Source organism: Azolla caroliniana, unplaced genomic scaffold (genome assembly GCF_043228905.1).
Source record: "Azolla caroliniana isolate FFs.n. ecotype wild unplaced genomic scaffold, voAzoCaro1.0.p SCAF_5, whole genome shotgun sequence".
Classification (NCBI taxonomy): Eukaryota; Viridiplantae; Streptophyta; class Polypodiopsida; order Salviniales; family Salviniaceae; genus Azolla; species Azolla caroliniana.
This window is the reverse complement of record NW_028230440.1, coordinates 17,153,230-17,297,408: the sequence shown is the minus strand read 5'-3', so window position 1 is coordinate 17,297,408 and position 144,179 is coordinate 17,153,230. Positions and strand designations below refer to the sequence as shown.

The 144,179-nt window shown below is 43.3% G+C and overlaps 6 protein-coding genes across 6 annotated transcripts; 2 read left to right on the top strand and 4 right to left on the bottom strand.

Moving 5' to 3' along the window:
• Positions 1-34,440: 34,440 nt before the first annotated feature.
• Positions 34,441-37,126, bottom strand: LOC147864252 (pentatricopeptide repeat-containing protein At1g06140, mitochondrial-like). Its single transcript, XM_087319098.1, has 2 exons — positions 36,999-37,126; positions 34,441-36,809 (listed from the first exon to the last, which is right to left on the bottom strand). The coding sequence occupies exons 1-2, from the start codon at positions 37,101-37,103 to the stop codon at positions 34,764-34,766; spliced, it is 2,151 nt and encodes a 716-aa protein (XP_087175224.1). The 5' UTR covers positions 37,104-37,126; the 3' UTR covers positions 34,441-34,763.
• A 1,479-nt stretch (positions 37,127-38,605) lies between these two features.
• LOC147864251 (pentatricopeptide repeat-containing protein DOT4, chloroplastic-like) lies at positions 38,606-41,488 on the bottom strand. The gene has a single exon (XM_087320305.1). The coding sequence runs from the start codon at positions 40,860-40,862 to the stop codon at positions 39,087-39,089; it is 1,776 nt and encodes a 591-aa protein (XP_087176431.1). The 5' UTR covers positions 40,863-41,488; the 3' UTR covers positions 38,606-39,086.
• Positions 41,489-43,046: 1,558 nt separating this feature from the next.
• On the bottom strand, positions 43,047-45,336 carry LOC147864250 (uncharacterized). The gene is made up of 2 exons (XM_087320126.1): positions 44,930-45,336; positions 43,047-44,253 (listed from the first exon to the last, which is right to left on the bottom strand). The coding sequence occupies exons 1-2, from the start codon at positions 45,149-45,151 to the stop codon at positions 43,264-43,266; spliced, it is 1,212 nt and encodes a 403-aa protein (XP_087176252.1). The 5' UTR covers positions 45,152-45,336; the 3' UTR covers positions 43,047-43,263.
• Positions 45,337-48,514: 3,178 nt separating this feature from the next.
• On the bottom strand, positions 48,515-50,634 carry LOC147864249 (GDSL esterase/lipase APG-like). The gene is made up of 5 exons (XM_087319886.1): positions 50,400-50,634; positions 50,163-50,290; positions 49,470-49,703; positions 48,942-49,203; positions 48,515-48,844 (listed from the first exon to the last, which is right to left on the bottom strand). The coding sequence occupies exons 1-5, from the start codon at positions 50,599-50,601 to the stop codon at positions 48,645-48,647; spliced, it is 1,026 nt and encodes a 341-aa protein (XP_087176012.1). The 5' UTR covers positions 50,602-50,634; the 3' UTR covers positions 48,515-48,644.
• Positions 50,635-55,613: 4,979 nt separating this feature from the next.
• Positions 55,614-62,227, top strand: LOC147864248 (CD2-binding protein-like protein). Its single transcript, XM_087320024.1, has 10 exons — positions 55,614-55,747; positions 55,837-56,044; positions 58,353-58,478; positions 58,553-58,705; positions 59,067-59,208; positions 59,308-59,349; positions 60,553-60,768; positions 60,848-60,896; positions 61,276-61,353; positions 61,902-62,227. Exons 1-10 carry the CDS (start codon positions 55,665-55,667, stop codon positions 62,005-62,007), a joined length of 1,203 nt encoding a protein of 400 aa, XP_087176150.1. The 5' UTR covers positions 55,614-55,664; the 3' UTR covers positions 62,008-62,227.
• Positions 62,228-65,004: 2,777 nt separating this feature from the next.
• LOC147864247 (callose synthase 3-like) lies at positions 65,005-131,226 on the top strand. The gene is made up of 42 exons (XM_087320022.1): positions 65,005-65,033; positions 114,130-114,386; positions 114,705-114,805; positions 114,922-115,049; positions 115,173-115,257; positions 115,347-115,457; positions 119,188-119,316; positions 119,477-119,569; positions 119,642-119,733; positions 120,684-120,810; positions 120,912-121,058; positions 121,138-121,208; positions 121,381-121,462; positions 121,567-121,680; positions 121,807-121,924; positions 122,021-122,352; positions 122,457-122,509; positions 122,597-122,657; positions 122,774-122,843; positions 122,926-122,975; positions 123,053-123,139; positions 123,739-123,957; positions 124,089-124,277; positions 124,688-124,860; positions 124,943-125,066; positions 125,148-125,242; positions 125,692-125,809; positions 125,876-126,021; positions 126,099-126,208; positions 126,288-126,422; positions 127,535-127,603; positions 127,685-127,871; positions 128,007-128,112; positions 128,351-128,470; positions 128,552-128,667; positions 128,740-128,823; positions 128,907-129,019; positions 129,093-129,322; positions 129,431-130,246; positions 130,335-130,385; positions 130,472-130,657; positions 130,990-131,226. The coding sequence occupies exons 2-42, from the start codon at positions 114,194-114,196 to the stop codon at positions 131,224-131,226; spliced, it is 5,868 nt and encodes a 1,955-aa protein (XP_087176148.1). The 5' UTR covers positions 65,005-65,033; positions 114,130-114,193.
• Positions 131,227-144,179: the final 12,953 nt, after the last annotated feature.

Genomic DNA, 144,179 nt, shown 5'->3' with positions numbered 1-144,179 from the left:
TTCTTCAATTGTCAAGCCAATTTTCTTGGCGGCTTGTGACTTTAACTCTAGTTGAGGGTCAACCCTACATTTCTTTTGTCGTTGACCCTTTACCTCCTTATTCTCCCACATTGAGAAGATTTGATCTTGTAGGTCCCATACTTCTCCATCTCTAAACGCCAATTGAAACCAAGACTCATACTTTCGAAGACCATCGGACCTAACATTATCATCTACCACAATGCCAACTTCATGCAGACATTGACGAGTGCTACAACCCCTCAACTCGAAAATCTCGGGTAAGTCGAGACGTCGTCTTTGACGAGTCCGCATCTTGGTACGCACCAAAGACAACTTCGACTCCGACTCCGACTCCGCTCGACCCGGAATCTGCTGAACAAGAGATCGAGGATGAAGATCGCCCTAAGCACATGATTGAAGAAAGTCCGATCACGACCCGACTGAGCGGACCACAAGAGCCTTTGAGCGATCAAAGCACATCACGGCTTAGCCCGAAGATGGACAAAGGCAAGGCGAAAATGGCGGAATATGAAGACGATCGCTTCGACAGTGAGTTCGGCGGTTTCGAGGTACCAATCGGAGCCAAGAAAGCCCTCATCTCTGCAAATGAAAAGCTCCGCCGATCCACTCCTGAAAAGAACCCCATAAGTCGATTCGGCTACAACGATTATATGGCGTACCATTACGCCTTTATGATGAAGGTAGCGACAGTACGGGAGCCGGAAACCTTTTCAGAAGCCGCGAAGGACCCGCGATGGATCGAAGCAATGAATGAGGAGATGCAGGCACTACGGAAGAACGAGACGTGGGATCTCATTCCCACCTCATCACACAAAAAGGCGATTGGATGCAGATGGATCTACAAGGTGAAGTATAACGTTGATGGCTCCATAAACCGCTACAAAGCTCGACTCGTAGCGAAAGGATACGCTCAGACACATGGCTTCGACTACGAAGAGACCTTTGCCCCGGTGGCAAAGATGACGACGGTGTGGACCGTAATTGCGATAGCCGCGGCGAAAGGGTGGCACCTCCATCAAATAGACGTCAAGAACGCCTTTCTACAAAAGCCGTATGCCGACTCAAGAAGCCACTCTACAGCCTCAAGCAAGCACCGCGTGCTTGGCATTCGAAGATAATGCAATATCTTCATCAAATCGGCTTCCGTATGTCAAAATCGGACAACTCCCTCTACATACGAAGCAATTCCGCAAGTCCGATTGTCATCATCTTATATGTGGATGACCTAGTCATTGGAGGTGAGCATCTCGTCGAAATCAATAAGGTCAAATCCCTCCTTTCTGACAAGTTCGAGATGACGGACATGAAGGAGCTCTACTACTTCCTCGGCATCGAGGTAATTCGGACTCCGGCCGGAATCATGATCTCTCAACGGCACTACATCCTCAACTTGTTATACAAGTTCGGGATGGCTGAGTGCAAATCCGTGGCAACCCCGCTCGATCGTAATCTCAAACTAGATGCGAACTCCGGCACCAAAGCGTGTGAGCCGACTCAGTATCGGCAACTCATCGGGAGTCTCATCTACCTCACGATCACACGACCCGATCTTAGTTATCCGGTCGGTCTCCTTAGCCAATTCATGCAAACACCGCGTGATACTCACTTGGATTGCGCTAAGCGAGTTCTACGGTACGTGAGCAGCACAATGGATTGCGGCATCCTCTACAAGACCGCGATGCCACTACGACTCGAGGGGTACACAGACGCCGATTGGGCCGGCTACAAAGCTGATAGAAGATCAACCTCCGGATTTGTTTTCTCCCTCGGCAGCGGAGCAATATCCTGGAGTAGCCCTACCATCGCTCTTTCGAGTACGGAGGCGGAATACAGGGGCGTAGCCGTAGCTGCGTGTGAAGCCGTATGGCTCAAGAGGATTTTGAAGGATCTGGGCATACCCATAAAGGATCCGACTTCCCTTTACTGCGACAACATTAGCAATATCTATCTAGCTCGGAACCCGGTGTTCCACGCACGGACAAAGCACATTGAAGTGCACTATCACTTCATCCGAGAGCGCGTTCTAGCTGGCGATGTCGACCTACAACACATTAGCACCAATCTTCAAACGACCGACATCTTCACTAAAGCCTTAGGAGCCGACAAGCTATGGCAATTCATGGCCGATCTCGGATTGACGATCCCTGACCTGCCAAGCTTGAGGGGGAGTACTGAAGACACTACGCAATAACGCGTGGATTCCACAACCATGCAACGAAGCAGCAAAGAGCCGATCTACTGCGCAAAGCCGCGAAGAAAGACCCAAGCCGAAGCACAGACTTCGCACAACCCAAGCTGGAGCACGGATTCCGCAACTCCGCATAAAGCGAGCCAACGCTGTCGTAGTGTATTTCGTACACTACGTGAAAAAGTAAAAATAATATAACCGATTTAATTACATATAAATAAAAAAAATAAGAATATCAAAATATTTATCACGTGCATAGGGCAGGATTCAAACCCTATACCTCCACGTAGCCAAACCTCAACTTTACCATTATGCTATCTTATCTTTAGTGTTCTACAAATAGATTTAATAACTATAAGTGCTTTATTTGCGCTTACCTTTATTAAAAGGTAAATCATGCATTTTTAGAGTGCGTGAATATTTTATAGAAAAACGCAAGCAACTAAAAAGTGACTCATGCACATCTAGCGTGCATGAGCACTATATTTAGCAAATAAAAGCAAGGATTAGAAAAGCATCACATGCACATTTAGTGTGCATGAACATATTAGAAAAAAAGCATGTAGTTATGCTTAGTCTCTCCCATCACTACATAAGGATGGGGAGCACAATGTAATAGGTGTGTGAAATATTTGGAAATTGGATATATTTCCGAAAATACCAACCGATTAATATAATCGTGGGATTCACGAAAATAATATAATCTATACTTGTGGGATTCACAAGTTTCTTATATCTTTCTTTCAATCTAAATACATATTCTTATCTAAATATTGATTAATCGAATACAATACACTCGTGGGATTCACGAAATTTCTATCTCTCTTTCTAATAATCTATTCATTACTAGCCTCATCTCATATTCTTCTTTCTCCTAGTCCAAAACCCTAGTGGTTCCCACCCGACTCACGCAAACGATCCGGAGCCGAAAGGCACGACAACGCGAGTCGACGCGGACTCCGGAACGTGAGTTGAAGCGGATTTCGGATATCGTATGAAACCAACCCGACTTGAGCTTGAGGGGGCGTGTTGAGAATCAAGCTCAACTTGGTCTAGTGTGTGAACTCACCTTGAGAGTGAAGAGACACTCCAACGGTCAAGAGTCACCATTATGTCACCACTTTGTATTCTAGCATTTAGTATGAGTCATGGAATCATATTCTATGGCACATAACTTATGAGCTTTCACATTCCCCATGCTCCATGAGGCTTGTAGTTAATGAAGAGAGAGGGTGACTACATAATGCACCCTCCTCCCACCTTGTATAATGTTGAGTCTTTCTCCTTTGTCAATATACTTTTAACCTTGCGTATACTCTGTGGTTCTCTCTCTCTCTCTCTCAATCTCACACACACACACACAGTTCACACCTATTCAGCTTCACAAGAATCCATCTCTTGATTCTTTACAATGTCAACTAGATGTTCACCTCCAATGACACTAGATCATCCACGTATAGGATGATAACAATTAGACTTCCGGAATCGCTTCTTACATAGTGAAAGTTGTCCGATTTGATGAAGATACTGAGCGATCTTCGAATGCCAAGCACGCGGTGCTTGCTTGAGTTCGTACAACGGCTTCTTGAGATGGCATACTACTTTTGGATGGTTGCTGGATTCGAAGCCGGGTGGTTGTACCATGTACACCTCTTCTAATTCTTCTTGAAGAAAAGCGTTCTTGACGTCCATCTAATGGAGATGTCACCCTTTCGCCCCTACAAGTGCAATCACAGTCCGCATAGTTGTCATCTTTGCCATCGGGGCAAAGGTTTCTTCATAGTCAACTTCGTGTGTCTCTGCGTAACCTTTTGCTACAAGTCAAGCTTTGTAGCGGTTGACGGACCCGTTTGTTACAACATAGTGACATGAAATACATAGTTGGTGAGGATTGAACCTACATCTCACATCAACAAGATATCATCCTCAACAATTTTGATATGAGCATGCATTTGTATATAATAATTTAGCATTCTATAGTCTAGCATATAGTACATTTCAGAATCAGAATATTCTAGTCGTTTGTATAATCTAGAAATTTATTGTGCGGTATATTCTAAACGGGTATATCTAGAGATATTTCTCGAGTATATTCTAGAGATACTCAATCTTGGAACATGTATAAATACTTGTAACCTCCATGGTCCCTTTCAAGGGATTCAACACCAATCATTAACACATCAATCTAGTATTCTCGTTTCACTCCATCTTGTCACCTTCTTCATCTCTATTTTCATGCTCTTATGTCATTCCCATCTTATGTCGATGATACAGGTGCGACATTGATTAACTATATGCTAAAAAATGTCCATGAAGCATGTGAGAAATTAGAGGCAACAAAGATTGATTTAGAGAAAGCAACATTGGCTGTTGCGATGGAGAGCAAAGTCACTTTGGTAGTGACAACAATCAAAAACAAGATTCAGGCAACAATTGTTTTGTTAGTATGTAACATGTTATAAAACTTGTACATGAAAATGTGCTTAGTGAGGCATTATCTGGAATAGGTTGCTCAACATGAGCTCGAAATTGAGGGGCCGCTGGATCCCCAACGGAAAATACAATTGTAGATAGAGATCCAGGTTCTTTCAATGAACCTGGACCTTCTAGGTGTAAATACTATCGTTGCTTACAATTTGGAGAACCTCCAAGTAAGTTAATGATTCTTGTTTCTTGTTGCTCTATCTTCCTCATTAAGGAATGATAAATCGGTAATTTCTTGGCAACGTTCTAGGAACAATACTCCCATCAAGAACAGGTAGTTAGTTGCCTTAAGAAGCAGCTACATTTTGTGGAGGGGATGGTAAACAACAGGCAAGAATTGGACCTCAGCATTCTTGCTCCCTTACCAAATGAAGGAGAACCAATCAACGATATACTAACTGTTCAAGCACGTTGCATCGTTTGCAGCTTAGGCATAGAGGACAAAAATGCTACTCTGTTGGTACACCTACGAAAATGCCAACACACATACCATAGCGTTTGTTTTCAATATGCTTGTCGCATTGTTGTAGTTTGTTTAGGGGATTGCAATACAACTCTCCCAGATGAGTGGAGAAAACTGACAGGTAAAATTGTTGCTTGTCTCTATAGTGTAATATCTAATTAGTTACATCTTAGCTAATTAGCTAAGCTGTATAAAGTGTGGTAGTTATTTAGCTGTTATGGTTCAGTAGTGTAGTAACTAATTAGTTACAACCTAGGTATAATTTAGCTAATTAGCCAAGATGTAGCTAATTAGCTACTGCAAATCTATGGTCTAGCAGTTAATTCGCTATAGTGTAGCTAATTAGCTAAGTAGTATCAAAAGTGGTAGCTAATTAGCTACTGCCATAGTTAAGAAGAATAGCTAATTAGCTACATCTTAGCTAATTAGCTATTGTCAACCTATAGTCGAGCAACTAATTAGCTAAGTGGTAGCTAATTAGCTACTACCATAATTAAGTAGAATAGCTAATTAGCTACGGTCGGCCTATAGTGTAGTAGCTAATTAGTTTAGTGGTAGCTAATTAGCTACTACCATACTTAAGTAGAATAGCTAATTAGGTTCAATGTAGCTAATTAGCTAATGTCATGCTAAAGTCAACAACTATTTAGCTACTGCCAACCTATAGTGTAGTAGCTAATTAGTTAAGCGGTAGCTAATTAGCTACTACCATACTTAAGTAGAATAGCTAATTAGCTTCGATGTAGCTAATTAGCTACTGCCATGCTAAAGTCAACAGTTAATTAGCTATTGCCAACCTATAGTGTAGTAGCTAATTAGCTACTATGATACTTAAGTAGAATAGCTAATTAGTTACATCTTAGCTAATTAGCTAAGCTGTATAAAGTGTGGTAGCTATTTAGCTATTATGGTTCAGTTGTGTAGTAGCTAATTAGCTACAACCTAGGTATTAGCTAATTAGCCAGGATGTAACTAATTAGCTACTGCAAATATATGGTTTACTGCCAACCTATAGTCTAGCAGCTAATTAGCTACTGCTAACCTACAGTCTAACAGCTAATTAGCTAAGCAATATCAAGAGTGATAGGTAATTAACTATTGCCATAGTTAAGAAGAATAACTATTTAGCTAAGATGTAGTAGTATCAAGAGTGGCTGCTAATTACCTACCATGTAGCTATTAGCTATCATGTTTAGAATTCAGTTAAGGTCATAGAAAAACACAAGAGAGGCCACTAATTAGCTGACATGTTGTTGTAGAATCTCGTGGATTAAGGAGGTTGCATGAGGTGTTTGGTGCCAATGACACCGCGACCAATGAGGAGATAACTAGCAACGTGGCTGAAAGTAAGAGTTTTGCTATCACATCTCCTTCAGATCAGCTCCACCCTATTCTTTTGGAAGATTGTACTGAATTATGCAACGTTGTGAAAAGCCATGAAAAGCGTTTTTGAACACTTGATGCAACATTTCTTTGAATCCCAAAACCTTGATTCAACCCCACCGAGCCCAACTGTTGATGGTGTCCCAAAATATCCCACTGTACTTGAAAAGCTATAGCAAGACGCGGCTGACGTGCAAGCCATTGTTGAGGCGATGGAAAGGTTGTCGAAGGAGGACACACTTGTGCAATGGGTGAAAGAAGCAAGGCTAAATGGGCAACCTGCTAGAAAAAGGCTGAAGAAGGGGCCATGATCGAGGACAAGACCAGTTACTCGATCAAGGGGCTCTTGAATTGGAGCTAATTACTACCAATTACTGATTAGTGGGATATGATTGTTAGATATTTTCCTAGAAAGTTATGAATATGGCCTATGGTCTATTTGGACAAGTAACACCTCAGATTGGTTGTTGCTTGATCCACATTATGTAATGGAACTCTATGATGGATATTAAGATAATATTATTATTTTGTTGTAGAATATTTCATGTTCATTATCATGTTGTTTTGTGAGTTTGTTAGCTACTTTGTGACTGTGAATCTGTTGCTGTTTTCTGATGTTGCAAAGTCTAAAGGGTTTGAATTTATAGCTCTGAAGGCCGATAGCATTGTGGAAACTGTTGATGTTGCTGCGTGTTTAGAGGGCCCCATCTTGAAAGTAGATGTAGCAACTAACACAAATGAGCTGGTCACACAAGTAGATCAAGCATGTTGCACAGATGATCTGATTTTCCAGGTAGATGCAACATGTGATACCAGTGGCCTGATATCAACTAGAGAAGTATCTATATGCACAGAGGTCATGCCAAAACCGATGACACGGTCGACTATACAAGAGCAAAACATTGTGAAGCCATGCCTAATGACTGCACAAGAGCAAAACAAGGTGAAGCAAGACCCAAAGACACAATAAACCAGGGGTTTGAAGAGGAAAAGGGCACCAATTGTGTCAACAAAACCTGAGTTGATTGAAATTGATCGTATGCTACCAATACTTGGTGTAACAGAGGCTCAGTTGCAGGAATGGAAACCTAAACCATTAGAAGACGAAAGAAGAACCTTGATCTTGGAGCTTGATAAAGTGCTTATGAGTGTGCGATATATGACACCAAGGAGAGATGCAAATCAATTTCTAGAGTGGGTTATGCAATACTTTGATTTGTTTATTTGGAGTGAAAAACCACGTTCAGATGTTTGAAAGTGTGTAGAAAGATTCTTCCCAAAGTGGGACAACACTTCAACGGTCAGTGGACATGAGAAAGATGTGAGCAGCAGGATATTGCAAGATTCAAAAGACTTTCTGATTTTTGGCATACCTGGCCCGAATATAATGCCGACAATATGTTGATTGTGGATACATAACATTTCTGGCATTACTACAACCTTCGCAAATGTTGTCTCATTGTACCCGACGAAATGCCTGATAACTACTTGATGAAAACATTGAGCTGCCAACTAACTGCATGGTTGTGGACACCATACCGAGCTCAGTATGCGAATCACATATGTAGAGAAGTTTCACTTACCAGCAAGAGCTTAACTATTTGTAGGCGCTTTGTAGACATTGCCAATGATGTATTATAAATATGTAATTTGATGACAAATTAATCAATGAGGAATTAAATCACTTGTTTTGAGTAAATTATCTACTGTGTAATTTTAAAATAGGTCATTTATTTCTAATTTCATGTTGTCAGTTGTTCTCAGAATGGCAAACTGTTTGACAAGAACTAACTATGTATAAATCTAAGCAGCTATTGTATTGCGACATCAGGACGTTGATGCACCTGACCAAATGAGAGTACATGTACGCAAGTAGTTTGTCTTTTAAAAGCCTATACACATAATTGTAATCATCTAGTCTTGAATAAAAAATACCTTCAATGTAGAACGTCCTGATAGATACAAAATTTCGCCAAACATCTACAATATTCTACGTTGCACATTGTTTACAAACCGTGCAATTTAATATATAGAAATCAACACCCTCTAAATGGTCTTCTTCTGCATTTACAATGAAATTATCCCCAACGTTTATGACATCACTCAGAGTATCTCCACGGCCTTGATATGTGAAGTCGGCATTGTTTTCTGTTTCTCCATCCGCTCGGTCCTTTTCATTCAATGTATGGTACTCCCAATTCTGAATATATGCTTTGTTTAAACAATACCTCCAATTTCCCTACACACAATGGAAGCAAAAATAAGTTAATTCTCTGACTACAATACAATGACCATCCAACCTAGAATAACCTCGAACAACATGGAGAGATTGCAATTCAGGAATTCCTTGGCACTCCCAAGTCTTCTCCCTATTTACTTCATCTATCTTCACTTCCCAAAATTCACGTTTGATATCTTGGACCTGTGAGGAATAAACACCAATTGCACTCGTTGACATATTAGCTCTTAAAAATTTGACTACATGTGTTGCACAATTCATATGCACACTATCTGCCTTTAGTTGTTAATGGGTAAGTGCTCGCTTTATAATTGCACCTGCTCCATCATGTTCACCTTTACCATGGCCAGACCCAAAAAAAATCCATCTCATCTCCAAACCTGTTACAGAAGGATACCTCCCAACAAAATAAAATGGACGTTTAGCCTTGAATTGTGACGTAGCTCCGTCAAACCAAACCCAATGTTCAATAAGCTCCAAACATTGACATAATAACCATTGCCAATGTAACTTTAAACAGTGTTGGACAAACAAGGTATCATGCTTCTTATCATCAGAAATAAAAAAATGAATTACTTTCTTAACATCACCTGAAACTCGAAAATATGCTATGTGCACAAAAATGGTTACTTGCACTGAACACCAATGCATGGATTGAATTTCATTCTGATGCTTGAAAGTATAATTCTCTGTGAAATCTACTACTGAGACTACTACATCATTTGGAAAATCAGATATGCAACTCTTAAACTGATGGGTCTGCCATGATTCATGAATAAATGACATTGTGTTTAATGAACTTTCCTAGAGATACTACAAATAAGGACACCAAATCCCTTGGTTTAAGAGACTTCCTAACTAGACCCTTTCTTTTACACACCTTTCCTTCGAAATTGGTGTTCATAGACTCAAATAACTTGACAGAGATTACTATTTAACTACTCAACTCTTTTGGACACCACCTAAATCTACTAGGGCCACAATCTTGACATAAACCCATGACACATTTATGACTGTGGAAGATAGACTCAAATTCTCTCAGACACAATACTGAATCTAAAAGACCACTAACAGAAGAGATAACATGCTTTGATGATTTACATTGCTCTTTAGATCGACAAATTGGGCACTCACAAGTGCAAACTGCATCCTCTAGGGAGCAACTATGGTGACGTAGTAGATTAACAGAGTCCTTGAGAAAACCCATTCGTACATGGTAAATGCAACAACATGTGTATCGATCCTTTAAGCGTCTCACAAAGTGTGGCTCAAGAGACTCGAATGTTTGTAGTTGAACTTTGATATTTGGATGCATTCGCCTGAACCTAATAAATAAATCAACCTACATAATAAAAAGGGAGTCCAGTGAGTATCAAAAATGTGCCCTGATGTAGCTATTGCCAGTAGCTAATTAGCTATTAAGAGTAGCTAATTAGTTATTGACAATAGTTAATTAACTACCTTAATAGATAATTAGCTCCTCACATAACTAACTAGTTATTGCCATTAGCCAATTTGCTATTAAGGTAGCTTAATAGCTATTGTGGTAACTAATTCACTATTGACATATTCTGAGATAGCAAATTAGCTATTGTGGTAGCTAATTAGCTTATAATAGCTAAGTTCTCTATTGTCAATCGTTATTTAGCTCTTACCAGTAGCTAGTTAGCTATGGTCATATTCTGTGGTAGCTAATTAGCTATTGACATATTCTGAGATAGCTAATTAGCTATTGTGGTAGCTAATTAGTTGATAGTAGCTAAGTTTGCTATTGCCAATTGTTATTTAACTATTACTAGTAGTTAGTTAGCTATGGTCATATTCTGAGGTAGCTAATTAGCTATTGTGGTAGGTAATTAGCTTTGGTCATATTCTAAGAAAGCTAATTAGCTATTGTGGTAGCTAATTAGCTAATAATAGCTAAGTTAGCTATTGCCAATCGCTATTTAGCTATTACCAGTAGCTAGTTAGCTATGGTCATATTCTGAGGTAGCTAATTAGCTATGGTCATATTATGAGATAGCTAATTAGCTATTGTGGTAGCTAGTTTGCTATGGTCATAATCTGAGGTAGTTAATGAGCTATTATGGTAGCTAGTTAGCTATGGTCATATTCTGAGGTAGCTAATCAGCTATTGTGGTAGGTAATTACCTATGGTCATATTCTAAGATAGCTAATTAGCTATTGTGGTAGCTAATTAGCTGATAATAGCTAAGTTAGCTATTGTGAATCGTTATTTAGCTATTACTAGTAGCTAGTTAGCTATGGTCATATTCTGAGGTAGCGAATTAGCTATTGTCAATGTTAATTACCTATGGTCATATTCTGAGATAGCTAATTAGCTATTGTGGTAGCTAATTAACTATGGTCATATTCTAAGATAGCTAATTAGTTATTGTGGTAGCTAATTAGCTATGGTCATATTCTAAGATAGCTAATTAGCTATTGTGGTAGCTAATTAGCTATGGTCATATTCTGAGATAGCTAATTAACTATTGTGGTAGCTAATTAGCTGATAATAGCTAAGTTCACTATTGTCAATCGCTATTTACCTATTACCAATAGCTAGTTAGCTATGATCATATTCTGAGGTAGCTAATTAGCCAACTCACTAAGCTTAAAAATCAAAACAAAAGTTCAGATAAATGTAAATACCAGAGGTACATCAAGAAGATGAATGAGATGGTCCTCGTATTGACTCCTTCCAACACGTTTCCTGCATAAATCCTTCTAGTTGGGTGAAACCCTACTCTCATTAGTCCAAAATATAGTGATTATATCCTTGATTTCTGATGTTATGGGTGTCATTGACTTACATCTTGTAGTTAGTTGTTAGAGTTATGATCTAAAGTAAGCATATGATGAGGATAAAAGATAGATAGATAGAAAGGAGAGAGAGAAAGAAGGGTGGCGATCCACTCGACCACTCCTGAGCGAAGGGATCGAGACGAAATCGAGCCTCGATCGGCGTCCCATACCACCATCGTGGCGTTGAGTCGTACTTGGTGCTGGCGCGCTCGCTACAAGAGTTGACCCACCACGAAACAAAGTCTCGACGTAGTCAAGATATGATCAAATGAGGGTAGTTAGGCCTCATATTTATAGTGATACCCAAGGCCCCTGTGCCATCTATGGTGGCATTTTTCTGCTGTTGAAAAAACAAATTTCTGCGTGTTTTCTTCCTCTTTACAGTTTCAGTTGTGTTTTTTTTCTGCTTCCAAGTTGATTCAATCCTAGAAAAAGCCTCCTTGAGTCTTCCAACACATTCCTATAACCCTCAGAAATCAGATTTGCTTCCCTTTTCTCTTCGCATGTTCATCTTTCAAGTCAAAGAGGTACGTTATTCCCTTTTATTCTTTCAGCAGTTCATTTTTTACATCAAAACGTGTTCAGTCCACGACCATGGCTGAGAGCAATGATGTATTTTGGATGCTTGCTATTGAGGATAAACTAGATGGAACAAATTACCCTCGTTGGGCTTATATGATGCGCCATGTATTAGTAGCAAAGGGGTTGTGGAATGTGGTTCACGGGGCTGAAAAATGTCCTGTTGTTGAGAACACAAATGTTGATGGTACTGATTCTGTCGAGGATGTTGATCATCTTGCTCATGCCCATGCTACAGTTTCTGTTGTACCAACTACAGAACAACTTCGTTGGGATGGCACAGATGCTCAAGCACATGCTTTAATAGCTTTGTCGGTGAAACGTGCCATTATTCCCCATATTTGCTCTTGCATGACAACAAAGGATGCTTGGGATACTCTTACCACTTTGTACCAAGCAAGAAATGAGGCTCGTGTTGCTTATCACCGAAAACAATTGGAAAGCGAGCACATGAATGAAGGTGATTCTATGGACAGTTTTCTTACAAAAATCAAAGATTTAAAGGAACAATTAATTTCTGCTAATGAAATGATACCAGATAGTTCACTTGTGCAGACCGTTCTAAATGGAGTAATTACGAAGGGATTTCCACAAAAACCCGACAAAACCAAGGAATGATTGAACTTCTCGAATATTCCGAAGAGTGAGCCAAAGTTTGATTTTCTCGATGCGAGAAGGATCAATTTCAACTCCTCGTTCAGTTATGAGATGTCCAAGATAAATAATTGATTTCTTGAAGAACTCACATTTTGAGATCTTCGCGTTGTCGTGAAGATTTCCGGTTATAGTGTGAAACTGGGGTGGAATGGGCAAATCAGTGGTGTGCAACATGTGCACATGTATAGTAGGAAAACGGTGTATAGAATAAGAGGGAGTATTTATCCCACATTGTAATGTCCCTCCCTCCTTAGGCTATAAAAGGAAGGGAGGGGTCTCTTGTAAAGGGTTTGCCTATTTTGAGTGAGAGAGGTATACCACTTAGGTCGAGGGTCTCTATTCAATTTAGGGTTTCTTCTAGGGTTTCTTCATCTTCTTCTTTACTTAGGAGGTTAGGGTTTCTTGTAGTCGTTGGGTTTTTGGCCTATGCCACCATGGTTGTATTCATTTGTGGATTCATAATATAACTTGCTTGTGTATCTTGTCTTGTTGAGGTATCTTGCCTCTGTCTATTCTATGTTATTGTCTTATTCTTTTCTCTTCTTCTTGTGAGCTAAGCTTCCATTTCATGTCTTATTATTTCTCGTCTACTCCCTAGTCCAAGACCCCCGCGGTCCCGCCTAAGATCCTACACGTACTCGAAGATTATCGCGACATAATTTGGTGAACCCAACATGAAAATGCAGCAAGGGAGGACAGAGATGGAAGACGATGACTTCGACTTTGTGGAGATGATGGCGAAGATTGTGATGCAAGCCTGACGGAACAAGGCGAGGCGAGATGCGGCTCAACAAGCCGTCCAGAGGGTAGTCGGTCGAGTCGGCCGGTTCAATGAGGACGATGCCCCAAGATTCCTAGAAGCGTACGATGCTGAGATGACGAAGATGATGTTATGGAGTCGGGCCGGAGATGATGGGAAGCGGTCGGCAACAACGTGGCCTGCGAGCAGTGGAGAAGAGAGGGTGGTGAGTGACTACGCACTACCGCCGGAAGAGAGCTCGATGCGTGATCAACTAGAGAAGTATGACCTAGAGGTGTTGGTATGGGAGGCGTGCGAGAGCGTGAAGGTGAAGTTCGAAGCTGGAGAGGGGCTTGTTATGGAGTCGGGCCGGAGACGATCGGAGGATGCAGAGGAAGAAGCCTCCCTATGCGTGGACGACGGGGCCTATGCGGAAGTCGGAAGAGCGTGCAACGACGACGACGTGGGAGAGGGTGTGGAGTAAGCAACCCTCTCGTCTTGCGGTGAAGGGACGGCCATGGATGAGGCTGGTGACTGCGGAGCGGAAAGTGCCACTTCGAGAGTGGGCAGAGGATTCGGGACATGATGGCCCGAAACATCAAGCGGGGAGAAGAAGAGCAGTGGTGCCGAGACCATACCCACACTAGTTCTAGAGACTCCGGCATCCGGCCCGAGAGCCAGTGTGAGACCTAGAATGACGAACAGTGGCGGCGACAAGGCGGGCAACCAAGACGACAGCAAGGAGAGCGAGGAAGAGGAGGCGGCAAGCGTAATCGAGGCTTGGATGATCGGCGACGGGGTAGCCGTGGACAACAAGGTCTGGATGGAGGCGGCTACGTACATAACGAGCGGCGGTGTTGGGACCTTACCCACACCGGTTCTAGAGACTCCGGCATCCGACCCGAGCCCCGGTGTGAGACCTAGAGTGACGAACGGTGGTGGCGGCAAGGTGGGCAACCGAAACGACGAGGACGAGGAAGAACATTGTAGCGGACGGAGGAGAGACCCCGCGACACCGGGGCCGAAGACTATGGCGGTTGCGCCTGAGTGCAAACATAAACCGAAGAGATGGACGGTGGTCGTGAGGAGGCGTGGCCCGGAGCGGGCACATACAAGGAGGCCCGGAACGGGCATATATGAAAGGACCGAAAGAGAGGCCAGGTGCGGCAAAGAGGAGAGAGTTGGGAACCGACCCGACCGGAAGACGGCAAGGAAGAAGAATGGATCGGGGGCCTGTAAGCCGAGCACGAACCGAAGAAGAGCAGGCAAGGCCGGAATTGTTCGGCCGAACCCTTATCGGTCGATTACGATTATGGAGGAGAGCCGACCGAACCAGAACCTGATCGGCCGAGGCCGATCCGGGCAAGGGCCAAGCCGGCATGATTGGAGGTCGAGGTGTACGAGCCACAACACGCGATGGGAGCCAGTGACCGTGAGAAGGAGGCCAACCGAGCACAACGAACATGATTCGGTGGATGACCGGAAATGAAAGGGACCCACCACACCCATTCTAGAGACTTCGGCAGTTGTGGACCAACATAAGACCGGAGAAACGATGGGTGGCGGCGAGGAGTCGGTTACTGGAGAGGACGAGGTTACCGAAACAGGGACCTGCTGCGGAAAGATGGACGAGCGGTGCCAAGACGGCAAGCCAGAGTCAGAAGGGACTACAACAACGAAGGATGAAGAGACCGACGCGGAGGTCAGGACTACGGCAAGTGAAGGGCGTGAAGCGAAGCATGCACTACGGCCGACGAAGGGCCAAGAAACAAGCATACACCCAGATGAGTGGCAACGAGTGATCGGCAACGACGAACCGGTCGGGATGGAGGTACGCTCTACCGCAAGAGAGCACGACAAGCAAGGGAGAAGGGAGGAGCACGTAATGGGGTCACCTAAGGACCGAAGAACGAGCGTGCATTCAGGGGACGACAACGACAATGGAAAGAGCCTACAGAAGGTGAGTGTGGGATGGAAGGAGTCAGCACGAGGTATTCAGGAGGAGGAAACGGTCGAACCGAAGGAGGGACACACGCGGTACGCGGAATCCAGCGTGCGATCGGAGTGACCGGGGACCCAATCGGAGGACATACGCGACAGACAAAGGAGGGGTGATCAGATCGGCAACGGGATCTGGGAGGACCGATATGGGAGGAAGGCGCGAACGTCGAATATGGCGAATCGGATGGAGCCGACAATTAGGGGATGTACGACGGATTCGGAGGCTACGGCGGTTCGTGTGGAAGGGATGGGCATGCTCGAAGTGGAGGACGAAGTCGAGCAAGGTCAACAAGTATGGCCACGGAGGCGAGTTCCCGGAAGGAGGACAGACGCAGTTTGGAAGTCGACGGGTCGGGGCCGACAAGGAGCCGGCAAGACGGATCATGGCCGGTTAGGAGCCGGTGAGACAGTCGAGTGCCAGTAAGGCAGAGGACCCGGTTGATTACCGTCGTCGAAATTTCTCACCCTTTTCCTTTCTTGTCACATACCGGTGGATGTGTGGTTTGGTGGGGGTGGATGTCGTGAAGATTTCCAGCTATAGTGTGAAACCGAGGTGAAATGAGCAAATCGATGGTGTGTAACATGTATAGTAGGAAAACGGTGTATAGAATAAGAGGGAGTATTTATCCCACATTGTAATGTCCCTCCCTCCTTGGGCTATAAAAGGAAAGGAAGGGTCTCTTGTGAAGGGAGTGCCTATTTTGAGTGAGAGAGGTATACCACTTAGGTCGAGGGTCTCTATTCGGCTTAGGGTTTCTTCTAGGGTTTCTTCATCTTCTTCTTTACTTAGGAGGTTAGGGTTTCTTGTAGTCATTGGGTTTTTGGCCTATGCCACCATGGTTGTATTCATTTGCAGATTCATAATATAACTTGCTTGTGTATCTTGTCTTGTTGAGGTATCTTGCCTTCGTCTATTCTATGTTATTGTCTTATTCTTTTCTCTTCTTCTCATGAGCTAAGCTTCCATTTCATGTCTTATTATTTCTCGTCTACTCCCTAGTCCAAGACCCCCGCGGTCCCGCCTAAGATCCTACACATACTCGCGGATTATCGCGACAGCGTAGAATTACTTGTCACACAATGTTTGTAAAATGAGGCAGACATGTTTAGCATGTTCTTCTAATGTACGACTACAAACTAGAATATCATCCAAGAAAATAACGACAAATTTTCCAAGTTGTTCTCGAAAAATGTCATTCATTTCTTGTTGAAATGTGGCCGGAGCATTGGTCAAACCAAAAGGCATAACCAAAAACTCATAATGGCCATAGCGCGTACAAAATGTCGTTTTAGGAACATCATGTCGAATTTGATGATAGCTCGTACAAATATCAAGTTTCGTAAAATACCGAGCTCCCTAGAGACAGTCAATTAGATCATCAGTCTGGGGCAATGGATATGAATTCTTTATCGTCACTTTATTCAGGCGTCGGTAATTAATACACGTACGCCATGTGCCCACTTTCTTTTTTACCAAGAGAACATGTGCACCCCATGGAGATTTACTATAACGTATATAACCCATCCGTAAATAGTCCTTGAGTTGCTTAGATACCTCATCCTCTTTAGATCGACTTAAGCGATAAGGAGGTATACTTATTGCTGCAATGCCAGGTAGAATATCTATACGATGGTCTATATTACGTTTAGGAGGTAACCCATGCGGTAGTTCACTTAGAAAAACATCATGAAATCATTTAAGATTTTATCGAGTTGTTGTCAATTGACTCGAGATGTTATCAATATTATAAACGTGAATGTTTGAATCAAGTACACAATAAAATAAAGAAGAACAAGACAACTCAGATATTGATGGAGAGGAAACAATCAAAAGGGATTGTTTATTTACACATTGAATAAAATGAGTGCAATCGTTTAGTACAAAGTAAATGGAATGACGAACCCAATCAATGGACAAAGAAGAGTTTTTATTACAAAACTAGGGATAACCCAGTATTACATCAGTGGTACAAAGATTCATTACATGGAAGTCTACTTCCTCTACATAAGTATTAATAGAAATTCCTAATGAATGAATCGCCCCGTTGATGTATTGTACTCTTCCATCAACCAAGTGCACCCTATAGGTATGATCACTTATGGTGGGTTGGATTCCCCATATCTAAACCAAACGATCATTCACAAAATTGTGTGAGCTTCCCGAATCAAATAAAAATTGTATGGGAGATCCATTGACATACCCATTTACACGTAGTAAATCATTGGGTTCCAATACATAGTGAGGGAAACAACATTGACAATTAATTAAATGATGTGTATAGACCTCAAGGACATTAGGGATCTGACCTTTATGGTCTGCAACTTTTGCTGCTTTGTTGTGCTCTTTCCGTTGGAGCTTTCGACATTATTCTTTTGTATGACCCTTCTTTTTGTAGAATACGCTAAAAGGACGTTGTTGCTTACAATCGCGATCCATGAATTCGTTGGGTGTCTTGCGTTTCCCAACGAATTGCGACTGCTTCATCCGCAGCGCTTTGTTGGGTTTGTTATGGTCCTTCTTCGAAGTGCGTTGATATCGAAGAACTATTTCAACGGCCCCCTCGAAGGATTTTGGATCCTCATCGTTCACTATCCAGTGATAGTCCAAATTGGGGATGCCATTGACAAAACAAGCTATTAACTAATTGTCCCCTTTTAGACCTGATGTTTGGATTTGGGTTCTAGCATGGTGGGCATAGTCTTCTAGCGAGGAAAACTTCATGCTAGAGACGTTCATTAAAGCTTGTGTTCCCTCGATTCGAGAGGGAGGTTGTAGAAATTGGCCCTTAAAAACTGTGACAAAATCTGTCCAGGTATCGGCAATTTCCCCAAAGTTCGGAGCCCACACCACCAGGTGACGGCCTTACCCCCTAGTTCTCGGCCGACATATGCAATCTTCGTACTATTTGGCGTGGGATAGAGCTCAAAATGAGACTCCCATCGGCCCAACCACGTGCAGATTGCTTCTTCGGTTCTTTCCTTTTTTTCTCCCGTAAATGGCTTTACAACAAATGATGGTTCACCCTAACGCTCATCAGGTCTATTAGTGTCACGTTGTAAACTAATGACACGTGCCTCGAGAGCACTTTGAGATTGCCGAAGTTCAGACATCTGATGAGCGGTTGAACTAAGGAAATTTTGTATTTTTAAGAAATACGACTCAATGGAGATTGCTCCAGGAGGATTTCCTTGAGTTCCTTTTGCTTGAGCGGATGACATCTGGTCGTTATTCTAAGTCATTGAATTATTATTTCTTGCAAAGAAATAGGATAAGGTCAGACAAATAGTCATAACATCAAGTCATGATGCAAACATATCATGGGCCAACATTAATCGATATCATGATCTCACATCAATACCCCTCTAGACGTATGAGATGAGGTTCAAGAGCAGGTTACATGGTAACACAAAGGTGTTTTAAAAACCATGGGGGTGACAAATGAACGTTTTTCCCTTATCTCTATATCGATTTTTTTCATGGTGTCTCCCTGAGGCTCAAGCATGTATGTTCGCGTCATGAATAGTTTATACACGAAAAAAATGTTAACAATAAACTATGTTTTTGTGCCCAAGTATGTGGTTTCGGCTCTTTAAGTCCTATTACAAGGACCCCGAAGTGCACTTAGACCTAAAGTCTAAACATGTACTATAGTCATATGTATCAACAATGTTGTATGGTCTTGGTCATATTTGAACTTGAGACCTCGATAACAAATGCATTAAACACTTGAGCTAACCAAATAGATTGCTCGTGTTGAATGTTTAATGTTTTATGCGTATAAGAGATATGTGAGGCATTTGCTCATATATGTTTTCTTAAAAGAAACATATATGTCAAGAGTCCTTATTTCCCCCTCATTTACCACAAACTATGTTGGTACGTTACCTAACCTCAAGTCTCATAATTACAATGGCATACGCCAAAGTGAAACCTAATAGTCAAGCCAAATGAGCCCTCTTTTCGTAGTAGGCCCACGTGGCCCATCACATGGTTACGTCATTACGAATACCTTTCGTAAGAATGATCTCATGGTGGCATCGTATCCATGAAATGAGGGAGGGATGTTGGATATGTGTGTCCTAGGAGCGACCTCACATGAAGTGGGTCAAGCCCTACGTTCTCACCATCATTGTGGCTATGATCGTTTCGTTATGTAACGAAATCGAAGTGACCAACGGGGATGTCAACAAAAAAGATTGTTGAAAAAAGGATGATGACTACGCCATTCCCACAAAAATGTGAGGACGAACACCAAGATCCTTTCCCCGAAAAGGACAACATTCGATATAGAAATTACGTTATAACTAACATACACATATTTATATTTATCACACATATACGATCAAATACGTATACACGTGACCACATATGCATATATTAAGAAAAATCGCAACATCAAATAGCCAACATATGATGAAATCGAGACACGTAATCGAGGCATATAGCCTCTATGCACACGAAACATCCAATAATAAGGGTTAATCGTAATACATAATTGAGGTATTGACCTCTTACGCATACGACACCAAACGCAGATCATTTACAAAAAATCGAGGTATAGACCTCATACGCATACGTAACATATGTATGTGAACGTAATACGTTGTCGTGATGTTCTGTGTCCAATGGGAGAAATTGTGAAATAGTGTGGCTCCACACACATTATAAATATGAAAATTAGCCTAGGGTCTGATGACATTCAAGTGCATATAGAAGGGTGCAAGCAAGATTTGAACCTTGTACTTCTAAAATAGGAAGCAATTACCTTACCACTAAAGCTACTACTAAGTGCTTTAGATTTTGTATATTTCCTTCTCATATTTAGTATTCCATAGGAAACAAACATACAAAACCGTGTACACAAAACCATGGTTTTAGCCTATGGTTTTGTGCATGCCACAAGGAAAACCGTGTGCCCGAAAACCATGGGTTCAAGCCCATGGTTTTGTGCATGTTAGAAGGATAGATAAACCTATAAAAACCCTCGTAAGGCTTGTGTAATGGGGGGGGAATCAATCAATGGATGAATCAAACAATCTATGTATCAAATCGAAAATTAATAATAAGAAAACTTAGTTATCTTATTGGTGATGTGTATTTATCTATCTATCTATCTTAAAAACTTCCTCAATTTTTGTTTCTCTCTATCTCACTCTAACCACATTAGTGCGTCATTTCAGCCGCCCATCATCCATAACCACTAGCGGATAGAGGCCCGGTGCTTGTCCATGCTTGTGACGCGCACATTCCGACGTTTGGCACGTGTGTCACGTGCCACATTACTCATTTGGTGAACCCGACGTGAAGAGCAGCAGGGGAGGACGAAGATGGATGGCGAATATCTCATGGAGGCAATGTCAAAAAGGATGATGGAGTTTCAAAGAGAAGGGAAAAGACGAAATGAAGCCCAACAAGCCGTCGAGAGGGTAGTCGAGCGAGTGAGCTATTTCAACGGTGCCGAAGTCCAAAGTTTCCTAAAAGTTTACAATGCGGAGATGGATTCAAGTGGTGTGGACGAATCTATGAGGCTGGAGTACTTTTGTCGGGTGGTGTCTCAACCGATCTTCAAAGACGTAAAAGAGCTTCTAGAAGCTCATGATTCGTGGGCAACTTTCGAGAAGGCTCTATTGGAGGAATATGGCTATGAGAGACTGAAGGGACGAGATCGACGCAACTTCGACCAATGGGTGACATCAGCGAAGACCCACCAAGGCGCAACACAAGCATTCGTAGACTTCGAGCATCATTTTTCTCAACTCTCAGAGCGGGAACAAAGATTGGTGGGGGTCGATAAGGTCCTTATGTTCGTGAAGTCAATCGATCGAATGGAAAAGATGGCGATCGGCCTCAAACTTGAAGAAGATGACGGTGCAAATTGCCTCATTGAGGATTGGAGCAAAGTGGAAAGTGTATGCCGACTACACGATAAGGGGCGAGTGAGAATATCAACGACAACAAGACGGCCCATGAGGGACGATCGAAGAGGGACGAGATGCAACAACGCTCCACCAACAAAAGAAATAAAGCTTAAAAGGGAGACAAAACCGAGGCGAATGGTGATCGAGGAAGAAGAAACCTCCCAACAAATGCGGGTTAATGAAGTGGCCAATACAATGACTCAGGTTCGGTATGACGGTGTTGAGGTTTTCCTCACGGATACGTGGAATGGGGCGGGACCTCGGGGGTCCTGTACCAAAGAGCAAGAAAGAAAGGAGAAGATGCCCACTACGAGCGAGAGTAGATTCACAGGGACACGGCCCTTCGACGCAAGGACGCGAGTGGGACAGCGACACAGGAAGACACAAACGTATGTATGTATTAACAAACAACAAACAACACAACATAGAGTCGGTTACAACCGAACAGGCCGGCGAACAGATGCCGATACCTGTTCGTAAACGCACAGAAAGGCAGGAGCAGGCTGGAGGTGCTGCCGGAAGCACTCGGGCATTCCTCAGAGCAGCGCAAGCCTCCCGAAACCTGCACAGAAGGAAGCTATGGAGTTTGCGAACCAGAGAGAGAGAGAGAGAGAGAGAAGCCTTCGCACGCAACCGACATCCCCCCCCCTCCTCGACTCTCCGCCCTCCTTTTATAGGCAAGGAAGGAGTCGTTTCCCCTTTATTCCCTACCTACCGAATCTACCTAGGATCTCCTATGAACAACTTAAGGCGCACGTGCATGAAGAGTCGGTTTCTACGCTCCGGGGCACGGATTCCGCTCGTGGACGGTTTTCTTCACGACATCCGCCCCCACCTAACCGCGCATCCACCGGCATGCGCCAAATTGTGTTGGGACGGAGAAAACCGGTCCAGCCTTCATTCCCCGCCCGTCGGTTCTTCCTCGGTTTCGGATCGTTCGTCGTCCCGGTCCAAGTTAATCGGATCCGACTCGTTGTCGTGACGCTTCTTAAATGCTTTGATCCGCTTCCCAGCTACCGGTATCGCTATTCTTGTGCCGTCGAGTTCCGCCAGATGGTACGTCCCGTTGTCGTTGGCGCTTTGTACCACGTAAGGCCCGAACTACCTTCTTGCGAACTTCCGTGTCGCTCGGTGCTGGTTGTCAAGGCTGCTGTCGTAGACTAGCACCCAGTCGCCTTCCTCGATCTTCTTCGGTCGGAGCCAGTGCGTTCGGTCGAACCGGGCTTTGTTCCTCATCCTTGCTTCCCGAAGCTTCTCCGCAGCCTGCTCCACGTCCTCCGGTCTTCGCTCGAGTTGTCGTATATGCGCCGCCAGCAGTTCCTCCCTGCTCATCTCGTTTCTCCAGTCCACGGTTGCCCACGAGGAGATCGTACGTTCCATTGGCATGACCGGCTTCTGCCCAAACATGAGTTCTGCCGGCATGAATCCGGTTACCGAACTATACGTAGTTCGGTCCGCCCACAACGCGTAAGGCAGCAGCCGTGGCCAGTTCCCGACTTGACCTCCGCATGCCCGAACTAACGCCTTGACGATTGGTCTGTGTCCGCGCTCCACCTTTCCATTCACCTCCGGATTGTACGCAGTGGTAAGCGAGAGCTTGACTCCTACTCGGTCGAATAGCTCCTCGGCCTCTTCGGCGTCCAACTCCCCGCGATCAGCCACAATCTTCTCGACGCACCCGTACCGGCATATCACGTCCTCAATCAGGAACTGACATACGGCCGCCGTCGTTTTGTTCTGAAGGGCCCGGCCTTCTACCTGGTTCGTCAGATCTTCCCGAGCCAGGACCATATACCGCATCTGTCCTACTCCCATCGGCATCGTCACCAGGTCTACCATCCATTTGAAGTGGATGGTCGGAGGGTACGTAGGGTGAAGCTCGTCCCGGTGTCGGACCACGGAGTGCATCTGACAGCTCTCGCAAGTTGTCACGAATCGATGCACGTCCCGGTACAGTCCCGGCCACCAGTACTTCCCCTTTATCTTCTCGAACGTGGCCCAGGTTCCACGGTGTCCGGCCCAAGGGCTGTCGTGGTAGGCCGTCAGCAGCTCCTCCTGTTCTTCCTTCATCGCCACCACCCGGAGCGGAGCGCCGTCCCTCTTCTTCGGGTGCTTCCATAAGTATCCGCCCCGGAGAAAGAATCGGTAAGCTTTCTTCCGGATCCGGTTGGCCTCGTCCTTCGTCCATGACGCATCCGGCGTCATTGTCCTCAAGAATCCACCGATCTGGAGCCACTCGCCGTCGTACTTGCTCTCGTCGAAGTCGTTAAGTGCCGGAGTGCTCGTCCCATCGGTCGTCACGTACGCCGCCTCGAAGAAGTCCACGCCGACTTCTTCGTCCTCCGAAACCATGCCGCCCTCGTCATCAAACCTCGCCCTCGAAAGCATGTCGACCATGGCGTTGTCCTTTCCGGAAATGTGTCGTATCTCCGGGTCCAGGGACTTGATGTACGCTATCCACCTGAGCATCGCCAAGTCCGGTGTCGCGCATCCGGAAACCATGCCGAGAATCGGCAGGCAATCCGTCTCGATAATCACTTCTGTCCCGATCAGGTAGTCTTTGTCCGCCTTTACCGCCGAAACGATACCCCAGAGTTCGCGTTTAACCTGGGCGTACCCTCGCTGTCGCTCACTGAGGACCTTAGCGCCGAATCGGATCGAGAACCGGGTGCCGTCCTCGTCTTCTTGGTTGACGACCCATCCGATCCCGGTCGGGCTCGTATCCACCGTTATGTATACCGGGGTACCCTTCTCGTAGACAGCCTTCCGGAGCGCCGGTGTTGCCGCAAGAGCTTCCTTCAGCTTCCGGACCGACTCTGTGTGCTCGTCTCGCCACTCGAATCTTTGCCCCTTTTTCAGCAACCCGTACAGTGGCTCCGCAACGTGGGCGTAATGCAGGATCCATATGTGGTAGAACGCGCATGCCCCTAGGAACCTCCGAACTTCCGTAACCGAGCTACAATCGGTCTTCATCGCGGAGATGGCTTCTACCTTTGCCGAAGACGGCTTCCGGCCATATGGTCCACATAGATGCCCGACCACCATGATTTCTGATTGCCCGAAGGCCGATTTCTCCCCGGAGAAGGTGAGCCTTGCATCCTCTAGCCTTTGTAGCACCTTCTCGCAGTCGTCGATGTGTGTTGCTACGAATCGCCGGCATCCGTCCGGCCCGAGTGTCTCGTCCTTCTCTCCCACCGGGCACCCCTTTATGGGGATGTCGTCTAGAAACGGCATGGTGATGTCCGGGATGCAATCCCTCAGTACTTTGTTCATTGCATTCACCATGTGGGCCACCGAGTTGGTCCCTCCTTGTGGCAGGGTACACATTCGCACTAGGCCTAAGGGAGTTCGCATCGTCGTAATGTCTCTGCTCTCCACGGCTAGCTGGAACTGGTCGTACCCCGAGTACAGATCACCAACCGAGTAAATCGACCTTCCGGCGAAGGCCTCCGCGAACTCGTCTATGGTCGGTCCGATTCCTGCGTTCCGGATGGTCACTCTGTTGACCGACTGCAGGTCCTGAATGAAGCGCAATGTTCCGTTTTTCTTTGGTACGGTGAACCATCGGTTCGAGTACGGCGCGCTCGACGGTTCGAGAATACCCATATCGACTTTCTGCCTCAATAGCTCCATCAACTTCGGGATGTGAGCTCTCGGTACTGGAATCGGCTTGAGATTCCACGGTACATGCGGTACCGTGAATATCACCATCGGCTCCACGATCGTCGGGTCTACGCACCTGATCTCTTCCGGTGAGAATGCAAAGGCTTTCCCGTGCCTTCCGAGCATTCTCCGAAACTGGTCTTCCTCCGCCGGCAGTAGGAACCCGCCCCCACCGATTTTGAGCTCCTTGAGCGTTCCGTCGGTGAAGGTGTGTCCTATGCAGGCCGGATCTCGTAAACTGGGGTTCGACGTCACCCCTCTGATTCGGGACTCGCTGCCCTCCGGCAAGGGTGCCGCGACTGGCCTTACCTTCCGGTTCACAGTCTTGTACCTCGTGCTAACTGTTGAAAACAGTGCCCGGCCACAACCGAGGAATAGGATCAATGGGGTCTTCGTCTTCCGGCTCCGTAGCCAGGGTCTTCATCATCCGGCTCCGTAACCGGGACCGTAACCGTAACCGTAACCGTAGTTGTAACTGCCGTCATTCATCTCCGGACATCCCATCCGGAGGGACCGAAAACCCCAACACTAACTCGGGCCGTCCGATCCGACCTGAGCCCCCGACTGAAGTTTGCGATGACTTCGTACATCTCTTCGGAACATACCGGTATCGTCCGGTCTTCGTTAAGGTCTTCTCCGGTTGCCTTCCTCAGCATTCCTAAGGTGTCATCGAAGGAGACCGCCTCCACGGCTCCGCTGATTTCCTCGTCCGGGCCGAGAACTCCGCACGCTCGAAGTCGCACTTCCGCCCTTGTCTTTTCTCGGCCGACGATGTCGTATATCATACACCCTCCATTGTTGGAGATGCAAAATTTCCTACCTATCGTACAGTTGTGGGGTCTTTCCCAAGTGCCCGGACTGTCTCGGCCCCACGCCTTGGCAGCCCTCTCTAAAAATCCTCCCGGTTCTCGCCACCGAGGGATTCGCGGTTCCTCTCGTGGTTCGGTCTCACGGTCAGAAATTGGACCGAATGGCGCCCGTCCTGGCTTTTGACCCTTGCGTAGGCCGAACCGTTGTCTAGCACCTTGGTCTCCATTCGAGCCGCCGTGATGTATGGTTCCCCTAATATGACCGGGTGCGAGGACGTCTCCTGTACGAAGAAGTGCTTGTCAATCTCGACGTCGCCGATCTTGACCCGCACGTTCGGGCAGGCCCCATGCAGTTCCTCGGTGGCGCGCGTCGCCGCCCGTATCTTCCACCCGTGCTTGGTGTTGATCGGCCACTTCCCCTTCTTATAGAAGTCCATGGACATCAGGTTTATTTCCGAACCGTGGTCCACCAGTGCCACCACCGGTTCCTGAACCTCTCCGATCTTTACCGGGGTCTCCGTGGTCGCTCGGGCCCAGTGTGGCCTCGAATAGTGGCTCTCCGCCCACTCATCTGCCAGCGCCGAGTCGTCGATGTGCGTCGTCCGCACCTCTGCCGGTCTTTCCGGATCCGTCTCCGTCGACAGCCTCTTCCGTTTCACCAAGTCTACAATGGAGTCGTGGAACTCCTTCTTGGCGATCCCTAACACCTCTCGCAATGTCAGCTCCACCTTGCTGTCGAGGATCCGTTCTTCTAGGTCCTTTCGTAGGTCCGTAGTCCTTTCTATCTCCGTCCCCAGTCGGTATCCGCCCTTCCTGGGGTTATCTGGCGAGTTGGACCCGCCGGCATCGTTCCGTCGTTGCCCGAATCAGGTCTCGTATCATTGTGAGGGCCCGGCCGCTCCGGCTTTCCCCACCCGCTTGTCTTCTACCAGAGCCTCGTAGTTCTGGCAAGCGGCTTCTACGAAGCCCGTCTTCTCCTCGACCGGATCGCTCCACCCGGTTATTTCCCGGATCCGTCTCTCAGCGCGGTCCGATTCATCCTTCTTCAACCGTGCGCCGGCAAGACCTTCCAGCATTGCCGACCAGAATCCGTCTTTGCCCTCCTTTCGAGCCTCGCTGCCCCCGACCCGAATGCCGGCCGACGCCGAGTAGTGGACGGCCTCCACGTGTCGGGCCGCTGCCTCTTCCATCAGTCTCTTCATACCTCCTCGTCCGTCGTTTCGGTTTAGGGTCCTTCTGGTGTCGCCGGCGTGCACCCGGCCTTCCCACAGGTACACCACCTGGTTCCTCAATGCTTCTGCGAAATCGCCGCAGTCCTTCCGGATGTGGCCGACCTCGTCGCACCACATGCACCTGTTCCCTACTGCCGGCCGTCGGTCACGAGCCGGTTCGCCGCCTTCCCTTCGAGTCTGGGCGATCTGGAGATCCTTTATCGCCCGCGTCAACTCCTCCAGCGCTGCTCCTCCGGACGAGCCATTGACCATGCCGGTCGAAGCCGGACCGGTTTCGAGCCATTCCCAGGTCTCTTCCCTTCGCACTTGCGGTGCCGGTTCAAGCCTCCTTGTTGTGACAGAGTCCGCACCTGCCGCCCCGTTGTCAGCCCATTCTCGCCGTTTATCGAAACGGCCACAGACTCTCTTAACCGCAGCCCAGTCGGCTGTCAGCCCGTCCTCGGTCTCCAGCAAGGAGCCGACTTGGTCCCGGTCCCGCTCGTCCACCGACTTGACGAACAGTAGGACCCGGCTTGTATCCAGAACGGTTCGGTCAAGCGTCGAAAGGCGCGCAAAGCGTTCTTCGAACTCCCGGAGGAGTGCCGTCGCGTTTCTTCCCTTGCCGGGGAACTCCACCCATTCCATGAAGTCCCTTTTCGAAAGCCGGAGCGCGTCGTCCAGCCCGTATTTTTCTAGGAGTCGGCCTTCGAACTCCTCCCAGGTACGGCTCTCCGCCCGCACCTCGAGCACCTCCGCATGGATGCTCGGCATCGCCACTCGAGGAAACCCGGCAAGACGCCTCTCTTCCGGAATGTCCCGCATCAGCATTTCTGCCCCGTAGGACGCCAAATACTTCGTGGCATCCTTTCCGCTGAACCGGCCGATCGTACCGACGACCGCCTCAATGGCTCTGTCAAGGGCACCAGAGCCCTCGCGTGCGCTCAGTATCCGATCCACGGCCGAAGCCATGGCCTCTGCAAGATCCGCCCCTTTCATCTTCTACTCTTCTGCCGCCTCATTCACGTCGGGTTCACCAAGATGTCGAGGTTTTCCTCGCGGATACGTGGAATGGGGCGGGACCTCGGGGGTCCTGTACCAAAGAGCAAGAAAGAAAGGAGAAGATGCCCACTACGAGCGAGAGTAGATTCACAGGGACACGGCCCTTCGACGCAAGGACGCGAGTGGGACAGCGACACAGGAAGACACAAACGTATGTATGTATTAACAAACAACAAACAACACAACACAGAGTCGGTTACAACCGAACAGGCCGGCGAACAGATGCCGATACCTGTTCGTAAACGCACAGAAAGGCAGGAGCAGGCTGGAGGTGCTGCCGGAAGCACTCGGGCATTCCTCAGAGCAGCGCGAGCCTCCCGAAACCTGCACAAAAGGAAGTTATGGAGTTTGCGAACCAGAGAGAGAGAGAGAGAGAGAGAGCGAGAGAGAAGCCTTCGCACGCAACCGACATCCCCCCCCCTCCTCGACTCTCCACCCTCCTTTTATAGGCAAGGAAGGAGTCGTTTCCCCTTTATTCCCTACCTACCGAATCTACCTAGGATCTCCTATGTACAACTTAAGGCGCACGTGCATGAAGAGTCGGTTTCTACGCTCCGGGGCACGAATTCCGCTCGTGGACGGTTTTCTTCACGACAACGGTACCGAGAGAGAAGGTGTGAAACAAGTCACCTTCTTGTCTTACGAAGAAACGACGGCCAAGGATCATGGCTATGTAAATATGGGAGATAATGGTGATTGCAAGATAGCCAGCATACAAAGCATAAGCCTGATGACGTCGATAGGTTGTCGACTGACTCTGAGGGAAGTTCGACATATCCCCCCAATTAATTACCACGGCAACATCATTGAATCAATGAAAAAAAATTCATATTGACCATAAACATGATTAGATGGGAGGAGAAGAAATGAAAAAAAAACAAGAAAGAGTTACTGAAGTTCCTTTATTGATCGCTATCTAGATCAAGGTCGATCGCACGCCAATCGATCACCATCCATCAAGAAGACAAAAACAAACAAAGGAAACATTAGAAACATAAGCTTTGATACCAACGGTTAGAGTTATGATCTAAAGTAAGCATATGATAAGGATAAAAGATAGATAAATAGAAAGGAGAGAGAGAAAGAAGGGTGTTGATCCACCCAACCACCCCCATACCACCGTCGTGGCATCGAGTCATACCTAGTGCTGGCACGCTCGCTACAAGAGTTGACCCACCACGAAACAGAGTCTTGACGTAGTCAAGATATGATCAAATGAGGGTAGTTAGGCCTCATATTTATAGCGATACCCAAGGCCCCCAGGCAAGTTCACACTTGGCCTAATGGGTTGTCTCAATCCCGAGGATTAAAAGTAATCCTCCCCTTCTTTACACTCTCGTTTAACCCTCACACTTATCCACGTGTATAGAATACTACGGTAAATTCTCACCACGGGATATTATATGGTCATGCCCGTAACATTAGCTTTAGCAGACTAGTTCCTTCATCACTTGAAATTATCCGGTTCATTGTATTGTACACAGTTTTTCTACTAACACCAATTACTTTAGATAGCACACTGATGTTAAGATCGTCAACATCACTATTAAGTAACATCATTAGACTTGACCTTTTTAAAACAAGATCATCTTCCGACCTACTCATGGATACGAAAATATTACGTAGATTATTTACTAGTACAAATGTTATGTTTGTATTAACACCATCACAATCAACTAACCCCTTTATCGATGGATCATTTAATATTCCATAAAGTACTACTTTCTTGTCTTCATTGCAGATGTGCTTGGTCTGAACATTGAAATAGTCTACAACCTTTCTCTCTATGATAGCGGTCTCATTACTTCCATTCTTAGTGGTATTCAAACCTATATCACAACCAATGTGATCCTTACCTTCAGTGAATGTGGCTTTCGTATCCTTCAACAATTGACGATGTTTCCTTTTCTTTTATGCCCAATACTTTTGTATCGCTTGTTGTGTCCTAATAACGTCATCCCGATCTTGATGATCCATGGGGGGTATTGGTAAACACCCTCCTTCCTCTTCCATTTGGCTTGACATATTCATTAGTAAATTTCCACCAAAAAAGACATGTGGACTAGTTACTAAACCACATGCAAACCGGTTATTCACAGGAGCAATCCCACCATTAGTAAGTTTATGTTTGTTGCAATGGAATGAAAGCTACTCAACCACCGTCAGGAATGAGCTAAGATGACTATGGGCAACAACAATACACAAAATCATTCCGCAATACACAAGATTATACACAACAATACACAAGATAATCAACAAACGGAACAGTTATTGCAATCCAGGACCGAACAGTGGCAGCAACTGAGTGTAGAATGGCGGCAATGGAGGAGTGAACTCCATCAAATCGAACAATTATTGCAATCCAGTATAGAACAGTGGCGGCAACTGATTGTAGAATGGTGGCAATGGAGGAGTGAACTCTGTCAGATCGCACAATGGCAGATCATTCTTGGAACGCACAGTGGCGGCAACTGAGTGTAGAATGGCGGCAATGGACGAGTGAACTCAATGGGAGTGAACAATGGGAGATGATGCTTGGACCGAACAATGGCAGCAACTGAGTGTAGAATGGTGGCAATGGACGAGTGAACTCCGTCAAATCGAACAATAGCAGATGATGCTTGGACGGCACAGTGGCGGCAACTGAGCTAAGAACACATTGCTAACTTGTTTAGAGAGAATGGAATCACTAATGCTAACTTGTTTAGAGAGAATGGAATCACTAATGGGTTGCACAGATATAGGGTTGTCCAACCAAACGTCTCCTATTTTGGTTGGACTTAGTCATTTAACTCTTCTTCTAATTGACTAAGGACTTCAAATTTGTTTGATAGACTTGGGCTAGTGTACTATTAGGACTATCAGAAATTCCTAATGCAATAGACTCGGATTTAGTACAAGCTACTATTTGATTTACCTGTCTTCTTGGCCTATGTGCACAATTTACAGCGATATGCCCTTGTCCTCCGCAATAAAGACATAATCGATTTGCTCGGCGTCGTTGCTTTTCTTCTTCCGACAATGGTCCACGATGACGGGTGGTGTCTATTTCCATCGGTGTTGGAGTATTTTCCGGAGATGCATTGTATGACTCCCTTGCAAATAGTTTTGTTGCGATCGAGGCGTATGTGGGCTTCGACCTGGTCCTTGGCTTTTGTAACTTGCGTTCCGAACATTGTTCGAAAAGCCGGTTATCACATCGTACCGCCCAACTGATTGCCTCTATGAGCAATTTTGGTTCTTCAGGGAAAGTCGAGAGTAAGTCTTTGACATCATTTCATAGGTCGTATTGAAATTGATCCATCAATGCTTGATCATCCCAAGGGATATCGGAGGTGAGTAGATGGAAATCTACAGCGTAAGCGGAGGCTGGATGATCACCTTGACATAATCGTCGGATTTTGTTGATTGTCGTCCTTATGCTATTAGTATCTCCATAACAGGCTTTAAACTCGCTTATAAACTTTTCAAAGTTATTTAGTAATGGAGATTCCTTTTCTAACAACGGAGCGAACCATGCCAAAGTTGAGCCGCTTAGCAACGTGCCTACTAAACCCACTCGTGATGCATCGATGGGATATCAAGAAGGGTGCATTTGATTAATCGTACCTAGTTAAGGAATCCTCTAATTTGTGATCGCGTTCCATTGAATTTCATAGGAAGGTCGATCTTGGGTTCTTTATGAATCCCTTGAGTGCTTGGTCCTTGTTGTTGCAATGTTACAATGGTTGCTTCAAGTTGTTGCACGTGTAACGCCATGTTGTTGCGTTTGTTGCTTTTTAAAGAGATTTGTTGAAGATCCCCCAAGAACCATTGATTTTCTTGTTCCAATGTGAGAAACTTTTCTTTCAAGCATTGCAACTCCGAGAAAACGGATTGATACTCTTGAGCGCTAACAGTTGCCATAGTATTGGAGAAAGGAGGGATAAGAGGATTAGTATGAAGGAAGGGTGGAGTAAGAAGATAGAGAAATTCGGTTCAAACTGTCAGGAATAGTACTAAGACAGAGAGGGAATTAGTACTAGAGATGAGGATTAGTACTAAGAGGGAAGGAGGGTGTAGAACGAGAGAGAGAGAGAGAGAGAGAGAGAGAGAGAGAGAGAGAGAGAGAGAGAGAGAGAGAGAGAGAATAATAAATGATATATTATATGAAGAGAATATACAAGAATAGCTAGGAGGCTTATGATTGGCGTTGAACCGAATTGGTTCGAAATAATGCCTTGTGCCTCTTTTTATAGTGTTGTTAGGAGTACTCCTAAAGTTTCTAGAATGTTCCAGAGAAATCTGGAATATACATCAATTTTCTATAGTGAAATAATAAATTAAAACAACATTTTTTGTATTACAATGTATAGTGTAATGGTAGGGCTTCAACCCATGTGACACAAGGTCATGGGTTCAAATCCTTTTAAAGCCATACCATGTTATATCATGACATCACCGAGTATTAGGGAGTCTCTCGTATGTAGCGAGTTGCACAATATTAGTCGTGTCATTTTCAACTAATTTTCTCACAAGATTCATAGAAAGACCATGCATTGATCATATCAGGTTGGGGTCAAATGAGTAGTGCAATTCTAAGTACACACAAAATATGGTAATCACTTATAAGGCACACTTTGGGGCAAACAACTCTACAATACAAGCATGGCTATCAACCCCACCCACTACAAGGATGGGCCAATGCGAAGTGGGGAAGAGAAACGATTTCTCTCGATCCACAGTGTTACGGGCATGACCATATAATATCCCGTGGTGAGAATTTACCGTAGTATTCTATACACATGGATAAAGTGTGAGGGTTAAACGAGAGTGTAAAGAAGGGGAGGATTATTTTTAATCCTCGGGATTAAGACAACCCATTAGGCCACATGTGAACTTGCCTACGGGTCTTAGGTATGGCTATAAATATGAGGCCTAACTACCCTCGTTTCATGATCTCTTGACTACGTCGAGATTCCGCTCTTGTGATGGGTCAACGCTTGTAGCAAGTGTGCCATCCCCAAGTACGACTTGACGCCACGACGATGGTATGGGACGAAGATTGTGGCTCGAGTTCGTCTTGATCCCTTCGCTCGGGGGTGGTTGGGTGGATCGGCACCCTTCTTTCTCTCTCTCCTTTCTTATTAATCTATTATATCCTTATCATATGCTTACTTTAGAACATAACTCTAACACACATCAGGTTTTTTGGTTACTTTGTAGGTGATACAATTGCATCGTGTACAAAAAAGTAACCCATTGTTGTCGCCTCCTCCACTGAAGTAGAATACATCACAACCACACTTATTGCCAAAGAACTTTGGCTTCAATCCACAATTCAAGATTTGGATATTTTATGTTGTGACAATCATGTGAAGATCGCCAAGAACCCAGAATTTATTGATCAAAATAAGCATGTAGGATATAACTTGGAGAGAAATGACCATTGACTACAAGAAGTAAGAAAGTATGTAATGGATATTGGAACTAAAAAATACAAACTTGTACATATATGCTTAGATGTACTCACACAAAAATGTGGTGCTCTAGTCTTTAAATACATCTTCAAATGTGACTATTACAATTATAACAATCACATCTATTTTTAGACACTATTACATTTTATTAGCTTAACTATTTTTATTTATTATTAGAGTTAGTTTCAACAACCCCGCTTAACTCTACTGCCCATGGATTACTAAGACAGACTCAACTCAATATGCTTGCATCAGTTCCAATGTTTAATGCTTGTAACTAGCTTGGTTAAGAAGCTGACCCACATATCTTGAGTAGGGGTATCGTCGAAGAACATAACCTCAAAGTCAATTGCACCCCTGATCAAATGGTGGGCCAACTTCTTGACCAACCCGGTTCCAAGTATTAAACATTGGAACTACTGCACGCATATTGGGTTAAGTCTCTCTCAGTAATCGATGGGTATTACAGTTAAGGGGGTGTGTTAAAATTAACTCTAATAATAAATAAAAACAATTTACCTAATTAAATGTAATCATTTCTAAAAATATGTGACTGTTATAATTGTAACAACCACATTTGAAGATGTATTTAAAGGCTAGTACATCTGAGCACATATGTATAAGTTTATATTTTCATTCCAGTATCCATTTAGTACTTTCTTACCTCTTGTGGTCATCTCCTCCAAGCTTTAATTGGTACAGATCTGTCTACACCATAGCCATCTGTATTATGGATTAGGTAGTTGTCTTCAACTATCTCTGCTCAATTTGAGTTCATTAATTTCCTATGTATGCCGTTAGTCTTAACACATCGTAGAGAGATAACCCATGGAAGTCTTTTACATATCAATACACCGTCACCCTTGTGTCCGAACCATAGCTATCAAAACTTTCGCGAACAAAGCCATCCATCCACATGCACATGGGCCTATATCTTTCCTTCCTCTTGAATTCTCATTATTAAGGATATGTATGTGCACATGACACCATCAGCATATTCTATTTTAATGGACACTAGGGAAGGATAGTGATGCATCCATCTTCTACGCACCATGTTAACTTGTATCTCAACATGAGCATTTCAATCCCCCATGCATATTGCGTCTGAGCTTTGTCCAAGAAGCATCACTTGCATGGCTTGAACCTTCTCCATGTCCTCTTGCATCCCTGCATCTGCATAGATACTACCCATATGCACATAAGCAGCCGCAAGATTGTCACTCATTTGTATTGCTTGATCGAAAGCATGTCGTCCAAGCTTCACATTTCCCCATTTCTTACAAGCACACAATAGTGCGAGCCAAAGAGAACAATCATAGAAAGATGGCATCATCTCAATCACAGATATCACCTTATCAAAATGGCCAGCACACCCAAAAACAAGCACCATACTCGTATGATGCTTTAGTTTTGGTGCAACCCCAAATCTCTTGGTCATATTCTCGTACAGCGTTTGGGCCTTACACATTTCTCCACTATGACTACATGCATTCAGTACACATATAAAGGTTATCTCATCAGGAAAGAGGCCTTCATTTTGCATATGGACAAAACAATTCAAAGCTTCATGACTTTGTCCCTGTTGTGCATATCCTTGAATTAGCACCGACCACGAGACTATATCTCGAACTGGGAGCTCTTCGAGTGCCTGTTGTGCTTTTTCAAGAACGCCACATTTGGCATACATGTCTACCAATGCAGTGCCAATCACAATGTTCTTTTCCATTAAGCCCCTTTCTACAATCTCATTGTGAATTTGTACCCCATTATTGATAGCTCCAATACTTCCACATGCCTTTAAGAGGGAAGAATAAGTAATCTCATTTGGAGATTTGCCATCCTTTAGCATACTTGCATAGGATTTAAGTACTTCATGACCTAGCTCATGTTGAGCATATCCTGTGATTAATGCATTCCAGGAGACTACATTTCTAACTGGAAGGTCTTCAAGAACTTGTCGTGCTTTTGAAAGTAGACCACATTTTGCATACATATCAACCAATGCATTGCAAAGTGCAATGTTTTTGCCAATCAAACCCTGGATGGTAATCTCATGGTGTACTTGCTCACCTTTTTTAATAGCTCTGATGCTACCACATGCCTTCAAAATGGAAATGAAAGTGACCTCATTTGGACATACACCCTCCTTTCTCATCTCTTCAAAACATTTAAATGCCTCAGAGCTTTGTCCTTCATGGACGTACCCCGCAATTAGCAATGACCAACACACTGTGTCTCTATCATGAAGCTCATCTAGTACTTGACGGGCTTTTCTGAGCATACCACATTTAACATACATATCCACCAAAGAAGTGGCAAGGACAAGATTTTTCTTTAGCAATCCCTTGCCCACAATTTCATTGTAAATTTGCTTGCCTGTATTGATGTCTCTTGTGTTACCACAAACCTTGAGGATGCAAGCCAAGGTCGTCTCGTCAGGAGAGAGACCCTCTCTTTGCATTTGCGCAAAACAATCCAATGCTTCATGAGATTGCTGATTTTGGACATATCCTGCAATCAATGTGTTCCACGAGACTATATCTCGGACAGGAAGCAATTCAAGCACTTGTCGTGCCTGTGGAAGCATTCCACATTTTGCATACATATCCATTAAAGCATTGCCAAGCATAACATGCTTTTCCTCTAGCAAAAAACCCCTCCAGATGATTTGATCATGAATTTGTTTTCCCTTGTCAAGATCGCCTATGCTACTGCAAGCTTTCAAAACACTAGTAAAAGTGACATCATCTGGAGAGAAGCCCTCCTCTTGCATGCGATCAAAACATTCAAGTGCCTCTACACCTCGACCTGCTTGGGCATATCCAGATATAACAACAGACCAAGAGATCGCATCTCGGCCAGGAAGATTTCCAAGAACTTTTTGCGCTTTAGAAAGCATATCACATTTCACATACATATCAACCAAAGCATTCCCAAGTAATACATTTGCCTTCCTCTTCTTCGTATTAAACAACACGCCTTGAACAACAATCTCGTCATGAATTTGGCTGCCCATATCTATTGCTCCAATGCTTCCACAAGCTTTCAAGACACAAATATAAGTTACCTCATTTGGAGAAAGGCCTATTTTCTGCATTTGTTGGAAATGAAGTATTGCTGAGTGACCCTGCCCAAGGCGAACATATCCAGTAATGAGAGCATTCCAAGACACTACATCTTGTATAGGGAGGTCATCAAGAACTTGTTGAGCTTTTGTAAGCATGTCACATCTAACATACATATTGATCAAATTGCTACCTATGTAAGGATTCTTTTCAAAGAGACCGTTCTCAAGGATATAAGAATGTAGACTAACCCCTTTCCGGAGATCCTTTGTTTTGGCACATACCTTGAGTAGCTCTACTAGCAAGAAATGTTGCTTGAAGCACAGGGATGGTTGGCCTGTCATAGTTATGTGCATAACATTCAATACCACCCATCAAGGCACACGAAATCTGGTTGATCTGGACTTCGGAGAAAGACAGCCAAATAAGAAGAATCTCAGAAAACAATCAAGGTAGTTGAAATTATAGCAACAAACTGTGTTTGGGTTTTCATAATTCAATGTAATACCGCTCGTCTATAAAACTGTTGAAGTATAAAACTCTACCCCTTCCAGAGCTTCAAACCCTGTTTTCACCATCTAGAGGTTGATGATGCATTGCATTGTTTTCTTCTTGATAATAGATACAATTACAATTGGGAGATCAATGCTAGGCTGGACAGACAATATAGACTACAACAGGGCTCACCCGGGCCACATTTCCGGCTGTCCCCAAAAATACATGGTTGAGTTCGGCGCATGTTGTTGTTGTATTCCATATTTTGATCGGTCTTTGTGTTTTGATGCATGCTGTTTTTTGCTTCTAAATCCCGATGGTTGTAACTTGTACCAAATGCATTGCAATCATATGATGATCTTTGTATATATCATAAGTTAGTTGAGAACGCCAAGTGGAATTGCCCCTTCTTTTTTCGGTAGACGATAGTGGATAGTGTCTCAACATCAAGAAATTCGGATGATTTTGCCATTACAATGCAATCATATAATGGCATGTATATTGTGAGGGAGTTGATAATGCAAAATGTTATTACCCTATTCTATTTTTCATTTGATGATGCGAGTGCATATTTGATGATAGTGGATAGTGTCTAGACAACATTGATAACAATACCAAATTTAAGATAACTAGGACTACTTTCGCATGAAAACCTAAAAAACTGACATTCTAAAACCCACCATCTCTAATTTTCTCCTAAATTATCCTAGTTAATATCTTATCTTAAGCTTTTCATAAACTGATGGTCGAAATTGAAACCTAAAACACGCAATGTTCACACTAATTTGCAAAGAATTGTTCATTATTATTTAAATTCTTCAAGGTATTGTATGCATGAAAAGTGATGGATCACAATATTGATATATTTCATCATTACTTGACACTTTTTTCCTGAGGGAGTGGTGGGTACATTTACTATCTTAAATAGGCTTGTACTCTGAGTCTAAGGTACCCAACATTTTCAGAGTAGTTTGCTTGTTTGCCAAGCAGTGCATGTGTGTGTATCCAATCAAATTTCTTTGATTGTGTAGCTATTGTTTATGCACAATTCCTCACTTAATCATAATTCAGTTTTTCTTTAATCATTCAAAGTAAAATTCACCAGTAATCAATAGCTTGGCAAATGTTTGCTCTAACCATGGTCATGGCTAGAAAAGAGGTTATCATGGATTGTTTTGATTCTCAAAATGCGTTTGCAATTGGCACCTTATCTTGTTGTCATTGCTCTTTCTACGTGAGGGTTTGATTATCTTCAATCCACATGTAGATCACTTTGTGATGACCACACTGATCTTGTCGTTGGCTTCATTAATCTAATGCTGATATGTTCTTTGTGATACCACCATCTGTTAAAGGTAATGTATACTAAAATCTTGACCTGAACATCCATAATGCAGAAGCAAATGAAGAAAATACAATTTACAAATAGCACAACGCTAGTTGTTGTGGTTTTTCTCTCAAAAGGAAAAATTTCCATTTACCCTTTCTTTACACCAACGTTAGAAAACAAATTGCTTTCCTCAGTTGCAACAATAACCTTGCTCGTATAGGGACCTAGTCAACATCATCAAATAACCAATAGCATCATATCTTGGAACAGTATGTGGAACTTTGTGGAAAGACCCAGATTCAGCATTAAACCCAAATCTAACAGCTATACCTTACAGGAATAGCACATTGAACTTGAATTATCCCTTTCATGAAGCTTTTATAGGAATGATTGGTGTCTGAGTAGGTCTTTTAAGAAATGGAAGCATAAGCGTGGTTGTACACATGCATGAACTGCACGATTTTTGCCATAATACAATTCTTTTGCAATGAGACGCATATACATTGTTCACAATTTAAACTGCGACGTTTGATAACATTGAGACAGCAGCAACATCTCTGGAATTGAACTCAAGCACATGTCCAGCAGCATCTTTTCCATGACTGACATTGGCATGCACTTTGCAAGCACCAAGCAAACTTGACCACGCCATGGAACCAGGCACATATGGCATGTCTCTGATAAGCTCCTCGGCCTCTTCAACCCTCCCCACTCTTCCAAGAAGATCAACTACACAGCGATAATGCTCAACATTTGGCTTAATGCAGTATTCTGCCTTCATTAATGTGAAATAATAGCAAGCTTCATGAACCAAGCCAGCATGACTACATGCTGAAAGCACACTAATAAAGGTAATCTTATCTGGCCTTACTCTCTCTTGTTGCATTTGTTGAAAAAGTGGTATAACCTCTTTCCCATGGCCATGTTGCGCATACCCAGAGATCAAGGCATTCCATGATATCACATCATGTTTAGACATATTCTTAAAGACAATATGACCATCCTTAATGCTTCCACATTTACTGTACATATTGATAAGTGCATTGCAAACTACGAGGTCTTTCTCAATACCTTCATCGATAACATGCAAATGGAGAAGCTTTCCTTCTATAAAAGCAGCCACATTGGAGCATGCTTCAAGAATGCTTGCAAATGTGATTTTATTTGCTTTCACCTCATGCAATACCATGCTTTGAAAGAGACTTAGGGCTTCATTCGAAGCCTCATAATCCGTGTATGCCGTGATCATAGCTGTCCACAAAACTACATCGTGCTTTGAATGCAAATTGTCGAATATATATCGGGCATCATTCAAGCTTCCACATCTTCCATACATGCTCACCAGAGCAGTGCCTAAAATTTTCCCGAGATCAGGTTTCCGCTCGACTATATAAGAATGGAAACGTTTTCCATCAGGTAAAGCTTGTGGATTTGTGCACGAGTTTAGAATAGAAACAAAGGTTATCTTGTTCAAGAGTACACCTGCTTGGAGCATCTGGGAGAAAATCTGGATTACCGCTTTGCTTGATCCTTGCTGAGCATATGCTGATACCATCGCAGTCCATGAGATCACATTACGTTTTGGCATTTTCTTGAAGACACTGTATGCATCCTCAACATTACCACATTTCCCATACATATTCACAAGGGAAGTGGACACTGCAATATCCAAGTCCATATAAGCGTTGTTGAGAATGCAAGCATGTAAAGCTCTTCCATCATCCAAAGAAAATGGCTTATTGCAACCATTGAGTACATTAAGGAATGTGACTTTGTCAGGTCTCACGGCCGCCTCCATCATGTTATGGAACACTTTAAGTGCAAGAGATCCATGCCCATGATGTGCATAAGATCCAATCATCATGTTCCATGCCACAATATCTTTCTTAACAATGGTCCTAAAGGTCTCCCATGCATCTTTCGGACTGACACATTTATCATATGTCCAAATGAGGCGGTTGGCTAAGCTGGTGTTTTGCTCAAGCCCATTCCTTTTGATTTGAGCATGGATACGCTTTGCATCAGCAAGCGATCGTGCATTACCACATTTCTGGAGAAGAGTAGTGAAATGTGTCACAACATCTGCCTTGCTTGAATGCCCATTTTGACAGCCTTTAAGGGGTTGGTGATCTAGGTCTTCTAGACCATAAACGTTTTCTAACTTGGTTTCCTTTCTGAGTTTCTTACATTGTAGTAGTGTTGTGAATTCCTTGCATAGTATCACTGAGTGTGGCGGCCAGCCCCTGAAATATGACCATATGACTAGCGTGTCTATTCTCCACCCAATCATATGACCAAGCTTTTAGTGAGCCTAGACCGAAGAAAAGAAGACTATGGACACAATATATATGCATACACATGAGGTCTTCTCCCGTGTGCTCCCATCATGTGATCACACACATGACACCTACATTCAGGCACATGAACACACCACAAGTACACAACGGCTTCATTGAGGTCATTCTTCCGCAATCTTTGCCTCATTGGTGCGGGCAGATTCAGGGTATATTTAGTGTTGGGGTCCTACAGTTTATCTAGGCTTTAGGTCTTCTGGCTTATTCAGGGTTTAGGGTTTAGGGTTCAGACTCCAGAGTGACACTCCAATGGACAAATTTCCTCAACCTACGACTATCCTAACCCTAGGTTATGTACGGAGAGAACATTGATAAAAACACATGAATCAAGAGAATCAAAGGATCAACATGGAAAAGATTACACTGGGCCAAAATCAATTCCAGTAAGAAGAACAGGGGGGTTGCTGAAGAGAAAACAGAGAAGTCACCAACTGATAAGACTTGTGCAGAAGAGGGGAGGTCCGATCTCTGCATAAAAAAAGATGCCATTAGGGGGCGGCATCAGCCATGGAAACACAGCAAAGCCATTATATGTTTCCGGCCACATTTGTTCGTGGGAAGCCAAAATATATACATAATATATACATACATATATCATATATGATTGGGGCTTATGGGCATCTTGGTATGCATATATGTCCATATATGATTGGGGTTAATGGGCACCTTGGTATATGCATATGTACATATATATGATTGGGGTTTATGGGCACCTTGGTATTGCTATCCTCGGAGATCAATTAGGACAAATGGGATCGCGTAGTATTGTTTACATTATTTTAGCGGGTGGAGTTGGAGTAGTGGCGATTCTCGGTCAATGTTACGAGAATTTTTTACTCATGAATGTGGCATGTTAAGAGTGCAGCACCTTGACTATTTGAAAATTTGAGGGGGTATGGGACAAGGCCAGATTGACAATACATGGAAAGCCAATTTTCAATGCGATCTGAAGATGGAGCGTTGTAATAGAGTGTAATACTTTTGAATCGTAACCTTGCTCACGACAAAATATGCATAGTCAACAAGTCTCCTTGTTAATGCCCCAAACGCCTCATACATAAGAGAATGTGAGCTACGCCATTTAGAAGCAATGGGTCGAGATGATGGGCAAGGGATGGACGATTGCATGTATAGGTATATATACCAAGACAAAAAAGTGTACATTTGTTAGCAAAAGTACATGTATATGCTTTGTGGGTCCTAATCACATGAATTATATCTTAAATAGTAAATAGTAATTAAAACCTTAAATTAATAGGAACTCAACTCCTCATCATTGCTTTAATCATATAAACAAACATGTGTTCATATCGTGTTTCATGTTATTAAAAGAGAGCCTAAACATTGAATAAGTGTACATTGGTAATCTTACCCATATCATTTTCCTTGGAGATAAATATGGCTAAGCATGTATTGTTGGTAGAGACAAAAATGGTCATGCATCAATCTTTACATGCCATGGGGGAGCATCTTGTTTAAAGTATTGTACAATTTGCCCTTGACACTATCATTTACTATAATTTGGTGCCAATGTGTCCTTGGCATGCAGCAATACATTACATGAAACTCACGAAACCATGTTGATGCCCCATTTCTATGTTATGTAAAAGGTGGTAAAATCTCTTACCACAACATGATTATGTCACTTGCTAGATATATCATGTAACTAGTGACAGACACCTAGTTCTACATCTCATATACATATAATCAGAATTGTATTAGTAACTCTGACTTTGTATCGGCTACATACACATAGTAATATTGCAACATATGTTTCTTAAATATTACGCACCGAATGCCCTGAGTACATTGCATCAATATGCGTAATTGCATTAATCATAAAAGTGAGAGATCCTACTGCAAAACATTCAATTAATTCTCTATAGTCGGTCTCCCAAAATACATCATATATTCAGTTTCCCAAGGATGCTAGTAATCTATGTATCGAGATCCAATTGGTACTAGAGTCAAATTACGCGACCGATTCAAATGAATGAAAACCAATCGACCAAACTGAACTCAAAACCCTTGCATTGTTGATATTGAATGCATTGTCATCAGAGAGGAAGATGTGCTTTTCTTTTAAAAATCCACACCCGAGAAAGAAGTAGCATGGCGTATCCTCCACGATTAGTGAAAATGTATTGAAAAATAAATCACGTCAATAAAAGTCATATGCACGAGTACAATGACTTAACAAATGAATCCTTATCTCAATAAAATGTATCAAATGATGTTGGTTTTGCTCGAATTCTAACAAGAGAGGCTGAACACGAAGGCCAAACTTTACAACTGAGGAGCAATGAGAGCTCATCCATGAAAAATCATGCCACTCAATTACCCGGCAACGGGAAATGGCCGGAACCGTGCATCGGGGGCACGTTGTTGAGATGGCCGTCCGGTCACACCGAATGAGGCGGGATCGGAAGGCATAGCAGCCGGCCCCAAATTTTGATTCGCTTCATTCGATCCATAACCATATCCCGAATGTGTACCATTCGTGAGAGGGACTACGGCACCCGGGCCAGGCGGGTTCCAATAACCATTACCACCGTAACCGCCAGGGCTCGAAGCTGAGCTTCCCCAAGGGCTCCTGGGGCCGACTGGTTGGGCGCCCAAATAACCGCCGCCCCCGCCCATATAACTGCCTACACCAGGCTGGCCACCCATATAACCACCACCCAGGTAACCAGAGGCCGGAGAATTACCATATCCATAGGCTGCTGCACCAGCTGGGGGGTACCCCGGCCCACCGGCCCCACCAAAATGACCATTCATTGGCATACCATAACTAGGAGGTCCATAACCGTAAGGTGGGAAACCACCACCACCTCCCCGACCATGGTATCGGCCCGCCAAACCACCATATGCTCCTCCATTCCCCACTGACTCATGAGGAATGCTTCCTTGCACACCATATCCATTGTTAAAAGCTCGGCCGGGTGTGAATCCACCCCCGCCCCCACCTCCTCCTCCTCCTCCAGATGGGTCTCGTGGCACCGCCCTCTTCACTTCCACTAGCTTCTCATGTATCTCATGGAAGGCTTTTTGTGACAAGACCTTCTCGACTGCCTCCTCCGAATCGAATGTGATGAACCCAAATCCGCGCGGCCTCTGCGTGTCAGGATCATACATCACTACGACATCGGTTATGTTACCGAATTGAGAGAAATAAACCCTAAAATCTTCTTCGGTTAAAGAGGATGCAAGCCCACCCACGAAGATTTTTTTGGTCTTATTTTGGTTTCCCGATGTTGGACCCGACCCATTATTGGCCTTGGAAAATGCTTGTCGTTCATCTCTGGGCACGGCTTTCTTGACCTCAACCTGCAGAAATCAGATTGAATACATATACAATAAGGATTTAATTATATGGTACTAATACCTCACTCTAAAGAAATTGCAACATTGACTACCTGAACAACCCTAATCCTGAAGTTGCAGAAAACTTAATCAAATAAACCCTAGCCTGAAGGATCTCATAAATTTAAAGATTGACACCAGAATCCTGGCCCACACTCAAAACCTGAAAGTGTGAAGTCAGAGCCGAAATTCCTTTGGGAAATGGCAATCAATTATAATTTGCAATCCTACATACTGAAACGTACATCCAAACACATAATTACAGAGTTGAGTGCCCATCTGCCAGAATTGCTGAGTTCTGTAACCTGATTATGATCAGCACCCTAATTACAGTTCTTAACCTTCAATTATCCGGTTTAATTACAATTAGAGAACCTAGTTGCTCAGACTGATGCCTACATTTACTTTCACAATCTCAAATATTGTGCTTGGGCCAATTACAGGACCAAATTACAATTAGAAACCCTAAGAAACCAAATTACAACTAGAAATCCTGATTAACCCTGGGGTACAGAATCTAATCTCTGATTAATGACAACTTCCACTGCCAGACAGATTTAAATATCCCATTACAGGAGCTAAATTTTTTTAGGAATTAAAATGAAGGGGGGAACGAGGATGAGAAGATTGATATGATTACCACTCGGCCATCGATGGAATGTGAGAGCGTGAGGATCCGATCTGCAACCTCGGGATCGGAGAAGGCGACAAAGCCAAAGCCACGGGCGCGTCCCGTCGCACGGTCCTTCATGATTACCGCTTCCGAGACTGTGCCGAAGGAACCGAAATATTCTTTCAGTTTCTCCTCTGATGTTTCCCACGAGATCCCGCCCACGAATATCTTGCCCTGATCAGAGTCCATCTTCAAAACCTAAACCCCCAACTTCAGCCAAAAATAACGTGAGAAGCCCTAACCCTAATGTCAGTCAAAAGCGTTAACCCTAACCCTAGGGAGGTACCTAAACCCTAACAGGCGAAAGGGGAGGGGGGGGGGGGGGAGGTGTATGGGGAAGAGAGGAATCGGAGTGAAGAAACAAAATTAGGGTTTAGGTCGTAGCAGGTAAGTCGATTTCACACTCTATCCGGACTAACGCAATATGTGGGCTTTCCTTGTAAGCATGTATGTATGTATGTATGTATGTATGTATGTATGTATGTGTGTATGTGTGTATGTGTGTATGTATGTATTGTAATTTGTACGCATGTACGTACGTACGTACGTACGTACGTATGTATGTATGTATGTATGTATGTATGTATGTATGTATGTGTGTATGTGTGTATGTATGTATTGTAATTTGTACGCATGTACGTATGTATGTATGTATGTATGTATGTACGTGCGTACGTATGTAGGTAGGTAGGTAGGTATGTATGTATGTATGTGTGTGTATGTATGCATGTATGACTGGTATGCATGGATGGATGGAGTTTGACATACGTATGTACTCGGTCGGGCCCAATGTTACAGTGTTGCACTATTCTTTCTTTCTTTCTTTAATTTAGTTGTAGGCTTAGCTATATCAACAACACTGGGCACCGAACTAACAGAGCTAACCATGTGGAAGGTGGGAGTAGGAACAGAAAAAAACAAGAGAGAAGTAAATCGTCATCAAACCATCTAATGAAGTCTCTCTCATATAGACACGTCTTGTCTACTATATACTAGTAGTGAGCACTCGTCCATCCATCTTCAAAGTTGGACTTACAACAACTTTTCACACTATGCTTACCAAATAGTAGTAGGCATCTTAACTAAGACAACATGTTGTTAGTATTTAGACAATTGGTTGGAGAAATGTTGACCAAGACACAAGTGCTTGCCAACCACACTTACAATGGGACATGGCAAATGCATACTCTATTTTTGTCATGTCTCCGGGAATAGTGTAGTAGTCACATCTACAATTAAACAATATTATTATAACATTTGTTTGGCCCATTAATGGAGCTAATAAAGTGTCTAATTTGGATGCAACATTCACAAATGTATGAGCTATAAACCTCATCACAGATTTTGGAATGTTCTCAAGTATGCAACACTACACATGGCCAATAAAGTTTGGCAACATTGAGGTATTCCTAGAATCCTATATGATATATCATGGGACGAAGGTTCAGTCAATTTAATACTAGAAAGAAATTGTGTCAATCTCTCTCAAATTGACAACCAATAACTCTTATGGCAGTGATTTATAAACTCATTGCCAAGTTTCGTAAGTCATAAAGGATTATGTTGATCATGGGAGTCTACTCTAGTTGGCTATTACGTGGCACTTGCTCAAATATGTCAAATGGTTGGTTATGTTGACTAGTCGTGATATTGTGGATTATGAACTGAACAATGGCAAGGGCATGCTCCATCTTGTGAGCATTTTGGACCCCATAGGTTAGGATTTAGACCCAAATGCAATCAAAATACAAAGTCTATCATGGTTGAACATGCCGAATTAGTTAAGCACATACTTAATAGGAATACATAGTAGTAATAGGGATCACTTAATCATAATAACTATGATAATGTGTAGTCATTTTTCACCAAAATTATAGTCATGTAATTATATCTTCTTTATCTTAATCTCTTTCAACCCCACATAAAAAAAGGGTTATCCATTCTAAAATGTGTTACTATCTTGATTTTATTTCTCCCATTCCGAATCGATGTAAATTGTGAAAAATATATCCTCCTTCATGTTTTGAGATTGTATGTAATACAAGAGAGTTGTAAGTTGTGTTTTTGGTGACTCCAATTACACAATGATTGCAATGGAATTTTTGGCTTGGAACTTTGACCACTACCTGTGAAATACTTCCCAAATCAGCCCCAAGTTTGCGGGAGGTGGGATTCAAACCCATAGTTCTTACTATTCGGCCATTTTTTCAAGTGTTGTGACACAAATTTCGGTAGGGATTTCTGCGTGTGGAGGTGAATATTATGATATAATGGAAATTTGTCAAGTGATGGAACTCCAACTTGCACCTTCTAATTTCAAGAATTCGACACCCTTTTAATTAGGTGACACTCAAATTTCAAACTCAATGATGGGATGTTGACAATTTCATTTGATAATTGTTACACACATGACCATAATTTATCTCGTGGTAGTTTGTACCTTAGTATTCTACACATCAGGATAAAAGTGTGAGGGTTAATTGAGAGTGTAAAGAAATGAGGATTACTTTTAATCCTAGAGATTGAGACAACCCACAAGGACCAAGTGCGAATTTTCCAAGGGGGCTTATTATTAGCTATAAATACGAGGCTTACCTATGTTCATTAGAGACACATGTCGAGATGGTGACCTTGTGGTGAGCAGACTCTTGTAGTGAGCATGCGAATACCATGTACAACTCAATGCTATGATGGTGGTATGGGACGTCGTTCAAGGCTCGGGTTCATCTCGATCCCTTTGCTCGGGGGTTGTCGGGTGAATTGAGACCCTTCTTTCTCTCTCTTTCTCTTTACGATCTATCATTTATTTCCTTGTCTTATGCTTACATTAGAAATAATCTCTAACAATAATCCCATGAGGGTTCACCTTTGTGGAATCTTATTCCACAAAGGGGAAAACCCTTTAAGTAAAAGCTCTTTGTGGAAATTTCCATGAATTGAGTGTCCACCCTTTTCTAATATGAGTAGAGAAAGAAAGGAGACGAAAAAGGAGTAACATGTCAACAATTTTGCTTTTACTCATAACCTACATACATACAAACACGTCACTTTATACATATGCACAATTAAACACACTTGAGTAGAGTTCATTGTATTAATCCCTGCACATTTACACATCTCAATGTATTGGCTCATTTTCATGTACAATTGAGTTCATGTTTTGATTTTTATAAACACATTTCATCCCAAGTAGTTCTACATTTTGACTTGAAAACAGGGTGATCAATTACAACATGAATGCCATCAAGATGGAATGAGTAAAACCAAGGCGTTACAATGAAATTTTATTGCAATGAAATAAATAGAGATGCAAATTTAGAACTTTTATTACCAAATAATTATGAATCAATTAATTGCAAATATTGTAAAACAAACTCATGTAACCTTTTACATGTGCTCTAACCATATTCATTGTAAAACAACAAATAGACACTTCAAAGTGTCATACCACTGTGATAAATAGTGTTAAAATAATGCAAAGTTGGATATCTCAATGGCCCATTGACTTATCAATAATGCAATAATATACTTGGTCGATCTCAAGCATATACAAACTTTCAAAGGTCTAACAATGACCATCGTCGCCACTTTAGAGTCTTTGTTAAAATTTGACGATTCACCATTGTTGCTTGAGTTGTATATAAGTTGGTGACTATTCTAAGAACCTTGGTAGGTTTTAAGGCTATTTGCCAAACAATTCGGTAATACCTTGGTCAAAAACAGAATCAGCTAAGAGTTTGTTCATGGCTTGAGTAGGATGAAAACTATCCCAAAATATATGTGTCGAAGCATTGGAGCACGTAAACGGAGTCAACTCATTGCACCCAATAGCAACCTCGTATGTCCCAGTGCCACAACAACCTTTCCAAGTTTTCTTGAAACCTAATCACAAACACACATGGTATACATGTTAAAAGAACCTTAAACCTTGTACAAATCATTACTTTTGACAAAATCATTACTAAATTAGTCGTCTTACCAAATTTTGTAGGGTTTTGCACAGCATCCAAAAGCAAATCATAGCTATTGAGATAAGCAAAAGTTGCGTTGGGAAGTATTCTTTCCAATGTTCCTAGAATAAGTTTGAGTCTCACATTCATTTGGCTAGCAACCTCATTCATAAATGTGATACATCCTTCTTGCTTTTGGAGAATCCCATGCAATGTGATTTGTGAAGGCAAACACCCAAGAGGTGGATATGACACAACCGCCACCTTCCTTGCACCTTCATTATAAAGATCCTACCAATCACAAAGACCACTCAATAAATAACATACCTTCAAATATCAAACTTATGAATACATGAGTCACATACTTGGCTAATATATTAAAAGCCATAACCTAATTATTATTTTCTACGTTAAAGTGGTTAAAGTGGGCACTGGGTACATAAAAATCTCTATAAAGTTAGTTGTTATTATGTTTGCTTAAGAGAGGTATATTAAGAAAACATGGAGCAAATGAAGTGAATGGTACTTTGACATATATTGCTTGAATAAATACTTACTTGCAAAAATGATGCAATGTGTGTCGAGATGACATTCATGTATTGGGTTACATTATAGTGCATTTGCAAGTTTGGATTGATGTAGAAATTGTTGACAAAATCATTAGATCCAGAACTAACGACGTAAAGAGCATTCTCGAGGATATGTCTCGCCTTTTGCTTCCCAATAGTGCCTTCAAGTTGAACTTTATATTGTCGAAACCATTGCATTTGTCTTGAAATAGGGACAACATTCTGCACAAATCGCGCACCCGAAATATACCCTCAAGTTATTTCGAATAAGATTCAAAATGTTGGTGACCCTTGACACATGATCAAACCTAGACCTTAATATATGCATGTGATGTATACTAAAGTTTAGATTTGAGTGTCCTAAATAGCTAGAATTTGCATTGTAAAAAACAATCCAAGGGCCGACTATGCAAAAAAACTCATAAGCATTGATCATGCACATAACATTAAACCCCATAATGTGCATGGGTTAGTCAAGTTTAGAATCTAGATCGCCCAAAGTGCCCCTTTGCAATATAAGCCCACCCTCCGACTCTTTTGAGGCATAGTCCTTCATTGTGATTACCATGAATGCCATCATCACAAACAATATATATGTATATATATACATATACGACATAGGTAGACAGATAGATAGATTCAAGTGTGAGGGAATGTGAGAAGAGATTTCATAGTAATTACAAAGTGAGATGCGGTGCTGTCGAAGAATCCTGATGCCGAGGATGCAAAATTGATTCCTTTTGTGATTTTCTCACCCCGCGCCTCGGGGTGCAAGTAGGGCAACGGCAACGGGAACCCCAACCTTGAGGCTACAAAGAGAAGAGAACAAATAAGTGATTGATTGGTTAAGCATTAAGCATTGGAAGAAAAAAGACATATTAAGCTTGGATGATGATTGATTGATATTTTGGTATGTACCAATGAAATCAGGTACAACCCGGCCATCACTAAATCTACCGGTCGGCTTCTTCGAATCGAAATTGATGCCATACGGGCGAAAATCGGCCTTAATCACTGTAGTCAAGAAGTTGTTGTTCCCCACATCCACAGTCGAATCCCCGAAGATGATGATTGCCTCCGGCATCTTCCGATTACTACTGCTACCTATGCTTAATCCCATCAACAATGCAAAGCACGTAATCGAGACAGCAATGGCAGCAACAGAGCGTCTCGCCATCATCATCGTGGGGCGCAGATTCGGGCAGCGCAGATGGAAAACCTAGATGGCCCTCCCCCCGATTCGATTATGGATTGCCGCGATATATATCAAGATTGTCTAACAGTCTGTTTAAACCAGCATTCCGAGGCTCTGCTGCTAATCGCCAATAATGACCGGATATTAGTGACTAACCACAGCTTGTTAGCGGACTAATCACGGTGGGGACTAGCCTCTAAACCACTGCAGATTAGCACACAATTGGTGCGGGAATATTAGGGACAGTATAGCTCAATGCCTCCTGGTTGCAGTAATTTCTGCTTCTCTTTATATAAAATGAATGGAGTATTTCACCGAAGTGTTTGTTTACTGCCTGCCATCTCAGGCCTCAAATTTAGCCTCAATTCATTGATTTGTCCACAGATTTAGCCTTAATCTCTCTCTCTCTCTCTCTCTCTCTCTCTCTCTCTACCTTAGGTTTTTCCTTTATTTGCCCACATGCCCCCTATTTAATTTCCCAGAATGCCCCTCATATTATTGACCAATGCCAAGAGACTGATGATATCCATCCCGATGACATACCTATGAACCTTGTTGTAAACTTTCGGAACTTGTTCACCGAGGCTCAATGTTGTCACCGAAAGATGGCTTCAACTAGATGAGGGACGCAAACTAATCCCCTCACACAGAGTGGAGAAAGAGTTCTCCACCATTGGGCCGAGCCAAGCATGTGTTGTCTTAGTTAGTTGAGAGAGAGAGAGAGAGAGAGAGAGAGAGAGAGAGATTATATTATCGTCTTCGGAGGTCAAATATGACCTATGAGACCAAAAATATTACATTTCACATGATACGTGTGAAGGTGAGTAGCGACTCTCAATGTTCAAGAACTTTACCAATGAATGCTGCAATCGAGAGTGCACATCGTGGTTGTGAGAGAAATTTGTGCAAGGATTGGGCTTGATCAAAGAGATGTGGAAAGCATGGTCGAATATGATCAAAGGTAGAGCATTGTATCAAAGTGTGATGCTCAGACTCTTGAACTTGTTTAGGGCAAAGTGTGCATAGTTAGCCACTCTCATCACTTGTGCCCCAAGGCCCCATCTCACATCTCAATGCGTGCGAGCTAAGTCGCATGGAAGCAATGGTTCGAATGGCAGATATCGAGATGGGCTCTAACATGTATTGATGTGTATGACTTCCCCGTTCCACGAAGAATATGGTTTTGTAGTTAGGTGCAACATTTGTAGTATAATGTGTGAAGTGTGAGCCACCACATTTGTCCCATGTCATGATACATTGGCGTTGCAAAAAGGCCTCATTTACAGAGGAATCTAGTGACGCATCATGAAGCAAGTGTCTTGCATCCCATCTACCAAACCATTTTTCTAAATCTTGCATCCAACTGGAACACAAAAATTTGCTTTTATGCGTCTTTTGGATCTTTTTGCTTGCTTCCCATGCAATTCTAGGAAGTCGATGTGAGGGGCTTTTTTGAACCTTAAGCATGTATTCAACAACCCTTTCCATGGCCATGATCTCAATGGAGAGAGATAGAGAGCAATAATGACTTGATTGACCCACCTGAAATTATCTTTGTATCATTGTATCTAGGTTCCAAGGATATGATGGACACAGTTAAATGATATCTCCCCGCTCAGCACGGCCCAAGTCTCGAGTGTTAGTGGAGAGGAAACCCTAACTCCCTCACTCCCCTCTATTGCTTTCAGTTACCGCCTCTTCTAACATGTGGGACTCATACCCTTCATCCTTCTCAAACACCTTGTTATCCATGGCCGATGACTCCCCTTTTTCCTCTACCTTGTTAATATTCATAAGCACTCGCTCGTCCTCATACATCGTCCCTTCACCCGATTTTTCTAGCCCCAAGATGACGTCCATCTCCTCCTCACTTTTGGCCTCATCGTTGGTCCTCATATCTAACGAGGAAGTGATTTTGTTATGGGCATGACCATAAATTATAACGTGGTAAGTTGTATTGTAGTATTCTACGCATGAGGATGAAGTGTGAGGGTTAATCGAGAGTGTAAAGAATGGACGATTACTTTTAATCCTAGGAATTGAGACAACCCATAAGGGCCAAGTGTGAACTTCCATGTGGGCCTTATGTCTGGCTATAAATATGAGGCCTAGCTACCCTCATTGGTCACATTATTCGACTACGTCGAGACTATGATCTTGTGGTGAACAGACTCTTGTAGTGAGTGCACTAATACAAAGTACGACTCAATGCCATGTTGGTGGTATGGGATGCAGATCAAGGCTCGAGTCCATCTCGGTCCCTTTGCTTGAGGGTGGTTAGGTGGATTGACACCCTTCTTTCTGACATCTCTTTTCTTTAATGTATATAATTTATTTCCTTGTTCCATGCTCACGTTAGAAATAATCTCTAACAGGCTTCCTCCTCTTCCACTTTTGCCTTGGTTTTAGTCCTAGTATAGCTTTCTCTTCGTCTTTAATTCACTCTGTTAAGGCTTCATATGTACTTTTAATGTAGGCATTCATATCCTGTACCTTCATACATTTTCATCGTGAGCTCTCTTTCGTTAATGTAATTTTCACAACTCAAGTGCAAGAGTGAGGTTAGGAAAGCATTTGGCTACTTGAGGTCAATCACTTTGTAAGCATGCTCAAGAGTGTTTGCCTATTTGATTGTTGTTGTGATGAATTGGCAATGTAAAGTCCCATTGTATGTTAAGTAGGTTAGACTATTAATTAACTTAACACAATTACAATAGCTCATCATACTCAAGGTCTAATTGCATTTAACACAATTGTGTCAAATGGTTTAACACTCGATCATTGAGAATAAAGGCCTAGAATCACATTTTAGCCTAATATATTGAGCTCACAATTGAATAGACCATAAGGTTAAAGTTTGAATCCCAAGCCTTGGTACTTTCTATCTAGGATGATGAAAGTAAAACTACTATATGTAAGGTATATGTACAATCCATAGTGATGTCACCGCAAAGCAGAATGGTCATTTATGAAACTCCCAAAAGAACCTGATTGGTTTGATACCATAGGAGCCTAGTTTGAGGGTGATGATAGTAGATACTCTTCTAGTGACAATGACTTGGCTGATTGTGCCCATGATACTAGCTAGACATGACGTGCCACTTTTGGCACATGGGGCGAATAGTAGTTGCACAAACGGTTTCTTGTTATGTTAAAACGCGAATAATGTTTTTCTGGGAAAGGGAAAAAAAGTTGACTACTACACATCCATGCCAATGTTTCAATTGAGTAGTCCATGTCAACAAGTATCCTTCAATAAATATTTGAGAAAGGAAGGAATAAGTGGGCATGGGTCAACCTATAGTGTCTTCTAGTTGTACGTTGGACCTAGGTGTCTTGGGAAGTTGATAAAAAATTATTAAAGGGCCTAACCCAAAGGGATTAGTAAGAATCAATGGAACTCCAAAGTGACTTGATATCGTTGGAAATTAACCATATGGGGGTTCAAAAAGAGCACATGGGCCATAGTAGGATTATTTAAGTTGTTTCCTAATCTATTTTATTAATCTCTCTCCTCGTCATCCTAGACCTCTTTATAAGCTTTAACCTATGAATTCTAAATCATGAATATAAATAATAACTTATTGTTCACTTGAATAGGGGGTTCTATCTAAGTTAAATTGGATTGTTCTTAATCTATTCATATTCTAAAACCATATAATGTTTATTGTGCGAGTGTTTGTTGTCTACATGTGTCATGATTCTTCATTGAACTCTTATATGCTCTTCTTTCAAAACCTCGATGGTTTTGTCCAATGCATGCATGTTCTACAATTGTCATGACACCATTCAACAAACTCAATGTGAATAGGTGGCAAGGAGCGATGGCTCAACAAGCGAAAATATTGCACATTATGTGGTTGTAGAACGAGATGATACACCAACAAGATAACCAAGGTAGTGTGGAGAAGGTCACTAATAAAATCATTGAGACAACTAGTGATATTAAGGAGGGAATGTCACTAAGTTCCTCAATGTCTATAGCAAGGAGATGCAACAAAGTGTAATATGGGGAGCAAACAAGCAAGCAAGGTTGCATGCTTGGACCATGCGGTGTTAGCAATCATTCAAAGTCAATCAAAGAGTTGAAGGTCTTGTTACACAATGCTAGGTGGAATATGAGAGAGAAAATTTCAAGCAACTTATCCTTGACGATACTACTCGAGTGAGTTTACATGATTTCATTGTCTTGAGCAACTTGGAGGGAAGGAAGATGGGAGTGTGACACTCACTCCTAGGAATGTTTGAGCAATGATTTGGTCAAACTTTCGATGTTCAACCAAGCTCTCCTTACACTAAAAAGGGTCATGTTTCTCAAGGTGGTCAATATGAGGGATAGGTGAATCACGGGAATCCTTCTCGAGGATGAAGATAATGCACGTGGGCTTTGTTATAAACCCGCAAATTGATTTACAATGTCATATTTCAGTCGCATAGAACTATATTCTCTAGTTCTTTACAAATAATCCCTTGTTTCGACATCACATCATAAGCTAGACAATGGGTTTTGAGGTCGAACAACATCAAGTGTACTTGTCACATCTTAGATTGCATGTATAACATGGTTTTAGGTTGTATAACTGCAAAGAGATTCTTGGAACTTAGCTAAGATTTATATAGTATGTAGAAGCTACTGCCATGTATGATATGACTACTTACATATTCCACAAGTTTTAAAAGAAGTAGATTGAGACATATATAATTGAATAAATATGGAATCCAATTGGATGAAGTGAAATCAAATAAAATCGAAGTTCTTTCTTCCAACTATATATATATATATGTATGTATGTATAATGTATGTACATATGTATATATAAAAAATTTGGCCTACAGTTACTTACTTAACCCAAACTTTGTAATTTGTTTATTGCGCTCCCTCCCTAGGGTTTCTGTAACACACACAGAAAAGCTCGCCATCGCCATCGCCATCGCCATCGCCATCGCCATCGCCATCGCCATCGCCATCGCCATCGCTATCCCAATCCATGGAGGCCCCACCCTTTCCTCCTCAACGCAAGCGAATTCGCTTCTCCTACGACGAGCCCGAACCAGATGAACCAAGATCCAGGTATTTATTCGGCTCTGCTCTCTGTTTAACTCTCTTAATCCCTCCCTCCCTTCACTCTCCTTTCTCCTTGAAACCTTATCTCTCCTCAGAGAAAAGAAGCCCCGTTTCCCCAAAGGGAAGAAGGAGTTCCAAAAGATAGAGCGAGGTCTTGAGTTTGAGGGAGAGATCTCAGCGATCCCATCGACGGACCCACGGGTTGCGGCGAAAGAAAGAGCTGGGAGAAGAACTGTTACTTTTAGCGATGTGGAAGAAGTCTCTATCCCTGCTGATGTTTATGATGCTGAAGAAGAGTATCAGGTACGTAATCGTCTTTCTCGCCAGTGTCTGAAAACAGAGAAAAAATCCCAATTTTTTGTGGAATTATTTGGATTTATAAAACGTCAGTATTGATTGTGCTAAAAAGAAAGTTCAGTAACGATAAAAAAGAGACTCTATCTTAGTTTAATTTTCAAGACAAATGCAATGGTTTTGAGTTTTGTGTAATTTTGTACTTATAATATCATAAAAGAAAACACAAGTAAAATTTGCACTAGTAGTATTTGAAAGCCTCAAGTTTCATGCAATTTGCATTTGCATTCTTCAAAATCAACACGAATTTATTGTGATTTGAACTTGCAATATTTAAAGAATCTCTAAAATTTGAGATGTTTCACAACAGCAGTCTTTAAAATAGCTATATACTTTTTAGTAAATAATTGTGTGAAGTAAAGTCTAGTTCTCAGCTCGAAAAAACCTCAAGTTTAATGTTGCAAATACACCTCTTAATTCCATTGTTTATGGTCCTGAAGGAGAGTATCTGGAGAGTCTAGACCAGTGTTCTGAAAACAAAGTAGAACCATTCTTTCAAAATATGTTTCCTCCATGTACAAGGATGATTTTGTGTGACTTATTTTACATTAATTCAGGCTGTGAGAAAATTAGGTTTATAATGTAGTAACCTAACAATAACAAAGTTTTGACTTGAGGAAAAACCTGTTCCAAATGACCAAATATAATACAAAGAAAACCTGATTGTGTGAAGAATTTTAGTTTTGAATGTGTAGCCTAAATTGAATTCCCTTTCTTAAAAGTAGATAAATCCTTACAAATAGTGCTTTAAGATCACCTCAAAGTTAGAGGTTAATCTTTAATCAGTGCTATCACATGATTTAGAAATTAAATTGAATTCCCTTTCTTAAAAGTAGATAAATCCTTACAAATAGTGCTTTAAGATCACCTCAAAGTTAGAGGTTAATCTTTAATCAGTGCTATCACATGATTTAGAAATTAAAGGCCTATCATATGAAGTTTCTCAAGCGTGTAATGGAATTCCTTGCAAAGAGGTCAATCTTTATAAGTAGTGCATTGGTGCAAATGTAATAATTTCATGTTGGAGATTTAAGCTTTTCAAATATGATGGTATCATTGACAAAGAATTTATAGCCTACAGTAATGGGTTCATTTGACATCAAGAGGGTGGGAAAACACCACTCTAACTGCCAATTTAGCTAAAACAAATCATCTTAGAAGAAAGCTTATAAACAAAAATCTCCTCTGTAATATTTGCACTCACAAGGACTTAATTTCACATCGATAAAGTAAGATTGCTCTTGAACATGGAAGTTGACACCTGTTTGCCCGAAAGATTAGAACCCTCAAGGTGTATCTTTGTTGATGATTAATAGAAGAGGATATGATAAAGCAGAGCACAATTCCTAAAACACAGCCAATTATTTAGGCCAATTCAAACAACTAAAGCCTGCATATCATCCATGAGGCCCACAAATTTTGTCACTCTAGAAATTACTCTTCATTAGACCAATTTTCAAGTTCCACATCAAAAGAGGTGTGTTTGAATGAGCAAATCTTACCTATGTCGCCAAGTGTCACCTAATCAGAATTTATCTTTGCCCAGTCAATTATTTAGTGACGATAAATTTTAAGTGACTTTATCTAAGGCCTAACCTGAAGTAAATTTGTAACACACAGCTTTATTATTGTAGGCACACATCTTCACGCGTATAAACACCTGAAGCTAATGAACTGGTTACATGCCAATTCAAGGATCTGTTCTCTTGGCACCACTAGTCTCGTGGTCCTTGGCCCTCAACAATTTCATTGGCTATGCTGTGCCGTCTTGCCTTAATCATACCGCCTTGTCAGAATCTAAATTTTCTCATTAAATCTGATTCATAGAATCTAAAGTTTGAAATTTAGGCCCATACAATGTGTTTTTTCATATCAAAGGTTGTGGCCAATCAATAGATTCCTTGTTTCTGTCCGCGATGAACCTCCTGACCATAGCTACCATCCAAAAGTCCCCCATGTTGAGGGCTGCCTCTGAGGAAAATGTTTAGCAAAATGTAAGACTGTGTGTACCATACCACCTGGTCTTATCGCCTCAGTGTGATGCTGTAGCCTCACAGGGTCATTACTAGCTCTCTAGATAGTGGTGTTGCTTGAGCCTCCATTTTTCTTGACGCATTTGGCAAAATGAAGCAAAAATCGGGGATGTTTCGGAGTTTCCTCTAAAATATTCGTTAGTTATGAATTTATGCTATTTGTACAATAAAAGACCCCAACTTGTTGCTTGTGCTGAGGGTCTAAAGTGTAATGTATGATACAGGATAGTTATGAAGAGGAGGGTGAAGGAGTAACCATCGAACCTTTCAATTTGAAGCAAGAGAGGGAGGAGGGCTATTTTGATGCAGATGGAAACTATGTAGAATACAGAAATGATAATAATGTAAAGGTATATTTGAGGACCACCACCGTCATTATCAAACGTCTTTTTCTGGTCAGTAACATGTCGTGCTATTTTATCAGGATGCTTGGCTAGATACTGTACAGGTGGATACGACTTTGGCTGCAAAGCACATGAAACAATATGCGAAAGAGGAGGTAGAACAAACGTTATCATCCAAGGACCTAGCGGTTATCAAGCGAAGGATTGCAGATGTTCTTCTTCCTGGAGAAACGGTGCACTCTTTGTCTAGCATTTTGTAAGTGCATTTATTCTAGATACTAGCACTTGAAAGGGGCATAAGGCTTAATGTATACCTTCCCAGCACCTGGAGAGATGTGGTGGTTTGTATCATAGTGATATAATCTATCTAGTCCATGGATAGACCTCTTGTGCCATTGCTTAAGCATGTATGCATATGTTTTGCTGATGTCAAAGAATGTAAGGCAGCATTAACATCTGATTAGATGGAAGTGGTTACTGTACTGCATGCATTATAGAGTGGCTTCATTTAGCCCATTGTCTGCTTATAATTTTAAAGAAGTCAGGAATGCTTAAGGCATTCTAATATGTGTGGATTTTCTATTCATTATTTAGGTGCTTAAGGCACTGAGAAGATTGAAATCATCTTCTTCTGAAACTGGCAAGCATTCAAAGGCAAAAATGTCACTTCAAACAAAGGAAACCTTTGATATGCTCACAGAAGATGCTATGAATCTTCTAGATCATGGCGAATATAGTAAGTGTTTACTTGAATGACCTCATTGAATTTTTAAAATGGAAAACTTGAAAGGAAAGTTGTAAGTTGTATGATTATTCTATGCTTTGATGTTTTTAGATGTTTATGATGAGGCGAAGGAGACATTTCAACGTGAGGCAGGTAAATTGTTTATTCAAATCTCTAGTGGAAAAGCAGATAATGTTTTACCATCTCCTTGACATTAGAAAAACATCTCTCGTCTATCCTTCCCCAACTTCAATATTCTATCTATTCCAACAATTTAGGAGCCTGTTGCATCTTTCATCTCTCATTGCCACATTTGGATCTGGTGGGATCTTTTCGTACTGAAACTTATTTGGTTAGAGGGTTGTTAAATCATCAATCATCATATCGTGCTGTACATAGGGCGTCCCATTTAATTTTCATGGCTTTCATAATATTTAACACCCAAGATGATAATCAGAATGTGAAACACAAGCTGGCTTTTACCATGAAACATAAAAGTCTGGTGGGATCTTTTCGTACTGAAACTTATTTGGTTAGAGGGTTGATAAATCATCAATCATCATATCGTGCTGTACATAGGGCTTCCCATTTAATTCTCATGGCTTTCCATAATATTTAACACCCAAGAAGGTAATCAGAATGTGAAACACAAGCTGGCTTTTACCTTGAAACATAAAAGTCTGGCGGGATCTTTTTGTACTGAAACTTATTTGATTAGAGGGTTGATAAATCATGATACATAGGGCTTCCCATTTAATTCTCATGGCTTTTCATAATATTTAACACCCAAGAAGATAATCAGAATGTGAAACACAAGCTGGCTTTTACCTTGAAACATAAAAGTAAAATGACGAGAGGTTGATAGATCTCAAAGTTAGCAACCTTGCATGTATATCTTTTTATCATTAGCTGAAAATTGACAAGGTTTAGGGTTTTCTAGAAACTTCTATCCGCGCACAAACTGATAGAAATGTGCAAATAATCTTAAATTTCTTGCTCAAAAACTAGTTTCCAAGAGGCATGGCGTGATGACTTTTGTTGAACCTCCAAGAGTGCGCAACAAAGTGAAATCACCAATACTCATAATCTTATACGGACAGATCTAATTATCGGTGTTTAAAACCTCAATTTCAGCTTGCAGAAAAGTTCAGTGTTAAATAAAAACATAATAATTATTGATGTCTTAAGGTTGATCCCAACATGTATAGATCGGGGAGAATTGCAACAGGCTTTCTGATGGTAGTGGCTTCCATAATTGCAAATTCCATATCTTTACTCATCATAAATTCTGTTTTTAATGTTGAAGGGTAACTACATTATTCATACTTGCTGACTATTAACTTCAATTTGTTACAGAAGGATATGAGATCCTTGAGAAATCAAAATTGAGATTACATGAAGGAGCTAGCACTAGTTTTGATATGTTTGGGGATGAGGAAATTTCCAGTGAGGCAGAAAAGAACAGTGAAGCAACCGATAACAAGATATCATTAATAAACACAACAGCACCATCTGAAGACATGTTTTCTGAAGATGACAATCTAGCTCCTAAAAGGAGCGAACAAGCTGAAGGTATCTCTCAAAAGATGGGACCTTAACAGTATCCTCATTTTTGGAGTGTACTAAGTTTCTAAAATTCTTCACCATCCAGATGTCGGTATTCCAGCTGACCCAGGTTATGTGTATGATGAAGCAAGTGGGTATGTATGTTTCTAATTACAAATTTGATTAGCCATATTGTTTTGAAAGGGGTTTAACCAGTTGATCTATTTTGTTAACGTAGAATTGGAATTGGGGAAATGATTTCTCGACCACAAACTCTTTATAGTATTCAACAATATATTTTTGACTAGCAATATAAATTGCATGTTAAAGTGAAATCCTTGTGAACATCATTGAAAAGAATGGAACAGCCATTCAGAATCCTTGTGAATGTTGTTGGAAGAGTTGATTAAGATGTTCTCGTGCATTCTATTGTTTATTCTGATGTATCTCATTGGGCATGTGTTTCTGAATATGCGTAAATGTGTTTAGATAATATTGCTTAATTTTATCTGAAGTATTTTTTAAACATTTTAGGTACTACTACAACAGCACAGTCGGTTACTATTATGATGGAAACACAGGATTGTTTTGCAATGCCTCTTCAGGGAAATGGTAAGCATTTGAGGATTTTTGATCTAGTTAAAAGCTGCTATTGTAGTAGTGTTCTTAGAATAGATAGTAATCATGTTTTCGTGAGTGTGGTTTGATCAGAATGTTGGATATTCAAACCGGCATTTGCAATGTCTGGCCTAGTAGACCTCCCGTCAACTAAAGGTACATTCACACTCTGGAGATTGGCCTATTACCATGGGTGTTTCATATTAGGCCAGAGATGTAGCTTCCCATCTTGATGTCTAGCGATGTGCCTCCTATTGTGTTTATGCTAGGCAAACATGTCGGTGATCAGAATGCTGGATGTGTGTTAGATATTACGACCGGCATTTGCAATGTCCGGCCTAATAAACCTCACTTCAACAACCAAATGTACATTCACATGCTGGAGATTGGCCTATTACTATAGGTCTTTCATATTAGGCCAGACATGTAGCTTCCCATCTTGATGTCTAGGGACATGCCTGTTGTGTTTTTGTTTCAGTGAATGCCTGAGTTCTAAACAAAAACCTTATTCTGGATTTTTTTTTTTTCCTCTGTTTCTACAGGTTCAGATTTGATGAGGAGAGCAATTCTTACTTGGAAATAGTGGAAGAAGGTCTAGCAATGATAAACGAAAATTCTGAAGCAGCCGATGAGGAGATCAGGGTTTGAAGGCAACAGAATGGGATGAAAACTGTAATGGCACATACCTGTTGTAAACTTTGTTTGCTTCTACGCTGGTAGCATAGAATCTCTCATGGGTGATGAAAACTGTTGTGGCACTCATTTTTTTGTTGTAAACCACTTTACTGCGAGAATATGAATCTGAAAAGTCTCACAGTTGTATGAAATGAATGATGGGTGTATATTGAGGTAAACCTGTTTCTTTTCACTTCCTTATGTTTCAATATCCTTGGTTCTATCTAGATTCTTATTGTCTGGCGAAATGGAGTTCAAAGCTTTTCTCAAAAGGAATATAATAAGGATTGATAAATTTGGCTCAATTTTTTGGTACCAGAAAAACTTTTAAGTCATGGGCTGGGACCTCGAAACTGCATTGTTTGAGAATCATAAGAATATTATAGTTTTTTTTTTTCCAAAAAAAATATTATAGATTTTAAAGCACAAGAAAATATTGTAGAACAAATAATAATGGGAAAGTGTTTAATATTTTTAATACTATTGTATGATGTTAATATGATTAAAACAAATATTACATGTAACCCTGGGGATCAAATGCTTATTGCAGTTGAACATCTTTGTGTGCATTACGACGATTCTATTACAAAGAAGAAGGCTCGGGCACACGTTAATGAAAGAAACGTTATGCATTACATCATGTGCCTAGTTGTGACGAAGAAGCTACACCATGTATAGGGTGATAAGTCTTGGGAACCCTTATCAAAAACCTCAAAGATTAATAAATTGCCTAATTGAGCTATTCTCAAACCCAGATGATTGGGTTCTAGATTTGTTCTTCGGCACATGTATATAATATAAGTTTAATCACGTTAATTTAGATTAACTTATAGACTATAATTCTTATTTTGACAATGTGGGATTCCATTACACAATCAGGAACTACTACAACTTGTGCATTAAATATGTTTAGAAATTGTGTTGTATTGAACAAGCAAACTTCATCAAAATGAGGATCCAAGGTATCTGGGACTGTCCCGTTCAATATCTAGAAGTTGGAGCAAAGCACATCAATGAAATAGAGAGGTTCTATATGACTTCCAGAGAACCAATGGAACCTATAGATGAAGAAGCAAGGGACCTTGCGGACCTAGAAGATGTATAAGAGTCTAAACATATGCACAATGCAGTGGAGCATACAACTGATGCTAATGAGGACAATCTAGAACAATTAACTCTTCGTGAAGAGCCCACCGTACCAAACTTGCTTATAGATTGAATTATATGACTAAATGTAACAATTCATTTGAAACTGAAAATTAAATATGTATGTATTACTATAGATAAAGGAGAAATCTATTACAAGACCCCTTAACATGTTCATCGAGCTTCACATTTATAGTTTTCTATGAATAATAAAAAAATAGAATAAAGAGGTACTGAACATTTGTTTTGTTTGACCTTTATCTCATATTAAAAAACTTACCAAAATTCAAATTCTCACCACGAATCCTATTAAACAATCTAAGCTTAAATTTGGATGGTTATAATTCTCACATTCATTGAAAAAGTAAACAAATAAGTGGGAGCAATCATAGCTCAGTAAGTGGAAAGACTTTGACGCTTGATGTTGATGGTGATAATTAAAGGGTGCAAAGGGGGGGGGGGGGGTTTGAAGCCTGAGACATGTTGTTTACAAAACTGTGTCTTTCTTTACTTTGAATAACCAAGTATAAAGATTGCATGCTGATGAAAAAAGTATACAAGAATGTGAAAAAGTATATGAGGATGTAATGTTACGCACAGGATGCATGCAGGAGTAGGCTTCTTCATTGTTCCATGTTCATTCTCTTACTAGGTTTCTCTTTACCAAAAAAATAAAAGAATACTTTTACATGTATTCATATTCGTATCCATTTGTGGGGGAGGCCCTACGAATGCGAATATGTCATTCTATGAGGACAACATTAAGAGAAGAGAATCAATCTCATTAAATAGGGAATAATATTATGCAAATAACCCCCCATAAAATACTCATGACTAAAACAAACTAGAGGGTTCACGTGTTAAATGGTACAAATAAAGACATGTCACAATCAACAATTGCAATGGAGCAAATAGGAAAAGTGAAGGGTGTTGTATGTGTGCATGTACAAATAATCAAACGCTCATGATCCAGGCATGGCACAAATCGCCAAAGATGATGTAGTCCTAATGATGTTGCTTCTTATATGATGCTTGATTGGCTACAGAAAGAACCAAAAGCCTTCCAAGCTCTTGCTCGAAGTACATATTGATGATAAATAACAGTTGTCCCAACCCCGACACAGAAGATCCATTGTATAAGATATAGGGAAAACATTGTAAGTAAAATTACATAGCACATAAAAAAATGGCTCCAATTACAAATCCAAAGGGTTGGTTGGTCATGAGGTCAAGCAAACGAGAAATGCAACCAAAATTATGCAATGAATGGTCTTTTTTCTAAACATCAAATGACCTCCATGTGCACATGCATGTGCAAGAGAGAATGAATGAAGAGATACGTACGTACATGCTCATCCCATATCTTTTGGTGTCCGTAGATAACCGCAACTCCAAATCTCCTTGCAGGGTTGATGCCGATACCAGTAATGGGGTTGCGAGGTGGACAATGAGGATGGCAAACCCGATAGGAAGAGGTGCCAAGACCTACAGACGTATCGTATGTAAATATGTATGTATGTATATATGTATGTATGTATGTATGTATGTATGTATGTATGTATGTATGTATGTATATTATGTATGTATGTATTGAAGGAGAAGAAAAAGATAAAGAAATTAGGGGGGTCAAAAAGGTGTTCTCGATTCCCCCTCCACCAACACACAAACATACAATGTTCCACTTGGCACACACACACACACACACACACACACACACACACACTCTCTCTCTCTCTCTCTCTCTCTCTCTCTTGCAGAATAAATAACTCCTCAATGAAGAGTTGCAGAGGAACTCATTGCTACTAAATCAGGGGAGCTCTGTTATCTCTCGTGGATCACAATAGCCACACCAGGTAGTCTTTATATATATTTAGCTCTCTTGCTCTTGCTCTTGCTCTTATAAGAGGAAATGTAACCCATTGTTATGTTGAGAAGCTTAGTTAGCTCCGAATGTTTTTTTGTAAACCCTAAATTTGGATGCATACTTTGAAGGGTTGTCTAACGTGAAGGTCCAAAAATAGACAAGAGTATTTGTTGTCAAATCTACATTTAAAGAGTTATACTTCGAATAAGAATGTGCTTTATCAATCCTAAACTCGAAGTGTTTCATAGTGTGAAGGATTGATTCTTTTTTTTGTTGTTGGTGAGAGCATATATCTAAAAAACTGTAGGCTCATAAATCCAGTTAGTACCTTTTTTTATTTACTGTGGTGATAGCATTCTGTGGTATTGTGCATTTTTTGATCCATCAATTCGTCTTCAATTCCATAAGAGCACATATGTGGTTTGAATCTGTATGAATTCATCGGGTGTTCTTATTCAGAAGTTTCTTAACTGAGAGACACGGCATTGGTTTTAAACCCCTAGCTTGCAAATTACTATTCCAAAGGCTTAAAGCTACGAAATAATAAGCCTTTTACTCTTCAAATAATGCTTATCAATCTCTTTTTGAAAAGGCGCCACATAATATTTTATGGTTTTTGTGAAGGTCTATGGCTTATTTGTAATTCTTCTCTATCTTTTAAAATTTCCTGTGTGAAGATGGACTTTGAGATTGTGCCATCATCCCTGGCTGGGATTGCACATATCCTTCGAGTTGCTAATGAAATTGAAGACGAAAAACCTCGTGTAGCGTATCTCTGTAAGACTCTTTTATAATCAATCCCTGATTAATTGTGTTGATATCGCAGTGTTCTATAACGAATTCCTATTTTAAATTATGAGGTGTGTTTTAAACATTTGAGGTTATGCATTGATAAGGTAAGCATATTGAGGTTATTTCCACATGCACCGTATCAGTTATGCACAAACATGTGGTAATGCTTCAGAATCTCAGGATTTCAAAAATTGTAATGACCAACTTACTTGAAATCACAAGCAATGAATGTCACATGTGTGCGTCCTTGCACTCTCAAATTAAAACTGCGAATTTGTGAACTTTGGATGGTCTGTTTTACAGGCCGTTTTCATGCATTTGATAAAGCACATAAATTGGATCCGACATCGTCAGGACGAGGGGTCCGGCAGTTCAAAACATCCCTACTTCAGAAGTTGGAACTGGTATGCAGTTCATTTTGATTTATTTTTACCATGTTGATTTGTTCTTCTTTCATCATACAAGTCCAATGTTCACAGATGGAATTGCAATTTATTTTCTTCTCTTTTTCCAGGATGATTGTGTGAGTCACAGTAAAATGTCAGCCAAAAGTGATGGAATGGAGATGCAAAACTATTATGAATTCTACTCGAAGTATGTAAAGTCATTAGAAGAAACAACTGGTGCAAACATGGATCGGTATGTGTTAGATGCCTCCTTTCCAAATCCAAAATTTGGAAAAAAAAATTGTAACACTTATAGTAAAATCATAGAGGTTGGAGAGAGTTTAGATAGCAATTGGAGACAACATTTTGTTGACACAGGTCTTATTTGGCTAAGACATACCAGACAGCAGCTGTTCTCTTTGATGTACTGAAGGCAGTAAATCAGACAGAGTTAGATCCCCAGGTAACAATTTGTATTGAGTAGAAAGCATAAGAAACAATTACTGGTTTTTCTTTCTGACGAGGATATATGTTTCTTAAACAGATTGAGAGGAAAGCGTTACCATTGGATCCAGCTACATCATCATAAGCAATCCTGAGTTTTCCAGAGGTGTGACAATCAGGATTGGATGCTATATCCTATATAATAATATAGATATGTAGTCTTTGGTGGAATGAAAGAAAGAACAGAAATAAGAAATTGAAGTTTGTCCCTATATCCAAATACATTCCACATCGAAGGGTATTGAATAATATGGAGAATAATACAACAGAAAATTGTCCAAAGTTAGGGGGCTCCAATCCCCATCCTTTACTCCCAAAATGTGATGCCCACCTCTACATAATTTCCTAATCAAAATTTGTATTCAAATAGTTGTTTATCTTCATTTTATGCTATCAAAGTGGTGTGCTCAAGCTTTAGGAAATGAAAGTGTAAATAACAATCGGCAACGGTTCGGTTCGACAGTGTCAAAACCAAACCTGTTTAAAACCTTACTGTTCAAAAATTTTTGAAACTTGAATTGAACCGAACCATGAAACCATTTAAGCCAAACCGTTAAAACCATAAAAACTGCAGTTTCGTGGTTCGGTTCCGGTTTTCAAGTTAGGTTGTTTAAACTCAAATTTTCAATTGTAAAGTTTTAAAATTTTTCATTATTTTGAATTTTAATTTTTCAAAATTTTAAAGATTTTCCTTACAATGTGCAAATAAGGGTTAAAAATGAAAAGGTTGTTTAAAAACATATTAAAAATAATAATCAATTGACAACGCAAAAGCATCAAACCATTTTAAAAAACTTGAACTTGAATCGAACTGAACCGTTGTCCATTGTTAAATGTAATGTCAAGGTGGCTACAAATTAGGGAGAGAGACTCAAGAAATTAAGAGAAAAGATAGAGAAGACGAGAAAGAGATAAGAATGTTATAATATTCTATGATTGAGACAATACAAATGGTATAAACTCCAAATTGAACAAAAAAACCAAAGAACTTCTTGACTTCCAATCACTCGAACCCACAAATTTCTTTCACTATTCTACCTTAATCTCTTTCGTCCTTCGACTATGTTTCCTTCTCCCCCACTACTAAGACTCTTCTTCACGCTCTTTATAAAAGTTTTTCATCTCCTATTTTTAGCTATGACACAATGACCTTCTAATCGTCATTCCTCCCTCATCCGAGCTCCACATTTAGAGATATAAAACGCTATAGATAGCTCTCTTTACGAGCTTTCTAACCCATATTTGAACATGATATTTGGTTTACAAACGAAAGACTTATAATCGTTCCTTTTAGACTAAACCGCTTTTTCTCTTTTTACTTTTCTCTATGTCTCTTGCTTTTAGTTTGACTTCTCCTTAAGATATTGGTTCATGTTCTTGCCCTCCAAATGTGAATGCGCCATACCTTATATTCTTTTAGAGTTCAATAACTTCAATTCTAAAAACACATTCACAACATTGACTTCGTAGACTCCTATGAGAAGCAAGCAAAAAGATCCAAAAGACACATAAAAGCAAAATTTTGTGTTCTAGTTGGATGCAAGATATGAAAAAGTGGTTCGTTAGATGAGATGCAACACATTTGTGTCATGATGCATCACTAGATTCCTCTGTAAATGAGGCCTTTTTGCGACGCCAATGTATCTTGACATGGGAAAAATGTGGAGGCTCACACTTCATACATTATACTACACATGTTCCATATTCTTCGCAGAACGGAGAAACCGTACACATCGATACATGTTAGAGCCCATTCCGTTGGCTTCTATTTGAACCAAGCTCAATCCTTGCACGAATTTCTCTTACAACCACAATGTCCACTCTCGGATTGCAATGTTCATTGGTAAAGTTCTTGAACATCGAGAGTCGCTACTCACTTTCACACGTATCACGTGAAATGTAATTTTTTGGTCTGATAGGTCATATTTGACCTCCGAAGTCAATACAATAATCTCTCTCTCTCTCTCTCACACACACACACACACACACACACAATACAGTAACCATTCAGTTAAGCGTGTGCCCGCTTAAGTGCACCATTCTATTAAGTGAGCTTTTTTTATAGGGGTCAAAATCCAGATAAAAAAATTTACATTGTTCATGATGAAATTACATCAAACGAAATTAAAACTATGTTCCAAAAATTCAAAAAACAATAAAAAAAGGAGTTTCTAACAAAAAAATAGATTTAAAAGAATTTGTTATGTGATGGTGGGTGGGTTCTCCTGGAAATGCACAAAGAGAAATGCAAGGAAAAAAATAACCAAATTTCGGAATCGGTCTCTCCAATCGTAGCGTCTGTGTGCATGTTATGTGTTGTATGTGTGTATGTGTGTTTCTACGAGTCGGTAATTTTGATTCTTGTTAAAGAAAATAAACTTTCCTACTTAACCCAATTATCCATTTCCTTTTCCATATTCATTCATTCTTAATTCTGTTTCTTTCTTTATGTTCCTCCCTCACTTTCTTAAATTTCTTTCCTTCTCTCCATCTCTCCTCTCGTTGCTGCCGCCTTTGTTCGTTCTTAATTTTCTCCTTCTTTCTTTTTTTCTCTCCCTCCCTCCCTATTAGAGACATGAACTAATGTAAGCATTAGATAAGGATAGAATATAGACAAATAGATAGAAAGGAGAGAGAGAAATAAGGGTGCCGATCCACCCGACCACCCCCGAGCGAAGGGATCGAGATGGACTTGAGCCTCGATCGGCGTCCCATACCACTGCCGTGGCGTCGAGTCGTACCTGGTGCTGGCGCGCTCGCTACAAGAGTTGATCCACCACAAGACAGAGTCTCGACGTAGTCAACAAGATGCCGAAATGAGGGTAGCTAGGCCTCTTATTTATAGCGATACCCAAGGCCCCCATGGAAGTTCACACTTAGCCTATTGGGTTGTCTCAATCCCAAGGATTAAAAGTAATCCTCCCTTTCTTTACACTCTCGTTTAACCCTCACACTTATCCATGTGTATAGAATACTACGGTAAATTCTCACCACGGGATATTATATGGTCATGCCCGTAACATACTCCCCCTCTTTAAAACATTGCACTCTTGCAATGGAAAGTTAGGGAAGTTAGTTCTGAGAGAATTTCCGCGTTCCCATGTGGCATCTTTTATTGATTTATCCATCCATTTTATTTTAAATTCTCAGATTTCTTTAGTACGTAAGTTTTTTGTTTTAACATCGAGAATTCTTTCTGGTACATGTGGTTTAGAAGATAATTCTTCAGAAGTAATTGTAGTTTCAGTTGTAACAACTGTATTGTCGCCAGAACCTAGAAGTTCTATTAGACGACTCACATGAAAAACTGGATGAATTTCAACACCTTCGGGAAGAGCGAGACGATAGGCTGATGACCCAATGCGTTTGAGGAGTGTAAAAGGTCCACAAAACAGTGGGGCTAACTTAGTGCACTTACCCTTAGACAATGTCTTAGAATTGTGAGGTACACGTAAAAATACGTTCTGTCCAGGGTTGAATACACGAGGTTGCCTATTATGATCGGCATAAAAACGAGCTCTATCTTGAGCTGTTTTTATATTATCTCGTGCAATATACAACATATCTTACATATCCCGAAGAAAGTTTTGTGTACTTCGCAACTCATCATGATGTATATTAACATCAATCGGGGCTCGTGGCTGAAAACCATACATCAACATAAAAGGACTATATGTATACTCGAAGCATATCCTCAATAATTTGATTTACTCGTTCTGTTTGTCCATCGGATTGAGGATGATCCGTGGAGTTCATGCTCAACGTAGTTTATAACTTCTTAAAGACTTGCGTCTAGAAGTCACTAGTAAATTTTGGATCTCGATCACTCACGATATCCATCGGTAACCCATAAAAACAAAATAACTCGTCAACGAATTGGTAAGCCAATTTAAGAGCTGTTACCGCGGTTTTAGTACCAATAAATCTGGCCATTTTAGTTAGTCTTTCAACCACAACCCAGATGGCATCATGGCCTTTTTGGGTGCGAGGAAGGTTAACAATAAAATCCATGGATATACTTTCCCACTTATTATTGGGAATGTCCAAGGGATGTAAAAGTCTTGCGACTTTAAGTCACTCGGCTTTGTTAACCTGACATTGGTGACATTTAGTCACATAACTATGTATGTCAGGGCGCATCTTAGGCCAATAGAATTGAGTGGAGATGAGAACGAGTGTGAGATGTATTCCAGGGTGCCCTGCTGAGGGTGCATCATGGCATTAAAAAAGAATCCCCTTTTTTACCTCGGGTAAATCTGGAACACAAACCTTCCCATTACGGTAGAGCAGACCGTTAGCAATGTGGAAGTATTGCTTCGAGGATGTGGTGGTGTCTATTCCAGACTCAACTCTTGCCCAGTATTTTGCAAAATAACTGTCATCAGGATACTTTCCTCAAAGGTGATCATAAAGATTTGATGATATTTCAGTGAAGCTAAGCATGTTAACTTCACGGATGCGACTTAGTGCATCGACGACAGTGTTCATGGAACCTTTACAATATCGTATGGAAAAATCAAAGTCCTGGATGAGATCAGCCCATCGTGCCTTACGACCTTTCAGGTCTTGTTGGTCACAAAAATATTTCAAGGACTCGTGGTCCGTAGTTACCACAAACCGATTTCCATAAAGATAATGGCGCCATGTTTTGAGCGCATGTATAACTACAAAGAATTCCTTTTCTTGAACAGTATACCGACATTGAGCAGAATCAAGTTTCTTACTCTCGAATGTTATTGGTTTACCATCTTGATATAAGACAACACCTATAGCATAATCTCTTTGCATCGGTTTCAACCTCAAAAGGTTTTGAAGGATCAGGTAAAAGAAGTGAAGGAGGCTTGCACACCAGGTCCTTGAGTTCCTTAAAGGCGAGGTCTAGTGTAGCATTCCAGACAATAGGTTTTGTAGACTTACACGTTTGACCTTTTAAAAGATCAGTAAACAACGTCGTCAATTTGGAGTAATTACGAAGGGATTTTCGCAAAAACCCAACAAAACCAAGGAATGATCAAACTTCTCGAATATTCCGAAGAGTGGGCCAAAGCTTGATTTTCTCGATGCAAGAAGGATCAATTTCAACTCCTCGTTTGGTTATGAGATGTCCAAGATAAGTAATTGATTTCTTGAAGAACTCACATTTTGAGATCTTCGCATAAAACTGTTTGTCACGCAATGTTTGTAAAACAAAGCGGACATGTTTAGCATGTTCTTGTAATGTATGACTATAAACTAAAATCTCATTCAAGAAAATAACGACAAATTTTCCAAGTTGTTCTCGGAAAATGTCATTCATTTCTTGTTGAAATGTAGCCGGAGCATTGGTCAAACCAAAAGGCATAACCAAAAACGCATAATGGCCATAGCGCGTACGAAATGCCGTTTTAGGAACATCGTCCTCACTTATACGAATTTGATGGTAGTCAGTACGAAGATCAAGTTTCGTAAAATTCGAGCTCCCTGGAGACGGTCAACTAGATCGTCAGCCCGGGGCAATGGATACAAATTCTTGATTGTCACTTTATCCAAGCATCGGTAATTAATACACATACGCCATGTGCCCTCTTTCTTTTTAACCAAAAGAATTGGTGCACCCCATGGAGATTTACTATAACGTTGTCGTGAAGAAAACCGGCCCTAAGAGGAATCAAGGAATTAAAGGCGTGAACCTGCCCTTTCACGAGTGTGCGTGAATTAATACATTGTACATAACTAGGAATAGGACGGTTGATGTAAATATACTAGGTATGACATATTTATTAGCTAGAAAATCAATGCGTATCCTGTCCGAAGGGACAGAGAATAAAGTTGATGTGTTTTGATGTAACGGCCTCCTCGGCGACCTATAAAAGGGAGGGGAGAAGAAGAATAATGGATCGCGTTTTGGCGAGGACGAGGTGTTGTCGGACTGGGTATCGAGCTCTCTCCTCCTCTATCGTTGATCTCCATTGTTTCTGGGTCGGTTGCCTCTACTGTGTGTAAGCCCGTGTGCTTCCAGTAGAGGCTCCACCATGTGTTCTCTGTGTCGTGTGTGTGTGCATGGGTTCTCTGTGTTGGGTTTGTTGTCGGCTTGTCGGTTGTAATCTTGCATACATTGTAACCTTGTTAGTTATTGAATTCAAACTTTTGTTTTCTCTCTCTTTGTGTTCTTCTCGTGAGTTCCCTCTACCTTGTCCGATGAGCGTGTATCAGGTACGGAGACTATAAGCGTTCAGGTCTTATTCAGCTAGTAACATTGTCGGCAACGAGTAGGCCTAACCAGCGATACGCTCGCGTATCTCTCTCTCTCTCTCTCTCTTTTGATCTCTTAAACCCCTCGGTCCAAGACCCTCGCGGTCCCGCCTTAGTTTCTCCCGCTGTCGTGCCTTTCGGCTCCGGATCGTTGCGTGAGTCGGGTGGGAACCACAGAGGTCTTGGACTAGGAGAAAGAAGTTCGTGAGATAGAGATTAATAATGAGTAAATAGCAAAGAGAAAGATAAGAAACTCGTGAATCACACGAGTATACTATATTAATTGGTACTTAGGGTGTTAAGAGAGAAGTAGATGTATAAATCGTGAATCCCACGAATAATTTTTGTATTGATTAATACTTAATCCAAATAATCAACAACAACTACAATGTGCTCCCCGTCCTTATATAGTGATGGGAGAGACTAAGCATAGCTACATGCTTTTTCTAATATGTTCATGCACACTAAATGTGCATGTGATGTTTTTTTTATTTATTTATTTCCTAAGTATAGGGCTCATGCACGCTAGATGTGCATGAGTTATTTTTAGTGTCTCGTGTTTTTTCTTTTTCATATATTAAAAAAATACACGATTTACCTTTTAATAAAGGTATGCATAAATAAAGGTCTTATACGTATTAAATCAATATTTAAAACACTTAAGATAAGTTAATGTAATGGTAAGGTTGGGGTTTGTCAACGTGGAGGTGCAGAGTTCGAATCACGCCTTGTGCAATAGTGAGTATTTCCTTTATTTTACATTTATGTCTCTTTATCCGGCTCTTCCTTGCCGGTATGCCGTTTTCCTCCTTGCCGGTATGCCGTTTTCTTCCGGTTCTCACCAAGCACTCCATTCTCTATCCGGAGGGACAAAAATATAATTTCCACATAGTGTGCAACCTACACTACGACACTCGCCCCCTCCAAACCCGCACATCCTCCGGTATGTGCCGAAGTTCTTGATTCTTCGTATCCGTCTTCATCCGAAGCTTCCTCCGATTCTCCCCTTATGTCGACTATGAGTTGTAATCCACTTTCTTCGCTTCCCGTATCATTGTGGTCATCGTCCGATTGCTCCTCGTTGTCGGCCTCGACTTGGATCACATAAGGTTTGTCGTCGGTCCGCTTCTTGAAAATCTTCACCCGCTTCCCGGCTATAGGCACTCGTAGTATTGTTCCATCCAACTCGGACAGTCGGTACGTCCCGTTGTCGAAGACCTTCCGAACCTCGTACGGCCCGAACCACCTTTTCGCGAATTTCCGCATCGTTGTATGTTGATGGTCCAAGCTACTATCATAGACGATCACCCAATCTCCTTCTTCAATCCTCCTCGGTCGTAGTCGGTGCTTTGTGTCGAACCGGCTTTTGTTCCGGAACCGTGCTTCTTGTTGTCGGCGTGACGCTTCCGCTACATCTTTCGGTCTTCCCTCTAGTTGTCGTATCCGGACCGCTAGTAGTTCTTCCCGGCTCATCTCTTCCTTCCACGGTAGTATTGCCCATGTCGCGATTGCGGTTTCCGTTGGCATTACCGGTGCTTGTCCGGTCATGAGTTCTGCCGGCATGTAACCGGTCACGGAGCTATGCGTCGTCCGATCCGCCCATAGTGCATACGGAAGCATTTGTGGCCAATCCTTCACCCTTCCGTCGCATGCCTTCGCAAGTGCTTTCACGATCGGACTATGTCCTCGTTCGATCTTCCCGTTGGCCTCCGGATTGTAGGCCGTTGTCAACGTTAACCGAACTCCATGTTTGGCGAAGAATCCCCTAGCTTTGTCCGAGTCGAGTTCTCCCCGGTCCGCAATCACTTGTCCTACGCAGCCGTACCTACAAAACACTTCTTCCAAAAGAAATTGGCACACCGCGGCACACGTTTTCCTCCGAAGCGCTCGACCTTCAACTTGGTTTGTGAGATCTTCTCGAGCTAACACCAAGTATTTCTTTTGTCCAATCCCGGTTGGCATAGCTACAATGTCGACCATCCACTTGAAGTTGATTGTCGGTGAGAATGTCGGATGCAGCTCATCTCGGTGTCGGACCCCGGAGTAGACTTGACATTTCTCGCAGCTTTCTGTGAACTCCGCGACATCTTTATACATGTTCTTCCACCAATATCTTTGCTTGATTTTCACAAAAGTTGCCCATGTTCCTCGATGTCCAGCCCAATCGGATTCGTGGAACTCGGACATTATCCGGTTTCGTTGCTCTTTCGTCCCGACTACTCGAAGTGGTATCCCATCCGGTCTTTTCGGCGTCCTCCATATTAAACCGTTTTCCAAGAAGAACTTTTGGACTTGCCTCTTCTTCCTTCGGATCTCGGCTCTCCTTTCTTTATCATTGGTTGAATCCTCGACCTCTTGTAGCATCTTCCCGATCATCAAGGTTTCCCCCTCGTATTCTTCTTCCCGGAATTCTTGGATCACGTTCACTCGGCATATGTGTTCTGACGTGAAGTAGTCTTCGGAAACTTCTTCATTATCTGATTCGGTTATGTCGTCTTCAAACCGCGCCCTCGATAACATGTCCGCTACCGCGTTGTCCTTCCCCGAGATGTGTCGAACCTCCGGATTAAGTGACTTGACATATGCAATCCACCTTAGCATAGCCACATCCGGTATTGTACAACACCGCATCATCCCGAGTATCGGAAGACAATCCGTCTCGATCACCACTTCAGCTCCGATCAAATAATCCCGATCCGATTTTATCGCCGACACGACTCCCCACAATTCTCTTTTGACTTGTGCATATCCGCGTTGCCTTTCGTTGAGGACCTTTGCTCCAAATCGGATCGGATACCGCGAACCATCCGAGTCGGCTTGATTGATGACCCACCCGATACCGGTTGGACTTGTATCAACCGTTACTATGATTGGCCGCTCGTAGCTTGGCTTCTTAAGTGATTCCGCCCTCCATAGTGTCTTCTTGAGCTTCCTCATGGCTTTAGTGTGTTCCGGTTTCCACTCGAATTTCTTACCTTTCCGCAACAAGTGATAGAGCGGGTCCGCTATATGTGCATAGTGCGGAATCCATATGTGATAGAATGCACACGCACCCAGAAACCTTCGGACTTCCGATGTTGACTCACATACTTCCGTCATAGCTTGAATCGCATCGATCTTTGTTGGTGACGGTCTTCGGCCGTAGGGTCCACATAGATGTCCGACCACCAATATTTCTTCTTGCCCGAATGCCGATTTCTCCCCGGAAAGTGTTAGGTGCACATCTTCTAGGTTTCGCAACACTTTCTCGCAATCATGAATATGGTCGACCACGAACTTTCGGCATCCCCGATCATCCATAGTCTCATCTTTTTCTTCCACCGCGCATCCTTTCATCGGAATGTCATCTAGAAACGGCATCGTTATCTCCGGGATGCAATCTCGAAGCACCTTGTTCATCGCGTTCATCATATGTGCAACCGAGTTTGTCGCTCCTTGTGGTAGTGTGCACATTCGAACTAGTCCTATCGGTGTCCGCATGGTAGTGATGTCTCGGCTCTCCACGGCTAGTTGGAATTGGTCATACCCCGAGTATAGGTCCCCGATGGAGTATATCGCACGTCCGGCAAAAGCTTCCGCGAATTCGTCCACTATCGGACCGACTCCCGAGTTCCGGATCGTGACCTTGTTCACCGGTTGCAAGTCTTGGATGAATCGGAGTGACCCATTCTTCTTCGGAACCGTAAACCATCGATTTGAGTACGGAGCACTTGATGGCTCTAGAATCCCCATCGCCACCTTCTCCTTGAGCAAGTCGATGACTTTCGGAATATGCGCCCGTGGCACCGGAATCGGCTTCAGGTTCCACGGTACATGATCAATCGTGAAAATCACCATCGGCTCCACTATCTTTGGATCAATGCATCCGATCTCCCTCGATGTGAACGCGAATGCTTTGCCATGTTGCTCCAACATCTCTTGAAACCGTTTTTCTTCTTCTTGTAAGAGGAACCCACCTCCACCGATCCGAAGTTTCTTCCGGGTCTCATCTGTGAAGGCATGTCCGATATCCACGGACTTCCGAAGTGTCGGATCTCCCGAGACTTCTTTCTTCTTTTGTTCGCTATCGGCGGGTAGTGGTCCCGCGGCCGGTTTCACCTTCTTCTCCACGGTCTTGTATTTCGTACTTACCATTGCTTCTTCTTTGCGGAGCGCATCCGGCCCCATTTTCGCAACGATCTCGTACATCTCGACCGATTCCACCGGGACTACCCGGTTCCCTTGGCTTTTATCTTCCGCAAGCTCTTCAAGCCGTTGTAGTGTATTCCCATAGAACACTTCCTCGATCACTCCCACGATTTCTTCGTCTTCTTTTATTATTGATGCCGACCGTAACTTATCCTCCACTTGTCGGTATTGTTTCTTCATTCCTCCGGTTACGACCGTGTACGTAGATGCCCCATCCGGGCCGATTCGTACTTGTTTTGCTCCGAGAGTTTTCTTCCTGTGTGGGGTATCAGGGCTTCTCGGACTATCACTTCCCCACTCCGCAACAGTCCGCTTTAAAAATCCATTCTCACTTGGGACAAGAGTTCCCTCTTGTTCCTTTCGTGATTTGCCAGCACCGTTAGGAATTGGACGGATTTCCCTCCGTTTTGGCTCCGAATTCGCGCAAAAGCCGCACCACTATCGAGCACCTTCGTCTCCATCCGTGAAGCCGTGATAAAGGGTTGGCCGAGGATGACAGAATGTGAAACCTCATCCTGCACAAAGAAATTTTGGTCAATTTCGACATCCCCGATCTTTACCGTCACATCCGGACAAGCCGCAAATAGGTCTTCTGTCGTTTTCGTGGCTGCCCGAATCTTCCATCCATGGTTGGTGTTTATAGGCCACTTCCCCTTTCGGTAGAACTCCTTGGACATCAAGTTGATCTCCGATCCGTGATCAATCAATGCTAGCACGGGTTCTTTGATGTTGCCGATTCGGACCGGAGTCTCCGTAGTCGCACGTGCCCAGTGTGGCCTTGTATAGTGGGAGTTCGGAATTTCGCCTTCCACTTCGGTGTCGTTCATTGAAACGGTATTTGCATTCACCCTTGGAGCATTTTCCTCCGTACTTTGTCTCTTCCTTTTCACGAGATCCACGAGAAGATCGTGAAACTCCTTCTTCGCTATTCCGAGTAGTTCCCGCAGCGAAAAATCTACCCGGCTATCCAAGATTCTTTCCTCGAACACTCTTTTCAAGTCGGTTTGTTGTTCTATGTCTGAGGCGAGCTTGAATGCCGGAGTCGCCTTTTCTTTTCCCTTACCTCCGGAGTTCCAGCTTTCCGGTATCTTCGATGGTCCGGCCGCATCCTCCGTGCGCCGTCGTTTCTCGTCCACATACACCTCATGTAATTGACACAGGGCGTATATGCTATTCTTGTCGACAGGGCACTCCCATCCCGTAGCTTCCCGGACGCCTTCCGCGGTGTTTCGGATATCGTTGGAGTCGGTTTTCTCGGTGTTTCCTAGCACCTCCGGCCAGAAAGACGCCTTCGCTCCCGTTGACTCCCCGACACATATTCCCGCGGTTGTCGCATAGTTGCTTCTTGCCGCTAACTCCTCCTCGAGCACCTTCTTCATGCCGCCTTTCCGGAAGTTCGGTCGGAGTGGCTTCCGAGAGTCCATCGAATGAATCCGGTTTCCCTCGTAGTAGATGAGATCCCGTCGTAGCGCCTCCTTATGGTCGTCGCAATCCCTCCGATCGTGTTCGGCGCTATCGCACCATATGCACCGTCGATCCGTATATTTGGAGCTTGTGGGGCGGTCATCCGACTTCTTCACCATCGCGATCTTTAGATTTTCCATCTCCTTTAGCAGCTGCTCCACCGTAGACGCGTCGACTCCCTTCTCGGCCGTAATCTCCCGAGCCCTCGGTTGATGGTCTTCCAGTCCCGTTCTCGGTTTCGGAATCGGTTCCGAAACCCTCTTTTCTTCGTTGGCAAGCCATTGCCCCCTCTTCGTGTACCGCGCGACGATATCCCGCACGCTTTCCCATGTTTCGGTGAGGCCGCTTTCGGTGGTCGTGTCCTCAAGAAGCACTCCGAGATCTTTCCGGTCCCGGACGTCCACAGCTCGCAAAAACATGATGACTTTGTCCGGTGCAAGAATAGTTTGATCTCTCGCGGACAACCTCCCGAACCGACTTTCGAATGTCGAAAACACTTCGAGGACCTTCAGCCCCTTACCTGACGTTTCCACCCAATCCTCGAATCCCCTCCGCGTTGCCTTGGAGGAGTCCTCGATGGCAAACGTGGTCTTTAACGCCTCTTCGAATGCTACCCACGTCGGATTTTGTTGTTGCAACCCGTGGATACTCCCTTGAAGCCCGTCGGTCGCCACCCGGTTAAAGGATGTCACTTGCAGTCCTTCCGAAGCCCGGCACCGGAGCATCTCCGCCTTGTAGTCCTGCAAATATCGCGACACATCCTTACCATTAAATTGCCCGTTGCGTTGCACGAGCCGCTCTACTGATGCCGAAATCTCCGACATCGTGCGTTGTTCTTGAAGCATCCGTTCGAACATCGCCATCATATTGTTAGCTTGTTGAGCCTCCATCTCCTTGCCACCCGTCTTCACGTCGGGTTCACCAACTGTGTCGTGCCTTTCGGCTCCGGATCGTTGCGTGAGTCGGGTGGGAACCACAGAGGTCTTGGACTAGGAGAAAGAAGTTCGTGAGATAGAGATTAATAATGAGTAAATAGCAAAGAGAAAGATAAGAAACTCGTGAATCACACGAGTATACTATATTAATTGGTACTTAGGGTGTTAAGAGAGAAGTAGATGTATAAATCGTGAATCCCACGAATAATTTTTGTATTGATTAATACTTAATCCAAATAATCAACAACAACTACAATGTGCTCCCCGTCCTTATATAGTGATGGGAGAGACTAAGCATAGCTACATGCTTTTTCTAATATGTTCATGCACACTAAATGTGCATGTGATGTTTTTTTTTTTATTTTATTTCCTAAGTATAGGGCTCATGCACGCTAGATGTGCATGAGTTATTTTTAGTGTCTCGTGTATTTTCTTTTTCATATATTAAAAAAATACACGATTTACCTTTTAATAAAGGTATGCATAAATAAAGGTCTTATACGTATTAAATCTATATTTAAAACACTTAAGATAAGTTAATGTAATGGTAAGGTTGGGGTTTGTCAACGTGGAGGTGTAGAGTTCGAATCACGCCTTGCGCAATAGTGAGTATTTCTTTTATTTTACATTTATGTCTCTTTATCCGGCTCTTCCTTGCCGGTATGCCGTTTTCTTCCTTGCCGGTATGCCGTTTTCCTCCTTGCCGGTATGCCGTTTTCTTCCGGTTCTCACCAAGCACTCCATTCTCTATCCGGAGGGACAAAAATATAATTTCCACATAGTGTGCAACCTACACTACGACACCGCGTGAGCAGAACTACACGACATTAATTTGGTGAACCCGACGTGAAACAAGGCCGCAGAGGAGTTGAAGATGAGGGGATCGGAGCTCGCCGAAGCCATGGCGGCAACGGTTGATCGAATAGTAAGCTCTCGCGAGGGCACAAGCGCCCTTGACAGGGCCATTGAAGCGATTGTCAGCGTTGTCGGGGTTGCTACGCCCTTGCGTGCAGAAAGGAGGAGGGACCACGGGGGACTCGGACCGAAGAGCAAGAGAGAGAGGAGTAAGAGAGAGAGAGACCCGATTACACAGAACCGAAGATTGCACAGGGACACGGCCCAACAAACAGAGATCACAAACAAACGCCGACGCAGATGGACGCAACAACGAAGATATGTACTTATGAATGCAAGAAAATAACAGACTAAAGTATTACAACCCACGGTGGGGCACGAAATAGATACTAACGAAAACGAACAGGGCGGCGAACAGATGCCGACCCCTGTATGTCGCGACGCACAGAAAGGGAAAACAGGTCTGAGGTGCTGCAGGACGCACTCGGGGCGTTCCACGGAACAGCGCAAGCCTCCTCGAAACCTGCACAGGTACGCGATGGAGCTGAAGACAGAGAAAGCGGGAGTGAGAGAGAAGCCCCGAAATCGGTTCGGCAGCACTTCGTCCTCTCCGTGCCCCCCGCATCCCCCACTTCTATTCTCCCTCTTCCTTTTATAGCCCGTCAAGAGGCCGTTTGGCATTAACTGCATACCAACCGAATCTACCCACCTAGGATCCTCGTATGTACCTACTTCGTCCTTAGGTACTTCTTGGCGCTCGTGTGTGTGTAGAGCCGTTTACCACGCCTTGTTCCTCCGATTCCTCTTGTGGGCGGTTTTCTTCACGACATCCGCCCCCACCTAACCGCGCATCCACCGGCATGCGCCAAATTAAGTTGGCACGGAGAAAACCGGCCCGCCTTTACTCTTCGCCTGCCGGCCCTTCCTCGGCCTCGGATCGGTCGTCGCTGCTGTCCAGGAGAATCGGGTCGGGTTCGTCGTCGTGCCGCTTCTTGAAAGCTTTGATCCTCTTCCCGGCCACGGGTATCGCTATTCTCGTACCGTCGAGTTCCGCCAGGTGATATGTCCCGTTGCCATTGGCGCTCCGTACCGCGTAAGGCCCAAACCACCTTCGTGCGAACTTCCGTGTGGCTCGGTGCTGGTTGTCGAGGCTGCTGTCGTAGACGAGCACCCAGTCACCTTCTTCGATTTTCTTCGGTCGGAGCCGGTGCGTTCGGTCGAACCTGGCTTTGTTCTTTGCCCTCGCCACCCGGAGCCTCTCCGTAGCCAGTTCCACGTCCTCCGGTCTCCGCTCGAGTTGTCGTATACGCGCGGCCAACAACTCCTCCCGGCTCATCTCGTCCCTCCAATCGACCGTTGCCCATGAGGGGATCGTCCGTTCCATTGGCATGATCGGCTTCTGGCCGAACATGAGCTCCGTCGGCATGTACCCGGTTACCGAACTGTGCGTGGTCCGGTCTGCCCACAAAGCATAAGGTAGCAGCCGCGGCCAGTTACCGACTTGGCCTCCGCATGCCCGAACCAACGCCTTGACGATCGGCCCGTGTCCGCGCTCCACCTTCCCATTTGCCTCCGGATTGTACGCAGTGGTGAGCGAGAGCTTAACTCCGAGCCGGTCGAACAGCTCCGCGGCTTCTTCGGTGTCCAACTCCCCTCGATCAGCCACGATCTTCCCGACGCACCCGTACCGGCATATCACGTCCTCGATTAGGAACCGGCATACGGCCGTGGTCGTTTTGTTCGGAAGGGCCCGGCCTTCCACCTGGTTCGTCAGATCCTCCCGCGCTAGGACCAGGTACCGCATCTGTCCTACCCCCATTGGCATCGTCACCAGATCTACCATCCATTTGAAGTGGATGGTCGGGGGGTACGTGGGGTGAAGCTCGTCCCGATGTCGGACTATGGAGTGCATCTGACAGCTCTCGCAAGTTGTCACGAACCGATGCACGTCCCGGTACTGCCCCGACCACCAATACTTCCCCTTCAGTTTCTCAAACGTAGCCCATGTCCCACGGTGTCCAGCCCAAGGGCTGTCGTGGTAGGCCGTCAGCAGCTCCTCCTGTTCTTCCTTCATCGCCACCACCCGGAGCGGAGCGCCGTCCCTCTTCTTCGGGTGCTTCCACAAATGCCCATCTCGGAGAAAGAATCGATATGCTTTCTTCCGGATCCGGTTGGCCTCGTCCTTCGTCCATGACGCATCGGGCGTCATTGTCTTCAAAAACCCGCCGATCTGCAGCCACTCCCCGTCGTACTTGCTCGCGTCGAACTCGTTAAGCGCCGGAGTGCTCATCCCGTCGGTCGTTACGTATGCTGCCTCGAAGAAATCCACGCCGACTTCTTCGTCTTCCGAAACCATGCCGCCCTCGTCGTCGAACCTCGCCCTCGAAAGCATGTCGGCCATGGCGTTGTCTTTTCCGGAAATGTGTCGTATTTCCGGGTCCAGGGACTTGATGTACGCTATCCACCTGAGCATCGCCAGGTCCGGAGTCGCGCATCCGGAAACCATACCGAGAATCGGCAGGCAATCCGTCTCGATGATCACTTCTGTCCCTATCAGGTAGTCTTTGTCGGCCTTAACCGCCGAAACAATACCCCAGAGTTCGCGTTTAACCTGGGCGTATCCTCGCTGCCGTTCACTGAGGACTTTCGCGCCGAATCGGATCGGAAACCGATCGCCGTCCTCGTCTTCCTGGTTCACGACCCATCCGATCCCGGTCGGACTGGTATCCACCGTTATGAATACCGGGGTACCCTTCCCGTATACCGCCTTCCGGAGTGCCGGTGCCGCCGCAAGGGCCTCTTTCAGCTTCCGGACCGATTCCGCGTGCTCGTCTAGCCATTCGAACCTTCGCCCCTTTTTCAGCAACCCGTACAGTGGCTCCGCGACGTGTGCGTAATGCGGGATCCATATGTGGTAGAACGCGCATGCCCCCAGGAATCTCCGTACTTCCGTGACCGAGCTGCAGTCGGGCTTCATCGCGGAGATGGCTTCTACCTTTGCCGGAGACGGTTTCCGGCCATATGGTCCGCACAGGTGTCCGACCACCATGATTTCTGACTGCCCGAAGGCCGACTTCTCCCCGGAGAAGGTGAGTCTCGCATCCTCTAGCCTTTGCAGCACCTTCTCGCAGTCGTCGATGTGCGTCGCCACGAATCGCCGGCATCCGTCCGGCCCGATCGTCTCGTCCTTTTCTTCCACCGGGCATCCCTTGATCGGGATGTCGTCCAGAAACGGCATGGTGATGTCCGGGATACAGTCCCTCAGAACCTTGTTCATCGCATTCACCATGTGGGCCACCGAGTTGGTCCCTCCTTGCGGCAGTGTACACATCCGAACTAGGCCGAGGGGAGTTCGCATCGTCGTAATGTCTCTGCTCTCCACGGCTAGCTGGAACTGGTCGTACCCTGAGTATAGATCCCCGACCGAGTAAATTGACCTTCCGGCGAAGGCCTCCGCGAACTCGTCTATGGTCGGTCCGATCCCTGCGTTCCGAATGGTCACTCGATTGACCGGCTGCAGGTCCTGGATGAAGCGCAACGAACCGTTTTTCTTCGGTACGGTAAACCATCGATTCGAATATGGGGCTCTCGACGGCTCGAGAATTCCCATATCAACTTTCTGCCTCAGCAGCTCCATCAACTTCGGGATGTGAGCTCTCGGAACCGGGATTGGCTTGAGATTCCATGGTACATGCGGTACCGTGAATATCACCATCGGCTCCACGATCGTCGGGTCAACGCACCCGATTTCCTCCGGCGAGAATGCGAAGGCTTTCCCGTGCCTTCCGAGCATTCTCCGAAACCGGTCTTCCTCCGCCGGCAGTAGGAACCCGCCCCCACCGATTTTGAGCTCTCGGAGCGTCTCGTCGGTGAAGGTGTGTCCTATGCAGGCCGGATCTCGTAGACTAGGGTCCGATGCAACCCCTTTGATTCTCGACGCGCTGTCCTCCGGTAAGGGTGCCGCGACTGGCCTTACCTTCCGGTCCACAGTCTTGTACTTGGTGCTTACGTGGGCCGTCCGAACTGACTCGAGCCCTCGACCGAAGTCCGCGATGACTCCGTACATCTCCTCGGAACACACCGGTATCGTCCGGTCTTCGTTAAGGCCTTCTTCGACTACCTTTCCCAGCATTCCCAAGGTGTCGTCGAATGAGACCGCCTCCACGGCTCCGTTGATTTCCTCGTCAGGGCCGAGAACTCCGCACGCTCGAAGTCTCCCCTCCGCCTTTGTCTTCTCTCGGCCGCCGATGCCGACTATCGTACACGCTCCGCTGTCGGAGAACAAAAATTCCCTACCTATGGTACAAGGTTTCTTTGGTTTTATCGTACAGGTGTGGGGTTTTCCCGGGGTGTCCGGACTGTCGCGGCCCCACGCCTTGGCAGCCCTCTCTAAAAATCCTCTCGGTTTTCGGAACCGAGGGAATCGCGGTTACGTTCGTGGTTCGGCCGTACCGTCAGAAACTGGACCGAATGGCGCCCGTCTTGGCTTTTGACCCTTGCGTAGGCCGAACCATTGTCCAGCACTTTGGTCTCCATTCGCGCCGCCGTGATGTACGGCTCTCCCAGAATGACCGGATGCGAAGACGACTCCTGCACGAAGAAGTGCTGGTCAATCTCGACGTCGCCGATCTTGACTCGCACATTCGGACAGGCCCCGTGCAGTTCCTCGGTGGCGCGCGTTGCTGCCCTTATTTTCCACCCGTGCTTGGTGTTGATCGGCCATTTGCCCTTCTTATAGAAGTCCATGGACATCAAATTGATCTCCGATCCGTGGTCTACCAAAGCTATCACCGGTTCCTGGACATCGCCGATCTTCACTGGGGTTTCCGTGGTCGCTCGGGCCCAGTGCGGTCTCGAATAGTGGCTTCCCGCCCACTCGTCTCCCAGCGCCATGTCGTCTAGGTGCGTCGTCCGCACTTCCACCGGTCTTTCCGGTTCTGTCTCCGTCGACAGCCTCTTCCGTTTCACCAAGTCCACGATGGAGTCGTGGAACTCCTTCTTGGCAATTCCCAGCACCTCTCGTAACGACAGCTCCACCTTGCTGTCGAGGATCCGTTCCTCCAGGACCTTTCGTAAGTCCGTGGTCCTTTCTATCTCCGTCCCCAGACGGTACCCGCCCTTCTGGGGTTTATCTTGCGTACCGGCCCCGCCGGCTTCGTCCCGTCGTGGCCCGGACCGGGTCTCGTATCGTTGTGAGGGCCCGGTCGTCCCGGGTCTCCCCACCCGCTTCTCTTCTACCAGAGCCTCGTAGTTCTGGCAAGCGGCTTCCACGAAGCCCGTCCTTTCCTCGACCGGGTCGCTCCACCCGGTCATCTCCCGTACCCGTTTCTCCGCACGGTCCGATTCCTCCCCTTTAAGCCTTGCACCGGCAAGGCCTTCCAGCATCGTTGGCCAGAATCCGGCTTTGCTTTCCCTTCGGGCCTCGCCGCCCCCGACTCGAATGCCGGCCGACGCCGAGTAGTGAACGGTTTCCGCGTGTCGGGCCGCCGCCTCTTCCATCAACCTTTTCATACCACCCTTTCCGTCGTTTCGGCTCAGGGCCCTTCGGGTGTCGCTGGCATGCACCCGTCCTTCCCACAGGTACACCACCCTGTTCCTCAGCGCCTCCGCGAAGTCGCCGCAGTCCTTCCGAATGTGGCCGACCTCATCGCACCACATGCACCTGTTTCCTGCCGCCGGCCGTCGGTCACGAGCCGGTTCGCCTCCTTCCCTTCGGGCCTGCGCGATTTGGAGGTCCTTTATCGCCTTCGTCAATTCCTCCAGCGCCGCTCCTCCGGTTGAGCCTCTGACTACGCCGGTCGAAGCCGAACCGGTATCCAACCACTCTCGGGTCTCTTCCTTTCGCACCTGTGGCGCTGGTTCGAGCTTCCTTGCTGCGACCGAGCCCGACCCGGTTGCACCGTTATCCGCCCATTCTCGCCGTTTGTCGAAACGGCCACAGACCTTCCTGACAGCCGCCCAGTCGGTAGTGAGCCCGTCTTCGGTTTCCAGCAAGAGGCCCACGTGCTCCCGATCCCGTTCGTCGACCGACTTGACAAACAGCAAGACCCGGCTCGTGTCCAAGATGGTTCGGTCGAGCGCCGAAAGGCGCGCAAAGTTTTCCTCGAACTCCCGGAGGAGCGCCGACGCGTTTCTTCCCTTCCCCGGGGACTCGACCCATTCCATGAACCTTCGCTTCGAAAGCCGGAGCGCGTCGTCCAGCCCGTATTTCTCTAGGAGCCGACCTTCGAACTCCTCCCAGGTACGGCTCTCCGTCCGCACCTCGAGCACCTCCGCATGGATGCTCGGCATCGCCACCCGGGGAAATCCGGCAAGACGCCTTTCTTCCGGAATGTCCCGCATCAGCATCTCTGCACCGTAGGACGCCAAATACTTCGTGGCATCCTTCCCATCGAACCGGCCGATCGTGCCGACGACCGCCTCAATAGCTCTGTCGAGGGCACCGGTGATCTCGCGCGCGTTTACAATCCGATCCACGGCCGAAGCCATGGCCTCTGCGAGATCCGACCCCCTCATCTTCTGCTCTTCTGCCGCCTCTTTCACGTCGGGTTCACCAAGATGTCGGGGTTGCTACGCCCTTGCATGCAGAAAGGAGGAGGGACCACGGGGGACTCGGACCGAAGAGCAAGAGAGAGAGGAGTAAGAGAGAGAGAGACCCGATTACACAGAACCGAAGATTGCACAGGGACACGGCCCAACAAACAGAGATCACAAACAAACGCCGACGCAGATGGACGCAACAACGAAGATATGTACTTATGAATGCAAGAAAATAACAGACTAAAGTATTACAACCCACGGTGGGGCACGAAATAGATACTAACGAAAACGAACAGGGCGGCGAACAGATGCCGACCCCTGTATGTCGCGACGCACAGAAAGGGAAAACAGGTCTGAGGTGCTGCAGGACGCACTCGGGGCGTTCCACGGAACAGCGCAAGCCTCCTCGAAACCTGCACAGGTACGCGATGGAGCTGAAGACAGAGAAAGCGGGAGTGAGAGAGAAGCCCCGAAATCGGTTCGGCAGCACTTCGTCCTCTCCGTGCCCCCCGCATCCCCCACTTCTATTCTCCCTCTTCCTTTTATAGCCCGTCAAGAGGCCGTTTGGCATTAACTGCATACCAACCGAATCTACCCACCTAGGATCCTCGTATGTACCTACTTCGTCCTTAGGTACTTCTTGGCGCTCGTGTGTGTGTAGAGCCGTTTACCACGCCTTGTTCCTCCGATTCCTCTTGTGGGCGGTTTTCTTCACGACAGCGTGATAGGCCGGTTCAATGGTAGGAACGCCACGAGTTATTTGGAGGCCTATCGGGCCGAAATGGTGATGAGGGAAATTCCGAAAGATAGGTGGTTGGCCGGTTTCCCTCGGGTGGTGATGCCAAGCATTCACGCAGAGGTGTTCGAGGTACAAGCTGGGTGTCGGACCTGGGGAGAGTTTGAAGGTTGGATCCTCGAGAAATACGGGCTCGATGACTCGTTTCAGCTATCAAAGCGAGAGTTCATGGAGTGGGTGGAGACCCCCGAAAAGGCGAGGAACACGTCTGCGCTCCTCTAGGAGTTTGAAAAACGGTTCGCTCGGTTGTCGACGTTGGACCGAACTGTGCTTGACACGAGCCAGGTCCTGTTGTTCATCAAAGCGGTGGACACATTGGACCGGGAGAAAGTGGGTCTCCTATTGGAGACGAACGAAGGGCTCACGACAGACTGGGCCGCGGTGAAACAAGTCTGTAGTCGTTTCGACAAACGGGGTGTGAATGGAGTGGCGAGGGATCACCAGTAGCAAGGCCGGTCCCGACAAGGGAGTTCGAGGAGCCGACATCAGTAAGGAAAAATGAGACTCGAACTTGGCTGGAGTCAGGTGCGGGCCCGTTCGACGCGATCAAGGGTCTCTCTTGGGGATTAGCTCTAGAAGAGTTTACACAAATGGTGCGGGATCTCCAGGTCGTGCAGACCCGGAGAGACAACGACGAACAACCTCATGACCGGAGGCTGCCGGCAGGGCAACGATGCATGTGGTGTGACGCGGTCGGTCACATATGGAAGGAGTGCACGTATTTTGCAGAACCACTCAAGACTAATGTGGTGTACCTCTGGAATGGGCGGGTACATGCGAGCGAGACTCGGAAAGCCTTGGAGTTGAATATCGGGCGCGGCGGAATGAAGCGGTTGATGGAGGAAGCTGCGACGCGACACGTAGAGGCCGTCCACTACTCTGCGTCGGTGGGTATCCGGGTCAGGGGCGACGAGGACCGGAAGGCGAAAGACTCCGGATTCTGGCCGCTAGTGCTAGAAGGTCTCTCCAGGGTTCGGCTGAGGAAAGAGGAAGCGGACCACGCGGAGCAACGGATTCGGGAGGTCACCAGGTGGGACGATCCGGTTGAAGAGAAGACCGGCTTCGTGGAAGCCGCATGCCAAAACTACGAGGTTCTGGTAGAAGACAAGCGCGCGGGAAAGGCTGGAGGGTCCGGTCCCTCACAATGGTATGAGACCCAGTTCGGACCGAAGCCGAACGATGCCGCCAACATCGGCGCGCCAGATAGAAAGAAGCAGGCCGGCTTCCGGCTGAGCACCGAAATCGAGCGATCGACGGACCTACGAAAGGTCCTTGAGGAACGGATCCTCGACAACAAGGTGGAGTTGTCATTACGGGAGGTACTTGGGATTGCCAAGGAGTTCCACGACTCCATTGTAGACTTGGTAAAGAGTAAGCGGCTCTCGACGGAGCCGGAACCGGAGAAGCTTGTGGAGGTGCAGACAACACGCCTAGAAGACACGGCCCTAGAGGACAAGTTGGCGGACAACCACTATTCAAAGTTGCATTGGGCCAGAGCCACTACGGAGACCCCTGTTCGAATCGGGAATGTTCTGGAGCTAGTGGTGGCATTGATAGACCATGGATCTGAAATCAACCTGATGTCCATGGATTTCTATAAGAAAGGGAAATGGCTTATCAACACCAAGCACGGGTGGAAGATACGCGCGACGACGTGCACTACGGAGGAGCTGCATGGTGCATGCCTGAATGTACGCATAAAGATCGGCGACGTCGAGATAGATCAACACTTCTTCGTGCAGGAGACATCCTCACACCCAGTTATACTCGGCGAACTGTACATTACGGCGGCACGCATAGAAACGAAGGTGCTAGACAACGGTTCGGCATATGCGCGTGTGAAGAGCCAGGACAGGCAACGCTCCGTTGAATTTCTGACGGTGAGGCCGAATCATGAGCGTAACCGCGAGACCCTCAACGGTGATAGCCGAGGGGATTTTTGGAGAGGGCTATCAAGGCGTGGGGCCGCGGTAGTCCGAACACCCCGGAGAAACCCCACACATGTACCATAGATAGGAAATGTTGGTTCCCCGATAACGGAGGTTGTACTATAGCCGACATCAACGGCCGGGAAAAGAAGCGGGCGGCCGGGAAAAGAAGCAGTGTCCTCGGCCCTGGTGAAGAGATTGGCGGCGCCATGGAGGTGGTCTCCTTTGATGACACCTTGGGGGAATTACGCGGTGTGGTCGAAGAAGGCCTTAGTGAAGACCGGACGATTCCGGTTAGCTCGGTGGAGATGTACGAAGTCATTGCTGACTTTGTAGAAAGGGTCGAGTCGGACCGAACGACTCGCGTGGATACAAGGTACAAGATTGTAGACCGGAAGGTGAGGCCAGTCGCGGCTCCCTTGCCGGAGGGCAGCATGGAGCGGATGGAAGGGGTCGCATCCGACCCAAGTTTGCGGAATTCGGCCGGCATAGGACACTGGTTCACCGACATAATGCTACGGGAGCTCAAGGTTGGTGGGGGTGGCTTCCTACTGTCGGCGGAGGATGCTCAAAAGGCACAGGAAGGCCTTCGCATTCTCATCGTAGGAGATCAGGTGCGTAGACCCAACAATTGTAGAACTGATGGTGATATTTTCGGTGCCGCATGTGCCATGGAATCTCAAACCAATCCCGGTACCCAGAGCTCACGTCCCGAAGTTGATGGAGCTGTTGAAACAGAAAGTGGAGATGGGCATCCTCGAGTCGTCGAGTGCCCCGTATTCGAATTGGTGGTTCACCTTGCTGAAAAAGAACGGCACGTTACGCGTCATACAGGACCTGCAGCCGGTCAACAAGGTGACCATTCGAAACATAGGTATCGGACCGACAATCGGCGAGTTCGCAGAGGCCTTCGCTGGAAGCTCAATCTATTCGGTCGGTGATTTATATTTAGGGTATGACCAGTTCCAACTAGCCGTAGAGAGCAGGGATATCACGACGATGCGGACTCCTCTCGGCCTAGTGCGGATATGTACCCTGCCGCAGGGAGGGACCAACTCAGTGGCGCACATGGTGAATACGATGAACAAGGTACTGAGGGACTACGTCTTGGACATCACCATGTCATTCTTGGACAACATCTCGATCAAGGGATGTCCGGTAGGGAATACAGACGAATCGATCGGGCCAGACGGATGCCGGAAATTCATCGTGGACCACATCAACGACTGCGAGAAGGTGCTACAAAGACTTGAGAGTGCGCGGCTCACCTTCTTCAGAGAGAAGTCAACTTTCGGGAAGTCGGAGATCCTAGTCGTCGGGCACTTGTGCGGGCCTTACGGCCAGAAACCGTCTCCGGCGAAGGTGAAGGCCATGTCCGCGATGAAGGACGATTGCGGGTCGGTTACAAAGGTCTAGAGGTTCTTGGGAGCATGTGCATTCTATCACATCTGGATTCCGCACTACGCACACATCGCGGATCCACTCTATGGGCTGCTGAGAAAGGGGCGTAAATTCGAATGGGGCAAGGAGCATACAGAGTCGATTCGGAGACTGAAGGAGGTGCTTACTGCGGCACCATCTCTCCGGAAAGCGGTTTACGACAAGGAGTCCCCAATCTATGTAATCGTAGATACGAACCCGACCAAGATAGGGTGGGTGATCAATCAGGAGGACGAGAGCGACACGCGGTTCATGATCCGGTTCGGGGCGAAGGTTCTCAGTGAGCGACATCGAGGATACGTCTAAGTTAAGCGCGAACTGTGGGGTATCGTTTCGGCGTCAAGCGCGAACTGTGGGGTACTTGATCGAGACAGAAGTAATCATCAAGACGGACTGCCTACCGATCCTCGGTATGGTTTCCGGATGCACGACTCCGGACCTAGCAATGCTCAGGTGGATTGCGTACATTAAGTCCTGGGATCCGGAGATACGACGCATCTCTAGAAAGGATAACACCATGGCCGATATGCTTTCTAGAGTGCGGTTCGATGACGAGAACGACATGGTTTTGGAGGACGAAGAAGTCGGCATAGACTTCTTCGAGTCAGCTCACGTAGCGACAAGGGCAGGGAGCACTCCGGCGCTTAATGAGTTCCACGAGAGCGAGTACGACGGGGAGTGGCACCAGATTGGAAGGTTCCTTAGGACAATGACGCCGAACGCGGCATGGACCAGAGAGGAGGCTAACCGGATCCAGAAGAAAGCATATCGATTCTTCCTACGGAACGGAAGTATATGGAAGCTCCCAAAGAAGCGAGGCGGCGTTCCAGTCCGCGTAGTGGCGAGAAAGGACAAGCAGGACAAATTGTTACCGGTCGGCAAGAAGGCTTAAGGAGGTCCAAACCAGAGTGTGAAAGGAATAGTTTATTCGGGAACTGTTGTAATTAGTAGTCTTAAAATATATAGTAATATATGAGAAGATGTGGACGGACGGACCGGAATCGGTATGCCGATCCGAATCCGGAACGATCCCATAAAGGTGCCGGTTGGCACCGTTTTGTATTTCGCACCGGAGACCTATATAAAGGCCCTGTTACAATGTAATTAGTAGTCTTAAAATATATAGTAATATATGAGAAGATGTGGACGGACGGACCGGAATCGGTATGCCGATCCGAATCCGGAACAATCCCATAAAGGTGCCGGTTGGCACCGTTTTGTATTTCGCACCGGAGACCTATATAAAGGCCCTATTACAATGTAATGAGGAGCGGATAATTAATAAAGCTTATTGTCTTAATCTTCCAGTGTTGATTACTGTTCTGTATTCATTGTTAGATCTTACGGGTGTTAATTACGGATGGCTAAGTAATCGATTAAGGTCTAATTAAGCGTTGTGGCGTAAGTCATTCTACCGTACCACCCTTTGGTGATGTGTCTTAAGTGGACACCCTGTGTTAGGCTGTTGTCCGGCCCTAGCAATAACACAGTTTTTGGCGACCACGATTCCTGCATAATCGCAGTGAACAGTGGTAGGAATGGATGACTAGGCCAACAAATGACCCGGTTACGGAGAGAGCACGAAGACTTGCTGAACGGAGACGGCGGCGAGAGGCTTTCTAGCAAGCAGCGGAAGAAATCTGAACGGATCGATCATTCTCCAAAGTGATCCGGAAAGTGGCGGAGGAGTCGCTCTGTCTGCAACAAAACACCTACCCGGACGAAGGCAGCAGCTTAAGCAGCCTCCGAGAAGCGGAAACCCTTCTCTAGGCCTTGGCCGGAAGAGAAGGCGAATCCGAAGCATTTTTAGCGCTGAAATCAGATTCGGAAGGGGGTTACAGCGCGCATACGAACTATCGCAGCAGTAACGACACCCCAGGAGGACCGGAGGACAAGGAGTTGGATACCTTACCGATATCGGAACCAGAGTGGGCAGACCGGGAACCTCCGACACTCGTCGTGGAGCAACCTCCGGAGACAGAAGTGCACCGGCAAAAACCTCCAACACCGGAAGTCGAGCCGACAACACCAAAGGAAGACCGACAATGACCTCAGACGCCGACGGAACAAGAGGAAAGACCATTGACACCGCCAGCCCGCGTACCGACAACGGATGAAGACATGTAGTTCCAGTATTCCAATTATCGGGATGACCCGGACGCGGAGGCTCATGTTCACGCGTTTGAACAAACATGGGAAGCGAACCATGTGTCACAACGGTTAACCGCGGCAGAAGAGGAACGATCTAAGATAGCTGAATTCGGCGTGACATTGGAAGGATCGGCCGCCAGATGGCATCGGACGCAGGATCGGAGTACCATCACCACATTTGCGGACCTGAAAGACAAATTCTTGCACTTCTTCCAGAAGGAGGTGGATCAGCGAGAAATGGTGGGCTTATTTTATACAATTCGGCAGGACCCCGGGGAGAGCATCCCACAGTTTGTCATCTGGTTTCAACGGATGCACAGTCAGCTTACCTGCGCACCTCCGGAGGAAGAAACGTGGGCTATATTTTTAGTCGCGCTCTGGGAACCTCTACGAACAGTATGCACGGTCATCGACTTTCGCACAAGCATCGTCGACCAGGTCATCGACCGGGTTAGAGAAATGGAGAAAACGAGCTCTTCGCTAACAATGGGAGCCCTCCGACGAGCATTACCAACCGATGAGGATCTCCATTTCCGGCAAGCAATCCAATGCACGACCTGCTTGAATTCCAGACACTCGTCACTGGAGTGCACCATGCGGATGCACTGCTTACTCTGCCAATCTACGAGCCACACGATGGACCAGTGCGAATATAACTTATTGAATCGGCAAGCCCCACCAGTCCGGCAAATCGAGCCACGTAGCAGCCGAGACGAAGAAGACGAACGTTGGCGACGAGAGGAGCGATATCGACCGCCACAAGATGTCCGGTACGACAATCGGCGAGACAACTATGACCGGTACAAGAGATATGACAAGTACCGAGATTACAATGGACGGTACGAGCATCACAACCGGGATCACTCCCCCGGGTATCACCAACGACGGGAAGATTACGGGAGGTATGACGACCAACCCCGGCAAGGGTACTGCAACAAAAAGAACTTTAATAAAAAATGGCATTTCAAAAACGGGAGCCACCCACGTGAACCGGAAAAAGGCGCCTCAAGCAGCCAACCGGACCAGAGCCTCGCGGTTACCACAAGTCCTCCACCGGGTACAGGAAACAATGCCGAATCCAGCAACACCGGGAAAGCATATTGTTATTATTGCCGGCAAGAAGGACATTATAGTAATCAATGTCCGACAAAAAGCTATGATAAGCGACCGGCAGTAAACATGGTAGTCGCCGAAGTCGCAGACCTCCAGCAGGTCACCACAAGGTCAAAGGGGAAGACTACGGAATGGGAGAAACAAGAGGCCATCCGGAAACAGGCAACAGAATGGGTGAAAAAGGCCAATGAGCAAAACGTAGCAGAACTCGCGCAACAGAAGGAGAACACCGAAGAGCTTGCCGACGGCAGTCAGTCCGAAAACGCGACATGGTAGGTATTGCAGGAATGCCAAATCACGCTGCCATTAGGATGACTCTTGCAGCTAGTACCAAGATTCACAGAAGGACTCAAGTCCAGCATGATGACAGGCGGAACACCACCGGCTCCGGCATTCTTCTCAAATTTGGAGGAGGGACCGGCGGTGGTGGACACCAACAGTTCGGCAGTTACGGCCATTGTGAAAGGGAAAGAACTCCCCTACACGATAATAGACGGAGGCTCTGACGTTAATGTAATAAGCCTCCGGACGTGCGATGCTCTTGGAATCCAAGAGTGGGAGCCATGTCCATTCTGGCTCCAAATGGCGGACACAAGCTCGGTGCGACCGACTAGATTAATACGGAACTTGGAAGTAACCATCGGGGGCCATCAGCCGTAGTTCTCCAGTTGCAGGCTCAAGGAGCGTGCCCATTATTGTTGGGACGCCCTTGGTTAAAGACGGCACATATCAAGCAGAACTGGAGGAGGAATATGATTACGTTCTGACGGGGAAAAGCGAAGGTACGGGTACCAACACAACCAAGGAAGGGCACCGGCAAGGATCTGACACCGTTATATGCGAAGTGTGTCAATATGCTGGAAGGATTAGCAGACGAAGAAGAAGAGCAGTACTTGCTGGAGAACCCGAAGATTGTACCCCTATTCGAAATTGACGTCGCCGAAGCGGTATCACCCTACTTACTGCAACCGGACGGAACCGGATAAAGAAGCAATCCGGGAGTTACGGCATGCGCATGAGGCGTTGGAAAGGGAAATGGCCGTATCCCAGCGCGTAAAAGCGTCCCAATTAGAAGAGGTAAATCTAGGAACGGCGGAGGAGGCAAAACCGGTGCAGATTGCCAAAGAAATGAATGCAGAGAACAAAACGGCTATAATTACACTCCTCAACGAGTTTCGCGACGTATTTGCCTGGTCTTACGAGGATATGAGAGGGCTGGATCCTCAGTTGTATCAGCACCAGATACATCTGAGCAAAGACGCCAAGCCGGTAGCACAGCGTCGGTACCGAATGAACCCAAAGTACGCCGCCAAAGTCAAGGAGGAGATCGACAAATTGCTGAGGGTTGGCTTCATCCGTCCCGTAAAGAAATCTACATGGCTGAGCCTGATCGTAGTTGTACCAAAAAAGAACGGCAAAATTAGAGTTTGTGTCAACTACCAGAAGCTTAATGCGGCAACGGTAACGGATGCATTTCCACTTCCGTTTACGGATGGAGTTTTGGATGCCGTCTCCAGCCATAAAGTCTACAGTTTCTTAGACGGATTCAGCGGGTATAATCAGATCTGGATGCACCCTGAGGATCAAGAGAAAACGGTTTTCGTCACCGAATGGGGAGTGTTTGTTGCGGTGGTGATGATGTTCGGGCTGAAAACGGCACCAGCAACATTCCAACGGATCATCATGGAGATCTTTGGCGAATACATACTGGCTTTTATGCAAGTGTTCCTTGACGACTTTGTTGTCTATAGCAGAGAAGAAGATCATTTGCAGCATCTCAGACTATGTCTAGAGAAGTGTAGGGCGTACCGGCTAAGCCTGAATCCGGCGAAGTGTGTATTTGGAGTGTCCAGCGGAACGCTACTAGGGCATATAGTGAGCAAGGAAGGCATTGCTGTAGATCCGGACAAAGTGAAAGCAATCCTGGAAGCACCGGCACCCGCAACGGCAAAGGCATTGAGTCGTTTCCTAGGACAAATCCGCTGGCATAGTCGTATGCTCCGATATTTGGTAGACATGGCTACACCTCGGCATGCGGCAGTACATCGAACACCGTTCCAATGGACCAACATCGAAGACAAGGCATACCGGGCACTAAAGGTGTTATTGTCACAAGCACCAGTTACCGTAGTGCAGCCTCCGTATTGGAGTAAAAAGTTTCATGTGTTCGTGGACGCCTCCGACATCGCAATCGGCAGCGCGCTCATGCAGCTTACGGAGCCAAGGTGGTACCGGCCAGTGTATTATGCCAGCCGGAAGCTATCCCAAGCGGAACGGAATTATTCTACCATAGAAAGGGAAGCTTTAAGAATGATCTACAGTGTAACAAAATTCAGGCATTATTTATTGGGAAGAAAGTTCTCCTTCCATGTAGATCATTCGGCACTCCTCTACCTAGTATCCAAAGCGTCACTTACTGGTAAGTTGGCCCGGTAGACCTTGCTGTTGTAGGAGTTCAAATTCAAGATATTCCACCGACCCGGCATACAGCATGCGGTAGCAGATTATCTAAGCTGGTTAGATTCCAACAAAACGGGTGACGGAGTACCGGACGAGTTTCCGGATGCAGAGCTTTTTTGAGTCACCACAAAAATGGCAACGGATGAAACGGTGGCACAAGAAGATAAGTGGCTAACTAATATGCACCAGTTTTTGAGTACCGGATTGCCGTCGGAGGAGATGAACTGGGATGAGAGGAAGCGCCTAGCGGTACAAAGCCGACACTTATGTTTATTACAGGACGCTATACCACAAAGGTGCGGACGGTATCTGGAGACGATCAGTGCGCAACGACGACAAGGAGGTAATACTACGGGAAGCACAATGCGGAGTCGCCGGAGGCCATTATGCCGGAGATGCGACGGCAAGTATGGCAAAGTGGCCTATGGTGGCCGACGACATTGAAAGATGCAGTCCGGTATGCGAAAGAGTGTGATCTATGCCAGCGAATGGGCCAACCAACGGAACAAGCTAGGATGCCGCATCAGCTAGTCCTACCACTAGAACCATTCCAGAAATGGGGGCTGGATTTTGTCAGGCCATTTAAACCACCAGCAATGAGAACTGGCAACAGGTACGTGATCGTCGCGACGGATTACTGCACTAACTGGGTGGAAGCGAAAGCCCTACGAGACAACACCGCGGCGTCAACGGTGAAATTCTTATACGAATGCATTTGGTGCTGGTACGGATGCCCCATAGAGCTGATAAGCGACCAAGGAGGGCACTTTCTTGGACAGGTGGTAGAAAGTTTGACGACGTTCTATGCGGTAGTACATAAACGAAGCACACCGTACTATCCGCAAGCAAACGGGCTAGCTGAGTCGACGAACAAAACGCTCCAGAATATCCTCCGGAAAATCGTCAATGAAAATCAGACAGATTGGGACACGAAGCTGCACAGTGCGCTCTGGGCTTACCGGACAGCGTACAAAACAAGCATCCGAACAACACCGTTCCGGTTAGCATTCGGATTAGAGGCAGTCATGCCAGTCGAGTTCCAGATACCGAGCTTACGGATTCAGATTCGAGAACGACTCAATGAAAAGGAATCGGAAGCAATTCGGTTAAAGGCTCTGTGTGAACTAGAAGAACACCGACTGGCGAGCATCATGCACCTGGAATTGGAACAACGGCGATGGAAAGTGTTTGTAGATCGGCACCGGAAGGGAAACGAGAAAATGTTCGGCATCGGCAAGCCGGTACTGGTGTTCTAGACCCGGATGGGTAAAATGCCAGGCAAACTACGGTTTAGATGGACCAGACCGTACTGGATCACACGCGAGTTCAATGGATCCTACCAGTTAGGGACACACTGCTGGCGAAGTGCAGGGTAAATGGGTCAACGGATTTAGACTAAAACCATACAATGGACCTATGCCCAAGAACCCATTTGAACGAAGGGCCGCCACCGATGCAGACGCCGGCAGGCCAACCACGACGGCAACCCGTGAGGAAAATGGCGACCACCAAGCCGATAAGGAGGAGCACGAGCCGACAACCGGGGAAAGCATAACGACGGCAAACCGGCAAAAGGCCGGCAAGGTGCGCGATTCGGGTAAGGGTCCGATAGGACCGAAGAAAAATTAACCACACAATTAATGTTTCGGGAAAAAATAAAATCGAATGGAATCAAATAAATTATGAAAAGGAGTGGTTGAAACGGCCATGCACACGAGGAGTAAAGAGGCATGTCGAAAAGGTACGAGGGGCTATGAATAGGACATTAAACCACGGCCACATGGCACGCAATGCTATTATAGTACACGACCTGCACATGCGGAGGCTCAAAAAAGGTGCCAAGATGCAGAGAGAAAAACCCCCACACATCGAGACCTTCTCCTATCGCGAACCAAGGAGAACAAACGCAGACAAACGCGTGAAGATCAATCGCAGAGAGCTCGCACACAGAGAACCCCCTCCCTCAGAACTTTCTCTCTCACACTCTCCCCACCACCAAACCTCGCCAACGCTCTCCGACCTCGACGCAGAGATGGACTGCCAAACACTGTCTGAAGCTGCCAAGAAATGGCTACGGCAGCACGGACTGGAGGGTTTCTTAACAATCATGGAGGCGGCGCCACACAAGGAGGCCAAAAAGATTATAAAAGAAATTGACACAGAGGTGATCACGGAGGAGGCGATCCGTGCGTTAATAGGCCTTCCGGAGGGAGATATCTACACGATTGATAATCCGACCTCCGAGCAGCTCATCAAATATTTCGGTGAGTACTCTCTCACCAGCAAGGGCTACAGGACATAGGGCGGCGAAAATATGCTATTCCGCGAAATTGCCCGTGTGCTCCATGAGTTCGGCCACGTGTACCCTCGACCCCCCGTCATGCCTCAGAACCGAGCAGGCTTGATTATCGCGACATACGAAGGGGTCAAGGTAGATTGGCCGGTATTGATTGCCGACGGGTTGTGTACGGCGATTGATATCGTTAGAGGAAAGGACGGCAAGGAAGGCTGGAAAATATGGCATGTGGTGACGCACTGGCTCACCCTATTGGCGCCACTGGTTGAGCCCGTCTAGACCAAGAAGCGGGGAAGAGCGACGGATGGCACCCTGAAACCTGCTTCGAAACGGCAACAACTATTGGCTTCCAAGGCCACTAAGGGGAAGACGCCGACGCAGAGAAGGCGGCAAAGGAGCGCACCAGCCGGAAGCGGCCGACGGACACACACGAGGAGACATCAGCACGACCCCTGAAGAGCCCACTCCACCTACCGGTGCAACAGGAAACGGACACCCTGGCGGCACGAATGAATGCCGGGAGTCAGGCGGAGGAAATGGAGGAAGAACCCACGGAGCACCTCCAGCGGCGGCCGGTGAAGAGCACCGCTGAATCAGCCGAGAAGCGTTCGGACACACAGAAGGATGGAACGCCCGCAACTCACACTAAGCATCCCACGCCAAGGGAGGCACCGGAACCGGTTCGGAGGAAACCTGTCATAGAAGTCCCGGCAAGCCCCGTAACTCAAGTGCCGGATATACAAAGACCAACCGTCCTAGCCGGCCAAGAATAAGCAGACAAGGGGCAGCTAGCCGAAACACACTCAGAGCCGGAACGGCAAAGTGGTCAGCTGGCAGAACTAGAAGCGTAGCTCGACGCAGTAAGGCGGGACTAGCCACTGGCGAGTGAACCCATCAGCCAACTCTCCGTGCAAGCGCAACAATAGTGCACCGACAGCCAATGACTCCGGTGGATAGGAGAACAAATTGCCGGAGTAGTCGGATGCGTAGAGGCGGAGGAAAGAGCGCAAACGGAACGGTTGCTCGTCACAACCGATGAACTAGAGACGGCCCGGTCAAGGATCCGGTGCCTCGAACGAGACTTGGATCGGATTACCGAAGACATGACCAAAATGGCCTTAACCGCAACGCAAATCCAAGCATTGGTGACGCCGGTTGATCTATAGAGGAATAAGACCCCAGAGGCACAAACTGTCCCGGAGAATGATGCGGCGCAAGCCCAAGAGCTTGCAGAATTACGAGATGAACTTGCCGCACAAGAAGCAATACGGAGCCGCGAACGCAACTTGAAGAAGGCGGCTGAAGAAGAATTAAAAAAGACTGTTGAGAACCTCCACCGGGCAGAGGAAAACCTGCGTAAAGGACATCATGCTTATGACCGGCTGAAGGAGGAAAAAGAGAAATTGCTGCAGGAAAAAGACAAGTTGTGCCGGATGGCGGAGACGGAAATCGAGAGGCTGAAGGAGGAACTCCGTCAACAAAAGGACCAGGAGGACCGCGCACGCTGGTAGATCAATCAAAGGCTGAAGCAGAAGACCGATGATTTTGATCATCTGCATCGGGACTACAAGCAGCTGGAGCTGAATCGGATACACATATTTGAAGTGCCCTTCAAATACTGGAGTATCCATTTGACCGCGTTCCAGTGCTCCTTGCCGGGATTGCTCATGAACCGGCTCACCACTCCGACTGCGTATCCTATATCCGGTCGAGTACACACCATTGCGTACATTAGGCTCCCGACGGCAGAGGCATATGGAATCTTAATCATATCCGTCTTCTCTACTTTCGTCTTCGGGCTTTGCTTACCAGATAACCTGCAGTTTGCCGGAAGTGTCGATCCGACCGGTTTCGCATCTGACATGTTGAACCGGTGAAGCACCTTTGTCACGTACTTCTCCTGTGACAGCCATAATTGCTTCGCTGACCGGTCCCGAATGATGTGCATCCCCAGCATATGTCTTGCCGGACCCAAGTCTTTCATTGAGAAGGTCCGGTTGAGAGCCTTCTTCAGCATCCGTATTTTGACTTGGTCCCGTTCGACGATCAACATGTCGTCCACGTACAGAAGGAGTATCAGGAAGTCGCCTCCTTCGAACTTCTTCACAAACACGCAGTGATCGACCTGTGTCGGCACTGTTCTTCTCCCTTCCCATCCGGAGGGACCTGTCTCCCAACAGGGGGTAGGGCAGATGCGGTACCTAGTGCTTACGCGAGAGGATTTGACGAACCAGGTGGAGGGCCACGCACTCTAGAACAAGACGATTTTGGTGGTGTGCCGGTTTCTAATCGAAGAGGTAGTATGTCGGTACGGGTGCGTAGGGAAGATCATGGCGGACCGAGGAGAGTTGGACGTGCAAGAAGCTGAGGAGTTGTTTGACCGTCTAGGGGTCAAGCTCTCTCTCACCACATCATACAATCCGGAGGCCAACAGGAAGGTACAACGCAGGCATGGGCCGATCGTGAAGGCGCTGGTACGTGCGTGTGACGAACAAGTCGGGAATTGGTTGCGGCTCCTTCCTTACACATTGTGGGCGGACCGGACTACGCACACTTCGGTAACAAGGTTCATGCCAGCGGAGCTGATGTACGGGCATAAGCCTATCATGCCGGTGAACCAGACGATTTCCTCCTGGGCAACGATAGGTTGGAGAGACGAGATGAGCCGGGAGAAGTTGTTGGCGGCGCAGATTCAACAGCTCGAGCGAACACCGGAGGACGTGGAGCGTGCAAAGGCGAAGCTACATGCGGCGAGGGAGAGGAACAAAGGCCAGTTGGACCGAACGCACTGGTTGCGGCCAAAGAAGATTGAGGAAGGCGATTGGGTGCCAGTGTACGACAATAGCCTTGACAACCAACACAAGGCAACGCGCAAATTCGCGAGGAGGTGGTTCGGGCCCTACGCCGTAACGAGCGCGAATGACAACGGGACGTACCATCTTGCGGAGCTCGACGGGAGCGATTAACAGTGCCAGTAGCTGGGAAGCGGATCAAGGCGTTCAAGAAGCAGCACGAGGACGAGCCGGACCCGAGAAGCGTGATCGACGACGACGACCGGTTCGGAGCAGACGAGGATTCGGGAATTGACGGATGATTACGGGCCGGTCTTCTCTGGCGATTGTTCGTGTGTGGCGCATACCAGTGGATGCACGGTTTGGTGGGGGTGGATGTCGTGAAGAAAACCGGCCCTAAGAGGAATCAAGGAATTAAAGGCGTGAACCCGCCCTTTCACGAGTGTGCGTGAATTGATACATTGTACATAACTAGGAATAGGACTGCTGATGTAAATATACTAGGTATGACATATTTATTAGCTAGGAAATCGATGTGTATCACTGTCCGAAGGGACAGAGAATAAAGTTGATGTGTTTTGATTTAACGGCCTCCTCGGCGAGCTATAAAAGGGAGGGGAGAAGAAGAAGAAAGGATCGCGTTTTGGCGAGGATGAGGTGTTGTCGGACTGGGTATCGAGCTCTCTCCTCCTCTACCGTTGCTCTCCACTCTGTTTCTGGGTCGGTTGCCTCTGCTGTGTGTAAGCTCACGTGCTTCCAGCAGAGGCTCCACCGTGCATTCTCTGTGTCGTGTGTGTGTGCATGGGTTCTCTGTGTTGGGTCTGTTGCCGGCTTGTCGATTGTAATCTTGCATACATTGTAACCTTGTTAGTTATTGAATTCAAACTTCTGTTTTCTCTCTCTTTGTGTTCTCGTGAGTTCCCTCTACCTTGTCCGGTGAGTGTGTATCAGGTTCGAAGACTATACACGTTCAGGTCTTATTCGGCTAGTAACATTGTCGACAACGAGCAGGCCTAACCGGCGATACGCTCGCGTATTTCTCTCTCTCTCTTTTCATCTCTTAAACCCCTCGGTCCAAGACCCCCGCGGTCCCACCTTAGTTTCTCCCGTGTGAGCAGAACTACACGACAACGTATATAAACCATTCGTAAATAGTCCTTGAGTTCTCGGCCGACATATGCAATCTTCATAGTATCTGGCGTGGGATAGAGCTCAAAATGAGACTCCCAGTGGCCCAACCACGTGCAGATTGCTTCTTCGGTTCTTTCCTTTTTTTCTCCCGTAAATGGCTTAACGACAAACGATGGTTCACCCTATCGCTCATCAGGTCTATTAGTTTCACATTGTAAACTAATCACATGTGCCTCGAGATCACTTTGATATTGCCGAAGTTCGGTCATCTGTTAAGTGGTGAAACTAAGGTATTGGGTTATTTGCGAAAAATACATCGCAATGGACATTTGTCCAGGAGGATTTCCTTGAGTTCCTTCCGCTTGAGCGGATGACATCGGGTCATTATTTTGAGCCATTGAATGGTTATTTCTGGCAAAGAAATAGGATAAGGTCAGACAAATAGTCATAACATCATGTCATGATGTAAACATATCATGCGCAAACATTAATCGATATCATGATCTCACGTCAATACCCCTCTAGACATATGAGATGAGGTTCAAGCTCAGGTTACTATGGTAACACAAAGGTGTTTTAAAAACCATGGGGGTGACAAATTAATGTCTTTCCCTTATCTCTATATCGATTTTTTCATGGCGGTTCTCCGAGTCTCAACCATGTATGTTCACGTCATGAGTAGTTTATACACGAAAAAAATGTTAACAATAAACTATGTTTCTGAGCCCACATATGTGGTTGCGGCTCTTTAAGTCCTATTACGAGGACCCTGAAATGCACTTAGACCTCAAGTCTAAACATGTGTTATACTGATATGTATCAACAATGTTATATGGTCTTGGTCATATTTAAACTCGAGACCTCGAGAACAAATGCATTAAACACTTGAGCCAACCAAGTAGGTTGCTCTTCTTGAATGTTTAATGCTTCATTCGTATGAGAGATATGTGAGGCATTTGCCCATATATGTTTTTTTAAAAGAAACATATATGTCAAGAGTCCTTATTTCCCCCTCGTTTACTACAAAATATGTTGGTACGTTACCTACCTCAAGTCTCATAATTACAATGGCATACGCCAAAGTGTAACCTAATGGTCAAGCCAAATGAGCCCTCTTTTCGTAGTAGGCCCACGTGGCCCATCATATGGTTACGTCATTACGAATGCCTCTCGTAAGAATGATCTCATGGTGGCATCGCATCCATGTAACGAGGGAGGGATGTTGGATATGTGTGTCATAGGAGCGACCTCACATGAAGTGGGTCAAGCCCTACGTTCTCAACATCATTGTGGCTATATGCATTTCTTTACGTAATAAAATCGAAGTCACCAACAGGAATGTCAACAATAAAAAATTGTTGAAAAAAGGGATGGTGACAACGCCATTCTCACAAAAATGTGAGGACGGCCACCAAGATCCCCAAAAAGTAAAACATTCGATATAAAGATCACGTAATATCAAATATACACATATGTTTATTTATCACATATATATGATCAAATACGTATACACGTGACCACATATGCGTATATTTTAAAGAAATCGTAACATCAAATAGCCAACATATGATGAAATTGAGACACGTAATCGAGGCATGTAGCCTCGACGCACACGAAACATCCAAAAATAAGGGTTAATTGTAATACGCAATTGAGATATTGACCTCATACGCATACGACACCAAACGCATATCATTTACAACAAAATCGAGGTATTGACCTCATACACATATGTAACATATGTATGTGAGCGTAATACGCAATTGAGGTATTAACCTCGTACGCATACGACACTAATCACATATTAAATATATGTCAAATGAGGTATTGACCTCATACACATATGTAAACGTTTTATACAACCAATTAATTACCACTACAACATCATTGAATTAATGAAAACAATTATATCTAGACTATAGACATGATTAGATGGGAGAAGAAAAAATAGAAAAATAAATAAGGAAAGAGTTACCGAAGTTCCTTTGTTGATCGTTGTCTGGATCAAGGTCGACCGCACATCGATCGATCACCATCAATCAACAAAACAAAAGACAACAAAAGAAACATTAGCACATTAGCTTTGATACCAACTATTATAGACATGAACTAATGTAACCATTAGATAAGGATAGAATATAGATAAATAGATAGAAAGGAGAGAGAGAAAGAAGGGTGCCGATCCACCCGACCACCCTCGAGCGAAGGGATCAAGAAGGACTCGAGCCTTGATCGGCGTCCCATACCACCGTCGTGGCGTCGAGTCATACCTGGTGTTGGCACGCTCACTACAAGAGTTGACCCACCACAAGACAGAGTCTCAACGTAGTCAACAAGATGCCGAAATGAGGGTAGTTAGGCCTCTTATTTATAGTGATACCCAAGGCCCCCAGACAAGTTCACACTTGGCCTAATGGGTTGTCTCAATCCCGAGGATTAAAAGTAATCCTCCCCTTCTTTACACTCTCGTTTAACCCTCACACTTATCCACGTGTATAGAATACTACGGTAAATTCTCACCACGGGATATTATATGGTCATGCCCGTAACACTCCCTCCCTCCCTCTCTTTCTCTTTTTGTGCATCTCGTTTATTTTCTTTCTGTTCTAGCCTCTGCTTTCTCCGTTGCTCCTCCTCTCTCTTTTCCGGTCTCCTCCATTTCCTTCTGTACTACGATTCTTCAAACCTCCCACCACTAGGAAGAGAATGCAAGGAAAAATTTCATCATATCCAAGGAAGTTCATTAGGTAGGCCTAGCAAAAAGGCAAAAACTCAAGGTAATATGGAATCGGGAAAAAGTGATATCCAACAAGAGTATGTTGAAACCATAAACATTTCAGGTCAATTATATCACATTAATCGATCACTTTTCTAATGAAGAAACATATGGTATGAACGTCAAACACATAAGGAAAATTTTTAAAGAAACCCCAAAAAAATTCAGAAAACCCCTAAATGCATAACTCGGTTAAGTGCGCTCGTCACCCATGTGTTCAAAGTGTGAACTTAACCGAGTGGTTACTGTATGTACACCGTATGTATGTATCACGTATGGATTTCAATCATACTTGGAGCCATTTCACGTATGAGTATGATACGAATACTCACATATGAGTATGGCACAAATGGGAAGTATGGTTTGAAGTTACAACTATGTGCATGTATATATATATAGATAAGTTCTAATACTTAATAAATATTGATGAGTTTGCTCTACACTTAATACTATAGATAAATTATCATGATAAGAAGTAATTCCTTGGCTTTTTGCACTATTGTGTAACATTCTTTATAAGGTCAATCCATAAATGGGAAGAATTATCACGATAAGAAGAAATACTTAACAATATATATGAATTATCATGATAAGAAGTAAATCCTTGGCTTTTTGCAATATTGTGTAACATTCTTTATAAAGTCAATATCACCAACATGGTGACTTGTACAAAAATGTCACCACATAGTTGATATTGTCTAACAAATATAACATGCATTTGTTGTTCTATGCCACCTTGTTTTATGTGTTGGCTATTAAAAACAATTGAATATTTTAGACCATATGATTAATATCTTTATTAGGTAAAACTCGGTCATCCATTCATATACACTACAAAACTTTATGAAATACAAAATGTGCCAATGAGCATATCCATAAATAAAAAATTGTGCCAAGGAGTATATTCATATACAGAATGCACAAAAGAGTATATTCACATACAGAATGTGCAAAAGAGTATATTCATATACATGATCAAGAGTATACAAAATAGGCCTTCATATACAATCCAAGGCATATACAAAATGTTCTCTCTATAAAATTGGTTGATTCATATACATACAAAGGCAACTACAATGTGGAACATATACAAAATTGGTTGATTCATATACATAACAAGGCAACGTTATATCGTAATGCAAATAGTTTTCTCTTATTTGCAGGGGACATTGGTAGGCGGTTTTCTATTTCAAGATCTGTACGATAGGGATGTCCACTTGCTCCTTTCCTATTTTTACTAGTATCTGAAGCATTTTTTGTACATTTAAATTCTCAATATGTAAATATTAAAGGTTTAGCACTACCAATGGCAAATGCTGGTGTGGATAGCGAATTCGTTGATGATACAACTTTATATGTTCAGGCCTCACATTGTAATTTGTTACAGGTGCAAAAGGCCGTGGATGATTTCTCAGATGCAGCGGGTGCATTGATAAATTGGGATAAATCATTTGGTTTTTGGGTCGCTTCGAGAGATCCGCCAGTTAATGTACCTTCCTTAGGATTCACATGGATACCTCAAGGTCAATCTATTAGGTATCTAGGTTGTCGAGTGGGTGTGGGATTAAAGACAAAAGATATGATTGCGCCCTTATTGTTAAGATTAAGAAATAAGTTAGTATATTGGAATAAAGAAAAATTATCCTTAGCTGGACGGGTAGTTGTAGCTAATTCGGTGTTGTTGTCCTCGATTTGGTATATAGCATCTACATGGTTGTTTTCTAGGTCAATAATGTTGAAAGTTCAACGTTTAGTATGAAATTTTATTTGGGGAAACAATATGTCAGACAATTCTGTAGGAAAGGTAGCTTGGTCTGTTCTGATACAATCTAACCAAAAAGGAGGTTTAGGTTTGATTGATCCATTTATGCAAAGCAAAGCTTTACTTACTAAACATGTTGTTAGGAGTTTATTGCCAAGAGAGGAGTTATGGAAAAAGCTATGGATTCAACAATTACATAAGGTCAAGCCTTCAGTAGGTGGTCAATGGAAGGATAGTCTTAGATGGTTCTTTAATGCAGATTTCCAACTACCTAAGTCCAATGATGGATCATTGCGTTTCTTCAATGGAATTTTTCGAGCATGGGAAAGTCTTCGGCAAGCACTTGTTTTCTTGCCACCGAAAAGCTATCATCAATTTATGTGTCAACCATTGATATGGAATCCTTTATTTACTGATGAAGCTGCATGTGTTTTGGGTTTACGCCCTAGGTTATCATGGGCTGCAATGGACAATGGACCAACTCATACGATTGCGGATTGGATAAAGTTTATGCAGTCCTCTACGCAGGATCAAAGGAATAGGTTATCTAACTTAAGAGGCGCTCAAATCATGTTATCACAATTGTCCATGGTGTATCAGGTCACAGTGCCAACATTGTAATTTGATCATTTTCAGAGTTGGTACGGTATGTTCTCGACACTCAATATACTCATAGGATCTCGGTTATATCATTAAAATGGCAACCTCTATTTTTATGAAGTTTTGGACAATGGTAGGTTGATACTAGTGGATGAGGAGTCTCTAATCATTTCCGCTGCGAAGAAATTGCCAATGCGAGTAATTGCTAGATTAGATAAAAATATATATATCGATCCTAGTCCACTAATTGCTAATTTCTCATCTCATATTTCGGTGTTAGACTCTAAACCAATTGATGACCTACAGTGGGATCCATCGGATTATGGTTGGAAATTGTAAATGTCTAACTCTTCGACTAAGGTCCTTCCTTTCTTCACATATTCAATGGCGTTTGGTAGGAATTTTATGTTGAAGCAAACCGAGCCGATACCTGTTGGAAAAAAGTATTAGGAGGAAGGTAATGTTTCATCTACTCATATGGTGATGTTTTGGAAACCGTTTTGGTCAATTAAATGCATGAATAAGATATTGCATTTTTGGTGGTTGATGATTCATTATGCATTGCCAATAGGTGATTTGTTGAGGGGATCGGTGAGTAATCAGTCATGTATTATGTGTGGGTTTGCGGATGAGACATTGTATCATGTATTTTGGGAATGTGTTTCCGCAAAAAGTTTTTGGTGTCGAATTCTTAGGCTTCTAGGCCATAAGTATAGGTTGGCTATTTTCACGTGGGGTGCAGTCTTCTGGGGAATGTTGGATCAACAAAGGGCTTTTTATCATTATAATCATTCTTCCTTGTCTTTACATGTAAGAAGTTTTCAGGTATATTCTACTTCAAGCTCCTTGCAGGGAATCAAGTTCTTCTCGCGGAGTTATGTTTGGCAGATTGTCTCCTCGTTGTCTCTATGGGTTCTTTAGAAAGCTAGGTGTTCCAAGTTATACAATGATGAAGACAATCACGTTGTGGATCAGGTAAAGTCTTTTTGGAACTTATTAGTACATACGGTTAAAGGTGAATATGATAGTTATAAGGGCTCTAGAAACACATCTATTCGAAAAAGAAGGAGATTTTGATGAGTTTGGTCAGCTATTCCTATAATGTTAGATGCATGCACTGAGGTTAGGTGGAACTATGTACCACCTCGTTGGTTGTTCCCGCCACCGGTACCATTCTTACTGCGAACAACATGAGCCAACCTGGAGGAGACGGTTGCGGCATGTAGGAAGGCTATTTTAATGTATAAGGTGGTGGTGACAAGTGAAGATAGCCATATGGTGGATGAAGACATGAGGATGAGGGATGATGTTGTGGGTGCTGAAGCAAAGTAGTATAAGAAGGATTTTAGTGGTATGAGGCAGAATTCCTATGATAATCGGAGACATCAAGATGGTGGATGTGGACATGAGGAAATTGGTTTTCTGTTTTTGTGATCAGGATGACTGATGTTGGTGGGGGTTGTCGCAGATTATTATGAGAAGGTGAGGATTTTTTCCACTCATTTGTTGGTTGTTAGTGTAACAGGATTTTTGAGGTAATCAGTGATATGGCAAGAAGGTCAACGAGATGCTTTAGATCAGGGCTTACTTATGAAGATGTTATGGTTATGATAGGTTGAGGGATGATGGTGATGGGGTTTGAAGCATATTTGTCATCACAAGAGGATGAGTAGTGATGGTGTGAGGGTTGTAGCAGATCATGAGTGGAGGAGAAAACATTTTTCACTTATTTTTTGTTATTTGCACGGACCTTGGTGGATTTTAGCAATAATAGGCGGGAATCCTGAGAGAATCGGAGATGGCGAGAGGGTAGATGGGGACATGACGAAGCCGGTTTTTTGTTTTTGTGATCAAGATGAGTGATGTTTGTGTGGGGGCTGAAGCAAATTATTATGAGAAGGTGAGGAATTGTTTTTCACTCATTTTTGGCTGTTACTACAGGATCGCGATAATCGGTGAGATGGAATAGGGTCAACGAGATGCTCCGTATATGGGCTGAGTTAAGAAGATATTATGGTTCTCATAGGTTGCGGGATGATGGCAATGGGATTTGAAGCATGTTCGTCACGGCGAGAGGATGAGTGGTGTTGGTGTGAGGGCCAAAGAAGATCATGAGGGGATGATGAATCATTTTTCACTTATTTTGTTGTTAGTTGCACAGGACATTGGTGGTGGTATTCGGCGAGATGGTGGATGTGGATTGAATGAAGCAATTTGTCTGTTTTTAGGAGTGATGATGGTGGGGGGGACCGATGCTGATCATGAGGGGATGAGGAACCATTTTTCACTTATTTTGTTTTTAATTGCACAGAACATTTGTGCTATTCGGCGAGATGGTTGATGTGGACTGAATGAAGCAATTTCTCTATTCTTAAGAGTGAACATGGTGTGGGGATCGAAGCAGATGGTGTGAGGTGTGAAGGACATAGTTCATCTTGTTTATAGGGAGATTATTACAAGTACTTTTCAATTTTCGTGGAGATGAAGGACATGGTCGTTTTGATTTCGGAGATGATACATGGGGGCTATCCATGGCAACCCATCACGTTTTACCCAAGTGCCAGGTGCATCATGGACTATTTTGGTGTCTTCAAATGTTGTGTACAAAACATTTGTCAAATAACATCACCCTAGTGGACAGTTAGGTGATGGTGAACAACTCCAGTATTGGCAAAATCAAAGGCATATATGGAGTTTTTAGTCTACTAGCCAGGGTGGACAACTAGGATATGTTGACTAGGATTACCACCAAGATATGTAAAGATATGTATTCTCTTGGACCACAGGAATTTGTTTATAGGTTAAGAATGGGTCTTGTTGGCAAAGGCTGAGAGAGTTTTCATGGACATAATTAGCCTTATCTTGCCAAACGTCATCGTTTATATTTAGTCTTTTTATAGACACTTGTGGAGTAGAAACTATTATGTACAAATTGTATATTGCCTTTGGCATTGTTAATGTTAATATCAATGGAGTATAGTTTTTGTGAAAAAAAAACTACAATACAAAAGTGGTTGATTCATATACAAAATTTGCCATGATGGCTATGAAATCGGAAATCCCAAAATCCTTCGAGTCCATTTCACCATGTTTTTCCAAAGGAGAATAATGTCCTTGTGTGTGAACAACTCCTCTATATCCTATAAAAAAGGTGTGGCTATAAGAACCCAACCATTATTGATAAAAGTTCCATGCAATCCACATGTCAGGCTATAGTTACAAAATCGGAAGATGTGAAGTCTTGGATGAACTCCTCCACTAGCATATGAATGGTCCGCGTCACGTAATAGTCACAGTCCCACCCATTGGGTTATGTTGGGATGTACACTTGGTGATATCGAACCTCCATTATGATGCAATAGTCATTGTTGCCATTACATATGGTTCATATGGCCACCTCTGGTAGTCTTTTCAAAGTGCATGTTGCATTATTATTAAGTGGATCACAAGAGAGTACCTACTTGGTCACCTTCGTAGCATTGACATCCTGTGGACTATGTCACATCTTCGTCCACAATACCCAATGCCCCCAGTGCAATGTGTGTAATGATGATGAAATCACGTTCAGGCACCTGTCCTAGGATGTCCTCCACCTTATAACTTTGTATGTGAAGTTGCACCCGAAGTGGGTCTACAATGTGGAACTGCTCAGACACATCTTGGAGCATAGTATACTCCATCCACATTGTGAACAAACCCATAGTCCACGTGGATGCCATTTGTCCCTTTGTGCACAACATTCTCAAATCAATTTTAGCCACGTAAATCGAAAAGCTCAAGTCTGCGGCATGCTAGATGGAACCTGTTTTGAAAAAGGGGGGGGGGGTTACGTTGAGGTGAGTGTCATTGGTAGCAAGAAGATAAAACACATAGCAAATACTTGGCAAACGATTTAGGTTGTCCTGTCCCATCCTTATGTAGCTTTACCAAACTCGATGTGAATAGTTCCCACATCAGGTGCACCCTCGTTAGAGCCAGATGTATCCTTAAATTCCTTCGGGTCCACATCCCTACATTTGACTTGGCATTCACCCCTCTTGATTCATTTTGCTATTATGATCCCATTTTTCGAATCCAAAACCCCAAAACCCATTTTAACAATCCATAACATTATTAAGAAACTACATAGCATGTACAACCCTATTCTTCGATTCTGAATACACAAAACCGTGAGTCATATACAATATGTACAAACCCCCGAATGCTTTGCAAGTGGTGTCACTGATCATAACGTAGGCAACAAAGCTGAACGTAATGTCGAAAAATCTATGATTTGAAAATACGTCTAGAAAAGCTCAAATCTCCGATTTGAAAAAGGTCAAAAAAATCGACAGGTGCTTGCTTCTTTTTTTTAATACCCTAAACCCTTCTAAGTCGAGGGTCCGATTTGAGCAGGGTGTTTGACATTTATGAGAGCAGGGTGTCAGGTGATACTGATGGGTCGGGTGTCGGGTGATAGGTTATTCGCTAGCGCGCTATCCACAATTGGGTGGTGCAGATCGCGGCCAAGCACCCAAACATATGTACACACCGACCCATGGCCAGGCCGCAATTACCTCTCCAACCCACTTTACATATACATTACATATGTATGTATGTATGTATGTATGTATGTATGTACATACACATTTGGCTGCAAGTTAGAAACGTCGAAGAAGCAGCCGTGCGCGCGCGTGTGTCACGTGTGACCCCCCCCCCTCCATCTCTCTCTCTCTCTCTCTCTCTCTCTCTTTCTCTCTCTCAATTTTTGAATTTGCTAAATCCTTACTCTTCCTTGTTCCTCCTCACTACTACTACTACTACTACTACTACTACTACTACAGTCTACTGCTACAGTCTACTACCACTAAGTAGTAGTAACAAGTAGCCAGTAGTAGCAGTAGCAGTAGCGGGAGGAGGATCTGAGAGATGAGTTTCTTCTGACGCCTAAACGCTTCACTCTCTCCCTCTCTCTCCCTCTCTTGGATCCCAATAGCCACACCTCCAGGTAGTTTTTCTTTATATTTATTTTAGCCCTTGCTCTTATAAGAGGAAATGTAACCCATTGTTATGTTGAGAAGCTTTAGTTGGCTCCGAAAGTTTTTTTTTTTGTAAACCTTAGATTTGGATGCAGACATGTAGATACTTTCAAGGCTTGTCTAACGTGAAGGTCAAAAAATAGACAAAGTAAATTTGACAAAGTAAAAAATAGCTTAGTTATCTACATTTAAAGAGTTATATTTCGAATAAGAATGTGCTTTATAAATCCTAACCTCGAAGTGTTTCATAGTGTGAAGGTTTTTTTTTTTTTTTTTTTTTTTTTTTTGGGTGAGAGTATATATTTCTAAGATTTTAAATTGGACATCGTCCTATTTATTTATTGAATTTCAAATTCGATCAATCTATTTGTTTACTTAAGTACATTTATCGGATTTTATGTGTTCTCACTGAACATAAATTTGTTTGTTGTGCTGAATGTATTTGTAGGGTTAAATATTACATTTCAATACTCTACCTCATTATGACAAACATAAAAACTGTAGGCTCATAAATCCAGTTAGTACCTTTTTTTATTTACCGTGGTGATAGCATTTGTGGTATGGTGCATTTTTTGATCCATCAATTCGTCTTAAATTCTATACGAGCACATGTATGGTCTGAATCTGTATGAATTCATTGGGTGTCTCTTAACGGAGAGACACTGTATTGGTTTTAAAATCGTAGCTTGCAAATTACTATTGCAAAGGCTTAAAGCTACGAAATAATAAGCCTTTTACTCTTCTAATAATGCTTATCAATCTCTTTTTGAAAAGGCCACATAATATTTTATGGTTTTTGTGAAGGTTTATGCCTTATTTTTGCCTTATGAAGGTTTTTAATTCTGTGTGAAGGTTTATGCCTTCTTGTAAAATTTCCTGTGTGAAAATAAGTGGCAATAAATCACATTATTATACTCTTGTTTTCAGGAAGTGGTTCCTTACATGATTGAAAGAAAACCCTAATAGTAACGTTCAAGTTCTTTAGAATCAGATGGAGAACTTCCTACGTAGCCTTGATGGAGGGAAGAATCAAAGAAGAATTCAACGGACCCTGACTACTTCCAGTCATGGCGCCTTTTCTGAGATGGACTCTGAGGTGGTGCCATCATCTCTGGCTGGGATTGCACATATTCTTCGAGTTGCTAATGAAATTGAAGAAGAAAAACCTCGTGTAGCGTATCTCTGTAAGACTCTTTTATGATCAATCCCTGATTAATTCTGTTGATAGCGCAGTGTTCTATAACGAATTCCTATTTTAAATTATGAGGTGTGTTTTAAACATTTGAGGTTATGCATTGATAAGGTAAGCATATTCAGGTTATTTCCACATGCACCATATCAGTTATGCACAAACATGTGGTAATGCTTCAGAATCTCACAATTTCAAAAATTGTAATGACTAACTTACTTGAAATCACAGGCAATGAATGTCACATGTGTGCGTCCTTGCATTCTCAAATTAAAACTGTGAATTTGTGAACTTTGGATGGTCTGTTTTACAGGCCGTTTTTATGCATTTGATAAAGCACATAAATTGGATCCGACATCAGCAGGACGAGGGGTCCGGCAGTTTAAAACAGCACTACTTCAGAAGTTGGAACGGGTATACACTTCATTTGATTTATTGAATTATTTTTACTATGTTGATTAGTTTTTGTTTTGTCAAACAAGTGCAATGTTCACAGATGAATATGCAATTTATTTTCTTCTCTGTTCCAGGATGATGATGCGACTCTCAGTAAAAGGTCAGCCAAAAGTGATGGAAGGGAGATGCAAAACTATTATGAAGAATTCTACTCGAAGTATGTAAAGTCATTAGAAGAAACAACTGGTGCTAACATGGATCGGTATGTGTTAGATGCCTCCTTTCCAAATCCAAAATCTGGAAAAAAATTGTAACACTTATAGTAAAATCATAGAGGTTGGAGAGAGTTTAGATAGCAATTGGAGACAACATTTTGTTGACACAGGGCTTATTTGGCTAAGACATACCAGACAGCAGCTGTTCTCTTTGATGTACTGAAGGCAGTAAATCAGACAGAGTTAGATCCCCAGGTAACAATTGTATTTAGTAGAAAGCATAAGAAAAAATTACTGGTTTTTCTTTCTGACAGGATATATGCTTCATCTGTGTATATAAACAGACCGAGAGGAAAGGGAAAGAAGTTGAAGCTAAAAAGGAGATTTTAATTGCCTACAACATATTACCATTGGATCCAGCTAGTTCATCAGAAGCAATCATGACTTTTCCAGAGGTGTGACAATCAAGATTGGAAGAAAAGAAAATGTTGTCTTTGCCATGAATACTTAATTTGGTTACAATACTTAATGTCTAACAATGAGATGATTTAGAGCTTAGAAGGGCGGCTATGGTACTGAGTACTGTGAGAAAGTTTATTGGAAGGACTGAGTCTGACTCACCTTATGCTGGGCACTTGGATCTGTGCAAATTGAAAGGGATAGAGTGTTAGATCTCTCTATCTCTTGTAATTGTTTACAGCAGCAACCACTAAAGGGTTATCAGCTTCTGGTAGAAATACTTTGATAGGTTAAATGCTAGGGGAGCGCCATAATGTTTATGACGTAGTATTGATCTGTGAAGGTTCGTATATGAAGATATTTCTACATCCTTTTAACAATGAGAGACATGAAAAATCATTAACAATTCCTGAAAAGGAGGTGATCAGCTCCATCTTCCTGTACAGGTGCCTTGTTACAATCTCACTCCAATCCCTAGCCCTGCCTTAGGCATCCCTCTTCTTGTGGTCGAGCTAACAACTCTCAGCATAGCTGCTACGGTTCAAGAAGAGAAGGCTTTATGGATGACTTAGCAAAGATGGAAGGCAAGAAGAGTGTAATAGAGGCTAATTTAGCTCTTAAGAGGACCAAGGTTTGATTGGAAGCTTTTGAATGCAATTTGATTTTTTCTTATTACCCCGCAGAGATTGGTAGGGAGATGCGTGGGGGGCTTCTCAGCCTTAACTTCCCACAAGTCAGTACTCTTTCTGTACATTGTTGATCAGGACACAGGCCTTTGACTCAGTGGCTCGTCATGGAACATCAAGAAGGATAACCTCTCTTCTTTTTTGTACATACCCTTGGTTTCCTCTCTCATTATCTTCAGCATCATTCCTGCTAGTGGGCCTTGAACATAACTGAATGCTATCCTATATAGATATGTATATTTGCTCACCTACTTATAGCTAGGTAGGTTACTGAATCCCGCTCGCGTAGTCATGGTGGAATGAAAGAAAGAACAGAAATCAGAAATTGAAGTTGTCTCTATATCCAAATAGATTCCTCATGGAAGGGTATTGAATAATATGGATAAGACTATACCAACAAGCAGTATACTTTCTACGTGATCTGCTTTGTGGCTCATATGAAAGTGAGACTTATTAGCAAATATTTCCATAACTCTGAGAGGTTTTTCATTTTTCTATCTCTATTATAAAAAAGGATAAAAACTAAGCTGAAAATAATGTATTTTTTATAAATTATTAGATAGCTGAGAACAACTGAAAATAAGTTTGTGCTCCTCTTTTAAGAGTGATTGAATGATGAGGAGTCATACGAGATGGTAATCTCATATACGATAAAGGGCTACTGTTTATGCATACGACTATGCATTGGTGGAGTAAAAAGGAAGTAGGTGATGGCAGCTACTAGCTCGTTATGTTTTTTTGTGGTATATGTTATGGTAAAACAATATACCTGATTTTTTACAATAGAAAATTGTCCAAAGTAGTGCGTCCAACCCATCTTTTACTCCCAAATATGATGCTCACTTCTAGATACTTTCCTAATGAAAATTTATATTCAGATCGTTGTTTATATTCATTTATGCTATCAAAGTGGTGTGCTCAAGCATTAGGAAAGGAAGTAAAGTGAAACTGGATCCTTAGATAAGTCAAATAAAAATCAATATCCAGAATACAAAGGATACAAACTGCCATGTCTCACAAAATGCATACCTTGGTCTCTTTTCTTGAAGTTAGCGAACAACATCCTGACATAAAGTTCCCAGCATGCCAGCTAAGATGTGCATATGTGGCACATCTAAATATGAACAGCCAGCCAAGCAGGGAAATATAAGTAAGAGGCAATGACATGAAATGTGCATAGTAAACCAGCCTTAGGATACTAGTGAAGTATAATAACTTGCTTATGCACATGTGCGTTTGAGGTGCTTTTATCCTAATAGAAACCTTTGCCAACGAAATCAAAGGAAGATAGTATTTTTGACAAATCTCTCCCCACATGTAAGGAACGTGTGCCACGCAACAAGAAGCCCCGTAGAGTATAGAGACACATTGAGTTTTTGCCCTATATGCTGTGGTTCACCAAAAATATAACATTTTACGTAATACATGTGAAAGTGAGTAGAGACTCTTGATGTTTAAGAACTTCACTAATGAATGTTGCAATTGAGAAGGCACTATGACTATGAGAGAAATTCGCACAAGGATTAGGTTTGGTTGAAGATGTGTGGAAAGAATAGGTGAATGCGATTGAAGGCAGAGCATTGTATCAAAGTGTGTGTGTGTGAGAGAGAGAGAGAGAGAAAGAAAGATATATTAACGTCTTTTAAGAGGCCAAAATGGCCTATAAGACCAAATAAGAGATTACATCTTAAGTGTTGTCTCGTCTTTGAGAACAAATCAAAATAAAATAAATATTACATAGTAAATATAAAAGTAAATAAGATGAAAAGAAAAGAAACGAGGGAATTTGGTTTTTGGCACATGTGAGGTTCTCAAGTTAGGTAAATTGTAGCTTTTGTCTTCGAAAGATCTCTAGCATAGGTCGATCCAGAATGGAAATGTCTTCGAAGTGAGGGAAGCACCTATGATGGCGGGAGATAATGGCTTTTATTTGTCGATGACAAGGGTGTCGAGGTCGTGGTCCATGGGGGCGGGGCCTACGTGCACGGCAAATTGCTATTGCCCGATCAATTGTAACCCCTTTGTTATGTCCTGGTCGGGAGCCCATTTGTGTATCTCGTGATTGACTTGTAGCATTTGTAGGAGTGATGGGGCTAAAGAAAGTTGTGATTGTTCTTTGTGGATGAGCTTGTGTGGCTGTATTTTTCAACAACTTTTCCCGATGTCTCTTGAACTCTAGCAAGAAAAGTCCTAGGCATCGTTGGTCCGCATATTCCATTACCTTGCGTAGTGGACCAAAGCCTTGATTAAAGAGGCAATGGTATCTCCCTCTGATTTCATAAAAGACACTACAATGACAAACATAGTGTTCCCAGATTCCACTCCTTGATGACACAATTGGCAAATTCTCTCTTCTAGAGGTATGCCTACCTCAATCTGTAGCTGATGTGATGAAGTTCTTAGCTGCCCTATCACACTGTGCAGTGTATGGGATAGATGTATGTCCATATAAGGTGGCCTGACGATGAATCCATCCTCCGATGTGTGTAAGAAGTGTGTCTTATAGTGGGTCATTTGCGTACCAAGTAATATTTTGGGGCTGATCCATGTTATCTTGTTTTCCAAGTTAATAATATCAGTTCGGATCACTCTATTCTTTTCCACTTTGGTCATATTTAGATGGGGACAGTCCAAGCTATATTGGAACGGGGGTAGTGCATTTATACTCATGCCATGTGACTTGAACCATTGCTGCATTTCAGCATACCAACAATGAATGTCACCATTTTCAGCCAGTTGTGTTGACAACATAAGTGCCAACCTTGGGTACCTTCATTTAGGGAGCTCCCAAAGATGTTGGATAAATGTCACTGATCGGAACAATGCCTCGGTAATTATAGGCGCTGCTCCCATCTCTGCCCGGATTATATCGTGGGGCACCGATGCTTTGCTCCTTACATGTGAGCGATTATTGACACTAAAGGTCTCTCTAAATCTTTCCAATGATTTGCCTTGTTAAGACTCGGTCCCCATGTTGAGAGAGAGAGAGAGAGAGAGAGAAAGGGAGAGAAAGAGAGAGAGAGAGAGAGATCTTTTTCAGATTAAGGCGGCAATATCAGCTCTTCGAAATGTTCGTGGCCTTCCGGGACAACCCGAGTTTGGGTCAATCAGGCAAAATGTCATGGAATATGACATTTTTGACTGGTTGCAAAGTACTTTTGGCTTCCAGGTGAAAGTTTGATTGACGCAATCAAATATTTGTGAATGATCACTATCCTTGCTTCTGACCTTAAGCAATGCTAGACATTGAATTTGAACTTCTCGCAACCTATGCTAAAAGAAAAATTATCAGTAGTTTTAATGCGCATGTTGTATCTTGATTGTTTCAGAAAGACAATGTTGCAAATCAGAGAGAACACTTAATTTTATTGCTTGCAAATACACACATGCGGCAGGTGCCAAGACCAGATCCTTTAAATAAGGTATGAGCGATTGTTTGCATTGATGCTTTCTCCATATAATCTAGAATTAGTTTAATTTGAATTTATACACAGTTGAGTGAAGCAGCACTATCAGATGTTATGGAAAAGCTGTTCAAAAACTACAAAAAATGGTGTAGATTCTTGCATCGTCCGAATAACCTGAGGTAGATCTACTTCAAATATCAAATAGACTTCTTCATCATTGTTCTGTTTATGTTTCATCTAACAATTTTTTGAATAATTCTATATTCTATTTTTGGTCCTATTTGCTTTTGTTTCCTCAGTCACAGTGTGTACATGTTATCTTTTGCGCTCTTGATTTTTTTCAGGACATGTGCTCCTTTCGTAGCCTCTCGATTCTGTTTTGTCCCATGGCTTAGTAATGGGGTGATTTATACTTTTTTGATGTTTTGTGCACAATGATGAGTTAGGCTGTATGGCTGTGTAGGCATGAACTGGCATAATGATGAGTATATTATAGGTAGTATTATCTGCTCCACTATTTTTCTAGGCAAAGAAGGGAAACCACAATGATTTTGATTTTGATCACAAACTAAGGCAATGACAATTAATATATTGGAGGTTAGTTTGTTAATTACTCCAAGGAAGACTATCACTGATGACAAGTGTGATGACTATTGTTCAGTTGTCCAGTATGAAGTGACTGGCCATGACTCTGCTTCTACCTCTTGTGTGGCTTGTGTCAAATTCTGTGCTTTGTCTAAGACTCAAATAGTTCGACTTGTATAACCCTGCTGAAATTTTTCTTGCATCAGCTGTGAGAATGAGATGCCCCTGGCAAAAAAGCTTTTCTGTCCATTAATTCACTAGTGAGTGTATGCTCTATTATTTGGGGAGTTCTGGTTTCATTAATTGACTTGAAGCTTATAGAAACAGTTTATCTTCTATGTAAAAAGAGAAAAATTGGTTAATATATGCATGAATATTATGAAGGAATGTATCTTCTTGTATAAGGAAATACTGGTTTATATAGGCGTCTACTTCAGGACGACTGTGATTTATATGTTAATTCATATAGAAAACAAAGGTTATGGTAAGTGGAGATGCCGCTAAGTCAAAAGTTAATATACTACCATCTATTTTTATAGCATAGGTTTCCAAGTATTCAACAGGATATCCAGCAGCGAAAGGTTCTGTATATAAGCCTTTACTTGTTGATCTGGGGAGAAAGCGCCAACTTAAGATTCATGCCAGAATGCCTTTGCTATATCTTTCACCAGGTACAAATACATACATGTACCCTCTATGTAATAACAAACAGTCATGCAAAATTAGGAATATCATTTCCATTCATCTGTTATAATTTAGTGTATGAATTCAGATGGCAGGAGATCTCTATGTAATGCTTGCTGGCAATGTTAGTGCTGTGACGGGTGAGAATGTAATGCCAAATTATCGAGGAAATCATGAAGATCAAGATTCTTTTCTACTGAAAGTGGTCACACCAATGTATGATCTCATTGCTGAGGTGAGCCATAGCAGTATGTTCATCATGTTATTCTAATTATCACTTGATTGTAGATTCTCATTGACTTCCTCTGTTTCAGGAATTCCGTTGTGATGAGAAAACTAGACATTCTGCATGGCGTAATTATGATGATTTAAATGAATATTTCTGGTAACTCTAATATGAACAGCTCCTTTCAGTCTGTTTCCTGATATAAAAATCTCTAATTACTGGAAGACTCAATTACAAAACTATTATAAATATCAAGCATATGCCATTTTAAAATAGACAATTTCCACTCTCAGCTATATATTCTGAATATGAAGGTTATTATACTTTATAGGTCCACCCACTGCTTCCGACTCGGCTGGCCCATGAGGCCAGAGGGAGATTTCTTCAAGGGGAGGCCTAAAGAGAAATGGAAGGTAAGTCATGTAAGAAATGTATGCAGCACTCCTAAAATAAAAATGAGATGTTCAGGTACAACATGTCATTTTCTAAATGCATTTAATGATGGTTTTGATTTCAGATGAATCAACCATCTAAGTGGATGGGAAAATCTAATTTTGTGGAAGCTCGCTCCTTTTGGCACGTATTTAGAACCTTTGACAGGATGTGGTCTTTTTTCATACTATCATTACAGGTATTGAAGTTATTGTAAATATAGTGATTGAAACATTGACAAATATTAATTAACAAGAGAAGGTGGTTTAATAGAAAGTTGTGTTATCCTGAATTTATTGTTCCATACTTTCTGTTCTGCTTTTAGGCTATGATTATAATAGCATGGAATGGCAGTGGTTCTATTGGCTTCTTCTTTGTTGGATCTGTTTTTAAGAAGGTTTTAAGTATATTTATTACGTCTGCAATTCTCAGGCTTATTCAAGGTAATTATATCATGTTATTTTCTTAAGGTTGAGGCTTTGGAATATTTGGTAAAAAGGATTTTTAATTATATATTCTGACCTTGTGAACCTCTATAGCGGTTGTAAATATTGGATTGAGCTTTAAGGCTTGGAGAAGTATGAAATACCTTGACATTGTCTGGTATGTCATGAAGTTATTGGTTGCCCTCGGATGGGTTATTGCTTTGCCCATTTGTTATGCTCACTCGTGGGGAGATTCAAATGGATTGATGAGCATCTTGCAGAACTGGGTAGGGAAGTCCCAAAGCCCATCTCTTTATGTGATGGCTGTCCTGGTCTACTTGTTTCCAGATGCTGTCAGTGTGTTCTTGTTCCTTTTTCCCATGTTAAGGCGTGTTATTGAACAATCAGAACTTGCAATTGTGAAAGTCCTTCTATGGTGGTCTCAGGTGAATATATTTTCCATATTTTAAAGTAACAGCATAGCCACAAGAAGATGCACATGTTTCTTTTGACCCGGTGGGACAAACTTAACAGTATATTTGTACTGCAGCCACGGATCTATATTGGACGGGGTATGCATGAAAACCCTTATGCTCTTTTCAAGTAAGTAACAAAACAGGAACTGAAGATATTTGTTTAAGTTAATAGAAATGTAGCTGTGCAGTTAAAAATTTGGTTGCTTTTTGGTAGGTACACTCTCTTTTGGGTGTTGCTTTTCACTTGTAAGCTACTATTTAGCTATTATTTGGAGGTAAATCAATGTGGTATTTAAGATGAAATTCTGGGTGCTACGGTTATTTAGAAGATGATTATCTTATATTAGTGCCACTTTTAGTTTTTCAATACTGAGAAACATATATTTTTTAGATAAAACCATTGGTAGAACCGACAAAACACATCATGACAGTGACAGCTAATGCAAAACCATTCCCCAATGGTATGAGTGATTCCTTCATGTTCGATTGGGAGTATGATTATTGACATTTCTGTTTCTCAAGTAGCAATTTAATCTCTCGCAGAGCAACACAATTTTGGCATCATTCTTTTGCTATGGGCACCTGTTATACTGGTAAACAAATAACATTGCTAAATCTGATTATTCTCACACTGCAGTTCCTTATAATTTTGGGATTTCCTTTTTTGTAGATCTACTTTATGGATACTCAAATCTGGTATGCAATTTGGTCCACTATTTTTGGGGGCATCAGTGGAGCATTATCGCGGGTTGGAGAGGTTTGTAGTTTTTCCTTATTCTCATCCAATTTCCATGGGCTAGCTCTGTAAATGCTGTTAAAAAAGGATCTATCAGTTGCTATAACGTCTGCAGCTTTAGGATTTTTCATGCTATTAAGCCTCAAGATTCTGCAATGCAATCCCAACTTAGCAGGCAGGGTCGTTATAAGGTGGCCAACTATAGAACGCTTTACCTTTTTGGGCACAACCCTGATTATGTTGTATTAGGGGAAATATTGTATGATTGATTATTTCTTAAAAACAACCCTGGTTATGACGATATGTTAACTTGCATGCAAAACTCAAACATGAAAGAAGAACTTATAAACAAATATATTGATTCATAGTAAATCGTTTTTCCCCATTGTTATCAACAGTAACATGGATAAAAGATCTCATGGAAACATCAAAAGTTATTGTCTTGATTAGATGCATTGCTATTCTAATATTTTCTTTGTGGCTGTGCGAACAGAATATTGTATGATGATGTAGGGTAAAATATCTGTAATTCAGACTACATATTTTATACAGTGATATAAGAATAAGATGTTGGTTTTTATTTTGATATAGCTCTCTCACTATAAAATTATGCATGGCAGATTAGAACATTAGAAATGCTCAAGTCACGGTTCCGGTCCTTACCTGGAGCCTTCAATGCCAATTTAATATCTCTCACTCCTGCTGAAAATGCAACTGGGTACCGCAAATATTTCTCACTGCAGAAGTCTTACAAACCTTTAGATGAACATTATAGTAATCTTCAGAGCGAACGAGTTGATACCCCTGTCCATGAAGATTCACATCCTCATGCTGGGCAGGTATTTGAAAAGTTTATTATTGGGGCTTCAGTTGAGCAGATAGAGAAGATACTGAAGTGTCTGTTTAAATGTTTAAATGTTAACTAGTCAGTCCTACAGACATTTAATATTTTATTCTTGATTTCCTGTAGGATAATACCAGGAAAGCTGACATAGAGATGCAGGTTGCAATGTTTTCTCAGCTTTGGAATGCAGTTATCAAAAGTCTTTGGCAAGAAGATTACATAAGTATTTCAGAAATGGAACTTCTTTTGATACCATATTCCTCACATCGGCGGATGAAATACATTCAGTGGCCTCCTTTTCTGCTAGCAAATAAGGTTATCATCTTGCCTCTTATTTCACCTTTGACAGAAGTTTAAAGGCATTAGAAATAAACCAATAAATGCAAATAGTTAAAGAGTAAGTCTATGAAAATTGAGATGATATTATCTATGCTATTTGCTGTATCTTATCACGATTCATGGCAAATAACTTGTAGATGAGATGACACAGTAGAAAAATCAGCATGTCTATCTCTAAGTCAGAAAACATATTTCTTCATTGTATTGTAGAAAATGTTCTAGATGACAAGTAGTTATGTGTTTTGATTCCTTATGGCACACTATCTCAACCAAACATTTATGGTTGCACATATTAATAAATTATGCATCTCTATTGATTGGATCTGTTTAGCTCAACCCTCATAGCTATTTGGATTCGGATTGTTTGCAAATTTGTGTGGGTGTAGGTAGCTTCAGTCATAGATATGGTTGAAGGGTATTCTGATAGAGCAAAAGTGAATGATGAGGAGCTCTCTCGAAGGATTGATCATGATCCATATATGAAATGTGCTGTTATAGAAAGCTATGACTTGCTAATAGAGGTTCTGCGTGGCATAGTGACTGGTGAACGTGAATTAAGGTACTGCAGAAAATCAATGATTTATATCTCATATATTAATCCTGTGATAATAATAATTGAACTCTTCTGTTTGATAATGTAGGATTATAGAAGAGGTGATTATTGATGTCCAAAACAGCATTCAAGGAAAGACGTTTTTCAACAATTTCAGGGTTTCTGGTTTAGTTTCACTTTTTCGCAAGATAGTTGACCTGGTGAAGATTTTGGTGAGAAGTTATTTTGGTTCTTCTCAAATCTCTACTAACCCTTTCCTATCATAAGAAAATGACAATTACATCCTTTTTCAGGAAAAATCTGATTCCAATAGTGCAGAGCAATTGACTTACCTCCTACAGGATCTACTTGAATTGTACAATGTTGATATCAAGAATCAACTTGAACAGTGAGTATCTGATGTTTATTGAAATATACTAGACCGTATTATTTTGGCAGTAGTTTTCTCACGTTGATAACTTTTGGGTAGCAGTACATTGCATGTTTCACGATGATTCCTTCTCTCTTTCTTTTGAGTTTCTTTCATTGATTCAGTAGTCTATTTTCCAGATCACTTTATCTTTGGAATACTGATGTTTATTGAAATATACTGAACTGATTATTTTGGCCAGTAGTTTTCTCAAGTTGACGAGTTTTGGGTACTGGTACATTGCATGTTTCATGATGATTCCTTCTCTCCCTCTTTCTAGTTTCTTCCGTGATTTTGAAGTCCGTTTTCCAGATCATTTTATCTATGAGAAACTGATGATGAGCAGATGAACTGTGCTCATGTGAGTGGAATTGCATTACATATTTGTTTGTCTGAAATGGAATATGTTTCTTTTTGTTTTGATTCAGAGATTTTGGAGGTCCTTTTGAGAGTAGTGATGGAAGATGGGAAAAAGAAAAACATAGATTTGAATTCCAGAAAGGTTCAATCTTGTATCCTCCTAAAGGAGATGCAATAAAAAAGAAGGTATGAACCGCCTTTCATATGCGTTGAGACGAATCTGTGAATCATCACTATAATGTTTTCTTGCAGATCAAACGACTTCACTTGCTTTTAACTGAGTCCTCTGTTGATGTTCCTTCCAACCTGGAGGCTAGACGGCGTATAACTTTTTTTACAAACTCTCTTTTTATGCAAATGCCACAACCTCCAAGGATCCAGGATGTCCTATCTTTCAGGTTGAACTTGAAGAAGTGTTATATGTAACTTTGTAATATCGTATATATTTTACTTAAACTTCTTAATGTATTCACAGTATATTGACTCCTTACTTCGGCGAGGATATAATTTTCACGCAAAAAGTTCTTGAGCTGGAGAATGATGATGGGATATCTGTTTTATACTATCTAAAGAAAATATATCCAGGTATGCATATACAACTCTTGTGCTAGTATTTTTCAGTCTATCTTTGGGCACATCTAATGCTTTAATTACTCGTAAGCAGATGAATGGAAAAATTTCTTGAAACGGATGGATATAAAAGATACAGATGGTGAGAAGTCAGTGTGGCTTTCAGAAGAAATTGCTAGTGAAGTTTGTAAATGGGCTTCGTATCGTGCACAAACACTAACAAGAACAGGTGAGGGAAAGGTATCCAGCATAGCATGAGATTTAGAACTAAACATCATTGCATATCAATATACTGCATGCAATCATGCATATGGAAGTATAAATATATGAATCCTGGCCTACATGATATTGCTGATTAATAATTTTGCTAACCGAACTATAAATTTTGAGATAAAGCAGAGAATTGAGTTTGTATCAAATTATGAGAATATGTCGTGGAAAGGTTGCATCTCTAATAGTATATTATGTGACACAGAACAATGACAAAGCTGTATGGAACCAACTAACATTTATCAATGAAGGACTGTCTATGAGCATACTGTTGTTTGTGCAGTAGTTCCCCTGATCTGTGAATATTTATGCGGAGGTTTTCATGGTGGGTTAAGGAACAAGAAACTTCTATTCTCTAAAGGCTTACACATTCAATCACTTGTACAATGGTGCCACTTGGGGTTATTTGATTCGTCAACGTTTATACCTCACCCCCATCTTTATTATCATTGCATCCCATCCTATTTTAAGATATTATTGGCACTGTTATAACGAATTACAAAATATGGATCCATAACATGAAAAACAGAGCGAAAACCACAATGGAGTCCACAGTTTTTCTCTCAACTTGAAATGAAATGAGAAGATACAATAAACATTCACGAAAGCAGAGAACACTAAAACATTAAAACTTTTCTTTCATGTTCACACCTGCTTTTAGAAAAATCTAATGTCTTACGTGATGTTTGTGATTATTACAAATCCTGTTAAAAGAGTTACTGTGCCCTGAGATTAAGGATTCAGAAATGATAATGAGATTTGGTTGTTTTAGCAAGAAGTTTTGTTCACTGTAAATGTAGAACCAGGAAACCTCCTTCTATCCTAGCATCACACAAAACATCCTAAACATAATCCATGTACTCTTAGAATGATTTTATATTGTACCTTGCGATTAAAATTAAAAGAATAAAAACCTTTAGGAACAAATTTGCACTACAAACTGATTAGTGTGCGATATAATTTAGGTTTCTGTAATTGAGAATTTGCAGTTTCAAATTGCAACTTCTAATATCATGTTTTCTGGGGCAAGCCCTTATTGACAATGTATGATTTTCCCACCTATTTTGCTAGTGAGGGGTATGATGTACTATCGAAAAGCACTTGAGATCCATGCATTTTTTGACATGGCTGGGAGAAAAGGTTAGTCATATACTTTCTTTGGATTCTTTGTTTCTTGTTCTGTTTTTAAACTGAAGTAGAATATGGTTTTTCATGCCCTAGATATATTTGAAGGATATGAAGCTGTTCTTGACACCAAATCAGATGATAAAGAACTTGCCCGGCTTCACACGAGGATTCAAGCAATTGCTGACATGAAGTTGACTTATGTTGTTAGTTGCCAAGAAGATGAATTTCATAAACGTACTGGAGAATCCCATGCTAATGATATTATGCGCTTACTTAAAGAGTAAGTTCTAAGTATATTTGTATTCATATGATTTCCCTGAATTTTTATGAAAGGGCATGCATATGCATCATTTGATAAAAACCAGAATCTGTGTACATAAAGTTGTTTTGCTGATTTGTTACTGTGACAAAACAGATATCCATGTTTGAGAGTGGCATATGTGGAGGAGGTAGAAGAACGAAAAAAGAAGGAATATTATTCTATCCTTGTAAAAGGTGTTAAGGACAGCGATAGTCATCAGGTATACATATCTCTTGTTACAAACCAACTAAAAGACACCTGTAATTGATGCAAAAATTGGCTATTTTTGTGCTTGCATATTTTAGAGGTGAAACTGCAAAATTTATCAATAAATCTGTTTGTGATTACCCAATTGAATTATGTTGTTTTCTGGGTGCATTTTAAAGGGGAAATTGTAACTTGCATCAAGAAATTTCTTCACAATTCCTCAATTAATTTATGCTGTTTATCCTGAATAGGTTATTTACAAAATCAAGTTGCCTGGCGAACCTATATTAGGAGAGGGTAAAGCAGAGAACCAGAATCATGCCATAATCTTTACTCGAGGTGATGCATTGCAGGCTGTTGACATGAATCAGGCAAGTCTTGAAGAGTACCTGCTATATCACTTTTATATTCCTGTTATAATTGATTTCCACAATCATTTTTCCATATCTCAGGATTCGTATCTTGAAGAGGCTCTCAAGATGAGAAATTTGCTGGAAGAGTTCCATATGGATAATGGTATTGGAACTCCTTCTATACTTGGAATGAGTGAACACATTTTCAGTGGAAGGTAAGAACCTGAGACTTGGTTTTTGTTCTCTTCACAATGCAATTGTATCTAACTTAGCATGCCACAATGCAGTGTTTCATCTTTAGCAGGATTTATGTCACGCCAGGAAACTACTTTTGTTACTCTTGGACAGCGGGTTTTGGCCAATACTCTCAAGTAACATACAGTGCGATATTTTGTTTGACTGCATTTAATAGTTTGATGGATTGTATTGTTCAAAATCTTGATTATTGAAACAGGGTTCGCTTCCATTATGGCCATTCAGATGTCTTTGATAGGCTTTTTCACCTCAGTAGAGGTGGAATAAGCAAGGCTTCCCCTATCATAAATTTAAGTGAACATATATTTTCAGGTATACAGCAAGTCATTGTGAAAACACGATATATTTTTAGTTGGTTCATGGTTCTGAATCGATGGTTGTGCAGGATATAACACTGTACTTCGGAGGAGCAGCATATCTCACCACGAGTACATTCAAGTGGGAAAGGGACGAAATATGGGTCTCAATCAAATTTCTCTAGCTGAAGCCAGGGTTGCGACTGGAAATGGGGAACAGACAATGAGCAGGGATATCTATCGTCTTGGTCAGGGGGTTGATTTCTTCAGAATGTGTTCGGTTTATTATACCACTATCGGCCCTTATGTCAATGCACTTGTGTGTTCTTTTTGCTTCTCTTTGCTACTCAGTTTGTTTCTATGCAAAAGTTTCCAAGCAGTAACAATGTTGTCTTTACAGAGTACTTGATTTGATTTGATTGTGCAGATTGCTACTTGGGTAGTCTATATATTTTTATATGGGCGAATTTATCTGGCCCTTAGCGGATTGGAATCAAACAAAAAACTTGAATCTGCAAGGCTTCAGGAGAATGAATCATTACAAGTGGCCATGGCATCACAATCTCTTGTGCAAATTGGATTTCTTGTCTCCCTTCCCATGGTTATGGAAATAGGTTTGGAGGAAGGATTCCGAAAGGCCTTGAGTGAATTTGTTATTATGCAGCTTCAGCTTGCTTCAGTGTTTTTTACTTTCTTGATGGGGACGAGAGTACATTTTTATGGCCGAACCCTGCTACATGGTGGGGCAAAGTATAAACCCAGTAAACATGCTCAGTCCAAACGCTCATTTGTAGTATTTCATGCCAAATTTGCAGAAAATTATCGACTGTATTCACGTAGTCATTTCACCAAGGGCCTTGAACTTTTAATTCTGCTAATCATATATGATGCTTATGGATCTTCTGCAAACAAGACAGTGCCTTACGTTTTGATCACCTTCTCATTATGGTTCCTAGTTGGGACATGGCTTTTTGCGCCATTCTTGCTCAACCCATCTGGTTTTGAGTGGCAGAAGATAGTGGATGACTGGGAAGATTGGAGTAAATGGGTGAATAATCGTGGTGGAATTGGTGTGCTAGCAGACAAAAGTTGGGAGACTTGGTGGGAAATGGAGCAGGAGCATCTGCAGAGATCAGGCATTGGAGGTCAGGCCATTGAGATTCTGTTGGCCGGAAGGTTTCTTCTTTACCAATATGGATTAGTTTACCACCTTCATATTTCTGGTGCAAGTAATGGCATTGAGGTAAGAGCTGTTTAGGGTCATATCCATGTGTTTAAATGTGATAACATCAATCTATACTAAACGTTTCCAAAATTTCTGGATTTTACAGGTCTATGTATTATCATGGCTTGTGGTTGTTTTTGCTCTCGTAATGCTGAAGGTGATTACAATATGCATATTGTCTAAAACCTGTTTATATCTGCTAAATATGCATAATGGTGATGGGTATATTTTGTCGTTCAACAGGCAGTTTCTGTTGGGAGTAAAACTTTTGGTGCTCAGAATCAACTCTTGTATAGGCTGTTGAAAGGAGGAATTTTTACAGCATTACTGACTATTCTAGTTGTCCTTTTTATGGTCGGAAATCTCACTTTTATTGATCTTTTTGTTAGTGCTCTTGCATTTCTCCCATCTGGTTGGGCACTTCTTCAGGTAATGGCTACCCACAGTATGCATATTATGAAGTCTTATTTTAACTCGTCTTTTAGCACGATGCAACCATTCTTAATCAGAAAATCTCTATTACATTATTTGGAGTTGCATGATCAAAATTTGAAGTCTCTGTTGCAGTAATCTCAAATGGAAAAGTTGATTCTAGGCCCATCACCTTAGTCTTGAACCCACAATATTAAGATGCTGCTGTAAAATTGTGTTTTAGCAGATATTCAGTTGTATCCACTGCTTTTTTAGAGTAAAAGAATCTTATTCAATATTGGATTTACAAGATTCAAGTTATCTGGTATATGGTTTTATTTGGTTTGCAGATTGCTCAATCATGCAGAAGCGGTGTCAAGCGTTTTGGTATGTGGGATTCTGTGAAAGCTTTAGCTCGAGGCTACGATGCTCTAATGGGTTTGCTGTTGTTTGCACCAGTTGCTATATTGGCTTGGTTTCCATTCATTTCGGATTTCCAAACTCGGCTGCTCTTTAATCAAGCATTCAGCCGAGGATTGCAAATCTCTCGTATTCTTACGGGTCGGAAAGACAAGAAACTGAATTAATATAATGTACGTTTGTCTTAGTTAACATGTATATAGGATGTTTTGGAGGTGATAGGGGTCACCTTTGTGGATAGAACAAAACCAAAACAAAAGAATAGGTCTCACAGATCTGAGCTTGTTTAGTTTTTCCTAAAATCTCCAGATTGGCTATATTTTCAATCAAATTCTGATTGTAATGAATGGCAATAATTATAATTTGTAAACATCCCCAATCAACTATTGGGATGGAGCACACTAACATGCAAGAATAGATTTTTCAACACCACACAAGATACTTGGGATTATTCAACACCACACAAGAATAGATTTATTGACTGGGATTTTTCAACACCACACAAGATACTTGGTTAATGGATTATCTTCGAAAGGTTGATGTTGCACTCAAATAACTTTCATTCGAAGATAATTAATTATCCTGGTAAGGAAGACGGGGAATTTTCTGTCCTACTTACAAAGGTAAGTGGTTTCTAGGATATAATCATTGATATAACCATTGGTTGGATTGGTTAATACATGTATCTGTCGTTGCATCATGAGATTCTGGGTTGTGGCACCTTACTGGTAAATTTTGAGTTGGTTCCAAGGAGGGGGAAAGGCATTGAAGTGTATAAAGCTCTACATAGTAATTGCTTGTAAAACCTTTAATTTGAAGTTAGACCTGTTACCCCATACCACCTGTGATGGACATGTCAAGACACCTTTGACGTAGGACTATCAAAATGATAGCACCAAATGCTTGGATGGAAGGCATTTCTAACAATTGGCAATGGTTTGGTTTGGTTCATGAGAACCATGGAACTGTTAGGTAAAAATCCAAATTGTTAAACCATTAAACCACTAAAACCATGGTTTTGTGGTTTGGTTTTGGTTTTCAATGTAGGTCAAAATTCAAAAATTTAAAGGTTTTTCCTAAAATGTGAGAATTAGGCTTTAAAATGTAGAGGTTGTTTGAAAAATAAAATTGAAAATTTTTAAATTTTTTTTAAAGTTTAAAAGTTAAAAAAAAATGCAAAAAATTAAAAAGCCGTCATGTTTTTATGTGGTTTTAAATTGTTAAAAATAAAATAGAACTGAATTGAACGTTCACCCCCCAAATTGAATTGTTAAAAAAAAAACTTGATTGTTAGGCATTTCGTAAATGATATGCTTAGAAGATGTTTTCTAGGATGATGGAACAATACTTCTCATGTCATCCACTAAGTTGTATCTACATAATTTGCTTTATTAGAATCACATGACATAGAGCTCCCCTTGTATGCAAACTGACTAGGTATTTGGGCAAGTTATTGGCTTTATATGAGTTCCTAGATGTTGAACCTTGACTAAACGTCAAGCTTATGGGAGCAATAGGCCTGAACTTTCAGATGGTCATGGCCCCTCCAATTACTACAAAATGGTTAACATTGAAAATGCATAATCCATTTATGTATGAAGAATCTTGATTTAGTGCAAATGTTGATCTCGTTAAATTTGTAGATGTACATATAAATACACATCAAGTCTACATGATGAATAGAGAACATATGTATAAGATAAATTGACTTGAAAAATATTATTGCCTATCCTTTAGTAGCCTACATGAAATTTATAGCTATTTGTATGTGTAATTGGTTGAAACCATGAAGTTGGTGAACGGAGAGAGCCAAAACATGATACAATATCAAGTTATGGCACAATGAGAATGATAGCTTATGTGCTCCTAAGTGAGGAGATACATATGCAACCCATAAAGTGAAATGAAAACTTACCCTAGAATACAATTCAATGTTCACTAACAAACATTTTGTGGCACCAAATCATGAACTTGTTACAAACCACATGCCAAAAAATGTTTTCATTATGTATGTCTTGAATGATGAAGTATGTACCAATTAAAGTACATCACATTAAGGCATAAACCCTAGAACATGTTCTTGATCCATTTGCTCTTATGATCTTCTCTTGGCAAGTTCTTGCAATGTGCCTCAATTTTCAAATACATGCATAAAGGTTTTGGGCACAATGATAGACTTTTTTTCACCTTCATATTATTATATGAAAAAAAGGAAAAAAGAAAAAAAGAAAAAAAGAATCAAACTTTTTTTCAATTGGACGATTCTAGATACCTCTTCATATTATTATATGAGAAAAAGAAAAATAGAATGTGAAACCATTGTGGTCAAAATTTGAGTTAGTTACTAATTTGACTCACATGTAATTTCCTCCTCTTCCCTTACCCATGAAAAAAGAGAACATCATTTTCCCTAAATACTCCCTAAATCCCGGGCTCACTTGGTTGGTGTCGTGAATCGTCTTCACCCTCTCTCTCACGGTAGCCCGCAAGTGGTTAACACAAGGTTACCATTAAATACACTTGTTTAATACAATATAATCGAGATTAAGTCCAAAGAAACATATGATTATACAAGAAAATGCCTACATATTTTGGGGTTCACAAAATTTTCCTTGATTACAATGGTTTTATCAAAATGACCACTTAGGGGTTTGACAAGAAGGTAATGAAAATGTTATTGTCAAGCTTTGATGAGGATCCAAGCTTCTTGGTCTCCAATTAGGCCTCACCGACAAATAACAATTAGCTACCTTTTGTTGTAGTATCCTCTTGTTGCAATGAGCTTCCTTAGTTGCCATATAAGTTGACCCCGCGTTCTTTCCTCCTTTTAACCAGCTCTGATGAATTACCTTTTTGACACTTTGGTGACACCAATGCTTCCTATAAGGTGGAAGTATGGAGTGATACCATTCCTAAATATACTTGGAAGCAATTTGAAAATGTCCAAAAACATTTTTTTACAAAGTTTCTACAAGTTAAGAAACAAACACAATACACTCTCCTCCTACTTGAGATGAGATCACTACCTATTGAGATCATGACCATGGAGAGGGTAGTTGAATACATGGTTAAGGTTCAAAAAACTACCTCACATCGACTTCCTAGAATCGCATGGGAAGCAAGCAAAAATATTCAAAAACGTGTAAAAACAAAACTTTGTGTTCCAGTTGGATGCAATATATGGAAAAATGGTTTGGTAGATGGGATTGAACAAACTTGCTCCATGATGCATCACTAGATTCCTCAATAAATGAGGCATTTTGTAATGCTAATGTATCATGACATAGAAAAATGTGGAGGCTCACTCTCCACATAATATAATACACATGTTGCACCTAACTACAAAACCATATTGTTCGCCGAACGGGGTAGCCATACACATCGATACACGTTAGAGCCCATCCTGTTGTCTGCCATTTGAACCATTCCTTCCATGCGATGTAGCTCACATGCATTGTGATGTGAGATAGGGCATTGGGGCACAAGTGATGAGAGTGGTCGACTATGCATACTTTGCCCTAAATAGGTTCAAGGGTTTACGTATCACACTTTGACACAATGCTTTGTCTTTGATAATATTTGACTATGCTTTCCACACATTTTCAATCAAACCCAATCCTTGCGTGAATTTCTCTCACAACCACAATGTGCACTCTCGATTGCAAAATTTATTGGTAAAGTTCTTGAACATCGAGAGTTGCTACTCACTTGCACATGTATTACGTGGTCTCATAGGTCATATTTGACCTCCAACGATGATAATAGAATCTATCTATCTATCTTTTTGACCTCCAATGAGACGAACCTTTCAACACCCTTACATCCAAATCCACTTTGCACTGGTTGAAGATGTGTGGAAAGCATGGTCGAATAATATGTTCAAAGGCAAAGCATTGTGTCAAAGTGTGATACTTAGACTCTTGAACTTGTTTAGGGCAAAGTGTGCATAGTCGACAACTCTCATCACTTGTGCCCCAACTCCCTGTCTCACATTGCAATTAATGTGAGCTAAGTTGCATGGAAGCAATGGTTTGAATGGCAAATAACGGGATGGGCTCTAACATATATTGATGTGTATGATTACCATGTTTTGCGAAGAATATAGTTTTGTAGTTAGGTGCAACATGTGTACTATAATGTGTGAAGCGCGAGCCTCCACATTTGTCCCATGTCATGATACATTGGCGTTGCAAAAAGGCCTTAATTACAAAGGAATCTAGTAATGCATTATGAAGCAAGGGTGTTGCATCCAAACTACCAAACCGTTTTTCCATATCTTGTATCCAACCAAAACACAAAATTTTGCTTTTATGTGTCTTTTGGATTTTTTTGCTTGCTTCCCATGCAATTCTAGGAAGTCGATGTGAGGGACTTTTTTTATTCTTAAGTATGTATTCAACAAACCTTTCCATGGCCATGATCTCAATGGGAAGTGAGCCCGTCTCAAGGAGGAGGGCGTATGAGGTTTGTTTCTTAACTTGTAGAAACTTGATAAAAAAATGTTTTTGGACATTTTCAAACTCTTTCCAAGTAGATTTAGGGATGCTACCACCCCATACTTCCACCCCATAGAGAAGCATCATTTTCACCAAAGTGTGAAAAGGTATTTCTTGAGGAGCCAACACTTAATATCTCCATGATTGCATGTGTTCTCAAATGCAAGATATGCTCGCTTTCCCACCTTTAAGCAGGTTGTAGCACATGCATTCCCTCTATGATTTGAAGGAACTTCAAGGCCCAAAAATTTGAAGCTTTCCACACATTCAAGTGGCTTAATATTGTACATAATGCATGGTTTATCTTTTCTTTGGCTCTTCACAAGCATAATGTTTGTTTAAGAGCTATTGAGACTTAACTTAGTATGCATGCAAATTTTTTCCAATCTCTTCATAAGCTTTTGTGCATCTCCTAAAGTATTTGCAAAAGGCACTACATCATCCGCATATAGCAAAATCATAATGATAACATTCCCAATGGTGACTTCTTCCACAAATTCTTCCTTTACAAAGTTGGCAATCATTTCTTCTAATTCATCAATGCATAGACCAAATAGAGTTGGTGAGAATGGACATCCTTGCTTCACACTGTTACTGATATGGAACACTATCTATCTTCAATCCTTCGAGATAGACCTCAAGGTGATTGTGTGGCAAGGTATGGCGCCACACGAGGCGAGAGCCGTAATCCGTTAGTTGCGTAATAATGCGTATTTATGGGTGAAGGTTCATGGCTACGACTGAGAACCTGAGTGCGCTACTACGCTGACTCTTACCCTATGCTTACGAAGACGCACTTACGAATAACACAGAGATTACACAAGACAGCACGGGTTGTACAGACATAGAAAATTAGAGAAGATAAGATTCTATTAGAAAAAACCTCACGCTCAAAAATTACACGCTACCTCTTACTGAGGATTTCTGCCCTTTATATATACATGGCGTTCAGCCGGTCACGCTTCTCGCGTGAACCGTTACATCTCTTTCCTTAACGCTTCTAATACATTTTTCATATTTTACGCATTATGTCTGACGGTTACAATTCTAGCGGACAACACCTGGCACGCCTGTGGGACAATGCCATGGCACGTTGGACCCATCCCTCTATTCATCCTCCAAGATGTCCAGAATGTTCGGCTCTGCTCGTACGTTCTGGTCTAGAGATGGCATAATGTCCGCAAGTGCTTCTCCACTGCTTGTCTGAATCGCGGAACTAGTCGGAGGAGCTTCTCCATGGTCATCGTTATCCTGCAGTCCGCTAGTGCCTGCCATATGGAATCCGGTGATGTGGTATCTTCTCCCCTTAGTAAGCTATTCGCGGATTCCTGCCTCATACATTCCGTATTTGCCGCGTTAGCTTTTTCTACCCAGGCTTGGGCCGCTTTGCGTATCTCCTCTTGCACAACCCATTCTACGTTCTTGGTTTGTTATCGTGTTGTCACTTGCTGAACTTCCACTGTAATCGTATTTACGGCGGGTCCTTTGCCCTTGCGAAGTGGACACTGAGTTGCGTAATGTCCGGGTTGTTGGCATACGAAACAATGGACACTGGACTTGCCTGTCTCTCTCTCTGGCGGTGTAGCCGTTTCCGTGGCTATTGCTTGTTCATCTTGATTTTGTGAAGCCTCATGTTATTCTGTGGTGGGTGTCGGGGTTCACGATGTGTCTCCTGGCGCCACTCATATTCTGAACTTTCGTCATACCGACGTTGGTCCTTATATTGCCTATTATGTCCCTGTGGCCGTGGTCCATTGAATCCCCCGCGATTGGTCGCAAAACGTCGATTGTTATAACGGTGCCCCCCTTTATTATATCGGTTGTTGCCCCGATATTCTTCGTCCTATAGTTCCTCTTCATCGGAATATAAGTTGTTCCGGCCATTACGGTAGTGACGATCTTCGCACGGATTTCGTTCCGTATATCAGGGTCATTCCTCTTGTCTCCCTTGATCATTTCGGTGAAGTGGCCGCTGTGGTTCTACGCGTCGTACTGTGGGTGTAGGTCTGTTAAGCATATTCTATTCACACTGCTTGACCGTGTGTGCCTTTGAGTGACAAATTGGGCAATGAATTCGCATATTGCATTCCACCGTGGAATGCCCGGAGTTGAGACAGATCGTGCATTGAATAGCCTGGCAGAAGTAGTGTGTTCCTCATCCTGAGGCAACGCCTTGCGTAACGACGACATGGAAAATCCGTCATCTTCTTCTTCCAATTTGAGCTGTAATGCTCGCTCGATAACCATATAGGCTATTTCCCCTTTCACACTATGCGTGTTCAACGTCGTTTTGATAGGTTGTCGGAGGGCTGCCAAAAATGTCTCCTTAGCTTCCTCATCTGTTGGGGCTCGTGTAAACTACTATCGTAGACTAAAATCCGTGATGGATTCTATTGGTGATTGCTTGATGGTGTAAAATTGCCCAATAATCTCTCGTTGCAGTATCCTTTTATGGAAAAATCACAAAAATGTTGATTGCAGCTGATCGAAGGTCGTGATTGCTGCCAGGTCCATCTGAGAGTGCCAGTACACCGCTCTAGCATCCAGAGTTAGTCCGAACTCTGCAATCTTTGATTGGTGCGGTTCCGCCTCTGGAAGCCACTGCGCCATGTGATTAGCCATTCCAGACGCTATGTTGAAGCATGGATAGGAGAAGGCCATTCCAGACGCTATGGTGGGCAGGGGAAGACCACGGTTCTCTTGTGGTGACAGGACTTACTGCTTGACGTCGTGGTGTTCTGTGAGCGTGGAGTTGACTTTGTAGTCCTGAAAGGAATAGCTAAGTCGAGGTAAGGTTTTTGCTTTGCGCGCTCCTCTGTCTGGCGTGTGATAGACCTCGTGAGTGGTCGGTCTTGCCAGGTCGGTTCTCTGGGTCTTCGACAACTAGACATCCATCCCTTGTTGTTCATCTGCGAGAAATCACAGATCACCAGGTGTGCCAAACGTGTTACCGATATGGAACACTGTCTATCTTCAGTCCTTCGAGATAGACCTCAAGGTGATTGCGTGGCAAGGTATGACGCCAGACGAGGCGTGAGCCGTAATCCGTTAGTTGCGTAATAATGCATATCTATGGGTGAAGGTTCATTTTATACTACGATGACTCTTACCCTACGCTTATAGAGACGCACTTACGAATAGCACAAAGATTACACAAGACAACACGGGTTGCACAAACACAGAAAATCAGAGAAGATAAGATTCTATTAGAAAAAACCTCACGCTCAAAAATTACACACTACCTCTTACAGAGGATTTCTGCCCTTTATATATACAAGGCATTCAATTGGTCATGCTTCTTGCGTGAGCCGTTGCATCTCTTTCCTTAACGCTTCTAATACATTTTTCATATTTTACGCATTATGTCCGGCGGTTACAATTCTGGCGGACAACACACACCAATAGTGTTATTGAAAAAATCTGAAAGTGCATCTCTCATATGCCTACAACATGTAACCTTCTCATATATTCAGGAAATTGCCAGAATATATTCACTTGGCACCTCGAGTTCTTCCATTCCCCTTTGTTAATACTCAAAGGGTGACAAAAGCTTTCTTGAACTCTACAAAGCAACAATATAAACCTTTACCTCTAAGGCTAATTTTCTCCTTGGATACTCTTATCATTTTTTTAGCCCATGCACTTATCTTTGATTCCATTTTACATCCAACTAGTTTTTCCATTAGTGAGCCAACCATAATGGTTCAATAGTTGTTTACATTATTTGTTGGGAAAACCAGTCCCTCTGAATGGGAAGAAAAGCAGGGGCCGGATCGAATGTATAGCTAACTCGGCCGAGGCCGAAAAAGCGAATGACGATAATCGAACGATAATCGATTTGGTCAATCGACCAAATCCAATTGGGCTATATATTTAAATAGCCTACATGTACCGATTAAGGCTATATTTGTAAATAGTTATTTAAGTATATGAGTATAAATATACTTAGGGCATGTAGTTAGACACACATAGGATGATCATTATTGTTGTACAAGTTATAGTGAGGTTGTTGCCTTTGTAACTGTGAGAGTGAAAGAGAGATAGATAGATAGATAGATAGAGAGTGTGTCCTCTGTAACCGTCTATTAGACGAAGAAGATCTCAAGGTCGTTGCCTTGAGATTCTTGTGTGTATTTCCTCTCGCTATAGTGATTCAATTCGGAGTCTGTGGGCTCTGTGGTTTTTCCCATTTCAGGGTTTCCACGTAAAATATCTTGTCTCTATACTTCTATTTCCTATTTGTCTGCATACTACCATTGTCAATCTTTGCACATGCATATGCACGAATATTAACCAGAATTCTCAACAAATTGGTATCAGAGTGATGGACAAACATGTTGGAGGAATATTCAAGTTAACCGGCTCCAACAACTCAGTGTGGAAGACGACGATGCGGGACATGTTGGTGTGTAAAGACTTATGGTTGTCGGTACAATACGACAAGACAAACCCTGACAAGATCGATGCATCGGCTTGGGAAGTCATGCATCAGAAGGCATCAACAAACATAAGGTGTTTTATAGGCACGAGTCTATACAACAACTTCAATGAAGAGAAAAAGGCAAACATCCTCCGGGAAAAGATCAGCATTATGCTCGAGAACAAAAATGTCATCAACAGAGTCTTAGTTTTCAGGAAGATCGTGAGACTCCGGTATTAGGATGGCTCTAGCATGGCGGACCAGCTAAATGCCTTTTAGGGGCTGATCAACCAAACCACCTCTCCAGAACTACTTCTAGCCGATGAGGTACTAGCATTACTGTTGTTGGTATCCCTTCCAGAAAGCTGGGAGACGCTCATTGTCACATTGGGGAACGCCGGACAGGAAGAGAAGCACTTATCCCTGGAGAAGTTGAAGTCAAGATTGTTGAATGAAGAAAATCATCGGAAGGATAAAGAGTCCGTAACTGACCCAAAGGCCTTAGTCACGGTAGGTGACATGAATCAGGGAAGAGGTCGGAATAGAAATTCCTAGAACCAGGAAAAGTCAGGGACGATGTCGAAGTCGAGGGGAAGGCCCACATGCTTCTATTGTGGGAAGCCAGGGCACTTGCAAAAGAATTGCCGACACTTCAAGAAAGATAAAGGGGGAGTTGACGGTATGGAATCAAAGAAGAATCCAGAAATAAGAGGGACGTCAGCAATCGCCACAAGTGAGGAGGAGTTGTTGTTCATTAGTGAGCAAGTGAGCTAAAACTTGTCTGCGATGAATCAACATGGGTGGTCGATTCGGGTGCATCATGTTACTGGCCGGCAAAGGAGTCCAGAGTGTGAAACGGAGGAGTTAATTAATTATTAGGAATGGTTGTAAGTAAGCTATTAGTGTGGATGGACGGACCGGATTCGGTATGCCGTTCCGGATCCGGACCGATCCCGAACAGGTGCGGATGGCACCGTTTTGTACTACAGACCGGAAACCTATTTAAAGGCCCGGATACAATGTAATGAGGAGCGGATAATTAATAAAGATTAGTGTTTTTATCTCTCTCTGTTAATTGCCATTCTGCATTCATTGTTATATCTTACGCGTGTGATTATTAAGGACGATCTTGCTAAGTAACCTAATTAAGTTGGATTAAGGGTTGAGTCTAATCCTCTTGCCGTAACACCCTTTGGTGAAGTGTCTTCAGTAGACACCCTGTGTTAGGCCATTGTCCGACCCTAAGAGTTAACACAATTTTTGGCGACCACGATGGGATCCGGTGGCACAGTCGGATGCTCCGATACTTGGCCGACCTGGCTACACCGTTGCATGCCGCAGTACATCGAACACCATTCCAGTGGACCGACACCGAGGATAGGGCGTATAGGGCCCTCAAGCTACTATTGTCGCAAGCACCGGTAGTGCAGCCTCTGGATTGGAGTAAAGAATTTCATGTGTTCGTGGACACCTCCGACATCACAATCGGAAGCGTACTGATGCAGCTTACGGAGCCAAAGTGGTACCGGCCAGTGTACTATGCCAGCCGAAAACTATCCCAAGCGGAACGGAACTACTCTACCACGGAACGGGAAGCTCTAGAGATGATCTACAGTGTGACAAAGTTTTGGCATTATTTATTGGGAAGGAAAATTTCCTTCCATGTAGATCATTCGGCACTCCTCTACCTGGTGTCCAAGGCGTCACTCACTGGTAAATTGGCCCAGTGGACCTTACTGTTACAGGAATTCGAGTTCGAAATATTCCACCGACCCGGTATACAACATGCTGTAGCGGATTATTTAAGCCGATTAGAGTCCGGAGAGACGGGCGACGGAGTAGCGGACAAGTTTCCGGATGCGGAGCTGTTTCGAGTCACTACGGAAACGACAACAAATGAGACGGTGGCACAGGAAGACAAGTGGCTCACAAATATGCACCAGTTTCTGAGCACAGGACTGCCTCTAGAAGAGATGAACCGGGACGAAAGGAAACGCCTAGCGGTGCAAAGCCGACATTTCTGCTTACTGCGAGACACACTTTACCACAAGGGCGTGGACGGCATATGGAGACGGGCTGTGCGCAACGATGAAAAGGACCTCATATTGAGGGAAACCCACTGCGGAGTTGCCGGAGGTCACTATGCCGGAGATGCGACGGCCAGGAAAATATGGCAAAGTGGCCTATGGTGGCCAACGACATTAAGAGATGTTGTACGGTACGCAAAAGAATGTGACCTATGCCAACGAATGGGCCCGGATGCCACACCAGCCTGTACTACCACTCGAACCATTCCAGAAGTGGGGGCTGGACTTTGTTGGACCGTTCAAACCACCGGCAATGAGAACAGGTAATCGGTACGTCATCGTCGCGACGGATTACTGCACGAAATGGGTGGAGGCCAAAGCCTTAAGAGACAACACCGCTGCGTCAATGACAAAATTTCTATACGAATACATCTGGTGCCGTTACGGATGCCCTATCGAATTAATAAGCGACCAAGGGGGGCACTTTCTCGGCCAAGTAGTTGAAAGCTTGACGACATTCTATGCCATTGTCCATAAACGGAGCACACCATACTATCCGCAAGCAAATGGGTTAGCTGAATTGACGAACAAAACGCTCCAGAATATCCTCCGGAAGATCGTCAATGAAAACCAAACGGATTGGGATACCAAGCTACATAGCGCGCTTTGGGCATACCGGACAACATATAAAACGAGCATCCGAACAACACCGTTCCGGTTAGCGTTCGGACTAGAGGCGGTAATGCCGGTGGAATTCCAAGTACCCAGCTTACGGATCCAGCTACGGGAACGGCTGAACGAGAAGGAGTCGGAGGCAATACGGTTAATAGCGCTGTGTGAACTCGAGGAACAATGACTGGCAAGCATCCTGCACTTAGAATTGGAACAACGGCGACGGAAAGCATTTGTCGACCGACACAGGAAAGGAAATGAAAAAATGTTCGCAATCGGCAAGCCAGTGTTAGTATTTCAGACCCGGATGGGCAAGATGCCGGGTAAACTACGGTTTAGATGGACCGACCCGTATTGGCTGACACGTGAGTATAATGGGTCCTACTAGTTAGGGACACTTGCCGGCGAAGTGCTAGGCAAATGGGTCAACGGATTTCGATTGAAGCCATGTAGAGGACCGATGCCCAAGAACCCATTTGAGCAAAGGACTGACACTACTGCGGAAACGGCAACCTATGAGGGAAACGGCAACCACCAAGATAGTAGAGACGACGAGCCGGTAACTGGGGAGAATGAGGCCGGTACGGGCAAGTAACCTCACACTACATTAAAAAAAAAAGAAAAAAGAAAAGAAAAAAAAGCGAAGTAATCATGCAAAAGCGAGGTATGAATGGACGAGAGAGCGAGGAGCGAAAAGGTACGTAGTGGGCATTTAAGCGCCACCACAGGACATAATGCTATTTTAGTACACGACGTGCACACACTCGAAAAAGGCGCCAGAATGCACAGAGAAAAACCACTGCGCGTGGAGACCCTCTACTTTCGCGAACCCAGGAGCACAGAAGCAGCAAGGCGCTGGAAGATCATTAGACAAGAACCTACGCACAGAGAACCCCCGCTTTCTGAACTCCCTCTCTCTCAATATCACTCTCATCACCATCCAACCTCGCCACCACAATCCGACCTCGACATAGACATGGACCCGCAAACGCTGTCGGAAGCCGCCAAGAAATGGCTAAAGCAACACTGGCTCAAGGGCTTCTTGACGATTATGGAGGTACCGCCACACAAAGAAGCCGACAAGGTGATCAAAGAAATCGACACAGAGGTCATAACGGCGGAGGCGATCCTTGCATTAACAGGCCTTCCGGAGGGAGGCATACTCACGATTGACAATCTGACCTCGGAGCAACTCATCAAGTATTTTGGTGAGTACTCCCTAGCCAGCAAGGGCTATCGGACACAGGGCGGCAGAGATATGCTGTTCCGCGAGATTGCTCGTGTTCTCCACGAATACGGCCATGTGTACCCTAGACCCCCTGTCATGCCGCAGAACCGGGCAGGGATGATCATCGCCACCTATGAAGGGATCAAGGTGGATTGGCCGGTATTGATCGCAGACGGTTTGTGTGCGGCGATCGAGATCGTCAGAGGAAAAGACGGTAAAGAAGGCCGAGAAGGACGAAGGATATGGCACGCAGTAATGTTGTGGATCACCTTGCTTG

Excerpts from the sequence above, each read along its gene's own strand:
- LOC147864252 (XM_087319098.1), bottom strand. The coding sequence starts at position 37,103 with ATGCACATAACTATGACAGGCCAACCATCCCTGTGCTTCAAGCAACAT. Across the intron at positions 36,810-36,998 it reads CAAAGGATCTCCGGAAAGGG|GGTCACTCAGCAATACTTCA; the intron begins GTTAGTCTACAT and ends CGCCTTGGGCAG.
- LOC147864248 (XM_087320024.1), top strand. The coding sequence starts at position 55,665 with ATGGAGGCCCCACCCTTTCCTCCTCAACGCAAGCGAATTCGCTTCTCC. Across the intron at positions 56,045-58,352 it reads ATGCTGAAGAAGAGTATCAG|GATAGTTATGAAGAGGAGGG; the intron begins GTACGTAATCGT and ends TGTATGATACAG. Across the intron at positions 60,769-60,847 it reads AAGGAGCGAACAAGCTGAAG|ATGTCGGTATTCCAGCTGAC; the intron begins GTATCTCTCAAA and ends TTCACCATCCAG.
- LOC147864251 (XM_087320305.1), bottom strand. The coding sequence starts at position 40,862 with ATGATTGGGTGGAGAATAGACACGCTAGTCATATGGTCATATTTCAGG.
- LOC147864250 (XM_087320126.1), bottom strand. The coding sequence starts at position 45,151 with ATGGACTCTGATCAGGGCAAGATATTCGTGGGCGGGATCTCGTGGGAA. Across the intron at positions 44,254-44,929 it reads ATTCCATCGATGGCCGAGTG|GTTGAGGTCAAGAAAGCCGT; the intron begins GTAATCATATCA and ends TGATTTCTGCAG.
- LOC147864247 (XM_087320022.1), top strand. The coding sequence starts at position 114,194 with ATGGAGAACTTCCTACGTAGCCTTGATGGAGGGAAGAATCAAAGAAGA. Across the intron at positions 122,353-122,456 it reads TCCTTCTATGGTGGTCTCAG|CCACGGATCTATATTGGACG; the intron begins GTGAATATATTT and ends TTTGTACTGCAG. Across the intron at positions 126,022-126,098 it reads CAGGATGTCCTATCTTTCAG|TATATTGACTCCTTACTTCG; the intron begins GTTGAACTTGAA and ends ATGTATTCACAG.
- LOC147864249 (XM_087319886.1), bottom strand. The coding sequence starts at position 50,601 with ATGGGATTAAGCATAGGTAGCAGTAGTAATCGGAAGATGCCGGAGGCA. Across the intron at positions 50,291-50,399 it reads GGTTGTACCTGATTTCATTG|CCTCAAGGTTGGGGTTCCCG; the intron begins GTACATACCAAA and ends TTCTCTTTGTAG. Across the intron at positions 49,204-49,469 it reads ACATTGCATCATTTTTGCAA|GATCTTTATAATGAAGGTGC; the intron begins GTAAGTATTTAT and ends TGTGATTGGTAG.